The sequence below is a fragment of the Artibeus jamaicensis genome, unplaced genomic scaffold (genome assembly GCF_021234435.1).
Source record: "Artibeus jamaicensis isolate MK-2021 breed Jamaican fruit bat unplaced genomic scaffold, CSHL_Jam_final scaffold_3272, whole genome shotgun sequence".
Taxonomy (NCBI): Eukaryota; Metazoa; Chordata; class Mammalia; order Chiroptera; family Phyllostomidae; genus Artibeus; species Artibeus jamaicensis.
The window spans coordinates 60,386-204,564 of record NW_026522039.1 but is presented as its reverse complement, the minus strand read 5'-3'; the positions used below and the strand labels follow the sequence as shown (position 1 = coordinate 204,564).

At 46.7% G+C, this 144,179-nt stretch overlaps 2 protein-coding genes and 1 pseudogene across 10 annotated transcripts; 2 read left to right on the top strand and 1 right to left on the bottom strand.

Moving 5' to 3' along the window:
* Positions 1-67,492: 67,492 nt before the first annotated feature.
* On the bottom strand, positions 67,493-134,771 carry SNAP47 (synaptosome associated protein 47). 4 transcript variants are annotated; one of them, XR_008390062.1, is made up of 6 exons: positions 134,562-134,769; positions 123,473-124,016; positions 91,376-91,866; positions 85,412-85,536; positions 70,261-70,457; positions 67,493-69,632 (listed from the first exon to the last, which is right to left on the bottom strand). XR_008390062.1 is itself a non-coding variant. In XM_037148556.2 (5 exons), the coding sequence occupies exons 2-5, from the start codon at positions 123,970-123,972 to the stop codon at positions 70,311-70,313; spliced, it is 1,263 nt and encodes a 420-aa protein (XP_037004451.2). In that variant the 5' UTR covers positions 123,973-124,016; positions 134,562-134,769; the 3' UTR covers positions 67,493-70,310. The 4 variants fall into 4 exon arrangements, 2 of the variants coding, with proteins under 2 accessions (XP_037004451.2, XP_037004452.2); XR_008390063.1 differs by having other exon boundaries at positions 67,493-69,553; XM_037148556.2 differs by having other exon boundaries at positions 67,493-70,457.
* LOC128626136 (cysteine-rich secretory protein 2-like) lies at positions 98,083-99,073 on the top strand (annotated as a pseudogene).
* Positions 134,772-134,950: 179 nt separating the features above from the next.
* On the top strand, positions 134,951-140,323 carry JMJD4 (jumonji domain containing 4). Of its 6 annotated transcripts, none has more exons than XM_037148551.2 (6): positions 134,951-135,487; positions 135,735-135,900; positions 137,285-137,410; positions 137,756-138,023; positions 138,578-138,724; positions 139,043-140,323. In XM_037148551.2, the coding sequence occupies exons 1-6, from the start codon at positions 135,223-135,225 to the stop codon at positions 139,340-139,342; spliced, it is 1,272 nt and encodes a 423-aa protein (XP_037004446.2). In that variant the 5' UTR covers positions 134,951-135,222; the 3' UTR covers positions 139,343-140,323. The 6 variants fall into 6 exon arrangements, with proteins under 6 accessions (XP_037004446.2, XP_037004447.2, XP_037004449.2 ...); XM_037148552.2 differs by having other exon boundaries at positions 135,142-135,487; positions 137,792-138,023; XM_037148554.2 differs by having other exon boundaries at positions 135,142-135,487; positions 138,650-138,724.
* Positions 140,324-144,179: the final 3,856 nt, after the last annotated feature.

Sequence of the window (144,179 nt, the reverse complement as noted above, 5' to 3'; positions counted from 1 at the left end):
AAAAAATCCAAAACACCCAAAATCATGGAGACTGAATGGTATGCTTTTAAACAATGAATGGGTCAAGAATGAAATGAGGGAAGAAATCAAAAAGTTTCTGGAATCAAATGAAAATGATCTCACAACAACCCAAAACTTATGGGACATAGCCGAGGCAGTCCTGAGAGGGAAGTTTATAGCAATACAGGCCTATCTAAAGAAGATAGAAACATTTCAAACAAACAGCCTTACTCTATGCCTGCAAGAACTTGAGGAACAACACAAAAACAGCCCAAAGCAAGTAGAAGGAAGGAAATAACCAAGATCAGAGCAGAACTAAATGACATAGAGACTAAAAGCACAATTCTAAGGATCAATGAATCCAGGAGTTGATTCTTTGAAAAGATAAACAAAATAGACAAGCCTTTAAGTAGGCTCATCAAGAAAAGAAGAGAGAGGACACAAATAAACACAATCAGAAATGAAAGAGGAGAGATTACAACTGATACCAAGAAATAGAAGGGATTGTAAGAAATTACTATGAAGAACTGTATGCCAAGAAATCTGAAAACCTAGGGGAAATGGACACATTTCTAGAAAAACACAATCTTCCAAAACTCAATGAAATAGAAGCAGAAAATCTAAACGCACCAATAACAGCAAAAGAAATTGAAGCAGTAATCAAAAACCTCCCATCACACAAAAGCCCTGGACCAGATGGTTTCACAGGAGAATTCTACAAAGCATTTAAGGAAGAGCTAACCCCTATTCTCCACAGACTATTCCAAAAAAATCCAAAAGGATGGAAAACTCCCAAACTCCTTTTATGAAGCCAGCATCATCCTAATTCCAAAACCAGATAGAGACACAACAAAGAAAGTAAACTTCAGGCCAATATCACTGATGAACATAGATGCTAAAATCCTCAACAAAATATTGGCAAATTGCATCCAACAATTTATCAAAAAGATCATACACCATGACCAAGTGGGATTCATCCCAGGGATGCAAGGATGGTTCAATATTTGAAAATCAGTAAATGTAATGCATCACATAAACAAAAACAAACATAAAAACCACATGATCATATCAATGGATGCAGAAAAAGCTTTTGATAAGGTACAAGACCCATTTATGATAAAAACATTCAGCAAAGTGGGAATAGAGGGAGCATTCCTCAATATACTAAAGGCCATATATGAGAGACCTACAGCCAACATCATACTCAATGGGCAAAAACTAAAAGCTTTTCCACTAAGATCAGGAACAAGACAAGGATGTCCACTTTCACCACTTCTACTCAATATAGTATTGGAAGTTTTAGCCACAGCGATCAGGCAAGAAAAGGAAATAAAAGGCATCCAAATAGGAAAAGAGGAAGTAAAACTGTCACTGTTTGCAGATGACATAATAGTGTACATGGAAAATCCTATGGACTTTACCCAAAAACTGCTCAAACTAATTAATTAATTTGGCAAAACAGCAGGTTACAAAGTCAATATCTGGAAATCAAAGGCATTTTTGTATACTAACAATGAATCAGCAGAAGCAGAAATCAAGAAAAAATCCCATTCGATATAGCAAAAAGAAAAATAAAATATCTGGGAATAAACCTCACTAAGGAGGTAAAAGACCTGTATGCAGGAAACTACACAGCCCTGAAGAAAGAAATCAAGAAGACACAAACAAATGGAAACATATACCTTGTTCATGGATTGGAAGAATTAACATCATCAAAATGTCCATACTACCCAAAGCAATTTACAGATTCAATGCCATACCTATTAAAGTACCAATGGCATATTTCACAGACATAGAACAAACACTTCAAAAATTTATATACAACCATAAATGACCCCGAATAGCAGCTTCTATTTTGAGGAAGAAGAACAAAGTAGGAGGGATCACAATACCTGATATCAAACTATATTACAAGGCCACAGTAATCAAAACTGCCTGGTACTGGCATAAAAACAGGCACATAGACTAATGGAACAGAACGGAGAGCCCAGAAATAAACCCAACTCTCTACAGTCAATTAATATTCGACAAAGGGGGCAGTAATATAAAATGAAGTAAAGATAGCCTCTTCAACAAATGGTGTTGGGAGAATTGGACAGCTACGTGAAAAAAAATGAAACTTGAGCACAAACTTACACCATACACCAAAATAAGTTCAAGGTGGATAAAAGACTTAAATATAAGCCGTGACACCATTAAAGTCCTAGAGGAGAACATTGGCAAGAAAATCTCAGATATTTCAAGCAGCAACATTTTTACTGGTATGTCCCCTAGAGCAAGGAATATAAAGGAAAGAATAAACAAATGGGATCTCATCAAAATAAAAAGCTTCTGCATGGCTAAAAAAACAGTATTAAATTAAAAAGACAACAAACTGTATGGGAAAACATATTTGCCAATGATACCTCAGACAAAGGTTTAATCTCCAAAATATACAAAGAACTTACACAACTCCACTCTACGACATCTAACCCAATTAAAAAATGGGAAAAGGACTTGAATAGACACTTCTCCAAGGAGGACATACAGAATATCCAGAGACACATGAAGAGATGCTCAATATCGTTAGCTATCAGAGACATGCAAATTAAAACCACAGTGAGATACCACTTTACACCAGTCGGGATGGCTATCATAAACAAAGCAACAAACAACAAATGTTGGAGAGGTTGTTGGGAAAAGGGGTCCTTAGTTCACTGTTGGTGGGATTGCAGACTGGTACAACCATTATGAAAAACAGTATGGAATTTTCTCAGAAAATTAAAAATCGACCTGCCTTTTGACCCAGCAATTCCACTGCTAGGATTATATCCTAAGAATCCTAAAACATCAATTTCAAAGAACCTATGCACCACAATGTTCATAGCAGCACAATTTACAATAGCCAAGACTTGGAAGCAACCTAGGTGCCCATCAGTAAATGAATGGATCAAAAAATGGTGGTACATATACACAATGGAATTCTATGCAGCAGAGAGAAAGAAGGAGCTCCTACCTTTTGCAACAACATGGATGGAACTGGAAAGCATTATGCTGAGTGAAATAGTCCGGGTGTTGAAAGACAAATACCATATGATCTCACCTTTAACAGGAAGCTAAACAACAAAACAAACAAGCAAGCAGAAAAAAAAAACAAAGACACTGAAATAAAGAACAAGGGGACAGTGACCAGAGGGGAGAAGGAAGGGAAGTTAAGGGGAAAAAGGGGGAGGGATTTGGAGGAACAAATAGGAAGGACACAGGGACAAGAACTAAGGGGGGTGGAAATCTGTTTTTTCGTTTGGGCCATATTTTTTTGTTTTGATGTGCCTGCTATGTAGTGAGGTGCAGAGCCTTAGGTGTTCACCAGGGTTGGGTAACACACGTGGCTGAGTTGTGATGCTGTATGTGGGGGGTGGGTTCCGAGAGGGAATAATGGTGCTTGCTCTGCTCTCTGTCGGGTTTCAGTCACTTCTACTACTTCCCCCCAAGCAAACTGGGCCCTTCTTGTGCTGATTCCAGTGTAGGTGGGCTTGTGTATGTTCTAGGGACCCTGTGGGTCTCTCCAACAAACTCTCCTGTGAGGCTGGGAGTCTCTCCCTGTGCCTCAACCCCCACAGGTGTTTTCAATTGATGTTTTGAGGCTCTATTTCCCAGAGCTGAGATCCTAGATTGTGTGCTCTGTCTTGCTCCCCGGTTTCACCTGGTTTATCTGCCTGTGGATGTGGGACCGCCAGGTTTCACAAACCACCTTGTGCACCAAGCCCCTCCATAATCCACCACCTTGCTGGGTCTGCTTGCTGCTGCCTGCTAGCCCAGGTCTGCCAGCCACTGCTTTTTTTTTTTGCCATGACCCCTTTCTACCCGGCTGCTGACTCTGCCTCTCCTACTGATCTGGATGAATTGTGTCTACTTTATCTCCTTGGTTGTCAGACTCCCATACAGTTCAATTTTCTGTCAGCAATGGTTGTTATTTTCTTTCTAAATTTTTGTCGTCCTTATTTTGGTTTTGTGAGGAGGCACAGTGTGTCTACCTATACCTCCATCTTGGCTATAAGTCCTGTTTATAATTTTTTAAAATATATTTTATTGATTATGCCATTACAGTTGTTCTATTTCCCCCCTTCATTCCCCTCCACCCTGCACATCCCCTCCCCCACCATTCCCCCCTTTAGTTTATGACCACGTGTCTCCAGTTCTTTAGATTCTATATTTCCCATACTAATCTTGCCCTCCCCTCATCTATTTTCTACCTACTGTCCATGCTACTTATTCTCTGTACCTTCTCCCCGCTTTTCCTCCTCCCACTCCCCTGTTTGCTAACCCTCCATGTGATCTTCATTTTTATGGTTCTGCTCCTGATCTAGCTGTCCTCTTAGTGTGCTTTTGTTTTAGGTGTGGTTGTTAATAACTGTGAGTTTGCTGTCCTTTCACTGTTCATCTTTTTTTTATCTTCTTTTTCTTAGGTAAGTCCCTTTAATATTTAATATAATAAGGGCTTGGTGATGATGAACTCCTTGAACTTGATCTTATCTGAGAAGCACTTTATCTGCCCTTCCATTCTAAAAGAAAGTTTTGCTGGATAGAGCAATCTTGGATGTAGGTCTTTGGATTTCATGACTTGGAATACTTCTTCCCAGCCCCTTCTTGCCTGTAAGGTCTCTTTTGAGAAATCCGCTGACAGTCTGATGGGAACTCCTTTGTAAGTGACTGTCCCCTTATCTCTTGCTGCTTTTAGGATTTTCTCCTTCATTTTAATCTTGGCTAATGTAATTATAATGTGCCTTGGTGTGTTACTCCTTTGGTCCAACTTCTTTAGGACTCTCTGAGCTTCCTGGATTTCCTGGAAGTCTATTTCCTTTGCCAGATTGGGGAAGTTCTCCTTAACTATTTGTTCAAATAAATTTTCCACTAGTGGCTGTGCCTTTCCCCCTTCTGGTACCCCTATAATTCGGATGTTGGAACATTTAAAGATGTCCTGGAGGTTTCTAAGCCTCTCCTCATTTTTTTGAATTCTTGTTTCTTCATCCTTTTCTGTTTGGTCATTTTTTTCTTCCTTCTGGTCCACTCCATTGATTTGAGTCCCAATTTCCTTTCCATTACTATTGGTTTCCTATGCATTTCCCTTCAGTTCAATTAGTTTAGCCTTCATATGTTCCTCTAATTTGTGACTGAAATCAACCAGTTCTGTGAGCATCCTGATCACCAGTGTTTTGAACTGTGCATCTGAAAGTTTGGCTATTTCTTCATCACTTAGCTTTATTGGCTCTGGGGCTCTGAGTTGTTCTTGAGCCATGTTTCGATCTGTTCGTGCCTGTTACATATGAGGAGCGGAGCCTTAGATGTTCACCAGGGCGGGGCCACTGAGGTTGCTGGTTTGTGACGCTGTATGTGGGGGCGGGGTCAGAGAGGGACAATAGAGGTCCCCTCTGCTGCTTCCTGCCACTGGGGCCTGCATGGTCTGTCTCACTGCTCACTCCTTCACCGGTTTATCTGCACACAAATGTGTGACCGTGGTCAGCCCTCAGTGGGTCTGCCCCCTACTTCACACCTGGGATCTGCCTACGGCTGCCAGCATGCCTGGGTCACGCACCTGGGTCAGTGTGGTGGATCTTTCCTGCCGGACCCCACTCTGCTGCTGGCTCTCCCCCTCTTACCGGTTTGGCTGAAGGGTTCATTGTTGTCAGACTTCCGTATAGTTCAATTTCTGTGGTTTGGCTGCGTTTTTGTTGCTAAAACTTAGTTGTTTTTAAACTTGGTTGTGTGAGAAGGTATAGTGCTTCCACCTATGCCTCCATTTTGGCGGAAGTCTGTTTATAAATTTTTGATTTGAGTCTCATCAGATATATGATGTACAAATGTCTTCTCATAGTAGTGTGCTGTCTTTTCACCTTCCTGAATGTGTTCTGTAACATACAAAAGTTTTAATTTTAAAGATGTCCAATTTATCTATTTTCTTTTGCCATTGATACTTTGGGTTTTATATCTAAGAAACCATTGCTTAACCCAAGATCATGAAGATTTACTTCTATGTTTTCTTCTAAGTGTTTTTATAATTTTAGCTTTTACATTTAGCATTATGATCAATTTTGAGTTAAATTTTGTGTGTGATTTGAGTTAGGGATCTAATTTTTTTCTTTTGTGGATATCTGGTTATCCCTGTACCATTTTTTGAAAAGACTAATCTTTTCTCTTTGATTGTCTCAGAATCTTTGACAAAAAACAATTGGCCGTAAATGTAAGGGTTCGTTTCTGGATTCTTAATTCTGTTCTGTTGATGTATGTTTCTATTTTTATGCCAGTTCCACATTACCTTTTTTAAAAAATATATTTATTCATTTATTTTTAAAGAGAGAGGAAGGGAGGGAGACAGAGAGAGGGAGAAATATCAATATGTGGTTGCCTCTTCCACACCCCCTACTGGGGATCTGGCCTGCAACCCAGGCATGTGCCCTGACTGGGAATCGAACCAGTGACCATTTGGTTCACAGGCCAGTGCTCAATCCACTGAACCACACCAGCCAGGGCCACACTATCTTAATTACTGTACTTTTGTATTAACCATGTAATCATGAAATGTTAGTCTTCTTCCAACTTTTTTTTTCATTCTGAGATTGTTTTGGCTGTTCTGAGTTATTTTTCATATGATTCTTTGGATGAGCTTGTTAACTTCTAAGGGAAGTCCAACTGGAATTTTGATAAGGTTGCAATGAATCTGCAGATTAACCTGGAGAGTATTATCATGTGCATGGGTTGAATTGTGTCCCCCCAACAGATATGTTGAAGTCCTAGCCCTAGTACTTCAGAATGTGACTTTATTTGCAAAAAGGGTCATAGTAGATATAGTTAGATTTAAGATGAAGGCAAACTGGAATAAGGTGGGCCCTTAAGCCAATATGACTGGTGTCTTCAAAGAAGAGGAGAGAGAGGCATACAGGGAAAAGTAGGCCTTGTGAAGACACAGAGGCATAGAGAGGCACCATGTGAAGATGGAGATAGAAATTGGAGCAGTGCATTTACAAGGATTTACAGAGGAATTCCAAGGATTGCCAGCAATCAGCAGAAACTAGGAAAGAGACATGTAGCAGACATGGCTTCAGAGCCCTCAGGAGCATCCACCCTGCAGATGGCTGGATTTTGGACTTCTGGCCTTCTGGACTGTGAAATAATCACTTTCTGGTGTTTTAAGCCACTGCATGTGTGGTAATTTGTTAATTTGTTACAGATTTTGGTAGAGGAATAGCGTCTAACAAGTTCAAAATGTATAAAGCAGGCAGTAGCCTGGAAATTTTGGCAAGAGTTGAAATTACAGTTTTGTATCTGAAATCTGTAGGACAGGTTGGTCTGCCTGAAACTGGGCAGTGTTTCTGTGTTGGTCTTGAGGGGGGCCTCTTTCCCTTTAGAAAACCTCAGTGTTTGCTCCTGAGGCGTTTAGTGGGCTTTAGATGATACCTACTCGCATACTGAGGGGAATCTTCTTCACTTAGAGTCACTGAATATAATTGTTGATCACTTCCACAAAAGACTCCTCAAGCAACATTGAAACAACACCCAAACAAACAATGGGCACCATGGCCCTGTTAAGTTGAAATACAAAGTTAACCATGACATTCCTCCCTTTCCAAGATCTCCCAATTCAGACTTAATCTCCAGATAAAGGTAATAACCATGTCACCCTTCTGTGTAACTAACACAGCCACCCTGAAACAACTGGAAAGCACTAGCCCTTTACCCAAGAGAGGATGCAGAATCCTCAGGTGAGGCGTGCTTTTCTCCTTAACAGCCTGTAACACATACACACATACATGCTTGTGTGCATGCACACACACACACATGCACACATATTCATAACAAAGGGAGGAAAAATATGCATAACTATTATAGTCCTGGTTTCTTCAAATGGTCCTGGCAGGGACTTACAGCTTTTCTTTCTCACTAGTCATTACATAGTTCCTTTGCCCTTAGCAAGCACCTTAGCTGGGCATCATTTTTACTTCTTGGGGGACTCAAACCTTCTCCCCTGAAGGATCTGGGCATCAGCAGTCCTGCCTAAGTCAGGGTGTTGCAGTTTTTTTATTTTACTTGTGGGGCATGGTGATACCAGAGACACTGTAAGGGACCTTCTGTGGTCTTCACCTCCACTTTGGTCATCTGGTAATCAGGATCAATCACCCAGCCAGCACAGCTTCTCCTTTTTTGCCTGTTGATTCAGAGACATAAGGTAGCAAAACAAGCTGGGCAACAGCCTTAATTTGCCATTCAATGGCCTTGTTGTTGTGCTTCCTTTTGACAGCATCCCTTCCTGTGAGCTAAGACCCCTAGACCAGGGTCGGGACAGTAATGCACAATGTTAACAGTATTAAATCAGGTCCAGGGGCATGAACGTATTTTCATTTATTTTGATTTTTGTTTCTATATGTCTATATATTTTAGTTTCTAAAATCTATGTATAGAAACATAGATTTTGAATATTGCAATTTCTTACAAATCTTGCATTTCTTTGTTAATTTTTTTTCCTAAGGATTTTACCCTTTTTTGATAGTGTTGTAAATACAGTGATTTCCTAACTCCATTCTGGATTATTGTTGCTAGTGTGCAGAAATGCATCTGAGTTCTGTATATTGATATCAGGTCCTATGACTATTATTAGGTACAACATTCTTCAGTAGATTCCTTAGGATTTTTGTACATGCAAGATCATCTTGTCTGCAAATATGGGTCATTTTACTTCCTTTCCAATCTTGATAAGAAGTTTAATTTTCTTTCATTTCTTTTTCTCATGTAATTTTGAACAGAAGTAGCAAGCACAGTCATCCTTATCGTGTTCCTGATCTTTGGGGGAGAACTTCCAGGATTTTATCGTAACTACAATGAGAATTGTGGGTTTTTCTTGGATGCTTTTATCAGGTTGAGGGAATTTCCTTATATTCCTAATTCATTGAAGTTTTTTCTTTTAAACCATGAAAGGGTGTTGGATTTTGTCAAATACTTTTTCTGCATCTGTAAAATAATCATGTAGGTTTTTGGCCTTTAACTTATTCATACAGTTAATTACATTGGTTAATTTTGGGATATTTACCCAACTTTGCAGCCTTGGGACAAATTCTCTACACCATTCTCTTGGTCATGGTGTATAATATGTTACTATGTTACTGGATTCACTCTGATAGCATTTTGTTGAGGACTTTCGTGTCTGTTTCATAAGAAATAGTGGTCCATAGTTTTCTTGTGATTTTTTTTCTTGGCTTTGGTGTCAGGGAAATACTAGCCTCAAAAAATAAGTTGAGAAGCATTCCCTCCTCTTCTATTTTTAAAAAGAGTTTGTGAAGTGGTGGTGTTAATTTTTCTTTAAGTGTCTGGTAGAATTTACCACCAAGACCATCTAGGCCTGGGCATTTATTAGTGGGAATTTTTTCAATTACTAATTCAATGTCTTTACTTGTTCTGGGTCTATTCATATTTTGGATATCTTCTTGAGTGAATTTTAAGATTGTCCAGTTCATCTAAGTTATCTCATCTGTTGGTGTAGCTATTCTTAATTTCCCTTCTCACCCTTTAACAAATTAATTAATTAATTTCCAGACAGAAGGGAAGGGAGGGAGAAATAGAGGGGAAGAAAGATTGATGTGCAAGCAAAACATTGATCTGTTGCCTCTCGCACACTCCCAACCAGGGACCTGGCTGACAACCCAGGTGTGTGCCTTGACCCAGAATCAACTGCGAGACCTTTTGGTTTGCAGGACAACACCCAACCCACTGAGCCACACCATTTAGGGCTCCCTTCTCATCCTTTTTATTGTTAGGGTCAGTAGTGGTGATTCCACTTTCATTCCTGCATTTAGTAGTTTGAATGTTCTCTCTTTGTTTCTCTTGGTCAGTCCAGTTAAATCACATTGATTCTTTAGGATATTTAAGTATCAGTGAGAGACAGTTCAAAAATCATTCCCAGTTCTTCAGGTTATTTTCTCCTGTCTAATATTGGACTAATAATTTCAGGGCTGGGTGATTCGGAAGGGTAGTTGCTTCATGGGGAATGAATCTGGGACTTTCCCTTAGGAGATATGATGATTTGGAGGGTGGAATGCATATATTCGTCATGAATATTATGCATCCATAAATTACTGTTTTAAGTGTTTTGATGAGAAATGTATTGTGCACTTAATGCAATATCTTCCTTACCCTTCTTTCTGAAGTGATGCAGCTTTGGTTGCTATTCCTTCTTTCACCCTTCCAATGGGAGGGGAAACATACCCCTGGATCCTCTTGGCTGGAGAGGGAAGCCAATGCTACCATTCTGACACACCATGGCTCCTTTAGAGCCCCCTTCTCCTCGCAAGTTGCCCCGCTCCATTCTCACAGGACTCTCGGGACTTCACTTCTGCATCCTTGCAGAGGGCCATAAGGTCCTGTTGGCACAGGTCAAATGCAAAATTCCTAGGGTCTCTCATGTGGTAACCCATTCAGGACTCCATCAGTATCTCAGAGTCAGCTCTCTTGCTCAGTAAGCCCATTCTTGCTTGCAGGCCACCCCAAAACACCCTGCATCCCAATGCACAGCTTGGGACCATTGCCCTTAGAGCCTTGCTGTGCCCACATATGTTTTCAGGGACTCAACACCCTGACCTCACCTGCTGAGCCCTCCCATACCCCCATGCTGCATCACCCATGCCCATGGATGGCCTGCAGACAGTGCAATTGGAAGAAGGTAAAGAGCATTTTGGAGAAGAAGCTGCCCTATTTGAAGAGGTGAGGGGATGAAAGTCTTGAGGAGGGTGGGTAAGCCTCTCATAGTCTCCAGGGTGGAGCTTGCACTCTTTTTGGGTTAGATGCAGAAGGAGGACCTGGCAACTTCTGTAGAATGATGCTGACCTGTCCACACATCTGGTGACACAGATGGAAAATATGGATATAGCATGTTTCTATTTATCCTCAAGCAGTTCGGGTAAGATGATCATTCTAACTGATGACCATTTTCCCCATAAGTATAACACCCTGGGAAGAAGGAAGGAGTTTGCTTTGAGTTAGGGAAAAAGTGGGTTTGCCTGTCTCTGTATCTACAACCCAGTCCCCAGGATTTCATGGCAAAGTGACTGTGTGGCTGAACAGGGAAGCAGCCAAATGCTGGATCTGGCTCACCCATGCAGGTGTTGAGACAGGGTTCAGCCCTGCCCCCCCCCACACACACTGCTCCCAGGGCTTCTAGAGCCCAGGAGTGGCATCCCCACACACAGAACTGGAACCCCACAGGACATAGGAGGCCTGGTGAAGACAGGGCACTGGAAGCACTCCTGCTGCAGCCTGGTGGGCTGGGGGTGCCAATGCTGCTGTGCCCTCTTCCTTTGGGCCACTGTGTTTAGCAAAGCATGTAGCCCTGGGCTCTTCTCTCTGGTTCTGGGGCCTCAGGACTCTGGGCACCCCTGGCTGGGGTGGAGGACTTGATTTTCTACCTGCCAATCCATGACCCTGGGTAAGTTTCTGCGGGTGCTTTCCTATCACTCAGACCAGGTGTGAGTGGTGCTCCCTGAGCCCATTGTCCCATACTTAGACTCTAATGCAAGCTCCTGTTTGGTGACAGCATGCCCTCATAAGCTTAAACATTTGAAAACCATTAGCTTTCACATCTCATTTCTGCCACGAACACCCATACTTCACGGAGGCTCTCACTTCACAAGAAACCTTTGTTCTATTGTCTTGGCATATAACAGGTCATCTTGGACTTTCCTAGACGAAGACCAAACATAGATAAAGGAGCACCAAGGTGCACATGCATTTTGGTCTCTGGAGAAACTCTGAAGTTATGCCTGTTGCAAGGGCCAAGATGAGGACACTGGAGGAATATTCCTATTATTTCTGCAAGCCACAGTGAAAACCATGACCTGTAATCAATAAAACAAAAAACATGTCCTTGACAGGGAATGGATGGAGAGCCTGCTAGGGTGATTGCAGACCAAGGTGTCACCATGCACCTGTGACTTGTGATGAAGACCAGGTGAAATTCTCACTTTTCAAACGTGAGCACACTACTGAGCCTAGGGAACCGCAAAACTGAAGTAGATCATTGCCCGGACAGAGCAGGGGAGTTGCTGCAGACGTCAACAGATGATGCGAGCCAGCACCCCTCCCTAGTCCCACAGTCAAAGCAATGTCCTGAGCTCAACCCAGGTCAGAGAGAACCGGGTAGTACACTTGTGATAATTTGGGTGCAGGGGTGCTGGGTTTTGATTATGGTGTATTATCTCGCATTTCTGGTTGTCTTTGTTTATTGCTGGAACAGTATTATATGTTATTTTTAGAAATACTTTAAGGCTAAGGGTGACATTGCCATTATCCCAAGAGGATTTTTGCTTCTTTCTGTGAAGTGCAGGGCACACTACCAATGGGGAGTTACATTACACAAGTCTGAGCTGTTGTTTTTGTTTTGGATACTCTTGTTAAGAAGTTGTCTTTTGTTTTTCTACTTTACTAACAGTTTTAAATCATATATTAATGATGGTCATTATTAAAAACTATATTGAAATGAGGTTGCTTCTCTTTTATTAATCTGAATTATATTATGTATATTTTATAATATGATTCTGTAATTACCTTCCTGCAATGAAGAAATTAAAAAGAATAAAAGGAAAGGGGTGAAAGAGATGAAGTAAGTGTGCTCTGTTTAAAGATCTTTTTTAGTTTAAAATCCAGGAGAATCCAGTGACAAATTATTAGAGGAGTAGAAGAGTTTAGTAAGTTGGCTGGAGATGAGGTAGGCTATAAACATTCATATGCATAGACATGAGCAACAAACACAAACTTAGATGACAGCATTTACTACACAAATGCCTAATGCAGGATGAGGAAAATTACAAAACTGTACTGAGGTGTTGAAGACAAACAAATGGAGACATGTCCAGCGTTTTGGATATGCAGGCTTAATGTCCTAAATATAACTGTGTTCAAACCAATGTATAGATTCTTTGCAGTTCCAATAAAAATCCTTGCATCACTTTTTTGTTTAAATCAATCTTTCTGTGAGACTGTTACAAGCCTCAGAGTCACTCTGCATCTCAATTTTCATTGTTTAGTTTAGCCCTTAATATGTGTTGCTAAGGTAGCTTTGTTTTCTTTGCTATGGAGCACTATTTTTATTTTTTAAATATTTACATAGTTTTTAAATGTACACTAAAAACTTGTACTAAAAGTTACAATTGTTGGCCATCTTCACTGAGAGTCACTGTGGTTTCCTGTTTCAACAATGCTTGGATGAACCAGTGCTCAGCCCCCATCCCAGCCAGCCACCCAGGTGCAGCCTTCTGCCATCTTCTCACAGCCCACGGCCCTCGCCACTGCTCCAGTACCACGCAGCTAACACAGCTGCAGTGATGACCGTGTTCCCCTTGCTGGTGCACCAGAATTGCCACCAGGACTCTGAAGCTACCTTGAACTGCCTGATCCACCTGGAGCTCTTGCTTCCTATATCTACCTGTCCATGTCTTACTACTTTGACTGTGATTATGTTGCTTTGAAAAACTTGGCCAAATATTTTCTTCACTAGTCTCATGAGGAGAGGGAACATGATGAGAAACTGATGAAGTTGCAGAACTAATGAGGTGGCCAAATCTTCCTTCAGGATAGCAAGAAACCAGACCGTAATGATAAGGAGAATGGGCTGAATGCAATGGAGTGTGCATCACACTTAGGAAAAAGTGTGAATCAATCACCACTGGATGTGCACAAGTGGGCCACTGACAAAAATGACCCTCATTTGTATTACTTCACTGAGACGCAGCACCTGCATGAGCAGGTGAAATTCCTCAAGGACTGAATGACAACGTAACCAACTTGTACAGGTTCAGGGCCCCTGAAACCAGCTATGACAGAGCATCTCTCTTAATAAGCACACGTGGGAAACAGTGAAGAGAGCTCAGCCTCAGGCTGGCTTCCCACAGCCACAGGGTCAGGGGACTCCCCTCATCACCAAAGCAGTGCATGAGTGCTGGCGTTACCTTTACCTTTTCCACAAGTTGCACCAAATCATCCACTTATGTCTTTCAGTTGCACCATTCTTGAAATAAATTTGCTACCCTCCCAAAAGTTACAGTTCTTGTGGCTAGGGAGGTACATGGAGAATAGAGCAGACAGATTTTCCCTTCAAGATACACAGTTGTGTTATGATGCTGTAGTAGGTAAAGCACAGTGGTGCACAGGCAGGGATGAAGTGGGCTGGTAATAGGTAAGTGATGATGGAACAGAGCCCAGGGATAGAGCCTGACACACATGGGACTTCCACCTGGGCCTGAGGTGGGGGCCTCTTCAACATGTTGTCCCTGTAAAGGTGGCTTCCAGTGGGGAAAAATGGAAGAACCCTACCCTACACTTTATACAAAAGTAAATGTAAGTGACAAAGACAACACTAAAACTTTCAGTTTAAATTATGAGTAGGTTTTCAACAATTCCAAACGTTGCAGCAAGGGCCTCCTGATGAAGACAACTAAAAATTCATCAAAGCCATTTCCCCGGAAGTGGGAAGTGTCTGAAACATGGTGATGAAGCCCTGGACCCAAGGGAGCAAGGAGATCCAGAGCGAGTCAGGCACACAAGGCTTGAAATGCAGCTTCCTTGACTTTGTATCACTTTGGCCCTCTTTTGGGGTTAGGGAGACAAAGTCAGGAGGCCCTCTGTGGGTGTGGCCACAACAAAGCACACCTGCTTGGGGTTGAAACAAGATGGGACATACCCAAGGTGTGAGCCAGCAGGGAGGTAGCCCACTTAGGGGCTGCAGCCCAGCCCTGACACATGTGAGGCTTGGAAAGCCTCAGCTCAGACTTGTGTAATGTAACTCCCCATTGGTAGTGCGCCCTGCACTTCACAGAAAGAAGCAAAAATCCTCTTGGGATAATGGCAATGTCACCCTTAGCCTTAAAGTATTTCTAAAAATAACATATAATACTGTTCCAGCAATAAACAAAGACAACCAGAAATGCGAGATAATACACCATAATCAAAACCCAGCAGAGAACAGACCTGAACCAATCCAGACACTTGAATGAACAGCCAGAAACTGTGAAACAAATGTGCTTATGATGTTCAAGGGGATGAAATCAGGCTGGTAAATTTCTGCAACCACTGGGGAGTATATATTTGACAAAGAAGGATATTTGGAAAAGAACCAAATAGAACTTCCAGAAATGAAAAATAACAAATTAGAGCTCACCGAATGGCTTTAACAACATTTTAGATGCAGATGAGGAGAGCTGTCCATGGCTGAGAAGAGGAGTCAGAGGAAACTACCTGGAATAAGAAGGAAAAAAAAGGAAAATTCAGAAAAGACATGAATTGACTCTAGTGCTATATGTATTTCTAAAAGAAGACATGCTATTTTTGTTTCGATCTTGTTTTAAATAAAATGATAAGACAAACTTCTACTTCTGTCTAAGATGAAGTAACAGGGACTATATTTATCTTCCATCTGAAACAACCAAAAATACAAAAAGAGCACTCGCTCAGTGCCTCAATTGGTTGGAGTATTGTCCTGCACACCAAATAAAGGTTGTAGATTCAATACCTGGTTGGGGCATATATAGGAGGTAACTGATTGATGCTTCTCTTTCACATTGATGCTTCTCTCTCTCTCCCTCCCTTCCTACCCTCCTTCACTCTCTCTCAACTCAATAAACATATCCTCAGTTGAGGGCATAAAAATACAAAAAAGAATAAATATAGAAGACTGGTTTTCAAGACCTAAGCATCAGACAGTGAATGATGTAATCCCTGAGAAACAGAAAGTAAATGGAATTAGCTTTTTGACTGTTTCAGTTTCCAGATCACATCAAAGGAACCCAGCTGGAGCCTAGAGGAGTGAGCAACTGAGCAGAGGAGACAAGGTGGTTCCAGGTCTCAGGACAGAGATAGAGCCCTATCCCTGTGGGTGCTCAGCTGAATCTGGTCAGCATGAACATGTGAGAAAACTGCCCAAAGCTGGGTAAAGAATCTTCCAAAAGAATTAGAAGGAACACTGCTCTCTTCGTGCTGAGCTGGAAACAGTGCCTGTTTCCCCAGCCACAAAAAGCTCCCAGCACAGGGTAGAGTGCTCATGAAGTTGTCACCTAAGCAGCAAGGAATAATTAACATTAGGCTGAGCACCATACCAGATCCACTTGACAAATCATAAAAGCAAGACCTGAAAGATCTATTTGTATTCAGGTAACTTAAATGCATCCCAGATCAAAACATGTGGAGGAATCCAAAATACCCAGCACCCACAAGGTCAAAGTCACAATGTCTGGCATCTGCTCAAAGGATACTGGGTGTGCAAAGAAGCAAGAAAACACAGCCCATAATTAGGAGAATTTTTTTAACAGAAAAAAACAAATGTTGGTGAGCATGTAGAGAAACTGGACCCTTCATGCACTGTTGGTGGGAATGTGAAATAGTGAGGCCACTGTGGAAAATAGTAAAGCAGCTCCTCAAAAATTAAAAATGGAACCCCCATGTAATCAAGCAATTCCATTTCTGAGTATACACCCAAGAGGTTTGAAAACAAAATCGAAGAGAGATTCATGCAGCCATGTTGAGAGAAGCATTAGTCACAATAACTAAAATGTGGAAATAACCCAAGTGCCCACTGATGAATGAATGGATAAACAAAATGTAGTCCATCCATATAGTGGAATATTTTTCAGCTTTCAAGAGGAAGGAAATTCTGACACAGGTCACAACATGGATAAAACTTGAGGACATTGTGCTATGGGAAATAAGCCTACAACAAGAAGACAAGTGTATGTTTCCATTTATATGAAATCCCTAGGGTAGTCAAGATCATAGAGACAAAAAGTATAGTGGTGGTTGCTAGGGACTGGGGACAGGCGACAATGGGGAAGTATTATTTAATGACTATAAAATCTTTTAAAATAATCTTTATTGTATTGTTTTACATTACCTTTTAGTCTCCTTATACCTCCTTTGCCCCAGCTGTAGAGTTTTAATTTTGCAAAATTGAAATAGTTCATGGAGGTGATGGTTGCACAATAACAGGAATATAATCGATGACACTGAACTGCACATTTAAAAATGGTTAAGCTGGTAAATTTCATGCTATGTGTATTTTACCACAACAAAACATTGGGGGAAACAACAAAGTTCTAGTATATGCTACAACACAAATCAGCTTTAAAAAATTAGCTCAGTGAAATAAGCCTGATACAAAAGGGTAAATGATGTATTATTCCACTTATATAAGTGTCCCAGAATAGGCAAATTCATAGATGCAAGAAGTGATATAGAGGTTTCCAGGGGCTGAAGGAAGAGGAATAGAGAGTCATTTCTTACAAGTTACAGAGACTCTGGCTGGATTATGGAAAAGTTTTGGGAATAAATAGTGATAACAGTGCACCACATTGTGAATATAATGTAATAAATACCATTGAATGATACACTTAAAATGGGCAAATGGCCAATTTTGTATTATATATATTTTACCACAGTTTTTAAATTAATAATGTGATCTACCCAAGATCACGGAACTATACAGTTTAAATGGGTGGGCTGTATGTTATGTGGATTACATTGCAATAAGCTGTTACATTTTATTTTATATTTTCTTTTATTGTTGTTCAAGTACAGTTGTTTGCATTTTCCCCCCAAATTTTTTTAATTTAAAAAAACTTGAAAAAAAAACTACAGCTAATATCTGTGGCAAATATAAAAGCAAAAATTCTCAATTAAATACCAGCAAATAGAATTCAGCAGCACATTAAAATGATCACAGTGACTGCACCCTGATCAAGTGTGAGTTATTCTGAGGAGGCAAGGATGGTTTGACACATGCAAGTCAATAAATGTGATGCACCATGTTGATAGAATGAAAGAAAGAATCATAAGGTCATTTCAATGGATGCAGAAAAGGCATCTGACAAAATTCAACACCCACTCATAATTTTAAAAAACTCTTAGTAAATTAAGCAAAGAACATACTTTAAAATAATAAAGGCCATATATGATAAGCTCACAGCTAACATCAAACTCAGGGGTGAAAGGTTGTAAGATTTTTCTCTAAGATAGTAACAAGACAAGGGTGCCCATTTTCATCACTGTTATTCACACAATACTAGAAGTCCGAGGTAGGAAAATCAGGAAGAAAAAAGAAACAAAAGATTCAGAATTGGAAAGAAAAGTAAAATTGTCTCTATTTGCAAATGACCTGACTTCATATATAGAAAATTCTGATGATTCAATCAAGAAACTTGTAGATTTAGCCCTGGCTGGTGTAGCTCAGTGGATTTATTGAGGGCCTGCAAACCAAAGGATCACAGTTAGAGTCCCAGTCAAGGCACGTGCCTGGGTTGCAGGCCCCAGTTCCCAGCAGGGGACACACAAGAGGCAACCATACGTTGATGTTTCTTTCCCTCTCTCCTCCCCTTCCCTTCTAAAGATAAATGAATAAAATCTTTTTTTTAAAAAAGAAACTTGTAGATCTAATCAGTGAATTCAGAAAAATTACAGGATTCAAAATTAACATACAAAAATCATTAGTACTTTTATACACTAACAACTAATTTGAAAAAGAAATAGAAAACGTCATATTTATAATAATATCAAAAACAATATAAAAGAATAAATTAAACAAGGAGGTGAAAAGTACAAGGCATGGAATAAACTGAAGAAGGCACAAATAAATGGAAAGGTATTTCACTTTCAATGGATTGGAAGAATTAATATTGTTAAAACATCAATAGTAACAAAAGTTATTTATAGATTCAGTGCAGTTTCTATGAAGATAACAATGGCATTTTTTAATGAATTAGAATAAAACACTCCTAAAATTTACATGGAACCACAAAAAACCCTAAGTAGCCAAAGAAATCCTGAGAAAGTAACAAAGCAGGAGGCATCACACTTTCTGACTTTAAGCTGTACTATAAAGCTATATTCATAAAAATAATATGGTAATGGCATAAAAGCAGACAAATAGACTGATGGAAAAGAATTGAGAGCCTAGAAATGCACTCAAGCTTATATGGTCAACTAGTGTTTGACAAGGAGCCAAGAATACTCAATGGAGAAAAGGCAGTCTCTTCAATAAATGGTGCTGGTATAACTGAGTATTTACATGTAAAAGATAAAATTGGACTCCTATGCTACACCATTCACAAAAATTAACTTGAAATGGTTTAAAGATTTAAATGTAAGACCTGAAACCATGAAACTCCTAGAAGAGAACAGAAATAAACCTCCCTGACGTGGGTCTTTGTGATGTTTTGGAAGGCAGGGATGTGACACCTAAAAGGCAGGCAACAAAGTGAAAAATAAACAGGAAGAATATCAAACCAAAAAAATTTCTGCACTGCAAAGAAACCATCAACAAAGTGAAAAGACAACCTAAGAGTGAACAAAAATATTTGCAATTTGCAAACCATCTATCTGATAAGGAGTTAATATCCAGAATATACAAAGAATCATACAACTCAGCAGCAAATAACCCAATTTAAAAATGGGCAAAACACCCTGGCTGGTGTGGTTCAGTGGACTGAGCACTGGCTTACAAACTGAGGGTCTGTGGGTTTGATTCTCAGGACACAGGCCCAGGTTTTGGGCTGGGTCCCCAGTGGGGGGTACATGAGAGGCAACCACACTTTAATGTTTCTCTCCCTCTCTTTTACTCCCCACTTTGACCCTCTAAAAATAAATAAATAGAAATTTTAAAAAATAATAAAAATAAAAATGGGCAAAAGACCTGAAACAGACATTTTCTCGAAGAAAATATGTGAAAGTTCAATAAGTACATGAAAAGATGCTCAACATTATGTGTCGTCAGGGGAATGCAAATTGAAACCACAATGAGATATCACCTCAGGAATATTAGAATGGCCACTGCCAAAAAGACAAGACACGAGAACAAGCAAGTATTCATCAGTGAATGAATAAATAAAGAAATTTTGAGATATAGCCATACTATATGTATATATTTACAATGGAATACTATTCAGCCATAAATAATGAGAAACCCTATCATTTACAACAATAAGGATGGAAGTTAAATACATTATGCTATGTGAAAGTCAGCAGGCAAAAGAAAGTATGATCTGAGTCATACATGGAATCCAAAAAAATTCATAGAAAGGAGCTCAGACTTGTGCTGGGTGAAGGGTGAGGGGAGGGGAATTAGAGGAAGGTGGTGGAAAGGTACAAAGCTCCAGTTATAAGATAATTACATACCAGAGAGGTAATGTAAAATATATGACTGTAGCTAACACTGCTGTGTGACAAGTAGGAAAGTTGTTATGAGAGTAAATCCTAAGAGTTCTTATCACAAGTAGAACATGTGTTTCTTCTTTGTTTTCTTCTTACTCTTATTTCTACTGTATCAATATGAGATGGTGGGCATTAGCTGATTATCTATCATTGCGGTCATCATTTCACAACATATGTAAATCAGACCATTGTGCTGTATGCCTTAAACTTGTGCAGTGATGTATGTCAATAATCTCTCAATAAAAGTGAAAAAAAGTTTATCTCTTTAAATTTTTTTAAAAATAAAGGTAACTTTTGGTTTCCTGTCTGGCATATGAGGAGCTGGAAACTGGCCCTCCATCCTCACAATCATCCAAACCTGAACAAACTGAAATTCAACAACTCCTCTTTGGTCCTTCAGAGAAATTAGGCCATAGGGCAAACCCCCCAAACTGGGGAGACAGGTGAACCCAGAGAACCACAACTTACCAGAGCAGAAACACATGACCAAAAAGCCCTGGGTGGAGAACCGGTGCTGGGCAGGAAAGCCTGAGCTATAACTGACAAATGCTGGAGGCTCAGTGTGGACAAGACAGAGTTCAACACCCCAGGAACCCCACACTTCCATGAACTTTTGCCTCCGGGAGCCACACCAGGTCCCCCCACTGAAGGTGGGAGAAAATCCCCTCCTGCTTGAGGTGGGGTGCTGGGGGAAGTAGCCGTTGTGAATACCAGAACATCGGTTGTTCCAGAAGGCCTGCCCTCAGGAGAAATCCTCACCCCAGAGCCTGGCCCACCAGGGGAGGGAAATGCCCACCTTGGTCCCTTTGTCTTCCTGGTCCCAACCAAGGGGGGCTGAGGAGCATGTGTGGAGGTCACAGCCCAGGATACAGGCCCACCCATCCGGAGACAGTCTCATAGGTCTATGGAATGCTCTCCTGCCTCAGGCCTCACCACCACATTGAAATGGCTCTTGGGTAATAACAGTAAAACAATTTTTAAAAAGTGTGCTTCTCAGACAATATTTAATAAATCTTTAGGGAAGCTCAAAGATCAAAGTCTGTCCTCTAACAAGATAGCTACAACATCAAGAAAACCAAACCTCTCACTAAAGATTGCTTTTACCTCAGTTCATTGACTCATGTCACCTTTGACAAAAAATATATATATATATTATGAGGCATAGTAAAGGACCAAAACACAGTTTAAAGAGACAAAGCAAGCATTAGGACAAGACTCAGATGTGGCAAAGATGCTCAATTTATGAGATGGGGAATTTAAAACAACTGTGATTCATATGCTAAGGACTCTAACAGATAAGGTAGACAGCATGCAAAAGAAATAGGAAATGTAAGCAGAGATGGAAATTCTAAGAGAGAATTAAAAGGAAATGCTAGAGATCAAAACATCCTAACAGAAATGAAGACTGCTTTTGATGGGCTCATTAGTAAACTGGACATGGCCAAGGGAACAATCAATGAGCCTGAAAATATATCAGTAGAAACTTCCAAAACTAACATGTAAGGAGAAAAATGAAAAGGAACAGAATGCCCTAGACCTGTGGGACAATAAAAAATGTGTAACATACACATAATAGGAATATCAGAAGAAGAATAAAGAACAGAAGAAATAGAGCAACAATACATTAGTTGAGACTTTTCTAAAACTAATGACAGACTTCAAACCACAGATCCAGGAACCCCAGAGAACATCCAATAGGATGAATACCAAAAAAATACACACCTACACATATTATATTCAATGCAGCAAAAATTAAGGACGGAAGAAGTCTTGAAAGAAGTCAGAGGGAAAAATCTTATGTGTAAAGGAGCAAGGGTAACAATTACATTAACTTCTCAAAACCACGCAAGCAAAAGAGTGAAAGAAAATATTTAAAATGTAAAAAAAAATCTCACTGACTTAAAATTCTATATTCAGTAAAATTATCCTTCAAAAGTTAAAAAATGAAAATGAAAACTTCCTCAGAAAAACAAAAATTAAGGAATTTTGACACCAGTAGATCTAGCTTGAAGTAAATATTATAAGAAACTTTTCAGAAAGAAAGGAAAATTATATAGGTCAGAAATTGGATCTAAATAAAGAAGCATTGGAGAAGGAGTAAATAAAGTTAAAATAAAACATTTTTTAAATTTTTACTTAGTTATTTTTCAAGTACAGTTTTTTGTCTATTTCTCCCATCCCAGCCCCCCTCCCGCCCCGTGCTCCCCACCTCCCTCCCATTTCCAACCCCCTTAGTTCTCGTCCCTGTGTTCTTCCTATTTGTTCCTCCAAACCCCTCCCTTTTTTTCCCCTTAAATTCCCTTCCCGCTCCCCTCTGGTCACTGTCCCCTTGTTCTCTATTTCAGTGTCTTTGTTTTTATTCTGCTTGCTTGTTTGTTTTGTTGTTTAGCTTCCTGTTAAAGGTGAGATCATATGGTATTTGTCTTTCAACACCTGGCCTATTTCACTCAGCATAATGCTTTCCAGTTCCATCCATGTTGTTGCAAAGGGTAGTAGCTCCTTCTTTCTCTCTGCTGCATAGAATTCCATTGTGTATACGTACCACCATTTTTTGATCCATTCATTTACTGATGGGCACCTAGGTTGCTTCCAACTCTTGGCTATTGTAAATTGTGCTGCTGTGAACATTGTGGTGCATAGGTTCTTTGATATTGATGTTTTAGGATTCTTAGGATATAATCCTAGCAGTGGAATTGCTGGGTCAAAAGGCAGGTCGATTTTTATTTTTCTGAGAAAATTCCATACTGTTTTTCATAATGGTTGTACCAGTCTGCAATCCCACCAACTAAGGACCCCTTTTCTGCACAACCTCTCCAACATTTGTTGTTTGTTGCTTTATTTATGGTAGCCATCATGACCGGTGTAAAGTGGTATCTCATTGTGGTTTTAATTTGCATCTCTCTGATAGCTAATGATATTGAGCATCTCTTCATGTATCTCTGGATATTCTGTATGTCCTCCTTGGAGAAGTGTATGTTCAAGTCCTTTTCCCATTTTTTTAATTGGGTTGGTTGTCTTCTTTTTTTTAATTTTTTTTAAATTTTTTAAATTTATTTTTTATTGATTATGCTGTTACAGTTGTTCTATTCCCCTCTTCATTCCCCTCCACCCTACCCCCCGTCCCCACCATTACCCACCCTTTAGTTTATGACCATGTGTCTCAAGTTCTTTAGATTCTATATTTCCCATGCTATTCTTGCCCCCCCTTCTATTTTCTATCTACTGTCTATGCTACTTATTTTCTGTACCTTCTCCCCCCTTCTCCTCCTCCCACTCCCCTGTTGCTAACCCTCCTTGAGATCTTCATATCTATGTTTCCACTCCTGATCTAGCTGTCCTTTTAGCTTGCTTTTGTTTTAGGTGTGGTTGTTAATAACTGTGAGTTTGTTGTCCTTTCACTGTTCATGTTTTAACTTCTTTTTCTTAGATAAGTCCCTTAAACATTTCACATAATAAGGGCTTGGTGATGATGAACTCCTTGAATTTGATCTTATCTGAGAAGCACTTTATCTGTCCTTCCATTCTAAATGAAAGTTTTGCTGGATAGAGCAGTCTTGGTTGTAGGTCTTTGGATTTCATGACTTGGAATACCTCTTTCCAGCCCCTTCTTGCCTGTAAGGTCTCTTTTGAGAAATCCGCTGACAGTCTGATGGGGACTCCTTTGTAGGTGACTGTCCCCTTAGCTCTTGCTGCTTCTAGGATTCCCTCCTTCATTTGAATCTTGGCTAATGTAATGATGATGTGCCTTGGTGTGTTCCTTCTTGGGTCCAACTTCTTTGGTACTCTCTGAGCTTCCTGGATTTCCTGGAAGTCTATTTCCTTTGCCAGATTGGGGAAATTCTCCTTTACTATTTGTTCAAATAAGTTTTCCACTGGTGGCTGTGCCTTTCCCCCTTCTGGTACCCCTATAATTCGGATGTTGGAGCATTTAAAGATGTCCTGGAGGTTCCTAAGACTCTCCTCATTTCTTCAAATTCTTGTTTCTTGACTCTTTTCTGTTTGGCCATTATTTGCTTTCTTCTGGTCCACTCCATTGATTTGAGTCCCAGTTTCCTTTTCATTGCTATTGGTGTCCTGTGCAACTCCATTCATTTCAATTAGTTTTGCCTTCATATATCTGTCTAATTTGTGGCTATAATCAACCAGTTCTGTGAGGATCCTGATCACCAGTGTTTTAAACTGTGCGTCTGAGAGTTTTGCTATTTCTTCATCGTTTAGATTTATAGGCTCTGGGGCTTTGAGATCTTCTTGAGCCATTTTTGGTCTGTTTGTGCCCGTTAAGTATGAGGAGCAGACCCTTGGAGTCCCAGGTTGCTGGGTTGTGATGCTGTATGTTGAGGCGGGGTCAGAGCGGGGAAATGGCGGCTCCCTCTGCTGTTTCTCGCGGCTGGGTGAAGAGCAGAGCCTTAGGTTGTTCACCAGGGCAGGGCCACTTAGGTCACTGGATTATGACGCTGAATGTGGAGGCGAGGTTAGAGTGGTCCAACCCTGTGCCTGGATTCCGTGTACCTGAGTCCATCTGACCGAGTTTTACTGCGCTACCCTGCTCTGTCAGCTGCTGGTTTCGCCACTCTTACTGGTCAGGCTGAAGAATTTGTTGTTATCAGACTTCCGAAATGTTCAATTTTCTGTGTTCTGGCTGTGTTTTCTGTTGCTATTATTAAGTTGTCTCTAAACTTGGTTGTGTGAGGAAGCACAGCGTCTCCACCTATACCTCCATCTTGGCAGAAGTTGGGTTGGTCGTCGTCTTAGAGTGGAGTTGTGTAAGTTCTTTGTATATTTTGGAGATTAAACCTTTGTCTGAGGTATCATTGGCAAATATGTTTTCCCATACAGTTGGTTGTCTTTCTAATTTAATACTGTTTTCTTTAGCCATGCAGAAGCTTTTTATTTTGATGAGATCCCATTTGTTTATTATTTCCTTTATATTCCTTGCTCTAGGGGACATATCAGTAAAAATGTTGCTGCATAAAATATCTGAGATTTTCTTGCCGATGTTCTCTTCTAGGACTTTAATGGTGTCACAGCTTATATTTAAGTCTTTTATCCACCTTGAACTTATTTTGGTGTATGGTGTAAGTTTGTGCTCAAGTTTCTTTTTTTTTTTGCACATAGCTGTCCAATTCTCCCAACACCATTTGTTGAAGAGGCTATCTTTACTCCATTTTATACTACTGCCCCCTTTGTCGAATATTAATTGACTGTAGAGAGTTGGGTTTATTTCTGGGCTCTCCATTCTGTTCCATTAGTCTATGTGCCTGTTTTTATGCCAGTACCAGGCTGTTTTGATTACAGTGGCCTTGTAATACAGTTTGATATCAGGTATTGTGATCCCTCCTACTTTGTTCTTCTTCCTCAAAATAGAAGCTGCTATTTGGGGTCATTTATGGTTGCATATAAATTTTTGAAGTGTTTGCTCTATGTCTGTGAAATATGCCATTGGTACTTTAATAGGTATTGCATTGAATCTGTATATTGCTTTGGGTAGTATGGACATTTTGATGATGTTAATTCTTCCAATACATGAACAAGGTATATGTTTCCATTTGTTTGTGTCTTCCTTGATTTCTTTCTTCAGGGCTGTGTAGTTTTCTGCATACAGGTCTTTTACCTCCTTAGTTAGGTTTATTCCCAGATATTTTATTTTTCTTTTTGCTATATCGAATGGGATTTTTTCCTTGATTTCTGCTTCTGCTGATTCATTCTTAGTATACAAAAATGCCTTTGATTTCCAGATATTGACTTTGTAACCTGCTGTTTTGCCAAATTAATTAATTAGTTCGAGCAGTTTTTGGGTAAAGTCCATAGGATTTTCCATGTACACTATTATGTCATCTGCAAACAGTGACAGTTTTACTTCCTCCTTTCCTATTTGGATGCCTTTTATTTCCTTTTCTTGCCTGATCACTGTGGCTAAAACTTCCAATACTATATTGAATAGAAGTGGTGAAAGTGGACATCCTTGTCTTGTTCCTGATCTTAGTGGAAAAGCTTTTAGTTTTTGCCCATTGAGTATGATGTTGGCTGTAGGTCTCTCATATATGGCCTTTAGTATATTGAGGAATGCTCCCTCTATTCCCACTTTGCTGAGTGTTTTTATCATAAATGGGTGTTGTACCTTATCAAAAGCTTTTTCTGCATCTACTGATATGGTCATGTGGTTTTTGTTTTTGCTTTTGTTTATGTGATGTATTACATTTACTGATTTGCAAATATTGAACCATCCTTGCATCCCTGGGATGAATCCCACTTGGTCATGGTATATGATCTTTTTGATATATTGTTGGATGCGATTTGCCAATATTTTGTTGAAGATTTTAGCATCTATGTTCATCAGTGATATTGGCCTGAAGTTTACTTTCTTTGTTGTGTCTCTATCTGGTTCTGGAATTAGGATGATGCTGGCTTCATAAAAGGAGTTTGGGAGTTTTCCATCCTTTTGGATTTTTGGAATAGTCTGTGAAGTATAGGGGTTAGCTCTTCCTTAAATGCTTTGTAGAATTCTCCTGTGAAACCATCTGGTCCAGGGCTTTTGTGTGATGGGAGTTTTTTGATGACTGCTTCAATTTCTTTTGCTGTTATTGGTGTGTTTAGATTTTCTGCTTCTATTTCACTGAGTTTTGGAAGATTGTGTTTTTCTAGAAATGTGTCCATTTCCCCTAGGTTTTCAAATTTCTTGGCATACAGTTCTTCATAGTAATTTCTTACAATCCCTTCTATTTCTGTGGTATCAGTTGTAATCTCTCCTCTTTCATTTCTGATTGTGTTTATTTGTGTCCTCTCTCTTCTTTTCTTGATGAGCCTACTTAAAGGCTTGTCTATTTTGTTTATCTTTTCAAAGAACCAACTCCTGGATTCATTGATCCTTAGAATTGTGCTTTTAGTCTCTATGTCATTTAGTTCTGCTCTGATCTTGGTTATTTCCTTCCTTCTGCTTGCTCTGGGCTTTCTTTGTTTTTGTTCCTTGAGTTCTTGCAGACGTAGGGTTAGGTTGTTTGTTTGAAATGTTTCTATCTTCTTTAGGTAGGCCTGTATTGCTATAAACTTCCCTCTCAGGACTGCCTTGGCTGTGTCCCATAAGTTTTGGGTTGTTGTGGGATCATTTTCATTTGTTTCCAGAAACTTTTTGATTTCTTCCCTAATTTCATTCTTGACCCATTCATTGTTTAATAGCATACCATTCAGTCTCCATGATTTTGGGTACTTTGGGTTTTTCCCTTTGGGGTCGGTTTTCAATTTCAGTCCCTTGTGGTCAGAGAAGATGCTTGGTATGATTTCAATTTTCTTGAATTTTTTGAGGCTCGTTTTGTGTCCTATCATGTGGTCTATCTTTGAAAATGTTCCATGTGCATTTGAAAAGAATGTGTATTTAGCTTCTTTGGGATGAAGGGCTCTATATATATCAGTTAAGTCCATTTCATCTAGGGTGTTGTTTAATGCTGCAATATCTTAATATTTGTTTGAAAGGTCTGTCCATTTTTGACAGTGGGGTGTTAAAATCCCGTACTATAATTGTGTTGCTGTCAATATCTTTCTTGAAGTCCTCTAACATTTTCTTAATATATTTGGGTGCCCCTATGTTTGGTGCATATATATTTATGATGTTAATGTCTTCTTGGTGGATTCTTCCCTTGAGTATAATAAAGTGACCTTCTGGGTCTCTCTTTATGGACCTTTTTTTGAAGTCTATTTTGTCTGATATGAGAATCGCTACCCCAGCTTTTTTTTTCTTGTCCATTTGCTTGGAAAACTTGTTTCTAGCCTTTCTCTTTTAGTCTGTGATGGTCTTTTGTCCTGAGGTGGGTCTCTTGTAGGCAGCATATGTGTGGGTCATGCTTTCCTGTCCATGCAGCTATTCTGTATCTTTTGATTGGAGCATTTAATCCATTTACGTTTAAGGTTATTATTGATAGGTACTTATTCATTGCCATTTTTGTACCTGTGTTCCTCTCTGTCTCTCTCTTTTCCTTCCTTTCCTTAAAGCAGTCCTTTTAGTATTTCTTGTAGAGCTGGCTTGGTGGAGGCATATTCTTTTAGACTTCTTTTGTCTTGGAAGCTCTTTATTTGGCCTTCTATCTTGACTGAGAGCCTTGCTGGGTAAAGTAGCCTTGGTTGTAGACCTCTGGTTCTCATTACTTGGAATATTTCTTGCCATTCTCTTCTTGCTTGGAGTGTTTCCATTGAGAAGTCAGTAGCTAACCTTATTGGAGCTCCCTTGTATGTTACTTCTTTTTTCTTCCTTGCTGCCTTTAAGATTCTCTCTTTGTCTTGGAATTTTGCCATTTTGATGATGATGTGTCTTGAAGTGGGCCTCCTTGGGTTCCTCTTGATTGGGACTCTGTGTGATTCCTGAATTTGTGTGACTTTTTCTCTCATCAAATTAGGGAAATTTTCTCTCATTACTCTTTAGAATACATTTTCTATCCCATGTTCTTCATGTTCTTCTTCTTCTCCTTCTGGTATGCCTATTATTTGGATATTATCAGGTTTCATATTGTCTTGCATTTCTCTTAATCCCCCTTCATTCTTTCTGAGCCTCTTTTCATTTTCTTGCTCTTTCTGTGAGATGCTTTCTATTTTGTCCTCCAACTCGCTAATCCAACCCTCCACCTCATCTATCCTACTTTTGAAACTATCTACTGTGTTCTTCAGTTTGGAAAGTGTATTCTTCATTTCCTCTTGTCCCTTGCTGATATTTTCTATTTCCTTTTTCATATTGATGTAGTTTGCAGAGAGTTCATTGTAACTCCCCTGTAGTTTCTGGTAGCTCATTGTGAGCTCTTTGAACTTCCTGATAACCAGTGCTTTGAATTCAGTATCTGGTAGCTGACTTGCCTCCATTTCATGTAACATTCTTTCTGAGGGTTCCTCCTTTCCTTTCATTTGGGGATCGTTTCTTTGTCTTCCCATTGTTTGTGAGACTCTTCTTGTTAGCCTCAGCTTCTAAAATTGATCTGTTCTGACTACCTGGGTTTATGGTGCAAACTTCTGTTGTGTGATACCTGTGAAGTTCAGTGGTGCAGACTTCTTCAGGTATCTTGATGTTCTCCGTCTCCACCTACTTTCACGCTGGTCCTTGTGCTGGTCCCCGCACTGGTCACTTACCACTGCTGAGTATCCAGCTCCCGTAGCTGACTCCTCTGGTGCCCATGTCCGTCACAGGGGCTTGGAGTGTCCGGCTCCCGTAGCTGACTCCCCGGCGCCCAGGCCCATCTATATGGCAGCAGCACAGGGACTGTGTGTGTCCCAGCTCCCGTAGCTGACTGCCACTGTCTGGTGTTTCAGCGTCGGTCACAGTCTCTGATCTTTTAATTTCATAAATGCTGGGTAACCTATGGTTTATTGTGCTGTTTCTCTGTAGATCTGCCAGGATTTTCACCCACGAGTACGGGAGTTAGAATCCGCTCCATCCTAATGTGTCGCCATCTTCCCAGCATCCCCTAAAATAAAACATTTTAAACATTATTCACAATAGCCAATAATGGTAACCACAAGGCAGTGAGTAAAATATTCGAAGTGCTGAAAGAAAAAAAAAACTATCAACCAGGAATCTAATGTCCAGGAAAAGCTTTAAAAAATGAGGCCCTGGCTGCTGTGGCTCAGTGGATTGAGCACCAACCTGTGGATCAAGGAACTAAAAAATGAAGACATAAGCCCTGGCCGGTGTGGCTCAGTGAATTGAGTGCTGGCCTGTGAATGAAAGGGCCCTGTGAACAAAATGGCAGCCAAGTCAATTCCCAGTCTAGGGCACAATTCTGGGTTGTGGGCCAGGTCCCCAGTTGGGACATGTGAGAGGCAACCACACATTGATGTTTTTCTCTCTTTCTCCCTTCCTCTTCTCTAAAAATAAATAAATAAAATCTTTAAAAAATAAAGATATTTTTTTAAAAAACTTTCCCAGATAAACAATATCTAAGGGAATCTGATGCTAGCAGACCTACTTCACAAGATTTATTGAGGAAATTCTTTGGGTGGAAAGCAAGTGACAGCAGGTGGCAACCTGAACACTCTCTGAAAAAAAATGAAGAGCTCTGGTAAAGGTGATCACATAAGTAGTTAGAAAGGACAGTATAATGCATATGTCCTCTCATTTAATTATTTAAAAATCAATTGCATGAAGCAATACATATATAATTGGGCAGTCAATGACATAGGAATGTAATGTACTTTATAATAACAGCACAAAGTTTGTAAGTGGGTAAAGAAATCACAACAGCAAGACAAACTCATGGGAAGGCATAAACAAACTGTGGTACATTGATACAGTAGAGCACTATTGCAAAATGTGAAGGAAAACTACTGATAAAAGCAACAGCAGGGATGAAAATTTCAAGAACCATTGCATCTGGTGCCTTTTTGTTTACTAGATCTTCCATCTGGTTCTCTTTCCTTTTGCATTTTTCCTGTAACAGAAAGAAGAAACCAGGCTTCCCCTTGAATACTTTGGAAACATTTTTTTTTTTCCGAGCCTCCTTCCAAAACCTAAGAAGGATTCTCTGGCCTCCGGTCACCTGCAGCCTTCTTGACATTCCCACTGCTGCTTTTGTTCTCTTCCATGCCATCTAGGCTTATCCTGCCACACTTCTCAGAATCCTTCCAGCACCCTCTGCCTAATTCCAAGGACATTACACACTTACGTATTTAATAAGGCAGCAGCTCACACTTGGCACCAAAATCTGTATTTGTTTTCTCTTGGTGGGTAACAAACTCTCATAAGCCTAACAGCTTACATAAAAGCACGTGCTTATTACCTCACAGTTCTATAGGTCAGAAGTCTAGAATGGTGTGGCTGAGTTCTCTACTCAGGGCACCACAGGACTTTAAAACAAAAAATATTACTAGAAATAAGCAATACCATTAAAAATTGTAAAATGGCCGTTTTATCATGAATTATATCATGTATTATAAAGATGTAATAATTGTAAACATATACGCATCTAACAACAGAGTTCCAAAATTTATGCAGCAAGAACTGACGGGGAGAATGGACAACAATACCAATCTGGGTACTTTAATAACTTGCTTTCAATAATGAGTGAAACAACTGCACTGGAGACTAACAATGATGAACGAGACTGAAGTGATTGCATGAAATGACAAGGTACAACTGAGATCTATAGAACACTTGGCCCAACAAGAGCAAAATATACATTGTTTTCTAGAACAAACCATATGCAAAGTCAAAAATGAACCTCATGCCCTGGCTGGTGTAGCTCAGTGGATTGAGTGTGGGCCTGCAAACCAAAGGATCGCTGTTCGATTCCCTGTCAGGGCACATGCCTGGGTTGTAGGCCAGTTCCCAGCAGGGGACACACGAGAAGCAACCATACATTGTTGTTTCTCTCCCTCTCTCTTTCCCTTCCCCTCTAAAGATAAAGAAATAAAATCATTAAAAAAATAAACCTCAATGAACTTAAAGGATTGAAATCACACAATTGTGTCCTTGAGCCAAAATAGAATTAAGTCTGAAGTGAATAAAATCTGTGAAATTCACAAATATATGAAAATTAACCAGTATACTCCTAAATAACCAATGGGTCAAAAAATATTATAAAGCAAGTGAGAAAATACTTTGAGATGAATAAAAATGAAAGCACAACATCACAACATGTCAAAACGTAACAGATGTAGCTAAAGCAGGTTTTACAAGTAAGTTTATAGCTTTAAATGTACACATACAAAAAAAATTCTCAAATCAATAACATAAACTTCCACCTTAAGTAACGGGAAAAAGCAGAAAATAAACCCAAAGCAAAAAAAAAAAAAGACTTCCGCCAAGATGGAGGCATAGGTGGATGTGCCTTGCCTTCTCACACAACCAAGTTTAGAGACAACTAAATATTAGCAACAGAAAACACAGTCAGAACACAGAAAATTGAACTTTTCGGAAGTCCGTTAACAACAAATTCTTCAGCCTGACCGGTAAGGGGCGAAACCAGCGGCTGGTGAAGCGGGATTGCACAGGTCTCGGTCAGCCGGACTCAGGCGCGGAATCCAGACGCACAGAATCTAGGCGCAGGGTTGGACCTAGTGAGCGACCAAGTGAGCCACCAGGCGAGCGATCACGGGGGAGACAGCGGGGGAGCGGTGCTGCGTGTTGACTGTGATCGCGCATTTGTGCGCGGGCGGACAGGCGAGGGAGTGGGCGGTTGGACCGGGCCCGGGGGTCCCCACGGCAAGTGGCAGTGGAGGGCGCCACCATTTCCCTGCTCTGACCCCACCTCCACATACAGTGTCATAACCCAGCAACCTGGGAGTCCAAGGCACCGCTTCTCACACTTAAAGGGCACAAAGAGACCAAAAATGTCGCAAGAATATCTCAAAGCCCCAGAGCCCATAGATCTAAGCAATGAAGAAATAGCAAAACTCTCAGACGCACAGTTTAAAACACTGGTCATCAGGATCCTCACAGAACTGGTTGATTATACCGACAAATTAGACAAACATATGAAGGTGAAACTAATTGAAATGAATGGAGTTGCACAGGACACCAATAGCAATGAAAAGGAAACTGGGACTCAAATCAATGGAGTGGACCAGAAGAAAGCAAATAATGGCCAAACAGAAAAGAGTCAAGAAGCAAGAATTCAAAGAAATGAGGAGAGTCTTAGGAACCTCCAGGACATCTTTAAATGCTCCAACATCCGAATTATAGGGGTACCAGAAGGGGGGAAAGGCACAGCCACCAGTGGAAAACTTATTTGAACAAATAGTAAAGGAGAATTTCCCCAATCTGGCAAAGGAAATAGACTTCCAGGAAATCCAGGAAGCTCAGAGAGTACCAAAGAAGTTGGACCCAAGAAGGAACACACCAAGGCACATCATCATTACATTAGCCAAAATTAAAATGAAGGAGAGAATCCTAGAAGCAGCAAGAGCTAAGGGGACAGTCACCTACAAAGGAGTCCCCATCAGACTGTCAGCGGATTTCTCAAAAGAGACCTTACAGGCAAGAAGGGGCTGGAAAGAGGTATTCCAAGTCATGAAATCCAAAGATCTACAACCAAGATTGCTCTATCCAGCAAAACTTTCATTTAGAATGGAAGGGCAGATAAAGTGCTTCTCAGATAAGATCAAATTCAAGGAGTTCATCATCACCAAGCCCTTATTATATGAAATGTTAAAGGGACTTATCTAAGAAAAAGAAGATAAAGAAACATGAACAGTGAAAGGACAACAAACTCACAGTTATTAACAACCACACCTAAAACAAAAGCAAACTAAAAGGACAGCTAGATCAGGAGTGGAAACATAGAAATGAAGATCTCAAGGAGGGTTAGCAACAGGGGAGTGGGAGGAGGAGAAGGGAGGAGAAGGTACAGAAAATAAGTAGCATAGACAGTAGATAGAAAATAGAAGGGGGGGCAAGAATAGCATGGGAAATATAGAATCTAAAGGAATTGAGACACATGGTCATAAACTAAAGGGGGGATAACGGTGGGGATGGGGGGATAGGGTGGAGGGGAATGAAGGGGGGAATAGAACAACTGTAACAGCATAATCAATAAAAAATTTTAAATTAAAAAAAATAAAATGCAAAAAAAAAGAAGTAAATAATAATAAAAGATTAGAGGTCCTGGCTGATGTGGGTCAGTTGGTTAGAGTGTTGTCCCATAATCACACAAGGTTGTGGGTTTGGTGTCCAGTTATGGCACACCTATGTTACAGGCTGAGTCCCCAGTTAAAGCACATACAGAAGACAAGCAATTGCTGTTTCTTTGTCACATCAATGTTTCTTTCTCTCTCTGTGTCCCTCTCTCTAAAAGCAATAGACATTTTTTTTAATGTTTTTAAAGATTAGGGTAATCAATAAAATAGAAAATAGAGAAAATCAGTGAAACCAAAGGTTTTTTGAAACTACCAAGAAAGTTGGCAAACCTTTAACTAGACTGACAACAACAAAAAAGGAAAGACTCAAATTTATTTGAAAGGGACAACTTTTGAAGTTGCTTTACCAAGAAGGGGATTTGGGGGAAGGAGTTCTTCTGAAAGGGCAATACCAGAGCTCATCTGTGGTGATGAAATAGTTCTGTGCCCCAAAGATGGGATATTACCTGAATCTGTCTATAGGATCAAGCTGCACAGAAACACACTCAAACACAAATGCACACACAGAAATGTAGATTTTAGAAAGGTGAAAATTGACTAAAGTTTGTGGTCTAGTTCTGTGTATTGCTCCAATGTCAATTCTGGTTTTGACATCATACCACCATTATGTAAGATATCACTCTTGGGTGAAATGTACCTGGGACTATCTGTAATTTTGTACTTTGCATGTTCCTGCAAGCCTGTAATCATGTCAAAGCAAAAATTTTAAATGCCTTAAAAAAAAACACTTTAAAAATGCCTGTTATCAGGAAACAAAGTTAAAAAAACAAAGAGGGTATTTTTTGAATTTTCAAAATATTTGAAGTTCATAAAGTGGCATCGATTGAAGCCCACTATATTTGCATAATTGCCATAGGCTTTGGCTGGCCTGGCCTGAGCCCTGCATGGGGCCTGCATGTCATCACCTGCGTGTGAAACGGACAAAATGAGCAGTCTTGACTTTTGGTTCTGTTCTGTGGATCATAAACATATAGGCTACTTGTTATTTGGATTAACCTGAATTGTGTAAAAATGTGTTTAATTAATGTCACAAAATTAGATTTTAAAAAGCTTATTTTTAGGAATGAGGTGCCAATAATAACAGGGACCCTGAATGTTGGGATCTTCAGTGTGTGACTGCAATGCCAGCAGACCGCAAGCTGTCTTCTGAGTTCTTTCTCTTTCATCTCTGGATGCCATTGAGCAGTTCTCCAGTTTATTTATTGAAAGTCAGTTATTTTTTAAATATTTCATTACTGCAAGTAATGTTTTAGGCACTTTATTGTCATATGCCTTGTGGTAAAACATACATTGCAGTAAACTACACATAATACAACATTTACTGCTCTGACAATCTTTTAAGTGTTCCATTCAGTAGCATTAAGTGCATTCCCAACGATGGGCAGCCATCACCACCTTCCATCTCCAGAACTTTTTCATCTTCCCAAATAGGAGCTGTGTACCTGTTGTTAACTCCTGCTACTCCTGCCCCCAATACCTGGGAACCCCTATTCTACTTTCTCTTTCTATAGTTTCCCTATTCTAGACAACTTATCTAAGTGAGATGATACAATATTTGTCCTTTTGTGCCTGGCTTATTCCATTTACCAAGGTCCATCAGGCTGTAGCATGTTTTAGAATTTCCTTCCTTTTTAAGTCTGAGTAAGATTCTATTGTATGGACAGATTACATTTTGCTTCTCCATTCATTTGTCCATGGGTACGGGTTGCTTCCATGTTTTATATTGTGAATAATGATGCTATGAAGATGGGTGCACAAATACATGTTTGTTTCCCTGCTTTCAATTTCTTTGAATATATAGACCTAGAAGTAGAATTGCTGGATCATATGACAATGAGAAGTTTAAATTTTTGAGGAACCACCAAGTTTTTCACAGCAGGGCCCCCATTTCACACTCCCAGTGACAATGTACAAGAGTTCCAATATTCCACATTCTCACCAGTACTTGTTATTTTGTTTGCTAATTATGTTAAAAGCCATCCTAATGGGTGTGAGATGGTATCTCACAGTGGTTTTATTTACATTTCCCCTATGATCAGTGATGTTGAGAATTTTCTCATGTGCTTATTGGCCATTCACATATCTTTGGAGAAATGTCTATTCAAGTCCTTCACCCATTTTTGAAATGACTGGTTTGATTTGTTGTTGTTGTTGAGTTTTAGAAGTTCCCAACATATCCTGGATATTAATCCCTGATCAAATATGAGATTTACAAATATTTTCTCCCATTCAGTGGGTTGTCTTTTCATTTTTTTGATGGTGTGCTTGATGCACAAGTTAATTTTTTTTTATAAAGTATGACGATGTTCTGGGGTCTTCTGAAAGTTCCATGCCTCCCACCTTCCAGGTTCCCTCCTCAGCCTGACCTCGCCCTCTGGAGTCTGGCCTCTGCCTTCAACCCACATGGCAGCCTGACAATACCAGTCCCCTCGGTCTCACCTCCAACTGCCTGACAATACCAGTCCCCTCGGTCTCACCTCCAACTCTCCCATTCTTACCTGGCCTGATCCACATCTGCTCCAGGTAATACCTGTACTACCTCAGACCCATAGTCTTACCACTCACCGCTCTGTCCCACCTGGCTTGACTCATGTTCTCAGCCTTTCTCCTGTCCTAATCTGGTCAATGCCAACTTTAAGGGACTCTGAGAAAACATGCCAGCCACTGGCCACCCTGGACTTGCCTCAACAATGAGGACACCAGCTCTACCCACAAGGTCCCATGCAGGTCTGAGCCTTCAGTGCATTGGGGCCCTGGGTCTGAGCATGCACTTTCTCCCCTGTGGCCTCATCAGCCTGGTGGGGCCTCATCATTAGATTGAGGCCTGAGCTGAGGACAGGTGCTTTGCAGAACCCCTCCCTGAGCCCTGTCTTGCTCATAGCACAACCCTGCCCCTCCCTCCCCTGACAACACAGCTAGTCTCATCAATGGAATGGGGAGGCACCCTGCAGCTGAACACAAAGAGGGACAAGGCTATCATGATGCCCTTTCTGGCCCTTGCCATGCCACCTCCAAAATCTTCCAGGGAGTTAGGTGCTTGCAGCCTGCTTTGTCTATAGCCTCGGGAGGACCTGCTGCAACCCCTCAATCTGAATCAGTACCGTGACTCAGTGGCACCAGTGGTGCTTGCCACAGAGAGCCACCCCATTCAGGCCCCTCATAGTGTCAGCACAGAGCCTCCAAATCATCAAGAGCAGTGACCCTTCATCACGGATTCTGGGGATCAGAACCAGTTCTGCATTTCAGACTCTAAGCATCTGGAGAACCACACAGCTATGAATTCAAAGTGGATCCTGAGCCACTACCACCAGTAGAAAGGCCACCATCTGTTCCCCAAATTAGTCATTAGTGACACATCTTCAACTGCTCTCCATCATCAGAGCAGGTCCCTGCTGTCACCTTGTGCCCATCCCCACGGAGACCTGAGAATTCGACGGGAACTGTACCTTTTTGCTACTGACACTGGGCAGAAAACACTGCAGCCCAATGTCCTGGCCCCATGCAAGGGCAGTGGGTTCTAGGCAGGTCTAGGGGAGACAGGGGCTTCTTTACAGGTGTCTGGGGAGGTAGAGGATGGTTCTACAACAGTCCAGAGAAGCAGGGAGGTTGCCGAGACAGGCCAGGGCTCTAGGATAGGTGGAGGGAGAGGGTTCTAGGACTTTCAGGGGGCAATAGCATTCTAGAATAGATTTTGGGGGGCAGTGGGTTCTAACCAGGTATGGGGGCAGGGGCTCTGGGACAGGTAGAAGGCAAGGGTATCTAGGCTAGGCCTGTGCCTGGGAGGGAGCTCTAGAACTCTTCTGGTTGGCAGCTAGGATTTCTATTTGGATACCGAGCCCCTCCCCTACCAGGCCAGCACTCTAGGAGCAGTGGGATAGATCTGGTACACCAGCCATCTGCCTTTGAACTCAGGAAATACAGTAAGCAGACTCCTATGGTGCAAAAAGCGTCTGCTGGTGCAATTGTGGTCGCTGGCACTGGGCCACCTGAGCTCCTAGGTGGATGAGTTCACCACCAGCCCCCCATGGGGGCTTGACTTGCCCTGGGGGGAAGGGACTGAACAGTGGTGATAACAGGACCCCATGGCCACAGTTTAATTGCAAAGGCAGCTTCAACCGTGGTAGCAGAAGGCCCCTCGCCCCTGACACCTGCCTGGCTGCAGAGAGCTCTGGTAACCAGGGTCCGGTGGGAGCCACAGGGCCAGTGCACAGCAGGTGAAAGTGCCTCGCTCAGGGGTCTGGCTCCCCGCCCCCAGTGTCTGAAGGCCACAGTGCAGCGCCCCTGCTGTCCGACCGCGCTCAGGGCCAGGGCAGGGAGCAAGGGCTTTGGCCCGGTCAGCTGTGCGCTGCCCTCTGCGGAGCAGCCTGGTTTCCTGCACACTGCTCGTGGGTATTGACCTCCGGGAGAGCACTTAACTCCTTACCTCTACTGCCTTGGTAGCCGCGCAGCCAGGACTGTCCAATCTCCTCCAGGACTGCAGTCCACCAGTGCCTGTGTGACCTGGGCAAGGCCCCCTCAAGCCCACGCCTAGGGGGCAGTTACATGTAGACTTTGGGGGAAGTGGGTGAGAACCCACTGAACCCACGGAGGGAGGCTCCGCATGAGTGGCATACCCTTTTTCACAGAGGCCAACAGTCTGAACAACCCCTAAACAGGTCACTTTCCCACTGTTACAAATAATGCCCGGTGAAAAAGACGCATTCCTGTGGGATTCATTTTTTAAATGCATTGGCTGGCACAAGTGCCAGCATTGTCTGAGGTTGGTGGACAGATTCCCCTAAAAAGGTTCTACTATCTTAACTCCTGCTGCAGGGCCATGGGGTTTTCTGAAAGGGGCAGAGCTGCTTCACGGAGCTTAGCCGTGGTGCACATCCCGTGCCCGCTGTTGGTTATCAGTGCTTTGGCATGTCGTTTTTAAAAACGTCACCACTCTAGCTCAAAAGTCAGCAAACCCACATTCACACCTATTTTGGACATCCTCCCAGCTAAGAAAATGTTTGACATTTATAAATAGGGAAAAAAGAATATTTTCTGACATATGAAAATTACATGAACTTCACATATCAGTGAGAATAAATAAGGTTTGACTGGAATGTGATCATGCTCAATTGTTTACAAATTATCCTGTCTGCTTTTCTGAGACTGCACAAAGGCGAGGGCACAGCGACGGACCAGGGCCCCTTTCATAAAGAACCGCCCCTGGACCACGGCGGCTCCTAAGCCAGGACCATTCACTGATGCAGTGAAAGTGAGTCCAGAGCCATCCTGTTCCTTTCACCCTCTGCCCCTCTGAACCCCAATTCCTCCCCACAGGTGTTCTCCTTTACCCCTGTCCACTGTACCCCAACTCTCCCCCACAGGCATTCTCTTCCTCATGCTTCTCCTATACCTCACTCTCCCCCAAGGACCAGCTTCATCTCTGCATGTGTCCCCTGTACTCCAATAGTCCCACATGCCTGCACCTTCACCCCTTCTTTGCCTCCTTTATTCCCCCCTGGGCTGCTCACTCCACCCCCCACATCCCCACCTATACCCAACATGGCACCACTGACCTGTTACTTCCACCCACATGGCCCTTCCAGTACCCCAATAGTGCCCATTGGCTGGCTGCCCCCACTCCCATGTCCTCTCCTGTACATCACCTATCCTCACAGGCCAGCCCCTTCAAAACCATGTCCCCTTCTGTATAACATCTGTCCTCCACTGGCTGGCTTCTTCTATCCCAGGTCCTCCGCTGTATCCTAATTGTCCCCAAATGCCTGCTTCTTCCACTCCCAGGTCCCTTCTTTTCCCCTATTCTCCCAAGCCTTACTTACACCTGCCCATGTCCCTTCTGGTACCACAACTGTCCCTGACCTACCAGGTCCTTGCAGCCCCATGTCCCTCTAATACCCACCCCCCACACACCCTATGGGGACCTCCCCAACTTTAGCCTTTCCTCCATGAGCTTTGTGCTAAGCAGGGCATCCATTAAGGAAGAGGCCTATCCCGAGGCAGGCCACGCTGACTGTCAGAGGCCATGGGCTCTGGGTGTAGGCATCAGCCCAGTTGTGGTCACTGCTGCCCCCTGCCTGACCCACATGACCCACACTACTCCCTCAGAGCCTGGACAGAGGCCAAGCAGCACATGTCTGGTGCTAAGCTGGTTGGACTAGTCAGGAAGCCTGGACTCTGCTGCACTCCCTCTATGGCCCCCTATGGTCCTCCCCAGATGCAGCCCTCAGCCATGGACCTGCGACTTGCCAGCAAGAGACGAAGCCCATGTCCCTAGGAGACCTGGAGTGGGGAGGGTGCCTGGGCCCTGAGCTGAGTTGAAACTAAACCAAAGGAGGGTGTGCCTGCTCAGGAGGCCTCCCTGGGGCTCTGGGGCCTGATGCGCTGCTGTGCAGAGAAAGCCTGGGGGAGCAGTAGTTTGCCTGGGCCTGAGGACAGGCAATGACCACAGTGACCACAAAGCTGCTTCTGGCCAAGGACCTCCAACTGCAGTCTGCCTGATGGAGCCCTGGACACAGTCTGTTGTGGGCCTCAGTTTCTCCAGCTGTAGAGCTGCCCAGGCCTTACCTGAGAGATGATGTGAGCGGGAACGCATGCTCCCCTTCCAGACAGCTGGTTCCCATCAAAGCAGGGCTCCACCCCCCTAAGTGAACTTGTCAGGCAAATACAGAAACCTGATTGTCTCCTTTCCCCACTTCTAGCCCTGGGGGCAGGCAGAGCTGCACCTGCCTCCCTGGCCAGCCCATGAGGACTCACTCTGCATGGGCTGCAGCAGCAAGAGCTCCGGGGAGAGCAGCTGGGATGTGACCCCTCCATCAGAAGAACCATATGAAGAGCCCCTCCCACTGGCTAGCACCCAGGGCAGGCCCAGGTCGCTTGCCCCCCTTTCAGGGCCAGACACCAGCCCATCCTCTGATGCTGGCACACTGGGTGGGGCTGCAAAAGGTCCCCTCGCCCTCTGGGGACCTACCAGCAAGGAGGGAAAAAGCTGCCCAGACCCCCAGTAGCCCACCCTGCATGTCCCCCTGGGACCATAACCTGAGGGTCGTCACGACCTCACATCTTCACTTGCCCCAGTCCCATCTTCTCTCCCTACTCACTGGCCTGCCTGTATCTGCCCCTGGCCTGTCAGAGCCCAGCCACAGCCACCTGTCCAGGCCAGAGCCAGGGTGACCAGGACCCAGTGTCCTTCCTTGCTGCAGGGCTCCCTGCCTGAGGGTGGCTGTGTGCTTCCCATGCCACTACAGCGGCTCCTCGCATGACACAAAGGTTAAAGGGACAGTGAAGGCCTAACCCTCAGGCAAGCTAGCCCTTGGGATATGCTGAGACCATAGCCAGGGTGCACACCTGTGTGGGTGCCTTGTATTGTGTGGGTGTAAAAGTCATGCCCTGTGTACTTTTCTTGGGGCCACCGTGAAGGTGCCAGGGTGCCTGGCCCGGCCCAGGGAGGGTAGAGGCCAGTACTGGTGAGACCCACCAGACAGCAGAGGCCTCAGCCCAAACCCCCAGGTGTGTGCAGGATGCCGTCCCACCTCTTTACCCTCTAGATCAGGACATGATGCTCACACCTGGCTGGATGTGCTGCCCCTGCTCGGGACCTAGCCTTGATCTGCCCCTGTAGCCTCTCGGTGGAGCCCTACTGGGTCAGGGTGGCCAGGGCAGGAGCACAGAGCCCCTCACTCTCCCCCTGCCCTGGGGAACATCTCCCAGGACTCCCTAACCTGAGGCCTGCAGATTGGTGCTGGCCCTGGTGGATGAAAAGCTGGAGACCCACCCAGGTTAGGAGGAAACTCTACCTTAAGGTCCTGGGACTCTCACGGTTGGAAAAGAGGCCCCGAGGCAGCACAGGGGTGGCAGCTGGTGGCCTGGAGGGTTCCCAGTCATGGGGCTGAGGGGCCAGGGGCAAGTGTCAGCCAAGCTGTGCCGGAGAAGTGGCCCAACCCCAAGAGAGTCCAAGAGGACTCAACAGAGTAGAACTCTGGAGGTGGCAGTAGCCTTGGCCTCCCTGCTACACACTGGGAACCAGCCAGGACCCCTTCCAGGTGGGATTCTAGGGAGCAGGTCCAGTCTGCCCTGGGCTGTGTGATTCCCGCAGACCTGGAGCCTGGAGGGACAGGGTCTCTTGCTCCGTTTCTGAGACCTCTCAACCCTCAGATAAGGGTCATCACTGCCCAGGAGTTTTGCCCAAACACCCATCTCTCCTGAGGGGTCCACCTGCCATCTGTTCCATCTGTGCTCTGGGCTTATCCCCCCTTACTGCTCAGACCACGGCCCTCAGCCTCCATCTGGTCCAGCTCCCCACCGCCTGGGGCCAGGGCTCACCTGCCAGCAGGGTGCCTTTGCACTTCTGCTCCGTTCCCTTCGGGCATCACTGTGGCTGCAGAATAATGCCTCGAGAGAGTGGCCAGATCCCTGCCCTTCGTCAACCACTCAGGGTGTTGGTCCACACCAGACACGTAGGCAGGCACATGGGAACATACACACTCATATGTATACACATACAACCACACACAAACACTTTATAGGCATGAAATCACATATGAGCCCTGGCACACATGCACTTGCACACGTGTGTGATTGTGCACTCATACTCACACAGTTGCATGCATGTATGTGTATACACTGTACTTATACACATGTGTACTGCACACTTGCACCTGTGCTATACAGATGTAGATGTGAACAAGGCCAGCTTCATCACTGTCCTGGATTTCATTTCATGCTTCTGGCCCATGCTGTGACCTTTGACCCACCTCACTGTCCTCAAGAAACATATCAAAGCTTTCTAGTTGATCATTATCTGTGTTTCTTTAAATGTGGCCATAAATATTTTTGTTAAGAACAGCAGAAATGGAATGGCAACCAAGATGAATATCAAAGTGGAGACAGTATCAATTTTAAACAAGCATGTGTCACAAGACCACCAGGAGGGGTGGCTCTGGGGTTAGTGGAGTCTGTGTTTGTGTGTCCTGCTGCAGCACCCAAGTTGAACTGTAAAAATAGGTGCAGTACTGCGGCTCTGTGAGCTGGGATAATCTGTGTAGACCTGCTTGGTCGACAGTCCTGCCCAGCTCCACCTTCCCATGAGTGAGTCACCCTGTAATCAAGTACATTATACTCTTGGAGTTGCCTGCTCCGTTTCTCTGTCTGAAAACACCTCATTTCAGCAGCCATTGCAGCTTTGCTCCACTGCCAGACACATGCAGTCACACCCATGAACATGTGTGCACTTGCACACACATTTGCACTTGTGCGGGCACATGTGCACACATTTGGTGACACCCACAGCATTCATGCACACATGTGCTCCGGCCACACCAGCCATGCCCACCTTTGCTCTTTCCTGCTCTGGACTTTGAGTTCAGAAGTCCCCAGCCCCTCTGCCCCACTTCGTGGTCAGCTCATTGTGCGTTACCATGAGTTTCTTCTGTGTAACATGAAGCCCTCAGGTGATGGCGGTGGCCATCTTGAGGGCAGGCCTGCTCCAGATACATCGTTCCCCCAGTAAATGCCTGCCCAGCTGACAGGCAGTGACACACCCTGACTGAGCTGCCCCAAGGGCTCTGGTGTCCAGGCCCAGTGGTGTGGTGTGAGAGCTAGGCCTTCATGCCTGCACGCACGGGCTCGGCACCAGGTGCAAATACAGAAGCAGGGGCTGCCCAACAGTCCCAAGGCTTTGATAAGACGCACTCCTGGCCAGGACCATCGTGGATGAGCGGGGCTGGACCAACGCTCCGGGTTGTGAGTATGGGGGTGCCCATGCCCAGCCCTCTGCAGGAAAGGCTCACCTGGGTTTCACAGGGAGGCACGAAGATGACACGGAGCAGTGCTTTCCCCAAGAGTGGGGTCCCTTTCAGGATGGACGTAGGTAACACTGGTGAAGAAAGGCCAGTACCGGCACCTGCAGGCTGCCACCAGAGTGGCATTAGACAGACGTGTGTCACTCCCATCCTGCCAGTGGGGAGACTTAGGCCCCGGCAGGGAGAATGAATCAGAGATGAAGCTGGGCAAGGACCTGGGAATCAAATACCTGGGAAAACAGAGTCCTGGCGGGACTGAGGGAACAGTGGTGGCTCAGTTGCAGGGGCAGGTCCTGGCACAGGGACAGACATGGAAGCAGCAGGATGGAGCTGGGGGTCCCAACACACACTAGGCAACCAAGGCCAATGGAGTTCACAAGGACTGCCAAGTCTACTCAGGGGAAAAGAATAGCCTCCTCAACAAATGGCGTGGGACAGCTGGGTGGCCCCATGCAGAGGATGCAGTTGGACCCTGACTGTATATCGCCCCCTGAACCAGCCGAAATGGACCTTGGACTTGAAACTGTAAAATACTTACAAGAAATCACAGGCACCCTCCTGGGACACCCCCATAACCTGGGATCTGGCAATAAATTCTTCGATATGGCACCCAAAGCACAAGCAAGGAAACAAAAACAGGTTAGCTGACCCTCACTAAAGTTAAACATGTCTGTGAGTCCGAGGACATGATTAAGTGAGTGAAAAGACAGCATGCAAAATGAAAGAAAATACAAGTCGTACATTGGAAAAGAGTCTATAAAGTAGGCAGAATATATAAAATTCTTACAACTCAACAACAAAAAGACACACAATTCAGTTAAAATGGTCAGAGGACTCCAACAGACATTTCGAGCTGTCACACCAGCAGCCAGCAAACCCGTGGAAAGGCCTCCACCACCGTCAGTCACCAGGCCCACCAGACCCACCAAGTCCCTTTTCACCTGCAAGGGGGTGACACTGAAAACAAGACAGAACAAAAGGAATAGCAGCTGTGCGCAAGGGTGTGCAGAGACTGGAATTCGGTACAGCGTTGGTGCGACAAAACATGGTGCATTCACTGTGGAAAACACAATGATGATGGAAAAAATACAATGAAGATTAAATTTAAAAAATAATATGAAAATACAATAATGGTTCTTTTTAGAAAGTAAAATAGATTTACCATGTGATCCAGCACTCTCACTCCTGGGAACAGTTTCTGGGATTGACTTGGGGGCCCAAGCAAACAAACACACCCATGTTTATGGCAGCATTTTCACAGTCGCCAAAAGGTGAAAACAGCCCCATGTCCCACAATGGTGAACACATAAAACTCATGTCAAAGAAAAATCGCAAATGGGACCACTTTAGCATGGAGCCAGAGCTGCCACGCCCAAGGAACTGCCTCACACATCTCATGCCTCACAGCTTTGGGATGTCAAAGCAAGGCAGTGACCTTCGGAGGGGGTTTACACTGGCGACAGCACGGATGAACCTCAAAAACATGGTGCTGTGGCAGGAGCCATACACAAAAGGCCACACTTTGTACGACCCCACTGACATGAAACGTCCAGAGCTGACAAAGCCACAGAGACAGAAGGCAGGTTGGTGGCTGCCAGGGGGCCAGGGAGGGCAGTGGGCAGGAACTGCTGATTAGAGATGGAGCTTAACTGGGTTTCGTGAAAATGTTCTGGGACTAAAAAGAGGCGGTAGCTTCACAACACCGTGAATGCACCAAATACCACTCAACCAGTCACTTAAAAATGGTTCATTTCCTGTTAGGTGAATTTCACTCTGTCCTGGAGGGGCGAGGGACATTGTGGGATCTGTCTTTTTAGGAACAGTGCAGACTGGGGAGGCCAGGAAACTGGGGAGACTGGTGAGCCTCACCCACACCTATGCATCCCAGACCCCCACCCTGACCCTGGAGACGGGTGAGAGGCTGGTGGAGAGTCGAGCAGGGCCAGGCCACACCTACCCAGGGAAGCTGGCTAGGTTGCTTTATGCCCCTGGGCCTGACAGTGGGGCCGAGGCCCTGGCAGGCCCTGTGGACTGGATGGGGGAGCCAGTGCCACTGCCTGCCCTGAGCAGGCCGACCAGCCTGGCACTCCAAGTAACACCCATCTCAGGGGTCCGGGAGCCCCTCGGGGGAGCCCCAGAGGTGACCGCACCAGCCAGCACCCCAAGCAACCCTCACTTCTGAGACCCTGCCACAGGAGAGTCCCCTGTCTACCATGCCCTGACCCCAGCTGCTCCCTGTGCGTGCAGGTCCTGTGGCAAAAGGACTACTTCTGTCCCTTTTCAAGGAGGGGGCTTAGTAGCCAGGTACAGGTGCAGAAAGGTGTTCATAGGCTTCAGGGTGATCAGGCTCCCTAGCGTTTTGACATCAGCCTGTTTGGGGGTCCAGAAACCTGTGTGCCTCACAGCCCAGATGAAGTGGGGAGGGGTCAGAGGCCCACAGATCCTGTGGGAGTGGTCTGAGGAGCTGGAGAGTGTCACCTGGGGCCTAGGGGTGGACCACCCTCTCCACCTCCTTCAGTGACCAGAGACCCCTGCGATGTGCTGGGTGCACCAGCTGCGGCTCCTCTGTCAGTGGCTTTGCAGGGGAGGCACTCGCAAAGCATCACTGGCTTGTAGACACACCTCAGGGCACAAAGGGAGGCCCTCCTGTCATGTAAATCCCTCCCATTGAATCCCAGGATGAGAGTGCGGGTTTTTTTTTTTAACTGGAAAAAATACTCTAAAGGAGTTGTCTAAGCTTGCTTTGGAAATTACTAATCAATTTAGAAACTTTCTGTGTGTATTCAGTTGCCAACATATGCATTGGGGGAGGGGCGCATCTCAGGCATCCTGGCAGGTCCTAGGAAAGGCTGCAGATCCCAGCACCAGGGAGCAGGGTCCAATATGGCAAGTCCCACACTGGGGGATGATGCACCCTGACCTTCAACAAGCTTTGGAAGTGGAATGAATACATTCAGATGCAGACTGGATTACACGTGTGGTTCCATGCACACACACACACAGGTACATGCACACACAGAGACACACAGACACATGTGCACACCCTCAGCCATCCACAGGCTCCTAGAGGGCTGCTGCGCTCCCTGAGCTGGTGACTGTGCTGGGAGAAGAGCAGGAGGAGCCCGGCCTTTGAAGCCCACTCCTCGGGCACTGGGACAGGCTCATCTCACCGAGATCCTGGCCCCTTCTATGCTTGATGCTTGTCTGGGGGGTTGAAATCATCTACTTTGAGAACCCCACCATTCAGGACTTTGGGGAACTTTAAAGCAACAGCACAGAGCCAGAGGCTGCAACATGCGGTGAGAACCTAGGCACGAGCCTTCCTCCCTCTGGCCCTTCTGAAGGGTGGGGCCCAGGGGCCAGGTGGCTGGGAGGCACTGTGGAGGAGCCCTGAAAGAAAGAGCTACACAGGCTGGCTGCAGTCTGGGCCCAGTGTGGACAGCAGGAGAGAATAGTAGCTGGAGCCACTTCCTGGAGTCTCTGGGGAGGCAGGGGAGATGGATGAGTTTATGGTCCTTGGGGTGAGGAGTCTCAATGAGTGTGGGCAGGGTCTGAGCAGAATGTGGTATGTAAGCAGGGGCTGTAGACCCACCTGGGCAGAGAAGTCAGATGCTGGGGGCATTGGGAGACCCCAGCTCTTGGCTGCCCCAGGCTGGTTCGGGCCTCTCTTCTCCTTGTGCAGAGAAAGCACCTCATCACTAATGCAGCACGTACTCCTTCAGTCCAGGAGACTCAGCCAGTCTCAGCGGCGGTGGGAACCGCTCCCAGAGCAAGGGGGCTGGTTAAGAGGGTAATGGGGGAGTTCCAGCCAAGATAGAGGCAGAAGTAGAAACCCTTCGCTTCCTCAAACAACCAAAAGGAGGTTAACAACCAAGCTAAAATCAATAAACAACCAGAGTGACAGAAAACCAAACTGCATGGAACTCTGACAACCGTGGAATTAAAGAAACAGTGGAACAGAACAACCAGACCGGTAAGACAGTGGATGGAGAGAAACCGAGGTGAGGCGGTGGACCATAGGGGTGGGGCTGGCTGTTTTGTGGCAGCAGGCTGTGCCAGAGGGGCTGACTAAAGGGGAAACTGAGACTCAGAGGTAGCTGTGGACTACAGTGATTGCCGCAGTGGGAGAAACTCCCAGTCTCACCTGAGTTCATTGAAAAGTGTTCTAAGAGAGAGCAAGTGAGATGCACTGTTCCCTCTCTGGCCCCTTCCCCACAGGCAGCTCCGTAACACAGCAAGGAGGGTTGCCCTGCTCCAGTGAATACCTAAGGCCCCGCTGCCTTACAACTTAATAGAGGCCCCAAGACAAAGAAATAGGGCCCAAATGAAAGAACAGAGCAAAACTCCAGAAAGAGAGCTAAGTTATGAAGAGATAGCCAACCTATCTGATGGAGAATTTAAAGTCCTGGTAATCAAAATGCTCACAGATCTGATTGAGCTTGGTCAAAAATGAAAGATACCCAAAATGAAATAAAGCAAAATATTCAGGGAACCAACAGTGACAGGAAGAAAATCAGGACTCAAATCCATGATTTGGAACAAAAGTAAGAAATAAACATCCAACTGGAACAGAATGGAGAAACAAGAATTCAAAAAAAACGAAGAGAGTCTTACAAACCTTTAGGACAACCTGAAATGTTCTGCTATCTGAATTATAGGGGTGCCAGTAGGAGAACAACAGCAAGAAATGGAAAACTTATTTAAACAAATAATGAAAAAAAACCTTCCACAGTCTGGTGAAGGAAATAGACTTCCAGGAAGCCCAGACAGTCCCAAAGAAGTTGGACCTAAAGAGGAACACACCAAGGCACATCATCATTAAATTACCCAAGATTAAAGATAAGGAGAGAATCCTAAAAGAAGCCAGAGAAAAGGAGACAGTTACCTACAAAGGTGTTCCCATAAGACTATCAGCTAATTTCTCAAGAAAAACCTTGCAGCGGCAAGAAGGGGCTGGAAAGTATCTGAAGTCATGAACGTCAAGGAACTACATCCAAGATTACTCTATCCAGCAAAGCTATCATTTAGAATGGAAGGGCAGGTAAAGTGCTTCCCAGATAAGGTCAAGTTAAATGAGTTATCATCACCAAGCCCTTATTATATGAAATGTTAAAGGGACTTATCTAAGAAAAGTAAGATAAAAAATATGAGCATTGAAACGACAACAAACTTACAGCTATCAACAAATGAACCTAAAAAATGAAAGAAAAAAGCAATGAAAACAAAAACTAAGCAAACAACTAGAACAGGAACAGAATCAGAGAACTTGACATCACATGGAGGGTTTTCAGTAGGGAGTGGGGGAGGAATGGGGGGGAAAGTACAGGGAGGAAGAAGCATAATTGGTAGGCATTAAATAGATGGGGAGAGGTCAAAGATAATATAGGAAACAGAGCTCAAAAAGTTTACATGTATAACCCAGGGACATATACTAAGAGGGGAATGCTGGAGGGTTGGGGGTGCAGGATGAGGGGGATAAAGGGGGAAAACTGTAATAGCATAATCAATAAAATATACTTTAAATATAAATTAGTAAGACAAACTTAAAAAAAGTTAAGTGACAAAAGAAAAAGAGGGCGATGGAGCACGTCAGGCCAAGGCAGCTCAGGAGTTGCCTCAACAGCAGGGAAAACCCACAGCGAGTGGAGGCCCACGCTCCTGGACAGAGCCCATCCCTGGGGCCCAGGACACTGGGCACCACAAGACAGGGATGGCTGCTGCCCTTGGCCTGCCTGTGAGGGACCTCCAAGTGTCCCCAGACCCCACCCCACAGAAGGGGGAGTTGTGGGGGATGGGAGGGCAGCTCCACTCTTCCTGGAAGCAAGTCAGTGTAGTTCTGGTGAGGCCATAAAAATTTTCTAAATGACATTTCTGGACCCATCAACGGGTCAGAGCAGGTTGGGAGGGAAAGGCTGGAGCTGCCCCTGTCCTCCTCTTGCCTGTAGCCCAGGCCTGACAGTCCACCCCTGCCACCCCACCCTGTGGGTCCCACAGCACCCCTCAGTGTCTGGGGTCCCAAGTGTAGATTTCACCAAGAGAAACAGGGATCACAGTGGCCTCCTACCCTTTGTTGGGACAGAGGAAGGGTAGGTGGCCAAGAGATGTGTAGCCATATGGCCACAGACATTTCCCTCCTTCTCCGGGCCTGGCCCCCACTGCCACCTCTACCCAGCGAGCTCCATCACGTCCCAGCTTCAATGCTCCACAAACATTTGGGCTGCTCCCTTTCACCCAGGCTGCTCCCTTTTATTTAGGCTGTTCCACCTCCACCAGGCTGCTCCCTGTGACTCAGGCTGCTTCATCTCAATCAGGTGACTAAGCTGGAAAGGGCCTGGAGAGGGAGGAAAATGCCTGTGGTCATACGGCTGCACAGCTGGAACCATGTCTCGGCCACACATCCTTCCTCTGTCCTAACCAAGGGCAGAGATGGTGACACAGGGAGGGTCCTAACATGAGTCCATCTTCAACGTACCCTCTCTGGTCCCCAAACCACACTTGCCCTGTAAAGACAACCTCCAATTACCCAGCAATGGCCCTTGTCAATGCCAAAGCTGTGACATTTGTCTGGAGTGTGAAAGACACAGACACAGCTATGGGAGCAGAGCACAGTGTGGTGGCCTCAGGAGGAAGCCTGTTCTGTCACCAGCGGCACCAAAGCATGCCAGGCATACCCAGTGCTGGTCACCAACATGGCTCCTTACATGGTGACACCATCAAAAGATGCCGAACAGGAGCCTGTGCCTCACCTGTGACTCAGGGATTGACACAGGAGCACTGGATGTCACCATTGTCATCACTGGGTTTTCCATTTGCTTTTACTCCCAGCTCCATCTGATGTTACTGCCTTTCTCCTATTTTCTTTCTTGTGACTAACCTATTTTCAGAGAAATTTTATGTGCCCTTTCTAAGGGATCCTAAGATCTTTGGGAACAAGGGGCATTGAGTGTATGCTGTGTGTGTGTGCCGGCCTGCACGTGTCTACACATTCCCATGTGTCTGCATGTATATGCATGGTTTTACACATCTGCATGTTTCCACGTGGGTCTGCATCTCTCTGTGTATCTTTTTGTTTCCTTCCGCGTGGGTCTGTGAGTTCTCATGTGACTTCAAATGTTTGTGTGTCTGCCCATCTGCCTGTTTGTACATGGGTCTGCGGTGGTCCTCACATCTGTATCTCCATGTGTGCTGTGTCTGTCTACATGTGTGTGCCCCAGTATATGCATGCCTCTGTGGACATATCACACACAGATAAATAACTTCATCATTACATCTGAGTTGGCGGGGGACAGAGAAGTCCCAGGTGACTGTCCTGTGCCCAGGTGCCCTGGGATGGACGATATGTTTTCATAGAGTAGCTGCCACAGATGACCAAGATGTGGCCGCCTCTTAAGTCCAGTGCCACAGGAAAGAAATTGTGTGGCAAACGCTACATAGACAGAAACATTGCACATTACAAATGAACCTGCCATCACAAAAGGGCATGAAACTGACCAGCGGTCTGGGTGTGCATTGCTCCCGGGCACGTGTGGCCGGAAACCTCTGACGGCTCTCAGAGTGCGGGCATCCAGGCGCACACTCCCCATGCCGGTCTGCAAGTCAGAGTTTTCCTGAAAATGAAGTGCCTTTTCTTCTGTAGATTAAAACTAACTAGAGAAGAAAACTGCTCTTCAGCATTCACTTCCCCCTTCTTTCCTCCCTCAAAGACTATCTCCTAACCCAGTTGTGGGCACATCTCTTGACGCCACCTCTGGAGGGACGCACAGAGCCCCCACCCTCTGGCCCTGCGAGGATGTGTCTGCACAGTCACTGCTGAAGACGGGTCTGGTTCTTCGGGGCCAGCTATTCTTCACAGAAATCAGTGTTCAGTTGTCAACCCTTCAGGAGGATGAAAACTGCAGGTGAAGAGCAACCCCAAGGAGGAGATCTGAATTCCGAATCTGGAATCCAAATCTAGCTTTCAGATTTGTCCGTGGGCACACTCAGCCTGGGGTGAAGTTTACACTGCACCATTCATGAAGGGGGCAGGAGGAGGTCCCATCACCAGTGCTCAGCAGCAGTGCATTTCCTTGGTCGCACAGTACATCCCGCTGTGTGATTTTTAGACTTGCCTTGCAATATTGACACATTTTAATTAAGATGATCCAGAAGCTCAGAAGGAAGAGAGGAGGCAAATGTGTGTCCCACGGCTTAACACAGGGGCTTGTGTGTTTGCCTATAAAAAAACAAAGGTCAGCAAGGAGCACCCAACGCGTGCAAGGCCCTGGAGCCCTCCCTGATCTCTGCAGGTATTTAGTTCCAGGGCTTGCGGGTCACAGAAGCATCGGGCTGGTTCCAGGACAGCAGCCCTGGTGCACCTGCCCTGCCTCCACCTCAAAGATCAGCCCCTGGCAACTCAGAGGCATGAGGTTTCTGGAAAGAGCCCACCTTTCTGGGAGCCTGCAGCTTGCACATGTCCCTCTGGGTACTTCACAGCCCCTGTGGCCTAGGCCCCTGGGACTCTGGGAAGAGCCCCGTGCGGTGTCTCTGCCCACTTTCCTGGTGGGTCTCCTCAACACGGTGAGATGGGCGGGCAAGCTTTATTCTACTCGTAAGAGTCCCATAGAGATGTTTAATTTAAGCCAGCACGATCCTTTTGAGAGGAAGCACAGACCATTAATTAGTTGATGGTATATGCATTAATTACAGTGGATCCTCATTATTCAGTATTTGTGACTTTTCTTACTTTTTAATTTGGATTTTTGAAAATGCTCTCAACTTGTTACTGCCTCTTTCGGTGGAGACCTGGAAACACAGGACTGGAGAATGCCCGCCCTTCCGAGAAGGTGGACTCTGCTTGCCCACAGGGCTGGCTCGGAGCGGCAGCTTGGAGCACCCATTTCCTGCTCTCGCCTCCAGGGGGCGCGGTGGGGCCCGGGTCTCAGCCTCCCTCCCCGCTGCTGTAAGCGAGAAGGGATGGTGTTGAAAACAAGGGGTCGCTCCTCCTCTTAAAGCCCCCTGGCAGCCGCTGCCTCAGCTCTGGGCAGGCTGCCACTCACGGAGAAGATGGGCGGGCAAGGGAACGCTGTCCCTGGTAGAAAGCGGGCCCCAGACCCTGCTGGGCCGACAGCCCTGAGTGCCCTGCAGTGGGGAGGGTCCACACCGCTCCGGGAGCGGCCCCGCCGGCTGCCTGGCGGATCCCCGGCTGTGCCCACCTGGAGCCTGTAGGTTAGCAGAGAGAAAGCCCGGGGGCGGGAAGGGGCGCTGGGATAGCTGGACGGGGACCGTGGGGCCGCAGCTCCTGCCCTTGGAGGTAAAGTTCTTCGGAGGGTACAGGAAGGGGCTGGGTCCTGTCGGACCGGCACCCTGGCCCTCCCCACCCATCCAGGGCTCACCCCGTGTTTCCCTGGGTGTTCCTCTGAGGAGAGGGCTCCTCAAGGCAAGCATTCCCGGAGCAGGAAGCAGCTGGGGTGGAGCCACGCGAGCGCGGGCAGTCCCGGCACCCCCTCCTGAGGACACGCCCGCCCGCCCGCCTTTGCCTTTATGTGGGAACAAGGGGAAGGTTGGAGCTGCTGGAGAAGCACCGCCCCTCTAGTGGGACCCTGTGGATCTGCACTGATCACGAAGCACCGTCCGAGTCTCGTATCCTAGGAAGCTCCTTTGGGTATGAAGGTCCAGGTGCTCGGTGACGCTTGCGGAAGACTAGGGGAGCAATGGGAGGGGACACACAGCCCAAGATTGTGCAAAGTGCTGCATCCGCAGAGGGTGAGGAGGGGGCTGGAGGCTCAGGGGGAGACCCTGCTCAAGAGCCGTTCCCTCCCCGCCCCCCAGACCATGGAGCTCCTGCCCTCACACGTTCCCATAGGAGATGCCAACGTGCTGTGAGAGCTGCGTGCTAAATGGCTTGGGCACAAGGTCCCCAGACCTCTGACTGCTCCTTTAAGAAGACTCACATTTCCTGGTTCACGTGTTACAACTAATGTCCTGTGGGCAGTGAGCCGCCCCTGTCCGGGGCCTCAGCTTCCTGGGTACACACTGCCAGACATGCCCACCTCTGACACGGTGAGGTGAGACTTGGCAGAGCACACCCTCACCAGGCACACCCACACCCACCTAGAGAGCCACCACATGCCTTCCTCTCACAAACACAAGTACACATCTACACACCCTAACTTTTCACACACCCTCGCACAGACATACACACCCAAACCCACACACTCCCTACTTCCCACACCCAAACCCTCACACATGCCCACACTCATGTACACATACCCACACACCCTCTAACACAGACCTGACACTGCAGATACACACACCATGTACACATGCACACACACCAGATATACATACCATGCATGCCCACTCCATGCACTCACATATACATAGTCATAACCCTCTCACACCCACCCACTCATACCATATACATACAATGCAAGCACATACCATGCACATACAATGTGCACACTACACAACATGCACACACACTCCCCTATCACACCTATCCACACACACCCCATACACAATACCATGCACACACACACTCATGTACACACACAAACCCTCCAACACACACCTGACACCACACACACACACACATAAACATACCATGCAACCCACTCCATGCACACTCATATAAACACTCACATACTTGTAACCCTCTATCACACCCACCCACTCACACCATATACACACTTACAATGCAAACACATACCATACACACAGTCCATGCACACACACAGCACTTGTCCTGAGATGTGTCTGCACCCAGCACAGGGATCACTGACAAGAGCCCCCAGGGAGCCTGGTGAGTTACAGGGTAGAACACTCTCCCCCACTGGTCCCTTCATCCTGGACACAGGCCAACCCTTCCTCTTTCACATCATACAGCTGTCCCCACTGCACCTGTGAATGGTGCTAGGCATGTGTCCCCTAACTAAACATAGCTCTGGAGTTGGGAGGGAAAAAAGCCAGCCCTGGGCAGGGCTCCTGATTAGTCTCCTGAGTAAGTCCTGATGGCCAAGTCCTGAGGAGACAGAGGTTAGAGGTCGAGGGGTCAAGGAGTCCATAGACGTGGTCAGAAGTAGAGTGCTTAGCAAGGGGCCAGAAGCCTCCTGGGTGGGCTGATGCCTTCCCAGGCTGTGGGCATACGTGTTTGTCTGGAGGGCCCGAGTATGGGCAGGTACCACTGTGTCAGTGAAGTTAGTTTCCAGATCATCTGTTGAGGCTCCACCCTGTCCCCCTACCGAGGCCTGGCACCTGGAAAGTGTGGGTCCTTTGCTTCCCTCACCCAGACGCTTACTAAAGACCTACCTCATAAAGAAAGATGGCTCAGCATCCAGCCCCTCCCACCTTCCACACACTCTGGGTTCCAGCTGCAGTGAGACACTATTGAGCTTTGCACCAGCCTCACACTGCTCCCCTCCACCCTGTCTCCTAACCCCTCTGCATGGATGTCCTTCCTCCACCCAGGTCCAAAGCCCCTGTCTATGCCACTCTGTCCCCCTGCACCACCGTGGCCACCAGCAGGCTCTCGCCCCCAGGAAGCTGGCCAGGAGGGCCAGTACAGCGTGCCCTCTCCGCAGGCCAGCATGCTCGGCAAATGAGTGAGCGAAATACTTCCCCCTACACAGAGTTTACCTTGACTGTTGTCAGCACCATGTGGGTAGCAGGGCCTCAATCTGTACCTCATTTCTATCATATTCTGAACATAAGGAAAGAATTAAGCTTGAAAGAGGTATCATTTCCAATCTAAGCAGATTTTTGTTTTGGAACCTTCTCCTTTGAAAATCACAGAAAGCCAATCCTGAAAGAAATGCTTTCTTCTGCAATTGCAGAGTAATTTATTTGTTTTTCCAGGCCATGCACTCTCTGGGATGGCATCTGGAGATAAACATCTGCTTTTGATGAGAGTCTGCCATTTAGTCACGTCAGGCATACTGTGCCTTTGGCCACACAAATGCAAAGTGCCAGGCTCACTTTCTAAAATAAGAGACTGGTCAAAGTTGGGCCAGGTGTGGAGTCTGCCACAGGGCGGCTGACTATGGGAAGGAACCTTAGGAACATTCACCCTTCTCTCCCGAGGATCCTGCTCCAGACCTTCTGCTTTCTGCCTCTTTGCCCCACCTCCCACCCCACGAGACACACCCAAGCTGGGACTTCAAGGTTTAGGGCAATAGAGTTATGTCTAGGAGAGGCACGCCCTCAGGAGCCCTCCCCTCCTCTGCCCAGCTGGGCCTCCGGTGGTCATAGCCCTAACAGGGTTAGGTGCTGGCTAAATTGAACCTTACAAGTACAAAGGACTCCCACTCCAGTCTCACGGGCCCAGGGCGAAGGGCGGAGGAGCCCAATCATAGGTAGCACTCACGAACACACCCAGGCCCTAACTGGCCCTCCAGTGTCACTTCTGGACCTGCTTGTGGCAACCGCCTGCTGAGGGATGTTTGTTGAACAAATCGAGACCTCAGGGCCAGCCTGGAGGGCCAGACTTGTCTCTGGCCCAAAGGTGAGCACTTTAAGTCAGGGGCCCTCTTATAACAAGCAGTGAGGAAGGTAGGCCACAGCTTTTTGAGGACCTACGAGATCCCCTTGTCCATCTCTGCAAACATGAGGCCATCTTGATACAGGGTACAGCCAAGGCAGGGGGCCCCCCCCCAAAAATGATTTGGAATGGTGCCAAGAACTCAGTGTATAGGAATACTGGAGATACATATAAGATGTTCTCACCCCTTCCCCCACAGGTGTGAGTTGGGGGGAAGGGACACATGGAGCAAGAACATGCAGGGCTGTTTTGTACAGCCACAGCCTTGCAGCTAATCCATGGCATGGTCATTTAACATATCTATAGCCTTTGGCAGGTCACTTGGATAAGTTAAATGGCTGTGGCCAGGCTTGGAGCCGGGGGGATGAAGTCACTCCCCCGCAAGATGTAACTGGGGGGCAGGTTCCGGAACCCGAGTTACAGCACCTGCGTGGGAGCTTGGAGAAGACTGGCTCCACGACATGGGGCCACACCTGCCCAGACTCACGATGGCAGCCCAGTAAACTTGCAATAATATAGAAATATTGGTAGGTGTAACTGATCATGGGAGGAGTTGGAAATAGGGGTGCAGAGGAAGACTGGTGCGGGGATTCAAACCCAGACATGGCAGCCATTGGAGGGGAGCCATGTGGTTTAGGGCAGAGTAAGGACCCCCTCTTGCCCAGGTGGCAGGGGGAGCCACACGGCTTTGCCAGAGTGGGGACCCCTGCAGCCAGGTGAAGAAGAAAGCCACACTCTTTTGTTGGCATGTGGACCCCTGCAGCTTTGGTAGAAGAGGCCCAAGCAGCTTTGGGGTGCTCCCTTTGGCCGTGTGACCTGGGAAGCAGGAGAGACTTTGCCTGGAAAAATGGATACAAAGAACTCTTGCCAGTGGACTGTGAGAAGGTGCCGCATGACTTTGGATTAATTGGACATCCTGCCTGGACGGTGACACAGCTGATGGTACCAGGGGCCTGGAAAAACAGACATGTGCTGTTTTTCTGATTTATGGTACCCGGAGTTGGGACAGGGGGAGAAGGGAGTGCTGTGTGTGTGTGTGTAGGTGGATACCCTAAAGGACTTTCACATTTTAATGAAGATGTTAGGTCTGTATAGCATTAAATAAACATTTCCTTTCCTTTTCACAAATCTTTGGCATTGAGAGCTGTCTTTCCAATTGGCGATGGCTGATCGGGCCCAGTAGGGGGTCTGGACGGTATTAGTGTACCATCCTCTAGAGTCCAGGCCCTGGTGTAGCAGGTTTTTTTTTGGCATCCCTGGATGGGCCAAATATTGCCCCCGCCTTGGACCCCTGTTTGGTAACAATCTTTCTGAAGCCACTGTTTGGGGAGCACCCTGATTTCTGGAAGAGCTCCAGTGACAAGGAGCTCACTACCTGTGCTGGATGACTGCCAGAAATGCTCAATGTATATGGCACCGAAATGCTGTGGGAAGGGATTAAACATGGGGCACCTACTTCCAAACAGGCAAGATCCAGACCCCAGAGGTCAGGGGCTCCCAGTTTGCTTCCCAACCAGGGAGGCCAGCTCCCCATCAGGTCCCGGGCCAGGTGGCCTGTGCTTCATGCACACATCTGTGATGAACAGAGCGCTGAGGGACCCTGCATGGAGCAAAGCAGCTCGGCAGAGTCCTGGCCCCCAGGCCGCCATCTTTCCCACCATCTCATGCCTCTGCACTGCTGCACCCGGAACAGTGGCACACTGGGGTGTGCCCTCTTGGACTCTGACTCCCTCCCCTGGTCACCAGAAGCAGGCGGCTGGGTGGCGTCTGGGGCCCACAGGACCTCCTGTGTGTCCTAAATTCACTGCTGTAAACACTGCGCACTGTGCTAGAAACCACTGAGTGAGAAACATGCAGAGCGTGTGGAACCAGAAAGAATGTTTCTGTGGCTGGTGCTGGCACCCACCCAGCCACTTGCACTGAACGTCCTCAGCCACTCCTCCCCAGTCCAAAGCGGATTCTGGCCTGGCTGTCACCCTGCAATTAGCTGGCCAGGAGCTATAGCAAGAGGTTCCTGCTGAAGCGACAAGCACCCAGTTACCTCCCTGCTGGGTGGAAAGTGAAGGCTGTGCCCTTATGGTGGGCTTCTGCTGCTCCCTCTGCTGCTCAAACACAGGAGCTCTCCCAGGCCTTGGAACTAAGGGGCTCCCAGAACAGGAGTGGCTTCACTGTCTCCCAGTTCCTGAAGCCACCTTAGGAAGCAGATGATGAACGGAGAGGCGGGAACAGCCTGGGTTGGGGCTCTGCCTGGTTATGACAGAAAACCTTCAGGGTCCCCATGTTACATATGCAGAAAGGGATGTCCAGAGGCAGGAAGTAACTTTCTGAGGCCCCAAAGATGGTGAGGAGACCCAGCACCAAGGTTCAGCCTTCCCACCCTGTGAGTGAGGAGTAACGGCCAGCCTTGGGCTGGCCTTGGGCCAGCCTGGACAATGAGATAGAAAGTAGTGGATCCCAAGACACCCCTACATTCCTGCCTGGTGGACACACAGCTTCTCCCAGTTATTCAGTCAAATACTAGGTGCTGCTGCAGGATTCTGCAGATGGAATCACAGTCTGGATCAGAGGAGCTGAAGATCAATTCTCAGGGGTGCCTGACCTGACACACAAGGCCCTTTAAAATCAGTTTTCTCCAGCTGACCGCAGAAGAGAAGTCCAAGAGTCCTGGCATGAGAAGGGTTTTACTACTGCTGCTGGTGTGGTGATGCAGGGGCCCCAGGTGAGGACCATGCATAGCCACAGGAGCTCAGTGTGGCCCAGCTGACAGCCAGAGTGGAAATGGGGCTCTTGAGCTCTCTTCCTAGGAACTGAATTTTGCCAGCAACCTGGATGAGCTCGGGAGAGCCCCAGATGAGCCCAGCCAGTACATTCTCTGATTTCAGAATGCCAGCCTCCATGATGGTAACAGAATAACTTTCTGTGTTTTCGAGGTGCCTAATTGTGCACCTTTGTTATAGCAGCCCAGGACACAAATACCTGGATGCAAGAAATACCTACAAATGTAGGGGTGCTTTGGAATTAGATAACAGCTTGAAATTTCTGGGACACAGGATAGAAAAAGCCTACCTCAACTAGCCTGTCAGTAGAAACACGGACACTAAAGCTTCTGCCAGCAGGGGTCAGGAGGAAGTAAGGAGCACATCACTGAAGCTGGACCAGCAGAGGGCGGGGGAAGGGGTGTTTAGGTGCTGGTTGTAAAACTGCAGAGAACTTGACTGAAAAGTGAAAAGCAGAACTTGTAAACAACAAACCTGACAAGATGTCTAAGCAAAATGTTGACGGTGCAGCCTGGTTTCTCCTTCTTGTGTATAGCAAAATGTGAGAGAAAGGAAATAAATTGAGGAAGGAACTGTCAAGCAAAAATGAAACAGCCCCTGACGATTTGGGAAATTTGTCAGTCTGTATAGATTGCAAAAGATGCTCGGGTAAGGAGACTCAAATCTGGCAAAGGCTACCCTGGAGAGAAGGCTGACAATGTGGCTGGGGAGGGTAAGTCTGTGCCCTGAGGCTGCACTCAACCATCATAGTAGGAACCCCAGATGGATGGGGTGCCTGGGAGAGCTCTGCAGAGGATGCCCTTCTCTGATGGTGTGCATCCCCATGACAAACAGGCCACCCACAAGGTGTTTGAGCATGCTATATTGGCAGAAAAAACATCCGCTTTAGACCATAAGGGACAAAGTGAAACAGGGCTGCTAGACTTCCAAAACTCTACAGCAGGAAATAAGCTGACTGCACTACTGAGCTGCAAGTGTGGCCCCCTCCAAGGAAAAGAGTGACTCTGACCATGAAGTCGTAGGTGCAGAGGGCAAGGCCTAGAATCCCCAGGCTTCTTCTCAGCCTTGACACCTGATACTACCCACCCTGTTCAGGCCCGGAGATCCTTTCCTTCCTCTACCTCCATCCTTTCCTTCCTGTCTTTTTTTTAAGTTCACTTTTTTAAAAGGTCAGTTTTAGGTTAATGAGTGGAAGGGACAGAGAATTCCCATAAACTTCCTGTCCCCACATACATACAGCACCTCCCACCATCACCATCCCACAGCAAAGGCTGCATTTGTAGTATCAGATGAGCCCCCATGCACACACCATCACAGCCCAGAGGCCCCCGTTCACGGGGTATGGCCTTGACCCTGTACACCCCATGGCTGTGGACTGATGTGCCCACCATTGTAGCATCATGCAGAGCAGCTTCGTTGCCCCAAGAACCCTCTATGTTCCGCCAGTCCATGCTCGCTCTCCCAACCCCTGGCAACCACTCATTCTTTCACTGTCCTATAGTTTTGCCTTTTCCAGAATGTCATTTAGTTGGAATACGGTATGTGGCCTTTCCAGATGGGCTTCTTTCACTTAGTGATATGTATTAAAGGTTCCTCCATGTCTTTTCATGGCTCAGTAGCTCATTTCTTTTTAGAACTAAGTAATATTCCATTGTATGAATGTAGCATGGTTTATTTATTCATTCAGTCCTTTGAATAACAGTCCTTTATCTGATGGGTCTTTGGCAAATATTTTCTCCCAGTTTGTGGCTTGTCTTCTCATTCTCTTGACAGTGTCATTATCAAAGCAGAAAACTTGAATTTCAGTCAAGTCCAGCTGGGCCTTCAGTGTTCTATCTAAAAAGTCATCACCCTAGCAAGGCCGTCTAGGGTTCTCCCTCCTCTGTCTTCTAGGCTTTGGACAGTTTTGTGTTTTACATTTAGGCTGATGGTCTCTTCTGAGTTAATTTTTGTGAGGGGTGTGAGGCCTGTGTCTAGCCGAATTCTTTTTTTTTTTTTTCCCATGGGGATATCCAGTTGTTCCAGCACCATTTGCTGAAAAGACTATCTTGGCTCCATTGTATTTCCTTTGCTCCTTTATCAAAGATCAGTTACCTATATTTATTATATATTATGTGGGCCTACTTTTGAGCTCTCTGCTCTGTTCCACTGATCTGCCTGTTCTCTCACCTGTTCCACACTGCCTCAAATACTGTGCCTGCACTGGAGTTGTGAATTCGGGAGGGTCATGGCTCTGTTCTCATTCAACATGGAGTTGTCTGTGCTGGGTCTTTTGCCTCTTCACATAAACTTTAGAATCAGTTTGTTGGTACCCACAGGAAAACCCATGGGGCTTTTGATGAGGATTGCATTGAATCTATAGATTGAGTTGGGAAGAACTGGCATCTTGACAATATTGAGTCTTCCTATGCATGAACATGGAATTTCTGTTTATTTAGTCCTTTTATTTAGTCCTTTGATTTCTTTCATCATACTTTTGTAGTTTTCCTTGTATAGATAGCTCTTGTACATATTTTGTTAGATTTCTATCTAAGTATTTCACCTTGGGGAGTGCTAATGTAAATAATACTGTGTTTTAAATTTCTGATTCCACATTTTTATTGATGGTACAGGGAAGCTACTGACTTCTGCACTATGGAGGCAACTTTCTCGCAAATCCCCCCGGGTGCCACAGATGAGAATGAATATGACCGAGACATGAATTGATTTGCTTAGGGAGGAGAAGTGGGCAGTGGCCAGTTTCTCAGGGGAGACAAAGGCCAGCAGCAGCCAGTTTCTCCGAGGAGAAAAAGGTCTCGAGCCCCCACCTCCACAGCCTTTTATTGGGTTCTAATACACAGGAATACAGGGTGGCAAAGATCAAACAGTAGATAATATTACAAAGATATTTGAGGGCTTCAGAGTCTGTCAGGAACAGAGTTTTACGGTTTCCTGCTCGAACCCTTAACATATGAATGAAAGCACTCTTAGCAGGGCAGATTTCACAGGTTTATCAGGAAGTCTTTGTGGTGCCAGATTTTCCCCCAGGACACGCTCTAGCAAGGCAAGGAGCTGCACCTCTCCCCAACAGGTATTCGGGCTTAAGAGGATTAGAGCCAGGAAGTGCTTCTCCCAGAGAACATGGGGACTCTAGTTATGTCAAAGATGGGGGTGAGAGTCCATTGCTCTTTGTTGAAGCCGCTCCCCCGCCCCGTCCTTCCATGAAGGCCTCCCAAGTGATCGAGTCTGGCTTAGGTTGTCCCCCATCCCCTGCTGTAAGGGGTCTTACCCGTCATTGACTTCTGACCAAGCTTTGGGGGCAGGGAGAGGAAAATGAGGCAGCATTTGCTACCAGAGACAAGCTTTGTCTCCTGCAGCTAGCACTCCAAAGGTTGTCCCTTGCCCTTAGCCACAAGGTGTAGAGATACAATTCCTAAAACCAGGCAGAGCAGTCTACAACACTGTACATTAACATTGCACCCTGCGACCTTGCTATCATCACCTGTTAGTTTCTGTAGGTTTTTGTGAATTTTTCCTTTCTAATCAGTGTACTTTTTTCTTTCCTTTTCTCATCTTATTGCATGAGCTGGGACTTTCAGTGTTGTGTTAAAAGGGATAGTGAGAAGGAACATCCTGCTTCATTCCTGATCTTAGTGGGGGAGTTTCCATTTTCTCACAGTTAAGTATATTAGATGTACATTTTTTGTAGATGTCCTTGATGAAGTTGAGGAAGTTCCCTCTGCTCCTAGTTTGCTGGGAGTTTTTATCATGAATAGGTGTTTAGTTTTGTCAAATGTTTTTTCTACATAGATTGATGTGATCATGTGATTTATCTTCTTAGTTTGTGCATGTGATGGGTTATATTGATTGATTTTTGAATGCTGTACTAGCCTTGCACACCTGAAATAAATCCCACTTGGTCATTGTGTGTAATTATTTTGTGCATTGTTGATTCGCTAATATTTTGTAGAGGATTTCTGCATTTATGGTCATGATATAGATCTGTAGCTTTCTTTTCTTGCAATGTCTTTGTCTGGTTTTGCTGGCCTCACAGAATGAGTCAGGACGTAGTCTCTCTCCTTCTATCTTCTGGAAGAGATTGTAAAGAATTAATGTACAAGAGATTGTAATTAATTAGTCTCTACATGTTGGCAAAATTCACCAGTGAACCCACCTAGGCCTGGTGCTGTGTGGGGAAATTATTCAGTCAACTTATTTATAGGCCTATTCAGATTGTCTATGTGTGTTTTAGCAGATTGTATACTTCAAGGAATCAAATTATTTCATCTAGGTTATTAAACTTGTGGACATAGAGTTTTTCATAATCTATCATTTTAATGTTTATGGGTTCTACTTGTCTATTGGCAAGGTGATTTTTTCCCCATGGCTTCTTTCAAGATTTTTTATCTTCAATTTTCTTAAGTTTGAATGCAATGCACCTAGGTGTGGTTTTTGTTTGCTTTTGTTTTGGCATTTATTCTGCTTGGTGTACTCTGAGCTTCCTGGATCTGTGGCCTGGTGACTTACATTAATTTAGGGGAAATTCCGAGTCATTATTGCTCCAAACAGTTCTGGTGGATTCTGTCTTTGCTTCTCTGCCTGTCTTCCCATCACACATATGTGTCATCTTTCATAACTGCCTGCAGTCCTTGGACATTCTGTGCAGGGTTTGCTTGTGATTTTTTTTGTCTCAGTTCTCTTTGTTTGTCCATTCTGGAAGTTTCTCTTGACATGTTTTCTGGCTCACTGACTGTTCTCTCAGCTGTGTCCAACCGAATGAATGAGCCCATCAAAAGCACTCTGTTTGTTACGATGTTTTTATCTCTAGCACTTATTTCTGATTCCTAAGAATTTCCATCTGTGTTTACATGGCCCATGTATGTTTGCATGCTGTCTACTTTACCCATTAGAGTCCTTAGCATGTTCATCACAGTTGTTTTAAGTTCTGGTCTGACAGTTCCAACATCTCTGCATGTCTGGTTCTGATGCTTGCTGTCTCTTCAAACTGCATTTGTTGCCATTTGGTATGCTTGTAATTTTTTGATAGCCAGACATGTACTGCATAAAAGGAACTTGAGTGAAGTGTCAGTGAGCTGTGGGGTCAGGGAAGCATTTTACAATCCAATGACTAAGTCTCAGAATTAGTGGGCCTGTATCCTGGGCTGTGACCTCCACACATGCTCCTCAGCCCCCCTTGGTTGGGACCAGGAAGACAAAGGGACCAAGGTGGGCATTTCCCTCCCCTGGTGGGCCAGGCTCTGGGGTGAGGATTTCTCCTGAGGGCAGGCCTTCTGGAACAACCGATGTTCTGGTATTCACAACGGCTACTTCCCCCAGCACCCCACCTCAAGCAGGAGGGGATTTTCTCCCACCTTCAGTGGGGGGACCTGGTGTGGCTCCTGGAGGAAAAAGTTCATGGAAGTGTGGGGTTCCTGGGGTGTTGAACTCTGTCTTGTCCACACTGAGCCTCCAGCATTTGTGAGTTATAGCTCAGGCTTTCCTGCCCAGCACCGGTTCTCCACCCAGGGCTTTTTGGTCATGTGTTTCTGCTCTGGTAAGTTGTGGTTCTCTGGGTTCACCTGTCTCCCCAGTTTGGGGGGTTTGCCCTATGGCCTAATTTCTCTGAAGGACCAAAGAGGAGTTGTTGAATTTCAGTTTGTTCAGGTTTGGATGATTGTGAGGATGCAGGGCCAGTTTCCAGCTCCTCCCATGCCAGAGCGAAACAGGAACTAGGATTTTAGTCCATGTCATTTCTCTCTGAGGTGACACATCCACCCTTTCCCTGTGGCAGTAGCTCATTTGTCTTCTGGTCCCACAGCCTGAGGTGGAGAGTTGGCTGCCCTGGGAGGGGCTATGCCATCACCTGCACTGGAGTTAGAGACTAGCAGTATGATCAAATGAGGTTTCTGGACAAAGATCTGATGTGCGATGGATGTGAATTTGATAGGAATAGAGGGCAGACTATGATAGGTGGAAGTGTTGCCCGGAAATATATGTCTGAGTCTTAATTCTAGGAACCTGTAATTGTGAACTTACTTGGAAAAGGTGTCTCTGCAGATGCACTAAGTTTAAGGTTCCTGAGATGAACAGATCATTAAGAATTATATGGAACTAAAGGAATCTGAAGTCAATAGAGAAGGATGGGGGATGAGGAGACCCCACTTATGGCAATGTCCCCATGTTGGGCAGTGTGACACGGCACAGTGGAGCAGGCTGAGGGTGCTCAGTTGCCTCGGGCTAGTCTGAGAGGCCAGGAAGGCAGACATGTCTCACAGGATAGGACATGGTGACTTCCCTCATGCCCGGCACACTCCAGCAGTATGAGTGATGGGGCTGCTGGTTCAGGTAATTCTCAGACTTTGGTCTGTGCTGGAGAAATCAGGACACCTGTGCCTTAGGCCATATCGATCTCCCTACCTCCACTCAGAACTCCCACCTTTTCAGAGCCATGTGCCCCATAGGACAAGAGCCCTGGGAAGTAAGGCAGTGTGCTCAGCAGGAAGCTCCTGACCCAGGTAGGAACCAGTGTACTCTGAGAGGGCTCATGAATGGGTGGGTCGGCACCCGTGCACTTGGGCTCTGCCATGTGCACCCTGAGCAGCACCGGCCTGTTCGGGCACATCTCACAGCATGGGACCCTTTTTCTTCTGGCCACACTGCCCTCCCTGCAGGCTTGCTTTCCTGAACAGTCGGGACCTAATGTGTAGATGGAGGACCGCCACTGCCAGATTCAAGTGTGGACCCTGGGTGCGTCCATCCCCTCAGCTGGAAGAGGCATGAACAGAGTTCTCTGCAGGGACCCTCTGTGCATGGAAGCAGACATGAGCATCTGATTTTCAGAGGCAGTACTAGCTGGGCATTTGAAACGAGGCCTGTACTTGTCCTCTGACCTGTAGCAGGCCAGAGGACATTCATCCTCTCTCTTACTCTTCCCTCCCCAGCAGGAATCTCTGCCCTTGTACCACATGCAGAACCGAACTTCCCTCCAGAGTATGACTTTCACTTCCATTGGAAGGTGCAGCCCAAGGCCCAGGCTGCTGCACCCCAGGGACCTCATGCGGCTGTGCTTTCTTTGCTTGTCTTCACCCCATGGTGTGGAAGCCCACCCAGTGGCTACTTCCCCTTCCCCAAGGATGACTGCCTTGGTCAGTGGGGCAGCCAGAGAGTACAGAAGAAGGGACTCCAGCACAGCAACTCAAGAGCTGTCTGCACACATGCTGGCCACCGGGATTTCTGCAGACATGTGACAGACACTGGCCCTGCACTCATCTAGGAAGTGTGCCCCTGATCTATTGCTCCAGCCTGCTTGAGCAGAAGGGATTGTTGGGGGGAACTGAGCAGCTTGTCCCTCAGCTCAGACTCCATCTCCAGGATGAGAGGAAGAAGCAGAGGTGGAGATAAGAGATGGTGAGTAAAATCCAAGAGCCCTGAGGAGTGGGTGCTGCTTCAGACCCATGACAGAACGTGCTGGAGGGTTCTGTGGCTCAGGTACCCTAGGACAGCAGCTGAGTGCCATGGGATAGTGGCTACAGCTTCAGGATGCGCGTCCACCTCCAAGGGAGCCTGGATATGCAGTCAGTGTCCCCATCCAGGCCCAGCAACCTTCACTATGGATACTGCATGTGGCCTGTGTGGCTCTCTAGCTTGAGCAGCTCCTAATGTCTGCGTATGGTCGCCTGCCCTGTCTCTCTGAGGATGCAGAGGAAGGGCAGGGCCTAATGGCCCTCTGGAAAGCAGGAATGCCCCCACCCTCAGACAGGCTGCAGGACTAGCCCTGTGGCCTCTCACTTTCAAAGGGAACCAGGAAAACTGCCACCCCAGCAAGCCCACTGCTGTTCCAGGTTCCAGCCAGTGCCAAAGCTGGATGTGCATGTGGAGATCAGTTGCAAATGTGAAAACTGATGACAATTTGTGTGTCTTTCAAGTTTTATTCAAACCCACAGCTAACAAACTGGCGGCAGTAAGTGGAGGGGCTCCTCCCAGGGGAGGCCAATGGGCCTCAGAGGGGCACCCCACTCTGTCATGTGGTCTCACAAGGTTCCGCCTCAGCAGGACAGCTATCTCTAGACAGGCACTTCATTTGACCCCAAACCAAACCAAAGCCCCACCCTGACAGACTGCATAAAGTTGGCTGTTTCGTGGTGTTTGAAAATGTCTCAAGGGCTGATGGATTTTTATTTTTTCCTCTCTCCTAAAATTTCTTTGTGCTGACTTGGGGCATCCAGAGAAAATCACTGTGAAAATTGGCATGGGTTGTCGGGCTGTCTGGCTGTCCTCTGCTCCCACCACACCCCTCTTCCCAGCCCCACTGTTAAAGGGCCCCAGACAGAGGAGTACAGCCAGGGAAAGAGGCCCTTGGCTGCGACCCTGGGCTGGCTTTGGCACTGGCAGCGGAGTCATGTGGAGGGCTCAGGCCATTCCAGTTTGGGGCCAAGGGCAGTGAGTCACACTCCGGGACAGACAGTGCTGAACAAGTGCAGCTGCAGCCTGGGGAGGTCACAAGCCTAGGCAGGTAAGCAAATGGCAACCACAGCACAGTAGAGCCGCCTGGACACTGAGAGCCCATTTGAATTTTCACTGGTTGAAAGAAGAAAATCAAAACAAGAATAACATTTGTGACACATGAAATTCTAGTTTCACAGGCAGTTTTATTGGAGCGCAGCACACCCCCTGCTCCCGAGTTCAGGCTGCCCTCCTGCAGGCGGCAGATCCGAGGTGTTGTGACAGACCCCACACAGTTCAGAAGATGAAGGGGTTACCACCTGTACTCTCAGAGGAGGCCTGCTGACCCCTGCCCTAAGCGAACAAGAGTCAGCCCTTTCTGATGAAACACTGGAGCTGTTTCGGTTTGGTTCGGCTCAGTATGGGTCTCACGACTGCGTTAGAGGCAGGACTTGCACTGTGTTCGCCTCCACATGATGAATAACCCAGAGCACTGTCTTAAGAACTGCAGACACATGCAGGGCAACAACAAACTGACACCAGCCACCCCCATTACTGACGGGATAAGGCAGATAGGTTCTGGGGCGGGAATATGGGCGTGGAGAGCGCCGCCAACATCAGTGTCGAGCACGAGCTCCGATGCAGCAGAGGGAAGCAGGACCGAAGACACCGTGTGCTCCTGCCAACAGCTCACTGTAGCCTCCACCAGGCTCCAGAGGGTCTGCTGCTGGTCTGCAGGTGTGACCCACCCGCAGAGAGCCGCCAGGGCATGTCCATTGGGATGCAAGAGATCCCAACTTTCCTGCTAAACCCCTTCCTCTAGTCCAGCAGGAGCATCGTAAGGTCCACTCCTCTCACATCCTTCCCCATGGCCCAAAATGAAGGCAGTGAGCTGGGTGAGGGGCAGGGAGACAGGAAGGCAGAGACTTGGCAGTGGGAGCACCGCAAGGTGAGGTCATATCACCTTGGGTGTGCCAGTCAAGGAACTGCAATTTGTGCCCCTAGGTGAAAGGGGGGGCCTAGAAGTCGGTGCACGTGGGGTGGGGGAGCTGGGCAGGGTGGAGTGATGCACTGGGGTGTGCAGTGGGAGGGTGTGGTAAGTGCCCAGATGTAGAGAAGGGCTGTAGGAGTGAGTTCTTGGTGTGTAGGAAAACAGGTACATTTCTGTGCTTTGGGCTCCAATCATCAATTCAGTTTGGCAGAAGCCTCGGGAGGAAGGCCAGCCCTGTAACATTGACCTTGGATTCCCAACCTCCTAACCTGTGGGGCGTATGTGGCTGTTGTCATACACTGTGCGAGGCTTCATTAGGGTGACAGAAACCCAGCACTGCACAGTGTGTGGGCACCCTGAGCCCATCCAGACTCAGAATGCAGCAGACAGAAGGCTAAGGTGAAACAGCCTCTGAATCTGGAGGGTTACTTATTCTCAGTTTCCAAAGACAGACCACAGTCTCTACTGATTTAATTACAGGTACGAGAGAAAAGGGAGAGGAATAATTCTCTAAGGGGAAAGTATCTGGGTCCCACACATGCCTTCATGCCCTGAGGGGCTGGGGTTTACAGCTCCCCAGGTGACTGACAGGGAAGGAGTGAAGCCTAGAGCTCACAGACCAGAAAGGGTGAAGCCCTGCTTCCAGGGGTGTGTCCCATGCAAGCTGTGGGTGCTGGGTGGTGCTCCTTTTCAGGACATGTGGGTGCCGCACAGCCTGGGCAGGCTGGGGCACTCCTGAGCAGCACTCTCTGGGTGGGCAGATTTGTTTTCCTCTCCCTCCTCAGGGCTCTCCAGGGCTACATGTGGAGAACCTAGCCTGTGGCTCCTGCTGGCCTACCCCGTAGAAACATGTGAAGAGTACTACACTCCCAGGGATTCGAGCTGAGGGACTGGGTCTGTGTGTAGGTACGTGTGCTCTGGGTGTCTGGGTGAGCCCAACTTGAGTGCATTTTCTACATATACACATGCGTACACATGTGTCTTTTCTGGATTCCTGTGTGAACCTAGTGGGCACTGCAGGGCCTGTGGGTGCCTCCCAGCAGCTGCAGACACTCCCTAAGGTCCGAGGAGGCTCTCTGTGTCCACCCCCAGGCTGTTTCAAAGCGGCCTGGGAGATGCCCAAGTCTCCATGTTCCCCTCTTCTCTCCGAGGGGCCTCTCACAGACTCCAAACTGAGCAAAAAGCAGCATCAATGAGTATCTTCAAAAAACATTCTCATAGCAGCACTTTTCTTTTGTTTCTGGATAGAAATGTGGCAGTGAAAGCAAAAATCAACATTTTTTTTAAACAGGTGCAGTATGTACTGTTTTCACATTTGGCTGAAAATTAGACAACAAAATAATATTTTAGGTGTGATGATCGAAAGGTATGCTACTCTCTTAGCTTCAGTTACAAACTGGCCTGTCTACCAGAGAGATGGACAAGTGAGGGGGTTGCTGAGCCATCACAGAGGGGGCAGGCACAGGCTGCACGGTGGTGGAGGAGGGACTTGGGATGTAGGGGATACCTGCAGCACTTAGACGTGCAGTGTTAGGAGGGAGCAGACTTCATTCACTAAGACTTAAACCTTCCTTTTACGCCCAACAATAGCAGAGATAGGATGACAGTGCAGCTGCTGGAGATGCTGGGGACCTCGGGCGTGGCCATGCAAAGTGGTCCCTGAGTGCTGGGTGCAGCCCACCCTGACTGCAGAGCCGCCTGGCTGTGCAGGACCCACTGGGGCTCAGGTCAGTTTGAATGTGTGGGTGCTTCCAACTCCCCAGCAGGTTGAAAGGGCCTGGGCGGAACGCGCTGTGTGCTGTGTCCGCAGACAGAACTCCCTTCCTGAAGCTGTACCTTAGTGCCCTGCAGGGGAACCTGCATGGCCTCCCCTGGTCTGCACAGCCGCCCTGGGTCCTCCTGGGGTCTGCATCTGAAGGCAGCATGCAGAGGCTGAGGATGACATACCGAGAGAAGTGATTCTCATCAAAAGCTCTCACTTCCGCACTTTTGCCCTTCTAGGTCAGTTTTCTCACTCGTCGGGTGTGCTTGTCAACCGTCAGGGTCGTCTGGTCCACAGCAGTGGCGATGCCATCCAAGGCCTCATCCTGTCTCTCCAGCTCTGCCTTGGCCTCCAAGGCAAGACCCTTCAGCCTCCCCAGGATCTGGAAGGAGCACAAAGACAGGAGGGGCTGACTTTATGTCCTCTCAAAGACAGGCAATGTTTATTTCCATCATTTTCACAATACTTAAAGAATTTTCTGAGTCAGGGGGGATGATATACCCCCATGGTGGAGCCCAGAGCCAGAGCTTGGTTTGGGTCTGGGCTCTGCAGATAACTGAGAGCTGTTATGAGATGACGGCTTTGCCTCTGGCCTTGATCCAGGCCATGGGCAGCAGTCTGACCGTGAGTCCCTGGGGCGCTGCTATCAGAACCCACGGTGGGCTGTGTCACGGACACCCTCACCACATCCCTGAGGAATTCCCACTACAGCAGCGGGCCCACAACTGGGACCCAAGTTCCAGCTACTTCCCAATCATTGTGTTCATTACCTGCCTGCACCCAAGGGCCCAACTGTGCCCTGAATCTCAAAATGCAATATTTAAGCCCTCACTGGTGTGGCTCAGTTGGTCGGGCACTGTTCCATAAAGCAAAAGGTCGCCGGCTGGATTCCTGGTCAGGACACACGCCTGGGCAGTGGGTTCAGTCCCCAGTTGGGGTGTGTACGAGAGGCAACCAACTGATGTTTCTCTTTCACATTGATGTTTCTCTCCCTTTCTCCCTCTCTAAAAATAAATAAAATCTTTTTTTAAAAAATGGTATTTAAAAAGAAAAGCAAAACCCCTCTGTGGTATGTTTGAAACTACTTCACATACAAATATGAAAGGCAGAACAGGACATGGCACAAATAACCCAAATCACACAGCACAGGCCCCCCCAGCCCTCACTCCTGCCCCCAGCCTGAGAAACTGAGACATGAGGAAATGACCAGGAAGCACAGGGCCTGGGGCTCCGAGGGGCAGAGACGGGACATGGGTGAGGACACATGGAGGGCAGAGAAATGCTACAAACCACATTGATACCACAGGGGAGGCCGTGGGCAGCCGAGGAGTGGAGGCTGCTCCAGCAGCAGAGTGGGGAAGTGCATCAGGCTGGGCTGTGGCCCCTCCCTAACTCGTGAATCATGTCACCCTCACAGAGTGTCCCATAAACCAGCAAGTGCAGCTGTTTTATGACAAGTCTACTGAGACAAACTGCATTATGAAATGTACTTCAACTACATTTTTATTGAGCCTGCGCTGAAAAACTTAATATCCTCTAGATAACAAAAGGAATGAAACTGTAATGACCAACTACTTACTGTAAATGTTAATGCCTCTTTCAGGGAAATGTTCAGACCCCTGGTTAGGTTGAAAAGCAGGAACAGAGAGTATGAATCAGGATGAGGGACCATGGAGCCTTGCCTGTCCCAGGGGTCAACCTGCCTTGTCACACAGGGATGGATGTCTGCAGCTAGCAGCCTGGACAACGACCCCAGAGGACCCCAAGTTCAATATATTGATAACATGTTAGGCCCCACAGTGGTATTGGCCACAAGTCCCACCCGGTGGTCCGGGACAATGCTGCCCCTGGAAGAGCAGAGTGGACAGCCCACATGGTGTTGGGGACGGCACCCATGAGGTCACGTGGCAGCTCTGTGCTGAGAATCAGGAGAAATGCCTGACTACCTGGCCGCCACCAAGTGCCCAGGAGGCTGCTTCCTCCAGTTACCAAGAAACAGGGTCAACATAGGGTGACATTTGGGATCCCACGGTCAGCTCCCTCCCCAGGACTGAGGAGGCTGCAGTGAGGTCACAGGCGTGAATGAGCTGGGGAAACTGTGAGTGCTCCATGAGGCACTGGATGCTACCCCACCTGTGGAGGGACGGGGATGGGCAGAGAAGGCTGTCCCCAGGCAGCCAAATGCAGGCTGGTGGCAGAGGCAGGACCCAGCCCACACCTCTCTCCAAATACAGTACTGTCACCAGACCTTTGTCACGAGACATGAGTGAGTCGTGACCCCAGAGCCCAGGCTCAGGCACCACCTCTCTGCACGTCTGGGAGCTGGTGGAAACTCCATCAGCCGAATCACTTGAAAAACTGGATGGTGCTCTGGAAAGTACCCTGTGGGGTCAGCGGCTCTGGAGGGCCAAGACGGATGACCTAATGCAGGAGGTCTTTTCCATCTCTTGTTTGTATGATCTCACAGGGTTGGAGCCCAAACAACACATGAAAGAAACAGCGCTCGCCACCATGCCGTGTCCCGCCACACTGCCTTCTCAGATCAAGTGCTCTACCCCATCTTTAGTGTGGCAACAAGGTGCTCTACCAGGAATATGCACAAAATGTCCCCTGGAAGACAGGCCTGTACCACATGCCCGCCCCTGAGCAGACACTCCTGAGGCCCCTCTCCTGCACTGGGTGCTGGGGCTGCATAGACCCTGCCGCTCTCTACACCATCTAGGTCACTGTTAGTCATGTCCAAGTGTGGCCCAGTTCATTTCTGACTGCACTATCCTTCAGAAGCACCAGGCCCCAGGCTGTAAACAGCCGAGTGGAGGGTGGAGATGGGCTCTTGGCAGGCAGCCAGTGTTTCTTTCCTCGTAGGTCAGGACATGGAGCACAGAGAAGAGCCCCCCAAATCCAAATCCAGACCAGGGCCATGGCTGGACACACAATGTCACAATCCCAGGGTGCCTTCCCCTGGCTCCTTCCACACTGACCTTCACTTACACAGGAAAGTACACTGTGGTACACACACACACACACACACACACACACACACACACACACGTCCTACATCCTCACTCCCCAGCCACCCTAGTCAGATAAGGCTGAGGTAGGGGGCCTCTGCTAACCTTCAAACCCACTCTGCTGTCCACTCCTGGCTGAGGCTGCTGGCTGACTCACCTGTTTCCTACACTCCTGGGGTGTAGCTCCCAGGGTGGCCCTGACATGGTCATCACAGAGATACCAGGTGTCAAGGTACGATGACTGAGAGGTCATACCACTACGACCCTGAGAGAGATGGAAAACATGCCTTAAAAAAGGCCAAAGGCTCTGGCTGGTGTAGCTCAGTGGACTGAGCACGGGCTGTGAACCAAAGGGTCGTCGGTTCGATTCCCAGTCAGGGCACATGCCTGGGTTACAGGCCAGGTCCCCAGTGGGGGCCATGTGAGAGGCAACCACACACCGATGTTTCTCTCCCTCTTTCTCCCTCCTTTCCCCTCTCTCTAAAAATAAATAAATAAAATCTTAAAAGAGAAACGGCCAAAGGCCCACCACCAGAGGGGAGGACATTCCCACACCACGGGAGGCCAGAAGCCAGGGCTGTGCTGGCTCACCAAGCCCTGGGCGACGGTGGCGAGGGGTCCAGAGTGAGGAAAGCCACACTTATGATGGTAAATTCCCTAATACACTTTAAAAACTAAAAAGTGGTAAGTGTAATTAATTTTAGTAATATTTAATCCAATCGACTCCAAATACTATCATTTCAATATGAAATTAACATAAACAATTATTAATGGAATATTTTATACCCTTTTTTCCTATGAAATCCTAACAAGTGGGTATGAATACAACATCTGTCACATCTCAACTCGGACCAGCCAGTTGTCAAGTGCTCAGCAGCCACACGTGCCACATAGCACAGGACCACGCTGCCACAGGACAGCCTGCCCACCAAGTACTCCCAATTTCATGATAGTCCCTATGTGCCCCTAATGTCTCTGGGCCAGCCACCTGCTTCACTGAACGGAGTGGACCACCTCTACCCCCGTCCACAACGAAACAGTGGCAAGAGCAAGAACAGTCGCACCCCTGGTCACTCAGCACAGTCACAGTAGGCATGTGCTGCTTGTTTTGTGAGCAAGAAGAGCTGACTTGCAGAAGCTGAGCATTTTACTGACGCAGTACGAACAAGGGCTGGTTCTCCTGGACTTTCTGATTTGGAAATGTCTCCCAGAGGATGGCCTTAACTGTAGCCCTCATTCTGTGCAGCCTGTTGAGACCCTTGGCTGCTCTGCAAAAAGTGTACTTGAAATTAATTCTGCAAAAACATAAAAGGGACCTTTACTAATTGCACAAAGACAATTCCTGAATAAAACACCAAATTACTGGTACCTCACAATTCAGGTCCCACGTCTTTTTCCTTTAAGACAGGGACTGAAGTAATTAAATGGCACTGCATGCATTCCATATAATATCAATGGAAAGAATGGTGAATAGGAAGACTGGCCGAACCTTAAACACAGTTGTTGCTTCTGTGGCCCAGGATGACAAGCTGTCTAGTCATCCACATAGGACACTGCCAGCCTCTAAAATGTCAGCCGGACTGTCAGAGGGGCCCTCCTGGGGTTCTGAGTCAAAGACCAGGCTCAGAGTGGACTCTCCTCTGAGTCTGTGTGACACTAATATACCCAGAAGCCTTCTTTCCAGCCATATTCATACCTGGGTAGAATTACCTGGTTAAAAGTGCAAGTGTTATAAGAAAATAACTTTATAAATTCCAAAGAAATACACACTCAGAAATGCACTCAGCACAGGCAAGATGGGAAAGCACCTGCTAGCTGCCCAGGCCTGGTGGGGAAGGGTTCTCCCACTCCCCCACCGCAGGGTCTGTTCCCCTGAAGGAGCCATGCTCACCAGCCTCCAGGGCTGGGGAGGGGCAGCCACACACTCAGGCAGGAAGTGAGAGGTACCTGAAGTGCCCAGGACACAGCACATGGGACTGTCCTCTCCTAAAGGGGAAGAACCTCAACCTGCATTGCACAACAGGGCACCTCCATCCCCCAACACCACACAGTTCAGGACAGCAACACGAGCGTGGACATGGAGACATTTTTGTCTTCCAACTACCTCCCTCTTGTTTATAAAAACAGAAAGTAAGTTATGGAAAATGACTCATCCAGTAGAGCAGGTCCACTTACCAAAACAGATGTTTAAATGTTTGTGTCTCCCCTGAGCCGCTGCTCCAAGCTCTGCAGCGAGCTGAGCCCTCCTGGGAGTCCTGAGCGGCTGTCACTGCACCAAGGGAAGGACAGGGGACACAGGCGTATGGGCCTGGTGTGTCCAAAATGTCTGTAACATTCCAGTTGTCTCAACTTACAGTCAGAAAAAAGAAAATGTTTTGTTCTACCTCATGAGAAAATCTCCAGGATTCAGAGTATTACTGTATTAGTATTAAGCACTTAAAGTAAGTTTAGTATAAGCTAGCTTGTCTGCCCTCATCTTGTTATTAAGCTGACTCACTGCAAAACTGAATTTTCTTACAGTGAGCAATTAGCAACCATTTAAGAACAGAGCTGGGATAAATCAAACTGTCTGCAACTTCCAACTTCCAATAGTCCTACTGGCTGGGACCATTAATACACTACAGAGAAGGCAAAGGGGGAAGAACTGGCTTCCAGCACTGCAGAAGCTCTGGAGGCTGTAAAGAACATTCTAGTCTACAATCTGTTATCCAGCACTCACAGACCACCCCCATGTCCCATCAGGCGCCCCTGCTGCATTCCTGAGGCACCAGCATGGGGTTCTCTTCTAGGGGCCCATGTGCTACCTTCCTCACACCCCCTTCTTAGCACACAGGGCAGCAGAGCTGAGCACAAACCTGATGCAGGAGCTAGGGGTGACCGGCACAGCAGGGACCAGGCCGCCTCAGTCACAAGTGGCCTCTCTCTCCAACTCAAGGTCTACCTGGGGAAAGCAAAGGTGAGCACCTCCTGTGACTGGACGGGTCCTGGGAGCCAACCTGCTATCAGACCTTAAACAGTGTTTCCCACAACAAGAACCAGGTGAAAAGAAGAAAGGAAGACACTCAATTCCCTGAAGGTCCCTCTTACACGTGGAAGTAAAGGACTCAGCAGGCAATTCTGAGTATAAAGCACATGGAAAATGCATTAAGTCTGAGGCTTTTCAGGCTGACATGGTTGCAACCTACTGAAGACCCAATGACACACTTGTCTGGAGCTCACAAACAGTGTGCCAAAAGGCGCAGGCCCTCTCTCCTCATCCCTACACAAGCATTGTAAAGGGGCCCTGTCCTGCAAAGTGTGGCAGGACACTGGGGAAAGGTGCAGCCTGTGCAAGGCCACAGTGCTGACATGGCACAAAGGCAGTCTCTGGCCACCGGAGGCCAAGCCCCTATGTTACAGGAGGGACGGGCAGATGTGCTGCTGAGGACGTGAGGTGGAACTGGCGCCCACGTTCAGTCCAGTCCTACTCCTCAAACCACACAAACCGACTTCCCAGGCTGAAATGAAAACCAACAAACACCTGCCATTTAAGAAGTTAGTAAAATGACATCAGCAATGGAAACAGAGGAGTTGAATGACACCACACATCACCAGGACCTAACAGACCCCCGATCAGCTGAGCACAGACATCCTTCCCAGGTGCGCACAGAGGGTTGCCAGGGCTGCCGGTGTTCTGGGCCCCAAAACAAGCCTCAAATGCAAAAAGACTGAAGTAACAGAAAGTAAGTTCTCTGGCCACTGTGGGGTAAAACTAGAAATCTAGAAAACTAGAAAATTCATAAATATGTAGAAATTAACATATTCTTAACCAATATGTCAGAGAGAAATTAGTGAATTTTTTTGAGACAAATGAAAATAAAATATGACATACTAAAATACTAGAGATCAAATCCAGATACTTACTCTAGAATGCAAAGGTGTGTAAGAAAATTAATGGCTGTGACAAACCACATGATGAGAACACCAGCGCACTGAGGGAGCGCACTGGTAAAACCCCACACGCGTGAACTGACTTCTGCACGCGCCTCAGGGAAGACCCGGGTGGTGAGCCAGGAGGGTGGTGCCCAGTGCTGCCAGAGGAGGGGTAGTGGGGAGCATAGCTCCAAGGAGGCTTCCCAGACCTCACCCCACGCATCTCTGCATCTGGCTGTTCCCTATCTGCATGCACCCTTTGTGACCCTACGTGGAGTGAGTTCCTGCACTGTGTGAATAGTTCTTATGAACTACTGAACCTGAGAGGGGTCATGGGAACCCCCCAGATCTGTAGCCCACTGGTCAGAAGTGCAGGTTGCTAGGGACCCCACTGCAGCTGGTGTCTCAAGGAGGGACAATCTTGTTGGGGAGCAGGCCCATGGTGGGGCCTGTGCTAACAATGGATAATTAATTAGTGCCAGAACTGAACTGCAGTTCACCAGCTGGGTTTGGTATCAGAATTGCATCAAAGGGCATTACCAAGAAAGTTAAAAGACAATATACAGAATGGGACAAGTATTTGCAAATCACACATCTGAAGAGGGTTTGATATCTGGAATATATAAGGAACTCCTACAACTTAAACAAAAAGACAAATAACCAATTAGTAAATGAGAAAAGAACTTGAACAGACACTTCTCCAGAGAAGACATACAAAGGGCCCATAAATCCATGAAGTGATGGTTCACAACATCAGTCATCAGGGGTGCACAGATCAAAACCACAATGACAGCCCTTCACATCCACCAGGATGGCTATTACAATTTTAAGTTTTTCAAAAAGAAAATCTCAAACTCTGTTGGAAACAATATGGAAAAACTGAAATCCTCATGCACTGATGGTGGGAATATAAGATGCTGGAGCCACGATTAAACAGTCTGGCAATTCATCAAAAAGCTAAACATAGAATTATCCTGAGAACAGGCAATTCCATTCCTAGGAATATGCCCCAAAGAGCGGAAGACAGGACTCATGGATGACACACAACAGATGCTGTGCATGGATGCTCATAGCAGCAGAGTCGCAAGGGTCAGAGGCGGAAGCAGCCAGGTAGCTATCAACAGATAAATGGGTGAACAAAATGTAGTATCCATACAACGGAATATTACATACTCATAAAAAGGAAAGAAGTTCTGATTCATTCTGCAAAATCGATCAGCCCTGAAAACAATGCTAAGTGAAAAAAGCCAGACACACAGAACAACTATGGGATGCCCCTTAGAGGAGGTGCCCGGGATGGGCAAACTCAGAGACAGAGGTGACTAGCGGCGACCAGGGGCTGTGGAAAGGGGAAACAGAGTTTTGGCAACATCAATGGTGATAATGGTTGTATATTTTGAATGTAATTAACGGCACTGAATTGCACTCTTAAACAGGTTAAAATGACAAAATTTGTATTATATATGTATTTTACCACAATAAAAAAACAAGGCTGTAGTCAATACAAATAATATGTCTATAACCTTCCACAGACATGCACTCAGTAACAGAATAATCAAACAGCTACTTTTAGGACTCGAGGTTCACTGAAATGCTGACTGAGAACATAGAAAAGTGTTCCAGAGAGAACAAGTCATCCTCTGATCCAAATGCCAGAGTGTGTTTCATGCCCCACCACAGCTGCAGCTGCACTGGGAGAAGGCTCCCTGGGACACTGGCGTGGTCTGGAATCCTGAAGCTCCTTATCTGGCAGCCCCTCCCCATCCACAATTCCGGGGCAGTGGAAGGACAGACACATCCCCAAGACTCAAGTGCCCTGGGACCATGCAGCCCAGGTTGAGCTATGGCTTCTATTTGAGGGAGGTCCAGCACATCTGCCCAGCCTCTTGTCTGCTGCAGGTGATATACAGCCACAAGCTGGGCAGGCCCTCCCACTCTGAACAACCATGGCCTCAGACAACATGGCCCACGCTAGCAAGGTGACCACCACATTCAATGTGACAAGAGCTGACGGCTGTTCTGGGGACTTCAGAGACCACAGCAGGCAGGGTGGGGTAGGGGGTGCTGTTGTCTGTATGCTGTCTGTCAAAGCAGTGCTCACAGTTAACCAGTGACCTAGTTAACCAACTCTGCAGACAGAAAAATCATGAATGGATAATTAAAAGGTGTGACATTTTAGTTTTTGCCATGGACAGTGGGGACTAAAGTCAGGGCCTTCCTTGCCTTTCAGCCACGGTGACTGAGGTCATGGGAGGAGCATCCCACCCCCAACTACGGGCCAACGGGGCGGGGCCAGGATCCCAATTCCTAACTCAGGGTTCATTCAAGGGCATGTGTCATCCTAGTGAAGTGCCAATGGTGTCTGGATGTCAGAAGTTTACTAGGCACCTTTTCCCAATTACCAAGTATGGTTTAACATTTAGAAATGACATAGGATGTGATGTCAGGAACATTTATTTGTTATTCACAATTAAAGTAACAGATATTGAAATAAGTGGACCAGCTCACTGGTTGTAACTAGACTGGTATCAAAGCCATAAATAAAAACAGCATCATAAAAACCTCCCCCACAATTAAAGAATGAAATGAACAGACAGGCAGAGGTTCCAAATGCACAAAACAAGAAGAGAACCTGGGAGAATGGGCAACAGTCTGAAGCTACTCCTCACCCAGTTCTCAGTGACTCCAAACTGCTTACAGGACACAGTCTGACCACCTACCTGCCTGGCAGGAAGGTCTCATTGTCTGTGCCACATCCCTTGCAGGACGGTAAGCCTGTCTGCCCCTCAGGGTCCCCCAACGAGCCACCTGTCTTCTTAATGCATCGGTCCTGCTGCACAGCTGACATGAGGACACCCTGCTGATCACTGAGTGGCTGTGCACTGACAGTGAACATGCTAACCACTCAGACATTTGGGGCTGAAGAACACTGGTTAAATATAATCCTCTTACCTAGATTAGGTCCACAAGAAATGACTGACGTTGTTGATGGTTTCCTTTGCTGTGCAAAAATGTTTTAGTTTGATGTAGTCCCACTTCGTAATTTTTCCTTTTGTTTCCCTTGCCCAGGGTGATATATCAGAAACACTGTTGCTACAAGACATGCCTGACATTTTCCTGCCTATGTTTTCTTCTAGGATTTTTATGGTTTCAAGTCTAACATTTGTCTTCAATCCATTTTGAGTTTATTCTTGTGTATGGTGTAAAAAGGTGGTTTAGTTTGCCCTGGCTGGTGTGGCTCAGTGGAATGAGTACCAGCCTGCGAATCAAAGGGTCACCAGTTTGATTCCCAGTCAGGGCACATGCCTGGGTTGAGAGCCAAGTCCCCAGTAGGGAATGTGTAAGAGGCAACCACACATTGATGTTTCTCTCCTTCTCTTTCTCTCTCCTTACCCCTCTCTAAAAATAAATTTTTTTTTTTTAAAAAAAGGTGGTCTAGTTTCATTTCTTGCACATCTGATTTTCCCAACACCATTTATTCAATAGACCATCTTTATCACATTGTATGTTTTTGCCTCCTTTGTCAAATATTAATTGACTACAAAGGTATGGGCTTATTTCTGGGCTTTGTTCTTTTCTATTGATCTATTTGCCTGTTTTTATGCTAGTACCACATTGTTTTGATTACGATGGCTTTGTAGTATAAAATTATATCAGGTAGTGTGATTCCTCTAACTTTGTTCTTCTTTCTTGAGATTGCTGAAGCTATTTGGGGTCTTTTGTGGTTCCATATTCATTTTCGGAATATCCCAGTTTTGTGAAATATGCCATTGGTATGTTCATAGGGATTGTATTGAATATATAGATTGCTTTGGGTAGTATGGACATTTTAATGTTAATTCTTTCTATCCATGAGCACATTATATGCTTTCACTTACATCAATCTTCTTCAGTTTCTTTCCTCAGTGTCTTAGTTTTCAGAGTACAAGTCTTTTACATCTTCGGTTAATTTATACTTTTTGAAGCAATTGTGAATAGGACTGTTTTCTTAGTTCCACTTTCTGATAGTTTATTACTAGTGTTTAATGAAAAACCCACTGAATGGGAGACATATTCTCCCATGATACATCTGATAGGGGGTAATATAAAAAATTTTTAAAGAACTTGCAAAACTCAACACCAAATAACAAATAATGCAATTAAAAAATGGGCAGAGAACTTGAAAATACACTTCTCTAAAAGCAACATACAGACAGCCAATAAAACATAGGAAAAGATGTTCAATGTCACTAATCATCAGGGAGATACAAATTAAAATCTCAATGAGATATCACCACATACCTGTCAGAATGTCTATCACCAACAAATCAACAAACAAGTACTGGCAAGACTATGGAGAAAAGGGAACCCTGGTGCACTACTGGTGAAAATACAGACTGATGCTGCCACTGTGGAAAGCATTAAAAGAGGTATCTCAAAAAATGAAAAATGGAACTGCCTTATGATCCAGTGATACCACTTCTGGGGACATATCTGAAGAAATCCCAAACACTGATTCAAAAAGAAAATATGCACCTCTATGTTTATTGTAACCTTATTTACAATCACCAAGATTTGGAAGCAGTCTAAGTACCCATCTGTATTGGAGTGGATAAAGAAGCTGTTGTATGTCTACACAGTGGAATACTATGCAGCAAAAAAAAAAAAAAAAAAAAAAAAAAAAGAGGAACCCTTTGCAATAGCATGGATGGACCTGGAGGGCATTATGTTGAAATAAACCAGTCATATAAAAACAAGTACCATATGATTTTGTTCACCTAATAGACAAAAATGAATAAAAGCAAAATGGAGACAGACCCATAGACAGAGAGCAGGCTGCACGTTGGGGGCGAGGAGGGATGGTTGAGGGGCTGGGAGTATGGAGGGACTGAGAAAAGAGAAAACTCATGGACACAGATGGCAGTGTGATGACTGCCTGGGAGAGGGTGTGGGAGGAGGCAGTAGAGGGTAAAGGGGGGATAAATGGTGATGGTCAGAGACTTGACTTGAGGTGGTGAACACACAACAGAGTACAGATGATGTGTTGTGTAAATGTGTACCTAAAACCTGTATAATTTTGTTAACCAAAGTCATCCCATGAACTCAGTAAGAAAGAAAAAAAGAAATGACTTTTTTTCCAGTACTATGAATTAGGACAAGTTTCAATACCAATGAAGAGAGAATAGGGGGAAATGGCCAGGATGCCAGTCACTTGAGATAAAATGTATTCTGTCATTTCTTTAAAAGGCAAAATGACATGAGTTTCTTAAGACAGTTTCACAGCCAGTAGGGAACCACACATCCTTCTCTGCCCTAGAGTTACTTCAGGAAAATCCCTGAGAGTTGTTGGCACAGGAGCCTGTGGAACATGCTCCACTGAGCAGGCAGGTGGGGGCAGCACTCAAAGCCCAGGGGAATCAGTGGGGTCACCTCCCACCAGCATCACCCCCTGCCCCTCCTTTGTGAGGCTGCCTCTGCAGTTAAATGCTTCTCTTCACACCAGCCCACCCACTGTCTTCACTTTCCAGTGAATAGACTTCTTAATTGAACTGAATGTACCACCTCAATTTTTCTTCTAATTTTTGTGTTTATTGTTTCTAAAGACACAAGACACAGCAGGCAGACTAAAAGGCCTAATATAATCAGACAGAAAGTTCACATCTATGACCTAAAACCTTCCCTCAAGCCCATAATGTGCACCCTTTTTACCAGGAGGGAAGGGTCCCTGCAGCTCTCAGTGCAGGGCTCAGGGGCTCCCACAGCGTCCTCCCTGCAGCCCCAGAGTTGGGGCCGCTGCACCTGCCTACAGCAGACCCATGACAGCTCCTCATCTAGCTCTTTTGGTGGAAGAGGGAAGTGGGGTGAAGAAAAACCAAGCGCAGGATGAGACAGAGGAGTGGAGGTTCAGAAGTTATTAAGAAAATGCCCATGAAACAGATGCCCTCAGGGGAAGCCAGACGTGGTTTTGTTTGTCATCTCCAAATGCTGCATCCAATATGCTGCAGCGATGCCCAAACATTGTCAAGCACGGCCTGGCCCCCAGCCCTCAGCCCCCAAAGGGGCCCTCCTGGCACACACACACCTCCCCCCCGCCACCTCCCCCCCCCGAAATTGGGCTCGCTGGCTCTGCACCAACTGCCGTGGAAGACCCACTTCACAGAATGACTCGATGAACACTTGTAGAAAAAAAAAAAAAGCTGAATTGGGGGTACTCTTGCATCTTTTTCTCCCCCCAAATTTAACTCATTTCTCCGTATGCTTGGGCTTCACCACACACAGAGGGACCTCGCCTCTAACAGGAAACGTGATTGACATCCAGCAGATCATCTCTGGGGAAAGCCAAGTTCCATGGCTGGAGGGGGCCAGCCCCAGGAGGAAGCCCCGCCCCTTGGCCCTCTCTGCTAGGCCCCCTGCTGAGGTCCTCACTTCCTCCCCAGAGTGCGAGGCCCTGACTCACTAGCCCTCACACACAGTTGACTGTAGGTAAGCCGCGCACAGAGCACTCATGCGTCCGCTGCAGGGTTCTCTGTGGACGGGCGCTCTCGGCTGCTCCACCACCTTCAGAACTGACAGATGAATCCCCACACCTCCCTTAAAGCCGCTCTGTGCTCAGCTTCAACGGCACCCTGGGGCCCAGAGGAGCCCACTCAGCCACAGCAGAGTGGTGTTGGGGAGTGTTGCTGGGCGAGGGAGTCCCAGACCCCTACAGCCCGAGCCAATGCTCTGTCCCCTCTCAGGGCTCTAGTCCCCTCTCAGGGCTCGCTCCGCAGCCTTCCCAGGTCAGGGTTCTCAGTTCAGAGCCACGAGGGCTGCACATTCTGGAAGTGATTGGGAACCTGCCCCACTTGGTAGCTGCAGCTAAATAGCAGCACGCTGTGTCATTACAAAAACTAAGTTAGACCAGGAGGAAAAGTGACAAATCATGTATATTTAAATTGCCCCATAGCAAAGATGAATACTTTTTTCCCCAAAAGGAAAGGCCTAAGCCTCAGAAGTCCATGTCTGGGCAGACACACAGAAAACAGACCCCAGGCACGCAGTCTTCTGTGCCCCGGCGCAAGTGTGTGACCGACAAACTGGTCAGTCCAAAGTAGAGTGGGCCTCACAGGGCCTGACAGCTGTAAGCTGACTTCAGGGCACTGGGGCAACTTGGGGCACCAAGTTGGGAAGATGCAACTGTAAAACCTCATTCAACAAATAAACTGGTAAAGAGAAAGGAAAGCTGACAGAGAGAAGCTGTGCACTAAGGCGCTTCCCCAGACACAATGCCCGGCCTCATGCTCCAAGTTCAAGTGCACAGCACACTTCCCAGGAGGACAACAGTCCACTGGTGCACTGGCTTCCTGTTGGGTGACACCAGGGTATTACTTTTTATTTTTTTAAAGTGAGTATGGTGTGACATTGGTTTTTAAAAACAGTTCTTATCTTTTAAATAGGAACACTGAAATATTTAGAAAATGTCTATTTATTTGCTTTAAAATTACTAAAAAGGGGGAAAAGCCATTGTATTATCCAGCAAGAACATAAGAAGACAAATTAAAAGTATTTCTATGGGTTGCAGGCCGGTCCCCTGCAGGCCAGTTCCCAGCAGGGGATGCACGAAAGGCAACCACACATTGATGTTTCTCTCCCTCTCTCCTTCCCTTCCCCTCCTAAGATAAATAAATAAAATCTTAAAACAAACAAACAAACAAACAATAACAACAAAAATAAATAAAAGTATTTCTATCAAATATTATTTAGATTTCAACATCTTAGGCACGAAGTAGCAAGTCTCCTCAGAATAGGAGAAAGTACTCAGTAGAGTACTTTCAGAGAACAGTGACAGAGTAAATGCCCTCAACTGGATGCACACACAGCACATGTGTACACAAAGCATGCAACTTCATAGCACATACACCACACATGCACACACCAAACACATGCACAAGACTCACAGCAGACATATATACATATGCACACCACACACATGCACACCCACACACAACATACACACTGGCTCAGCAACATGTACACACACACATAGACATGATGCACAGGCTCAGCACACATGTACACAAATGTATAGGCTCACAACACACAAGTATAAATATACACCAATTCACAGCATATGTATCCTGCACATGCATGTACAGAAGTAGCACACAGAACTCACACATACAGAATCACTGCAGACACACACAGTCCACATGCATGTACATTAGTGCACATACACATACATGGCTGTGCATGTCTGCATGCACAGAGCACAAGGACTCGGGATGGGTACAGCCTTTCCCTCCCTTCTCCTGCTGCAGGGTGAAGAGCACACTGGGAGGTGCCCCAGCTGCTCTTGTGGGTAAGAGGCAAGCACAACCCTGGAAGAGTTGTTTCTAGGCAGGAAAGAAAACGCGGTCACCTGCAAGGGAGGGTACAACCCCCAAACACACATTACCTGTCTCAGTTCCTGGGTGTCTTCCTCAGAAATGAGCGGCTCTCTTGTCTGCAGCTGCAGTGGCCCGCCTTCTTGGCTCCCAGAGGAGGACTCTTGTGGCCCGACGCAGTCCATCAGCCCAGATGCTACAATGAAGGCAAACAGCAGCTATACCTTCCATAACTTGCACACAATGCAAAAACACTCCTGACTTGACCAAGCTCATGTCCACTCTCTGGGCCAACAAAACTTCCTCACCAGCTTCTTTCCACTTGCACTCTCAGCTTCCTGGCCTTCGTCCTGAAGCTCCGCTAAACAGAGTGGCTATGGGGCCCACCCAACCCCAGTCCCACTGGCTTCCTTACCCCACCTTGATCCCAGGAAACACTGCCAATACTGAGGCTCTCAGAAGAAAGGTCCTAACCAAGAGTGGTCATTTTCTTTATGAGAAAAGACTATAGATTTGGAGTTTAAAACAGGGCAGGTTGAACCCCCATGAACCCTACAGGATTCTGCAGGTCTGGAAAGCAGAGGGATGGCCAACTGGCTGGCCAACTTGCTGGCCAAGCACAGGGGATTGTGGAGCCAAGAGGACAGGCACTGCTCAGAACACGTTTCCGCTCACACAGCACCTGCCTGGGTAATGTCCCCAAGGAGCAGAAGGGCAGCCTGGTCAGAGTGCTCACAGCCTCTCCCACAGTATGTCACCCGTCCTTTATTTAAAGAACTGACTCTCTACCCGCACCTTGGCATGTCAGGCCCAGATAAGAAATCAACTGGAGCTTGCTGCTGGCCCCTCTGCACAGACCACTGCAGGGTGGAGCATGACTACTAGTCAGGATGCTGGGGAGGACAGAGGGCGGCAGAGGTGCCCTGATCCGAGACCCAGCACCAGCTCCTCTGAGTGGCCTTCTCTGCTCCAGGAAATGGGGAATGTGGGACACAGCAGGGCAACAGGTGACCCCAGTGGCAGCCAGCAGAGCCACCCTTCGTCAGAGTGGCCTGGAGCAGCTGCTAAGGAAAGGAGAGGAGAAGCGAATCTGTTGGGGTAAGGCTCTCACTGAGCCAGAAGGGCTGGAGCCCAGCTGGTGTTTAGGACACACTGACTGTGCCAGCCCCTCCGCACCGGAGGTCAGCCACCCCCAACATGTACACAAACACCCCCACTATTCCCATTTCTTACAATAATTCTTATAAATAACACTCCCTGAGAGTGCCTGGCCTCGTCCAGGACAAATGTAGGTTGGAATGAGGACAGGAAGAAGGTTTCTCAGGGTCCCAGGAGCAAAAGGGTTCTGCAAAGTGGAGTTGGCTCAGGAAGCAAAAGAGGAGCAAGTTTGCTGCAGGCAGGGCCCTGGCCCTCCCTGTGCAGGGGACAAGAGCATCCCACACAGAGTTGCCACATTCACACCACATCTCCAGGTCTGAAAAAATCTCATAAGACAAAACATGCATTAAAATGTCTGCGGTTCTAGTCCATTCTTTAGAAAGCACTCATTGAAATCCCTCTAATCTAATGTCATAGCTTGTGTTCTAGACTTGCTGAGGCCCCACCTGCTCCAGCACCCAGGGCTGCTCAGGAACACAGTGCTGTTGGTCCAGCATGGTCTGAAGTGCTGCTCACTGGGAGGTCACTTTTCTAAAGCGTGCCCACAGCAGAGCACCTTCAGGGCCAGGTGAAAGCTAGCACAGCACAACAGAGGCAGTGTCCTCCTAGTTGTGACTAACTTAAAGGAGAGGCCACCTGACGTGTGATGTTAAAGCGTTATCAGTGATGATACGAAGGCAAAGTGCATGTCACCAGCCTAAGACAACAGCAGTTTCAGCCCAAGGGATGAGGAGCACCTCACTCAGCAGGCTGGCCCTACCCACTGCCCCACCCAGCTGCGCCTATCTGGCAGAGCGCTGTCCCCCAGTGCTCTGAATGGCAGCACGTCCTGCAATCCGGGCCTTTCCACCAGCAGTGATATGGGTATCATTATGTTTGCACACCTTTTAATGAACTTGCTTGGAACTACCCCTGCTGTTTACTTTTTCAGCCTCTTCCCCTGCTAGGATCTCCTGACTAGCTCCTGTGAGCACAGGTCCCATGCACACACACTGTGCAGGGCTGTGCTCTGGCACCTGCAGCCACACTACTGAGAGAAGCTTACTCTTTCTGAACATTTAACCAAAGGGTATTGACCAGAAAGCCAAAATGGAGGATGTTTCTTCCTGGAATATACTAAGGCAGGGATGTTTTTCAGGACAAGCTATAGGTTCGGTGGAACCCCACCCAGCCCAAGGCTTTGGCCACCCCTGGTGCTCCGTGTTGACAATGGAGTGGCTGACTCAGCTACCTCAATGCTTTGAAATATCTTCCGAGAAAAATTAATTTGGTTCAGTATAAGATGGTTTTTGTCTCTAAAGTCATTAATTATCTCTGTTAACCAAAATAAGCACACACTGTTCAAGCTACAAGGGAACTTACAGATGGTTCACTTTCCAGGAAGGAGGAGACATCAAGGGACCTGGTTGGGCTGTGGAGGCAGCACCAGAAGGCAAGTGTGAGGCAAGATTTCCTCGAGCTGGGTGAGTGGGTGGCTAATACATCTTAAATCACTCCGTCAGGGGAGGACTCTCTTAGAAGGCGAGTAAACACTAAAGACAAAAAATCAGTGCCAAAACCCTTAATAGTGCCAGGCGTGAATCCCGCTTTAATGGAGATGGGTCAGTGGGCCTCCTCCCAGACCCGCCACCCCACCACCATGAGACAACCTGGGAGCATGCCACTGCTGCTGAAAACCAGCAAGGCCACCAAAGCAAGGACAGCTGAGCGACTGACAATGTCAGAAAGGGTCCAAGGAGATGCAATGCCAAAGTGTCACGTGAGATCCTAGAAGAGTAAACTGTGAGACAATCTGGATAAAATATAGACCTTATGAGAATAGTAACATATCCATAGAAATTCACTAGTTATGAGAATGAATGACACTTATGTCAGGTGACAATAAGAGGGGACACATGAGAACTCTAAACTATCCTTGCAACTTTTTCTGCTAGTCTGACACTATTCTAAAACTTCAAAGATTATTTAAAAGATGCTATGCAGAAAAACAGCAATTTGCAACAGTTCTTCCCCAAGGTGAAATCTCCCATCTGTACTGTGCCCAGCCTTCACAACATAGTACCTCAGAGGTCTCTCTGGAAGGTTCTTCTAGGTACCCGCCCAAGGCAAACATGTATCTCCTGTTACTAGACTGCCACCTTCTGGCCATATATTTCACCCAAACAGCTCATCCAGGAGAGAAAGACATCTCCGAGCTGTGAGTCAATATGCCCGTCCTCCACTGCACACAGTCTCCAATGTGGACCAGTAAGGCAGAGGTGATGGCAGATATGATGCAGAGGCCATGGTGAGATGCTGGCTCCCCTTGCTAGGGTTTGGAGAAGACACTGAGAAATTCCCAGACAGTCAGGTACCATCTTGCTCACCGAACTCAGCATGTTGGCTTCTTCCAAACACACCACTCCTAGTCACCAGAGCCTCTCTAAACCTGCAGCTGCTGGTGCATCGACACGATGAGGCGGGGTGGCCTCACGAAGGGTGGATGGCCTGTCCCACTCGGTGCAGATGCAGATCCCCACAGGGACCCCACCCAGAGGCTAGTGAGCCCCAAATTGAAAGCCCAAGTGTCAGCTCATTCCACAAACATTTGACCCAGCACTGAGACAGGCCAGGCCACAGTGCTTCAGTCCAACCTTAATTCCCGTGTTGCTGGCAAGGTATTGGATGGAGAAGGCCTAGCACTGCTGACTTGAAGTAAGGGATACATCCTAGACAATGTGGTGGACCTGGTGCAGTCAGCTGAAAGGCCTTCAAAGCAATCTGTGGCTTCCCAGAGGAAGAGGACATCTGGCTGGGGTCAGCAGCCTTAGCCAGCCCTTCCTGAAGCAGACCCTGGGAACTCACACTCACCCCTCTGCCTGTGCATGCAAAAGCCCCACACTCACTTCCAGCTCCTCCCCAGCCTGTCTGCCACCTGGGCACCAGCCAGGGTCAGAGCCTGCTTTCCACCCTTCCATGGTACCTGACAGCAAACCCAGCCATTCCATGTAGCGTGGCCTTGTGCCACATATGGCATGCTCACATCTGCCACCTCATTCCCTATGTTCTATGCCGTGTTCTCTCGGAAACCATCATGCCTAACTAACTCACTAACATGCAGAAACTCTGTGAAAAGGAGGGCTGTGGGTTTATTTTTTTCCCCAAGACTGTGGGTGCCTGGCACCATGCCTGGCACTACGGGGTTCTCCGTCAGTGCCGGTGGAAGTGGTGGCTGACAGCACTGTGTGTGGTCCATCGGACCAGGACCTTGCCCTCCTCCCCTGAGGCCCCTCCCAGGGGAAAACACAGTGGGGTGACTCAGTCAAAACTGGGACATTACAGCAGCTGGCCAGCTGGGTTTATACATGGTCTTGCCTGAAGGGCCCTCTGCTCAGGGTCTTCAGGCAAGGTCACATACATGGTCAAGGCCTCCCTGGTCCTTTCATGGGCCAGCTTCTGAGTCTTGCCTTGCGTGAGGGGCCAAAGAAAAACCAGAAATGCCAAGAAAGTAAGTTTTTAAATCCAGTTTGTACACTAACATTCTAACATTCTGGATCTTATGAGACTAGATCTGTTATCAAAGATATTTCTTTTTGAAACTTGAAGCCACCTAGAATAATATAAACATATTCATATGTTAGAGAATAGGTCACATATTAGAATTAAAATCAATCACTTCAGAGAAAAAAAGAAAAGGAACCAGAATTGTAACAAACAACATCTCTCTTACTTTAACAGACATCCAGGAATCAAAGCTAACCAGAAAAGACTATTATTGCTTGTAAAAAAAAAAAAAATCACATTAAGTACTGAAGTAATAGTACCTATAATTCTAATATTAGAAAATATCAGAATATTTTATGACTTTGGGATTTCTTAAACAGGGCTCAAAAAACAAAGTTAAAGGGGAAAATGGTGGGCCTGACCACAGCAAAAGTACGGACTTCTGCAATGGAGGCTGATGGTCTGGGAGAGCACTGGCCTCCCAGGTCAATACAGGTGAGGAACTCCTGCAAATCAGACATACAACAAATGGGAAAAGAACCCAAAGAACCTGAACAGTCAATCCACAGAGAAAAAACACATAGGGCTAAAAAGCAAATAAGTATTCGATGCTCTGTCTCACAATCAATTAAAGAAATTGAAATAAAAACACCATCAAGATGCCACAGAACACCTCTCAGAATGGCAAAGCTGGGAAGTCAGACGACGTGAAATTGTCCCACGCTAGAGAGGAGGCGGGAACCCGCGAACCTGGAGATGTGTAGACGTGTGACGCGTCTGCATGTCTGGCCTCCCACTGGAGCCCACCGGCCACCCCGGCTACACTCTGCACATCCCACAGACCTGCAGGAGGACACCGCAGGCACACTGCCAGGGGAAGCCAGGCTTTCTGAGTTCCTCACGGATGCCACTTAAACCACACATGACACTGCAGTTTGCGAAGATTCTCCACCTGAACACACATCTGGAAGGTGGTCTGGGAAGACCTCAATCAAATGTGAAGGCAAACAGGAGTGAGGCTGAGTCAGGGTGGGAGGAATGGAGACAAAACAGAGCAGGTAGGGCTGGTGCCAGTTAAGATCCTGAAGTACTGGTTATCAACCCAGATGGAGGAGAGTGAAAACTCCTAACTCAGACTTTCCCTTTGTTCTGAAAGGGTCACCCAAACCCTTTCAGACCTATTTGGGAAATGAAATCACTTGAGATTCACAGTTGGCAAGTACTAAGGAAAATGGTATGAAGTTATTTGGATTTGCAAAGAAGTGGAAAGTTGCCGGGGGGCTGGAACCAGCAGCTACTCCCAGGGAAGCACCAGGTTAAGAGTGCACCGGGGCCGCCTGGGTATGTCTGGGATGCCGGAGGTCTGGGCGCAGGCTGTGCTCGCACTCACTCACCTGCCTGCCAGACCGAGTGGCCCTTCTCTGCTGGGGAAGAGGTTCCAGGGCTTCTGAGCATCATGGCATCTTCTAAAAATTTGATCTTCTTGCTGAACTGCATTTCCAAAATGCGGATCGCCTCTGGCATCCTGGCAGATATCAAACGAAAAGCTACGTCTGGCTTCCCGATGAACCTCTGGCGGATGCTAACTTCGTAATGTGTGTGAACCTTAATGTCATCTACATCTTCTCTCTCAAATCTGTGTATAAGTGAAGAATCTGAGTCATGGATTTCTAATCCAGAAACAAGGATGGTGAGTCTTCCTGGTTTAACATGAGATTCTGTTCTCTGGGAAATAACAACAGGAATTCTGATCACTACCCCTTCCTTTCCAAGAGCTTTGGAACCAGCCGTTGAGGAGCCTTCCCTGGGCTCTGTGTCAGATGGCATCTTCCAAAACTTGAAGCTAAAGGGCCACCAAGAAGGAGATTCCAGTTCTGTCAGCAGCCTGAAAGATCAAACAAAACACAAAATACTGGGTCAGTCAAGTTGTAATACCCTTTTTAAAATGTGGCCTTTATATTAGAAAGCACTTTACTATTTTACAGTTTTCTTTTGTACAAGTACTCCATGAAGCAGAAAGAGAAGGAAGGATTAGCCCATGGTTTAGGAAAAGACACCTAAGGCTAAAAGCAGCAGGGCCTGTGCCTACAGATACAAACCTCGTAATGCAGTGGACACACAACCGAAATACACATCTTCTGACTAGAATGTCACTCTTACCACACATGACTCTGGGTAATTCTGATTCGAAATAAATCCTGATCTTAATCTCTAGAGAGCAAATATGACTTTGGCAGTGATCTGTATCATCCAATATGGCACATATGGCTGCTGGACACCTGAAATGTGACTGATGTAATAAGAAACTGAACAGCACGGCTCTAACGTAACCACTACTAACACCATCAGATAGATCTAAAAGTCAGTAACAGGAAAAAAGTAGAAGCAGGGCTGGAAAAATAAAGAAACAAGGATCAAACAAAATAAACAGAAAATAAATAAATAAGATGATGGAATTAAACACAACCATATTAGTAATCATCCTAAATAAAAATAGACTAAATTTTCTAGTTAAAAAGCAGATAGTCAGCCAGAGTAAAGAAATAAGACTCAGCTATAACTTGTTTACAAGAGACACTGAGGATTATAAGGACACAGATACATCAAAAGCAAAGGGATTGGAAAGAAGACATATCATGCCAGAAGTAAACTTTTAATACAGGTGTTACCAGGAATAAAGAGGAACATGAGTAACAACAAGAGGGTCAATACATCGGAGGCTTCACAACACCAACTAGATATGCTCTAACAACGGAACTTCAAAATTCACTGAGCAGGAATGTATGTAACTAAAAAAGAAGAAACAGATGGCCACAGCTGTACATTTCAACAAACTTTCTCTACGGTTGAAACAGCAAGAAGACAAAAATAATGAGAAAGAATACAGAAACTTTGAGCAACACTATTTAACCAGCTCGACCTGATTGGTATTTATAGAAACAGCATCCAACTGCTGAATGCATTCTTTTCAAGTTATTCAGAACATTAAAAAAAAAAAAGAATATAACAAACCTCAATGAATTTCAAGTATTGAAATCAGAGTATTCTTTGTCCTCAAAGAAATGAAACCAGAAGTCAGTAACAAAGCTAACTAGAAAATTCTCAAATATTTGGAAGTTAAACAATTCTAAATAAAGGATATCAAAATACATGAAGTAAATGAAACTGAATACATAATACACAAAAAATGATGGACTACAAACAGAGCAGTCACGAGAGGGAAATTTACTGTTCTCAATGAATGTATCTGAAGACTTTTTGGAAAGGTTTAAAAATCAGCGATCTAAGTTTGTATCTTAAAATGTTATAAATTAAACCCAAAGTAGAAGGTAAAGTTGAAAGCAAAAAATAAAAAATATTAACAAAGCCACAAGTTAGTTCTTCAGGCTACATTTCTTGCCCTGGCTGGTGTGGCTCAGTGGATTGAGTGCTGGCCTGGGAACCAAAGGGTTGCCAGTTCAAATCCCAGTCAGGGCACATGCCTGGGTTGCAGGCCAAGTCCCCAGTAGGGGGGCGTGTGAGAGGTAATCACACTTTGCTGTTTCTCTCCTCTTTTTCCCTCCCTTTCCCTAAAAATGAATACATAAAATCTTTTAAAAAATAAAATAAAAGGAGCTGGCAATAGAGGGGGGAAAACTATGGCTAAGGTTGCTTCACTGATAAATTCTGTAAACATATAAAGAAATAACAATTGTACACCAACTCTTTCAAAAATTAGAGCCAAGAGTACCGTAAATGCTTTGACCATTCAGTTCACAAAGCACTCTAACTGCTATTCCAAAACCCAGTAAGGACAATATAAGAAAATAAGAACACGGCAATATCTTTCAGTAACACAGATGCAGAATTCCTTATGAAAATGTTAGTAAATCAAATCTAACAATATAGTGGTACCTCAGTACTCATCGTTAATTCATTCCAGAACTTGTGGTGAGTGCCAAATCCAACAAGTATCGAAGGACAAAGCATTTTCTCTTGAGGGGCAGCGTCATGACTCACACAAGTTCTAGTAGCAAGTGTGATGAGTCCCAAGCAAGCGTCAAGTGCTGAAAACACTTTTTTCTCATCAAAATGTAACAAGAACAGGGTTTGACGAGTTCTGAAGCCAGCAAGTACCGAGGCATGACTGTATATAGAAAATATTATATCATGCTTTTAAATGGTATTGATCCCAGGAGACTGCGGTTGGTTTAACGTTTGAAAATTAATCAATGTATCTCACTGGTAGAAAAATAGAAGGAAAACTGTACAAGTGTCACAAAAGATGTAGAAAAAGAATCAGACAAAATTCAACATTCACTCATGTTAAAACTTCCAGCAAGCTGGAAATAGAAAGAATTTCCTCAATCTGAGAAAAGACCTACCTTATAAAAAACTTACAAGTAACTGCACCCCTAAGGTTGAAAACATCAATATCTCCCCTCTAAGATCAGAAACAAAGTTTCAAAAAAAAGGTGGGGGCAGATTTTGAAACTACGTGAATTTTGAAAGCATTCTAGAAGTCCCACACAGACCTGAGGCAGAGTCTTCTCAGCACAGGGTGTTTCAGTACAGCTTCTGGCTAACGGGCAGCTGACCGCTTAGCTACGCTGACGCAGGAAGAGCCCATAGGTGCCAAGCCAAGCTTAAAAATTAAAACAATTACAAACAAAAACAAAAAGGCTGAGCAGATGACAAATGTTGTACACACAGTGGAGATACACTCTGCCAAATTAGTCTGGGCAACTTCCAAAAAACGACCAAACAAAAACTATCACCAACAGCACCACACTGTGGTGAGAACAGACATCAGAATCCAGACTTGCAACTATATTTTTTTAAATGCCAAGTTTTCTAACAAAAAAGTAAGATATACAAGGAAACCGCAATGTGACCTATACACAGGAAACAAACAAACAAACAAATCAAATGGGAATCCTCAAATTAAAAAGTTATAATAATCCAACAATGAAAGTTCAGAAACAGATGGCTTTATTGGTAAATTCTACCAAACATTTAAAGAAGAATCAAAACCAATTATTATCAAAATTTACCAAAATTTAAGAAAAGAAGGCACTTTCCAATACATTTTTTAGGCCAGCATTACCCTGACACTAAAATAAGACAAGGACACCATAGGAAAACAAATGTATAAACAAATATTCCAGATGAGCAAAGATGCAAAAACCTCAGCAAAATATTAGCAAACCAAATTTAACAGTATGTTAAAAGGATCACACGCCATGACCAAGTCAGACTTATTCCAGCATGCAAGGTTAGTTTGACATCTAAAAACCAAGCAAGCATGTGATATACCATATTAACAAAATTAAGGATAAAAATCATATGACCATCTCGATAGATGTAGAAAAGCATTTGACAAACTCCCAACAAAGTGGACATAGAGGGAACATACTTCACCATAATAAAGGCCATACACGACAAACCCACAGCTAACATCATAGGCAACTGTGAAAAGCTGAAAGCTTTCCCTCTAAGACCAGGAACAAGACAGGTATGATGTACAGGAAACCACTTTTATTCAATATAGTGTTGGAAGTCCTGGCCAGCCACAGCAATCAAACAAGAAAAAGAAACAAAGGGCCCTGGATAGTGTAGCTCAGTGGACTGAGCGTGGGCTACAAATCAAACAGTCGCTGATTTCATTCCCAGTCAGGGCACATGCCTGGGTTGTGGGCCAGGTCACCCATAGGGGGCATGTGGGAGGCAACCACACATTAATGTCTCTCTCCCTCTCTTTCTCCTTCCCCTCCCTGTCTCTAAAAATAAATAAATAAAATCTTAGGAAAAAAAGAAATGAAAAACATCTAGCCCTGGCTCAGTGGCTCACTTGGTTGGAGCATCATCCTGTAAACTGAAAGGTTGCAGGTTTAATCCCTGGTTGGGGCACGTGCAGGAGGCAACCAATTGATGTTTCTCTCTCTCTCTCTCTCCCTTCCTCTCTAAAAGCAGTGAAAAAATGTCCTCAGGTAGGGGTGGGGGTGGGGGTAATAAAGAACATCCAAATTGGAAAAGGACAAAGTAAAATTGTCTCTATCTGCAGGTGAAATGATACTACATATAGAACCATAAAAACTTTACCCAAAAACTGCTAAATAAGCAATTTCAGTAAAGTTGCAAGATACAAAATTAATATATAAAACCCGGTTGCTTCTGCACACTAAAAATAAGCTATCAGAATAAAATTAAGAAAATCCCAATGACAATGGAATGAAAAAGAATAAAATACATATGAATAAATTTAAGCAAGGAAGTGAAAGGCTTACACAGTGAAAACCATGAGACATCGAAGAGAGAAACTGAAGACACAAACAAATGGAAAAAATACAGTAGTCCCCATTATCCAGTTTCCTTTTTGCAGTTTGTTACCCATGGTCGACTTCGATCAGAAAATATTAAATGAAAAATTCCAGAAATAAAAAATCCGTAAGTTTTAAACTGTGCTCCATTCTGAGTAGTGTCATGAAATCTCAAGCCACCTTCACACAGGGACATCATCCCTTTATCCAGCACACCCACGCTGCACATGCTACCTACCTGCACTTAGCCGCCGTCGTGAGGTCTTCAGATCGACTGGCATGGTACTGCAGTGCTTGTGTTCCAGTCACCCTTATTTTACCCAAAACTGGCCCAAAGGAGCAGTAATGTTGACAATGTGGATATACCAAAGAGAAGGCATAAGTACTTCCTTTAAGTAAAAAGGTGAAAAATTTTGACTCAATAATTATCAAGTACTTAGTCAAGATGGAAAAGATTAACTTTGTGGGTGGAAGACAAGAATAGAAAACAAGACTGAAGACAACGTGTTGCACCAGAAAGCACTGAGCCACGGAGCCTACATATGAAGACTTCAGCAAGGGATCCTCTCACATGAGTGACTTCAAGCCATTTACTACTTGTGTGTAAGGGATGGTTACACAGATTCAGGAATAGGTTTGGACTAAAATGATAAAAATTACTATAGACCCTGGCTGGTGTGGTTCAGTGGACTGAGTGAAGGCCTGTGAATCGAAAGGTCACTGGTTCAATTCCTAGTGAGGGCACAAGCCTGGGTTGCAGGCCAAGTCCCTGGTTGGGGGTGTATAAGAGGCAACCAACTGATGTTTCTCTCCCTCTCTTTCTCTCTCCTTTCCCCCTCTCTGAAAATAAGTGAAATCTTTTTTAAAAATTATTGTGGAGACCACATCTGCCAGTGAAGAAGCTGTTGCCACATTCCCAGAAGAGTTGAAGAAATTAAGAAAAAAGCATACCATCCAAAGCAAGTCTCCAACTGCAATAAAACCAGGCTCTCCTGGAAGAAAATGCTCAATAGAACCTATTAGGTTGGCCAAAAAATCCATTTAGTTTTTCCCATAAAATAAAAGACACATTTTTCATTTCACCAGTAACTTCATTGATTTGGGTATTTTGAGTATGCTGGCTATCTCCTGTTATTGGCTTCTAGTGAGTAGGGGCCAGGGGTGCTGCTAAACATCTTCCAATGCATAAGACAGCCCAGCCCCACAGCAAAGAGTGATTTGACCAATATGTCAAGAGCATCAAGAAACTTCGCAAACTGCTTTTGACACATTCAGTTAGTCACAGCACCTTCTCCATACACTGCACAATTTTTTTTGTGTTTCACTTGTGTTTTTTTACCTTTCTTGAAATAATAAAGCATAATACACAAAAAATGTTGCTTATTTTCTTGCATCTTCAATATTAAAATGGGTACACATCCCTGGCTGGTGTAGATCAGTGGATTGAGCACAGACTGCAAACCAAAGGGTCACTAGTTTGATTCTCAGTCAGGGCACATGCTGGGTTACAGGCCGGGTCCCCAGTAGGGGCCACGTGAGAGGAAACCACACATTTGTTTCTCTCCCTCCCTTCCCCTCTTTCTAAAAATAAATAAAACCAACAAAATCTTTTTTAAAAATTAAAAAAATAATAATAAAACGGGTACACAAAAATTCACCAATTTTGATAATTTTTAAAATGCATGGTGCTATGACACTCCAGCAGAATCACGATATCCTGATTTTGAAACACCCGCTGGAAAGGGCACACTACTTTTCTATTAATAAAGCAGATACTTCATCTTACTCTGAGAACCATCACAATGGCTTTCCTCCCAGCGCTGGTATTTCTGGCTGCTGTGCTACTTCCATCTTTATCTGCAGAAGGAAAGCACCCATTCTTTACTGCTTTGTTAACTACTCAAACCTAAGTCTAAAAAGAGACTGTAAGCCCTGGCTGTTGTAGCTCAGTGGATTGAGCACAGGTCTTCGAACCAGACAATCGCGGTTCGATTCCCAGTCAGGGCACATACCTGGGTTGCAGGCCGGTTCCCTGCAGGCCAATTCCCAGCAGGGGACGCACGAAAGGCAACCATACATTGATGTTTCTCTCCCTCTCTCCTTCCCTTCCCCTCTAAAGATAAATAAATGAAATCTTAAAAAAAAAATAAATAAAATAAATAAGAGACTGTAAATAAATACAATGAACTATAAGGAAATCAGTCTCTCTGCCTGTCAGCAACATGCTAAAGGTGGACTGGAGCAGAAAAACAACAGCAAATGCCCCAAGTAGAGAACATGTGCACTTTAGAACGCAGTAATACAGAGGCAAAAAAAAAAAAAAAAAAGCCAACCCAGTACAAAATATGGTGAGAATTTCTGTGTGTCAAGTGAGTCTACTGTCTGATCAAACGTAATCCAAAACACGTAGGATGAGAGCCACAGTTTTGTCCACTGTGCGAGACCACAGAATTCCAGTAGTTGTCTGACATTATACCCAAGTTTTTGGCTATGCGTCTTACCATGTTGAATGTAGAATTTCCTACTCTCCCAATCAAGAGAGTCTACATTACTACTATGTTTGCCACCATTGTCCTACTGGTAATAATGTGAGTAAAAAAAATAGCCCTCACAACCAAGAAACATACTGTGCCAGCTGCCCTGGTAACTATGAAAGTGGAATGTGCAGCAATAGTTGCCAGAATGAGGATCTCCTTAGTAACTGATTTCTTGATGACAACAGCTAGATGTGAACAAGAACTGCCCAAGGAAAAGTGCAAGGCCACCTGCCAGTGTGAAAACAAAATCTGCTGAAGTGCTCAACGTGCACTGCACAAGACGAAGTGGAGAAGGGTGGTAGGACTTTAATTGACACGTCCCAGAGGAGAAATTGTGGGCATGGTCCCTGATTATAATTTAATTCCAAACGGTTTTTTCCCTCAGATCTTTACAGGAATCTCTTTCATATATCAATTTATAAACGAAGCATAGTCTATGACGACAACTTTGGACTTTAATATAAATTTGGTACTTACACAAATGGAATCAAGTTGAGGATTTTAAAAATTGTATAACCACAGGACTTAGATCACTAGAACTTTGGATTAAAATGAAGAATTACATGATTCCTGAACAAAATGCAAAAAAAAAACCAAAAAACTTACATCACTGTCATTCCTACCACGTGATTTTTATGTATATAAAGAATGAATTCAAAGACTGACATCTACCTTTGTTTATGACTTCCTCTTTACACAAAGTAATCAACTTTTAGAATAAAGAATTTATCTAAGCAACAACACAGGTCTCGTTCTTATGCAGTATTTTATTGTATTTATAATTAACTCCAGCTAAACTCAGCCCAGATAATTGTACAGAAAATTTTCAAAAATTAAAAAAGAAAGAAGTACAAAGAAGGCATAGGAGGATGGATTAATGCTGTTACTGTGTAGCAGTGCTGCAGGACATATGATAAAGCCAGACACAGTGGACACTGCAAAGAACTCACATGCTCTGAAAAAAACTCAAAATTATCTGCCCAAGTTCTGGCAACATAGTCAAAACCTGTGGTGACAGTCCCCTTATTTATGGAATGGCTCCACCAATGTAACACAAGAGTACAGGAAAGTACGGTGTTTTGAGAGAGAAAGAGACCACATTAACATAAGTTTTATGACAGTATACTGTTATAATTATTCTAGTTCATTACTAGTTATTGTTGTTAATCTCTTATGGTGCCTAATTTATAAATTCAACCTTATCATGTACGTGCATGCTCAGGGGAAAAAAACATAATATATTTAGGATTCAGCACACTGTGCTGTTAAAATGTCCACACTACCCAAAGCAATTTATAGCTTCGAAGCAATCCTTATCAAAATACCAATGGCATCTTTCCAGTAATAGAACAAACAATCCTAAAATTTGTATGGAATCACAAAAGACTCCAAATAGCCAAAGTAATCTTGAGAAAGAAGAACAAAGATGAAAGCATCACCCTTTCTGAGTTCAAACCATATTACAAAGTTATAGTAATTAAAACAGATGGTACTGGCATGCAAACAGGAGCACGGATCAGTAGAACAGATCAGAGACCCCAGAAATAAACCCCCACATATATGTCAATTAATGTATTTTGGGGGCTAAAAGATGCACTTTCCCTCCAAATTTGGGAGGGAAAGTGTGTATATTATAGTCCAAATGTAGCTTACCTGGCTAGTAAATGTAGTTTACATTTACACTGGTGAAACATTATGTTATTATGTCACTAAATATCTTACCACATTTTTTGCTTCAAAATTTCCCTACTTTCCTCCTCTAAAACCTAGATGCATCTTATGGTCCAGTGCATCTTATAGTCCTAAAAATAGAGTAACTTATGACAAAGGAACTATAATATATAATGGAGAAAGGACAGTTTCTTCAAAAACTGGTGCTGGGAAAACAGGACAGACACATGCAAAAGAAAGGAAGGAAAAAAGGAAGGAAGAAAGGGAAAGAGGGAGGGAGAAAGAAACTAGATCACTTTCTTACATCATACACACAAAAAAAGTCAAAGTGGATTAAAGACATGAATGTAAAACCTGAAACAATAAAATTCCTAGAAATAAAAAAGGATGTAAGCTCCTAGACACTTATCTTGGCAATGATTTTGTTTTGGAAGACAACAAAAGCAAAGAAAATGAAAGCAAAAATCAGTGGGACTACATCAAACGAAAACACTTCTGTACAGCGAAGAAAACCACCAACAAAATGAAAGGCAACCTACAGAATGGGAGAAAATATTTGCAAAACTTATGTATGTGTGTGTATCTGACAAGGAGTTAATACCCAAAACATATAAAGAAAACTCAATAGGAAAAAAAGCCAATCCAATTCAAAAATGAGAAGAGGATATGAGTTGACATTTTCCAAAGGAGACACACAGACGGCCAACAGGCACATGAAGAGGTGCTCAACATTACTAATGACCAGGGAGATGCAAAACAAAACCATCTGACACCTATTAGACTGGTTATTATCACAAAGACAAGTTAACAAATATTGGTGAGAATGTGGAGGAAAGGGAACCCGTAGGCACTGTTGGTGGGAATGTAAATTGGTGCAGCCACTGTGCAAACAGTGTAGAGGTTCCCCCCCAAAATAAAAACAGAACTATTATATAATCCAGCAATGCTACGTTTGGTTACATATTCAAAGAAAACAAGTATCTCAAAAAGATATCTGTACCATCATGTTCACAGCAGCATTATTTATTAATAGCCAGGGCATGGAAACAACCTAAGTGTTGACTGACAAATGAATGGATAAAGAAAATGTGATATGTATATATAGATATACAGATATTATTCAGCCATTAAAAAAAGGAAATCCTGCCATTTATAACAACATGAATGAACCTTGAGGGCATTATTCTACATGAAATAAGTAAAAAACTGTATGATCTCACTTATATGAAATCTAAAAAAAAATAACCAAACTCATAGATATACAACAAATTAGTGGGTGCCCAAAGCTGGGGCTTGGGAGGGTGAGTGAAATGGTTAAAGGCAGTCAAAAGGCACACACTTCTGTTATCAGACAAGCAAGTCCTGGGGCTGTATGTACAACATGCTGAGTATAGGTTAATAGTACTGTATTGTATATTTGAAAGTTGCTAAAAGAATGTATTTTAACAAATATCATCATAAGAAAAAACAATGTGTGGTAATGAATGTTAACTTAACTTACTGTAGCGATGATTTCAAAATATATACCTATATCAAATCATTATACTGTACACCTAAAATGGAAACAATACTATATGTCAATTGTATCCTAATTTTAAAAGTATAGTAATGGAAATAAAAACTTTACTAGTGAGGTTCAACAGAAGATTTGAAATGACAGAAGAAAGAATCAGTGTTGAAGACAGAACAATATAAATCATATAATCTGAAGAGATCAGGAAAAAAGAATGAAGAAAAATGAAGAGCTCTTCAAAGAGCTTGCGGATACCATTGAACACATCACCAACACATACATAGCATGGCTGAGAGGGCAGGAATGAGAGAGAAAGGGACAGAAAGACTATAATAGCCTATGTATCTAAGAAGCTAAGCAAACACCAAGCAGGTGAAACACAGATACACATCTTGGCTGAACTTTTGAAAGCAGGAACAGAAAAACGGTTTATTATGAACAAGGGAACCACAACATATTAAGTGGACCTCTATTAGAAATATTGGAGACTTCCAGCCAAGATGGAGGTGTAGGTAGATAACACTGTGCTTCCTCGCACAACCAAAAGAAGGACAACAACAAATTTATAAACAAAAAACAACTATAACTGGCAGAAACTCGAACTGTATAGAAGTCCAACAATCTAGGAGTTAAAGAAGAAATATTCACCCAGACCAGGGGGAGGGGCAGAGATGAGCAGCCAGGTAGAGAGGTCATGCAGCAAGGCAGCACACTGTGCATGCAAGGCGGTGGCTGGAGGACCGGGCAGTCCCAGAGTTGCATGCAGAAAAACTGGGGAGAGACACAGATCGTGCTACCCAGGGTTCCAGTGTGGGGAAATAAAGACTCAAAACTTCTGACTGAAAAAACTTGTTGTAGTAGGAAAAAACTCTCAGTCTCAGGAGAGCTCACTGAGGAGATCCATGGGGTCCAAGATGCACACAAACCCGCCCACCTTAGAATCAGCACCAGAAGGCCCAATTTGCTTGTGGGTGGCAGAGAAGGTGACTGAAAGCCAGCAGAAAGTTAAGCAAGTGACATTGTTCCCTCTTGGACCCCTCCTTCACATACAGCGCCACAACACAGCAACATGGGTTGCCCAGCCCTGGCCAGTACCTAAGGCTCCACCCCTTACTATGTAACAGCTACAACAAGACAAAAAAAAATGGCCCCAATTAAAGAACAGATCAAAGCCCCAGAAAAAATACAACTAAGTGACAATGAGATAGCCAACCCATCATATGCATAGTTCAAAACACTGTTAATCAGGATGCTCACAGAAATGGTTCAGGATGGTTGTAAAATAGAGGAAAACGTGAAGGCTACGAAAAGGGAAAATAAAGAAAAATACACAGGGAACCAACAGTGCTGGGAAGGAAACCAGGACTCAAATCAATGGAGTGAAGCAGAAGGAAGAAATCAACATTTAATCAGAATAGAATAAAGAAATAATGAGGAGAGGTTCAGGAAACCCCAGGACAACTCTAAACCTTCCCACATCCAAATCATACCGGGTGCCAGAAGGAGAAAAGGAAGAGCAAGAAATTGAAAACTTATTTGAACAAGTAATAAAGGAGAACTTTCCCAATCTGGCAAAGGAAATAGACTTCCAGGAAATCCAGGAAGCTCAGAGAGTCCCAAAGAAGTTGGACCCAAGAAGGAACACACCAAGGCACATCATAATTGCATTACCCAAGATTAAAATGAAGGAGAGAATCCTAGAAGCAGCAAGAGATAAGGGGACAGTCACCTACAAAGGAGTTCCCATCAGACTGTCAGTAGATTTCTCAAAAGAGACCTTACAGGCAAGAAGGGGCTGGAAAGAAGTATTCCAAGTCATGAAAGGCAAGGACCTATATCTAAGATTACTCTATCCAGCAAAGCTTACATTCAGAATGGAAGGGCAGATAAAGTGCTTCTCAGATAAGGTCAAGTTAAAGGAGTTGATCATCACCAAGCCCCTACTATATGAAATATTAAAGGGATTTCTTTACAAAAAAAGAAGATAAAAATATGAACAGTAAAATCACAGCAAACTCACAATTATTAACAACCACACCTAAAACAAAAACAAAAGCAAACAACTAGAACAGGAACAGGACCACAGAAATAGAGATCACATGGAGGGTTAGCAGCAGGGGAGTGGGAGAGAGAAAGAGGAGGAAAAGGTATAGAGAATAAGTAGCACAGATGGTAGGTAGAAAATAGAAAGGGGAAGGGTAAGAATAGTATAGGAAATGTAGAAGCCAAAGAACTTATATGTACGACCCACGGACATGAACTAAAGGGGGCTGAATGTGGGAGAGAGGGGGTGTACAGGGCCGAGGGGAGTGAAAATGGGGAAATGGGACAACTGTAATAGCATAATCAATAAAATATATTTAAAAAATGATACCACTCCTTTACAAATGCCTCCAGAAAATAAGTCAGGGGTGAGTATTACAAAAAAACAAAGCTAGACAAAGATTATAGGAAAGAAAACTATAGATTAATCTACCGCATCATCACAGACACAAAATCCCCAACAAGGTTACCAAACTAAACACAAAAAAGACTGTATACTATATTGCCAGGTAGGATTTATCTCAAGCATGAAAACTTGGTTTAATATCTGAAGATCACTCAATGTACTACACCACATTAAAAGACTCAAGGACAAAAACCATACAACTATCTTAAAAGGTGGTGAAAATGCATTTGACAAAACCCAATACTAAACTGACAAAACCCAATACTAAACTGTAATAAGAATACTAAACAAACTACAACAAATAGACAACGTCCTTAACTTGATAAAAGTCATCTAACCAAACTTACAGCGAAAATCAAAGTTAGTGAAATGCTTTCTCCCCTAAGACAAAGTAAGTGAAGGATGTTTGCTCTTACCACATCTAGTCGAGTATATCACAAATTCTAGCCAGTTCAATGGGCAAAAAAAAAGAAGTAAGGGGCATCAAGATTAAAAGCAAACAGTAAAAAGGTCTTTATTCACCAAAGACATAATTCTATAGAGAAAAAAATCCTACACATCCACAAGACTAACAACAAGTTCAACAAGGTAACCAGATGCAAGACCAAGATGTGAAGGTTGATTGTAGGGCTTCTGGTTATGGGACAAGAGAGTAGATGCATTTCTCCCTATTCTCCCCAGTAACTACAGCTTCAAAAAACTGGACATTATATGTAACGCAAAAATAAGATTAGGAAGAGTAGAGAGAAAAAAATGAGACTGGCTAGGTAGCTCAGGACTGAGGGGCCTGAGGAATTCAGTTCTCTTCTTATGTAACATACTCTGGGTATGTTGGAGAAGCCAGAACCTGCACAGCCACAGGCGTAGATAAAAAAGAAAAAGAACTCTGTTTTCTCTACCCTGAGGTGCAGAAAAGGAGTAGCTTGCCAAGAGAGAGAACATTAGATAGTATTTGCTGGACTTCAGCCAAATTCACCAAAAAGAAGTCCATCCCAGTTCTACCCTCTCTAGGAAAACCCCAAGTGTGCAGCCCAGATGTGTACCCTCACCAAAGTGCTGGGAGTGGTCCTTTCCCCCATGGGATGGTCTCAGAGGAAGCCCTGAGAGGAACTTAGAGGCCCAGAATCACATGGTTTTCCTGAGGGGACACGGCCCCTTCCCTGCAGTGTCAGGGGCCAATCAAGGAGTCAGGACACCCACCCTTACCAGGCTGTCCAAGAGTCCTCGCCGCTGCCTGGAGCTGTCAGAGAGGGCTACAGGAGAAGGCTGGATGTCCCGTGTTTCCTCATTCTCCTGAGAGTCTCTCCCCTCAACTGGGGCAGTGTCAGAGAAAGCCATGGGACAAGCCTGGGGGGGCCACTCTCACCTAGCTCTACCGAAAGGTCCTTGCACCAGTGCAACTCCTCACCCAGTAGCCCCGAGGAGTCCTCTCCTACTTGGGGCAGTGTCACAGAAGTATGTATTGAGTCTACATGTCCAACCTCACCTAGCTGCCCTGAGCGGTTCCTCCAGGCTTACAGGGTGGTGGAATTCAGGCCAAGAGAGGAAACTAAACATCCACCCTCAAATAGCTGTATGAAGGAGGGGTTCTCCTCTCTAAGTGAAACAATGTCACAGAAGGCCTCACACGGAGCCCAGATGTCCACCCTCACCTAACTCTAGAAACGGGCTTTCCCACCTTCCCAGGGCCATGCTGAAACAGGCACGTGAGAGGCCTAGATGTCCAACATCATGGAGCTGCTCTGAGGAGTCCTCTTCCTCTTTTGTGGCAGTGTCTCAGAAGGCCACATGAGAAGCTTAGACGCCCACCCTCATCTAGCTACAGTAAACCTTCACCTCGAATTGGGACAGTGCCAGAGAAGGCCAGGTGAGGAACCCAGCTGTAACCAGGAAAACCTCACAAGGTCCACAGTGGCCAGGAGGAGACAGTGACAAGACAGCCCTCAAATCCTAGCTCAGGCAGTGTTAGCAGAGGACACAGGGCAGCCTGAATTTCCATTCCAGCAGTAACATGAGTCTGTTCCCATCCCAAGGTATAAATGAGCTATTCACAAAAATGAACTCGAAATGTGTCACAGACCTAAATATAACGGCTAAACTATAAAACTCTTAGGAAGAAGCACATGAATAAATCATTGTAACCTTGGATTAGGCAATGGATGATCAGACTTAACACCAAAAGGTGGAGAAAAAAGAAAGTCAGGTACATTGGAATTCATCAAAATTAGAATCTTTTGTGTATCAAAGAACACCATCAATAAGTGAAGTGACAACCCAAAGGTTGGGTGAAAATATCTGCAAATCATATCTATCTGATAAAGGGACCTGAATCCAGAATACATAAAGAACTCTTACAACTCCATAAGAAAAAGTCAAATAACCACATTAAAATGGTAAAAGAATTTCAAAATAAAATATAGATATGGACAAAAAGCACACAAAAAGATGCTTATCATCATTACAGAGGTAAACAGTACCATAATGAGATACCACTTTCAGACCTATGAGGATAATAAAAAGAATAGGCATGACAAGCATTGGCAAAAATGTGGAAAAACTGGAACCCTTATGCACTACTGGCAGGGGCATAAAATGGTGTTTCCACTTTGGAAAAGAGTTAGTCAGTTTCTCAAAATGTTATAGACTAAGTACACTAAGGACACTAAGTCCATGCAAACACCATTTTGTGCCCGCACCAGCACTGATCCTAACAGTTGCAAAGCACAAAGGGCCCAAAGTCTATCAGACTTGGTCAGTGGATAAACAACTGTGGTTCAACTGTTACTCAAAAGTAAAAAGTGACAAAGTACTGTCTATATACCCTACAGTAGGGATGAACCCCAAAACAAGATGCTAGGTGAAGGAAGCCTGATGCATATTAACTCTCCAGAAAGAAAAAATCTACACAAAAGGAGTAGCTTCGTGTTGACCAGGGCTGCGGGAGTGGACAGACTAGGGCTGCTGGAGCCAGAACAGTTAGTTACTGCAAATTGGCTTGAGGCAATTTTGAGGGTCGTGACATTATCCTAAATAGGAATGAATGTAGTGATGTTTGTAAAATTCTGTAAATTTACTAAAAAATCATTGAATTGTTCAAGTAAATGAATTTTGTAGTATATAAATTTGAAAGCTGTTCTAAAAAGTCTGCACAGACACATCCTATTACCTAGGAGAGGGAGAAAAGAATACCAGTCACAAAGAAACGACTTCTCATTAGCAATAATACAAGTAAAGAAGAGGAGGAAAATACAGCTCCAAAATGCTGAGCTAATATTTGACTCAATTGTGAGGAATGCCAATAAAATACAGGCATTTTTTAACATACAAAGATGGAGATAATGCTGCTAATTAGACAGCTGGAGCACTCAGGAGTCTCTCCCATTGGCCGAGACACACAGGGGTAGGTTCTCACACTGAAAGTGCCGAAGGCTAGGAAGATGAATGGATAGGGCATGCCAAAAGCTAGCAAGATAGAAAAAAAGCTTTCCCTTCCTATCTCCCTAAGGCCTGTGGGCCTGAACAGGAAGGGGGGTGGTCTGAGATGGGACTCCACCTTTCTCCCAGGTCACAGCACCTGAATAAACCTCTTTCCTTTTGCACCAGCACCTGCCTCACAGTTTTGGCTTTGTTTGCAGCAGGCAAACCCACCATGTTTTGGTTACAATGCTACTCACTCATAGACTCCAATGAAAACACAACCAGACCATCACTTCTGCAAGGAGATTCCAAGCAACTCCTGAGGTCACATGGGTTACCAACTTGCCTTCATTTTTTAGAGAGAGGTACCACTGTTTCTGAACTCAGGGGTTCCCAGTGTGGGTGCTCTATTCAAGAACTAGATTTACTGTGGCAAGGCAGTTTTATTGACTTGCAGCAAATAAAGAAGACATGGGATTCATCTCCAAAGCTCTGTCTCCCCCAAGGGAGGCTTAGCCATTGCTTATATACACTGTTTGGTCAGTTATATGTTGGTGTTGATTTTTGGATTCTTGTCAGGCTCATCCTGTTTAGAGCTGTGTCTGCAAAATACTGTGCTAAATATTAACTTTTAATAAGAATACCATTTGCTAAGAACCACCCAGACCTTAAAACCCTGTCCTATCTAGCACCAAAAAATATATAAAGCACATAGTCCCAAGATATGTAAATAAACTTTGTTTAATAAAAAATCACTCTGTGGTCCTTATTTTACCACAGAGTGTGAGAAAGTAGTAAAGAGTTCACTACAGATCTCCCTCCCAGGTGGCAGCTGTCAACCCTAAGGGGGCTGACATCAATGACCAAGGTCACTGGTGAGACTTGTGCCAGTGACTCTGGCCTCTCTCTCTGCTCTGTAACAGGGGCTTTGCCTGCAATTCATTTGCAGAATATCCCCCCAACACAGTTATGTGTATGAGCTGCCTAGGAACCTGAATTATAGAAGGTGAGGTTCAAATCCTAGACGTTGCTCTCACTAAATTACTGGATTAAAAATATCACAACATGCTCAAAGACAGGAAAGTTTAAAATTCAAAAGGACAGTAATTACAGTGTATTGAAACCCATCATATATGTTAAAATCCATAAATTCATAAAGATATTTAAAATTATAATTAAACATCTTTTCCCCTTATTATTGAATTTATGGGGTGACACTGGTTAACAAAATTAGTACAGGTTTACAATTAAATACAGGTTTAAAATTAATACAGGTACACAATTCCTCAAAGATCATCTGTACACTGTGTTGTGTATTCATTACTCAAAGCCAAGTCTCTGTCCGTCACCATTTATCCCCCATCTCCTCTGCCACCTCCTTCCTCTCTTAACAATCACCACACTGTTGTCTGTGTCCATGAGGGTTTTTTTTTTTTGCTTAATCCTTCCACCTTCCCCATCCAACACACCCCACCCCACCCCAGCTGTCAGCCAGCTCTCCATGAGTCTGTCACTATTCTGCTGGTTTGTTCAGTTCGTTCATTAGATTTCATATAGGGGAGTTCTGGCCAAGATGGAGGCATAGGTAGAAACCCTCTGCTTCCTCATACAACCAAAAGGAGAATAACAACCAATCTAAAATCAATAAAACAAAAGTTCAAGAAAATCAAACTGCATGGAACTCCTACAACCAAGGAATTAAAGAAAAAATCAACCAGAACAACCAGACCGGTAAGGTGGAGGAAGGCGTAGGCCAGCTCAGAAAAACCTCTGTGGATCAGGTGGGCGGGGCTGGCTGAGGGCAAAACTGAGACTCAGAGTTGACTGTGGACTACAGGGGCTGCCACAGTGGGAGAAACTCCCAGTCTCACACGAGAGTCTGTTGGAAAGTGGGGCTAGAGATGAGCAGGTGAGCTGCACTGTTCCCTCTCTGGACGCTCCCCCACAGGCCGATGGGCCGCAAAACAAAGAGGGTCGCCCTACCCTGGTTAATACCTAAGGCCTCGCCCCCTTACAACTTACCAGCTGCGCCAAGACAAAGAAATATGGCCCAAGTAAAAGAACAGAGCAAAACCTCAGAGACAGAACTAAGCGATGAGGAGATAGCCAATCTATCTGATGGAGAATTTAAAGCCCTGGTAATCAAAATGCTCACAGAACTGATTGAGCTTGGTCTAAAAATGAAAACAAAAAACAAACAAACAAAAACAACAACAACAACAACAAATGAAGGATACCCAAAGTGAAATAAAGCAAAATATTCAGGGAACCAACAGTGACAGAAAGGAAACCAGGACTCAAAGCAATGATTTGGAACAAAAGGAAAAAATAAACATCAGAATAAAGAAATGAGAATCCAAAAAAATGAAGAGAGGCTGAGGATTCTCTGGGACAACCTGAAATGTTCCAGTATCTGAATTATAGGGGTGCCAGAAGAAGAACAATAGCAAGAAATGGAAAACTTATTTGAACAATTGATGAAGGAAAACTTCCCCAATTTGGTGAAAGAAATAGACTTCCAGGAAGCCCAGGAAGCCCAGAGAGTCCCAAAGAAGTTGGACCCCAAAGAGGAACACACCAAGGCACATCATCATTAAGTTACCCAAGATTAAAGACAAAGAGAGAATCTTAGAGCCCTGGCTGGCATAGCTCTGGATTGAGTGCAGGCCTGCAGGCCAAACAACCGCGGTTCGATTCCCAGTCAGGGCATATGCCTGGGTTGCAGGCCAGTTCCCAGCAGGGGACGCACAAGAGGCAACCATACATTGATATTTCTCTCCCTCTCTCCTTCCCTTCCCCTCTAAAGATAAATAAATAAAATCTTAAAAAAAAGAGAGAATCTTAAAAGCAGAAAGAGGAAAGAAAAGAGTTACCCACAAAGGAGTGCCCATAAGGCTAGCAGCTAATCTCTCAAAAGAAACCTTACAGGCAAGAAGGGGCTGGAAAGAAGTATTTCAAGTCATGAAAGGCAAGGACCTTCATCCAAGATTGCTCTATCCAGCAAAGCTTTCATTTAGAATGGAAGGGCAGATAAAGTGCTTCTCAGATAAGGTCAAGTTAAAAGAGTTAATCTTCACCAAGCCCTTATTATAATGAAATGTTAAAGGGACTTATCTAAGAAAAAGATAAAAAAATATGAACAGTAAAATGACAACATTCTCACAATTATCAACAAATGCACCCAAACGAAAAGAAAAACAATGAAAACAAAAACTAAGCAAACAACCAGAACAGGAACAGAATCAGAACTTGACATCACATGGAGGGATTTCAGTGGGGAGGGGGAAGAGAGGACTAGGGGGGGAAAAGGTACAGGGAAGAAGCAGTATAATTAGTAGGCATAAAATAGATGGGGAGAGATAAAAATGGTATAGGAAACAGAGGGCTCAAAGAACTTATATGTACAACCCATGGACAGGAACTAAGGTGGGGGGAATGCTAGAGAGTTGGGGGGGATAGGGTGGGGGTGGGATAAAGGGGGAAAGATTGGGAACACTGTAATAGCATACTCAATAAAAAATACTTTAAAAAATAAAAATGAAATTGTGATAAATATATGCAAAAGACCAAAAAAAAAAAAAGAATTCACAAATAAGTGAAATATGGTCTTTTTCTGACTGGCTTAGTTCACTTAGCATAATGCTCTCTAGGATCATCCATGCTGTCACAAAGGGTAAGATTTCCTTCCTTTTTATGGCTAAATAGTACTCCATTGTGTAAATATACCACAGCTTTTTTATCCACTCATCTACTGATGGACACCTGGGCTGCTTCAATATCTTGGCTTTTGTAAATTAGGCCGCAATGAATGTAGCAGTACTTTTCTTTTTTTTTTTGGTGCTTCAGCTGCTGGTAGGCTCTACATACAGGCAGGCTCTACAGCAACAGGCCTGGAGACAGTTGGAGTGGGGAAAATGAAGGTGGAGGTTGGGGTGTTTGCCTGCAGTGACAGCTGAGTTGCATGCAGGAACAGAAGTGCACAGGTGGGAATGGAGAAGGCCGACAGGGTTGGAGAAGCAAGTGAAGGCCAGGGCCAGAGTCTGCTGACACTGGAACCAGTGCTCTCTCTAGCTGGCTATCTCCTGACCCCAGGCTAGGCTTGGGGGTTCTCTGAGTGTACATTTCTTCAGGAACTGGAAGGACTGCACAAAGGAGAAGCAAGAACTGCTGCCCTCTATGTTAAGCTCTGGAGCCTCCAGTCCTGCACCCCTGCCTCTCTTGCTTGGGTAGGGCCATAAGATGGGCAGCCTAGCTCTGGGCTACCTCACCTGAGGAGGGTCTTAAAAGTAGCTCTGTTTTACAGAGGCATTAATCTTCCTCCCTGCTGTCTCAGCGCACCAGTGCCACACTACAGCCCTAAGTGAGCACTTGCTACAAGCATTGCTGGCCTAATGGATTGGTTGGGAGAAAAGGATGGGACAGGGGTTGGAAGGACTCTGAGGCGCATCACAGCACAGGGACTACACACATGGAGACCTTCCCTATGGTGATGGCAGGTGGATCAGAGAACACTCACCGCAATGGGCAGCTTAGGTTGTATAGTAAAGTGGTGGCCTGTGGTCATGCGTTCAATCAACCAACAGCTGTTTCTCAAAAGGAAAGGAGTTATCCAGAGGATGGAGGGCTCTGCTCTGAAATTGTAAGGGTAGCAGCTGTAATTCCCTACAGAGGTCTGCCTAAGGCTCCAAACAGCATCCCTGTCTGTCACTGACCTTCCAGCACTAGTGAGTCTGCCGATCACAAGGCCCAAGGGCAGAGCAGCCTGCATGCAGCCTGAGGCTGCTACATAGCATTCTCTTGGTCTGCACCCACTCATCCAGTAAGCATGCCACAGTAACACACTGAAAGGAGGGGCCAGATGCAACCACCTTCTCATCACTTCGATGAGCCCCATACCACTGGCTTCAGAGGAGGAAGGTCCTTGAATTCTTGTCAGATTTATTTTCCATTCTCTGGCACACAATTTTTTCATTAACAAGTCTAGAATAGTTGCTGCATCTTGCTCACGAGGTCCAAATAGCATAATGCTGTCACTGCAGAGGACAGTGTGCTACCTTGTGGAAGGGAATGGGAGTCAAGAGCCCTGTGACTTCAATGACGACACGGGCTGGAGAGTTGATGGTCCCCTGGGACAGGACAGTGGAGGTGTGCTACTGGCCTCGCCAGCCTACAGCAAACTGCTTCCGGTGGTCTTTACGAACAGGGACGCAGAAACTGGCATCTGCCAGAGCAATTGCTATATAGCAGGTATGAGGGGATGTTGATTTGCTCAAGTAATGAAACTGCCTCTGGAACAGCTACAATTAGAGGCACCACCACGTAAAGTTGAAGATGGTCCCCTGTCCTTTTCCAGATCCATCTTTTTTTCTGCACAAACAAGGGAGCTGAACAGAGATGGGGTATGTCTCGTGACCCCTGCATCTATCAGGTCCTGGATGGTGGCTGTAGTCCCTGCAATCCCTCCAGGCATGCACTATTATCTCTGCTTCACCGTTTCCTAGATACAGACAGTCTGAGTAGGGATTTCCCTCACTCTTTCCCACAGGGAACAACTGTGGGACTCTGCCAGCGGCCTAGTGAATCTGTTCCAATGACACATTCCAGGCCTGAGGAAAGAGCCACAGGGACTGGGGACCCACTGTATGACAGACCTGGGCTAAAACTCCACTGATCACCCGACCTCCTTCTGTGCCTGGGGAGCCTGTGTCCCTGAAACATCTGCCTCCTTCTCCCTGATGCAAGCCTCCCTGGCAGCATGGCAGAGGTGCCTCTGAGAGCAGGATGACATACAAGTTTTGATGGCATACTAGGGTCCTTCCTCCAGGGATCCCAGCTTCTTGGTCACTCAAGAGGCTCTGAGTCTGTAAACTGGTTCCAGGCTGGGAACCAACGGAGGGCCATGGCTGCTCCTGTAGCTCAGGTGAGATGTGTGCTCCCTTGGCTTGGCCCCTTCTGCACACACAGAGCAGATGAGCACTGAGGAGGCTGCCCTCTGCTTCTCACAGGGCACAGGGCCTCCAGCCAGTGGCACAGAAGTCAGAAGAGGCTGCTGGCTGCTCCATTCTGCTGCCCATGGTAGCAGCCACCACCCCAGCTGTCTTTACTGATGAAATGCTGCCACTCAGCCCCACCCCCAGGGTCCAGTGATCTCCACTGCCCTGAGGGATCCCAGCTCAGTGGCAGCAGCTCTCCTGATTTCTAGCTTACACAGAGGAGCAACCATACAGCTCTTCTAGGGTGGTGGGGATCCCCTCACAGCCATGGTGAAGAGTATCTTGGGACCCTGCCAGGGCATGAGCAGGTCTCAAGTATAAGTCCACTCTGCCACTCTAATCACCCTCAGTCCTGATCCTTCCTGCAGAGTAAAGCAGGTGGCCCTCCATCTCAGACTCGATCTAGTGTATGCCACCTTTGAGTCCACGTCTCAGCCAACTAGGGAAACCCTTCCAGCTACAGCACTGGGTACGAAATCTAGGCTTAGTGGTCCCATTTCAGCAAATCCAGCCTGACCCTACTTGATGTTTCTTTTACTGCACCCCACACCTGTGTTCTCCAGTCCTGCATATTCTCCAGATGTCTGTGTAAACTGGAAAAGCCATGCAGTTCTTTTGAGTGTAGTACACCCCTGTGCCTCATCTCTTTGGATCTGCTTGGACCAGGTCTAGCAGCACACACAGAAGCAAATATGATGGGGGGGGGGAGGCATCCACTAGGACAGTCAGCACTGGCTTACAAGGAAATTACTTCAAGGAAGGACCTCAGAGAATCCTCGGGCAAAGCACTGACAATCTTAGATGGGAGCACAGGGAGGGCCACTTCTACCAGTGGAGGAGACTCACTGGAATTTAGGGGTTCAGTGTCCCCATCTCATCAGGACTTTCCCATATGTCTACACCCCCATGTTCAGGGCCCCATTTCTTCCCAGCGAATACCCTCGGTCCCACAGCAGACACCATGCATGGGAGGGGTTTCCACCTGCACTGCCACCCAGCTGATCATAGCATATCGCTCTGGGTCTGGGTCTCAGGAAGCTCAGCGATGCAGTGACAGGAGCTGCAGGTTTCTTTCAGGGTTCACGCAAAATGTGCAGGTCATATAGGCAGCACCCTGAGCTCAGCCTTCCCTTCCCAGTGAAGTGAGGAGCAGCCAGTAATCTCAATAACGCTCATTAGCTTGACAGAAAAGCTGTCTGGTACGGAATACATGGCCAGCCAGAACCTTGCCTTTCTAAAGTCTTTTGATTAGAAGCACTGTATGGTGGTGACATTTGGGCATCTCTAATACCATGTCATGCTGTGTCTCTCAGTGCCCCCATACCACTGGAAATAGCATTATCAGTGGCTTGGCTTTAAATCTCATCAGAGTAGAGCCTTGGCTGGTGTCACTCAGTGGACTGAGTGCCAGCCTGTGAACCAAAAGGTAACTAGTTCAATTCTGTTAGGGCACATGCCTGGGTTGCTGGCCAGGTCTCCAGTAGGGGGTGTGCAGGCAGCAACCACACACTGATGTTTCTCTCCTCCTTTCTCTCCCTCCCTTCCTCTCTCTAAAAATAAAAAAAAGAAATCTCATCAGAGTGAAGATCTCAGAAACCGTAGAGCCAAACTCACCCTTCGCTCTCATTACCAGAATGTGTCAGTCAGAGTTCTCTACGGAAGAACTGGTAGGACACTTACAGACACACAGACCACACAGGAGCATAAGAGAGGGAAAGACAGACTGGTTTACTTGAAGGAACTGGCTCACGTGACTGACATGGACTTTGATTAACAGACAAATGAGCATTCTGTGCTTTCTCTGCCCAACTTTTATTGCTAGGTGATTGTAAACAGCAAGGGTAGACCAACGTGACATACTGGGACAATGCCACACATGCTGACCGAGCTTGTGGATGATAATGCTCTTCACGACAGAGGCTAAAGGGCTGCAAGTCTGCGCCGTGGTGCTGCCTGGGCCCGCCGTGATGGTCTGGGCCACACAGGGCCCAGATCCTAGAAGACCGCCACCATCAGCGCCCACCCACCAGGGCTGCAAGGCATAGCCAGACAACGAGATGCAACAGTCTGTGTGTCCTTGTGGCCTCTGGGAAAGCAAGCAGGGATTTGCCTTAAAGATGATTAATTGGCAAAAGGAAAATGATATTGGGGGAAAAACACATATGCATATATATACACTCCTACCCGAGAATCACTAAACTGAAGAGAATTAAAGGTGCTCCAGGCCCATGTTCATCTGACATGGGTGTGAATCATCACAACATTCTGTTAGTAAAAAGCTCACTACTCATTTGCACAGCTTTTCAGCTACACAGAGTCAGAGGAGTTCTTTTGGAAAGCCAAATTTTCTTTTCCAACACCTCACGACTAAAGGCTCTTGTTTAGCTTCCAGACAAAAGAGGCTCACGTGACAGCCTGGTGCTTCCAGGGCGCTCTGGCCACTCCGTCTCAACTCCACTCAGGCTAACGCTCTCCATTCCCTCCCACAGGGCAGTGCCCTGTCCCCTCCGTTTCCAATCAACTCTTTACTTTCTCGGTGTTCCTCCTGAAACATGCATGCAATTCTCTCGTTTTCCCAAAAAGAGCAGGATGGAGTTGCCAACTCACTTTCTAACATGGCTGTTTTGTCAACCATATGCTGCTGCAGGCATTTAAACACAAGGCTTGAAGTTTTTGAAGAGTACTGGTTTCTTTCCTTCGCAATGTGTTTTTCTGACTTGCTTTTCGAAATCCTAAATCAGATTCTGTCTTTTTTTTTACATATGTCCTAAGTTTCTCGTATTTCTGCAGGCTGAAAACCACACATCACAGGCACTAGGACTGCTTACACCTAGATGGTCTGGCACGGGTGGGAGACGGATGTCCTCTGACCACCCAGCACGGTTCCCGAACACTGTGACCACAGCCCTTTCAGCAGAACGAGGCTTCCAGTAAGAAAGGCAATGAATTACAAAGAAATCTAATAAAATGCAAGCAGTGAGGCACACAGGGAACTAGCATGAAAGCGTTAATTCTCATTCTTCTGAGTCTGAGGTGCTGGTTCTGAAATGTCAAGAAGTCTGAGCCCAGCAGCCCCACGAGGACTGCTCCTAGAGACACGAAGGCCAGGCTGGAGTGAGAAGTGCGAAGGACGGAACAGGGCACTGCAGGATGGACACAGAGAAGCAGGCCATCAGAGACGCAGTGGTGCTAGGTCCCACGTAGAACAGGGAGGACAACTGTCCACAGGGCCACTGAAGAGACTTCAGCATGGGAAGGTGAACCAACAACTTGTGGGGTTGACCCAACAGTGTTCTGACTCTTTCTCTCTTTGATTCAACATTTCTTTGGGTCATCACTCAGTTTTTAAGATAAGGAACAAACAGGTAAAATGAACCAACCACTCAGATTATCTCAAGGCAATCATTTTTAACATCATTTTCTAGTATAAATCAAAAGCACACAACAGAACCATGGGTTAAAACAGCAGAGGACAAAACCAACCTTATCTTTCATTTGCCAATTTCTCTTTACAACTCTATCCAGACACAGACCAAGGCAGAATCTGGCAACAATATGGCAAATCAAAAGAGAAGACCAAATGCTAAAGTGTGACTTATTGGATGGATGCAGTACCTTCTCTAACTATATCAGCGTTTCATCTTGTGAGTGGAAACAGGACAAGGCTTCAACACGGCAGGAAAAGCTAGACTTTCCTTAGAGAGCCTCAGCTGGGTGCAGGTGAAGTTGTGAGTAGAGAAACCAGCTGTCTCACCAAGGACCAAGGCCAGGGTCCTCTCTGTTCCTGCCCCCTCCCATTCAAATCATCCTCTACAGAAGCCCCAGGAACCAGGCCCAGTGACACACCTCAAAGGGGGCTGTGGGGCCTGGAGTCCAGAAAGAAGCACTGTGAAAAGGACATGTCGAAGGCTCTGGAATGCCAACAGCTGGAGGGTAGTAAACAGACCCCAGTTCATGAGCACATACAGTTATGAAGGGCAGGTGTGATGATGCATCTTCAGCATGTGCCACAGGGTCCAGATATTTGTCCAAAGAGGATTCTGGATTTTTCGTGAAGGTTTCCAGGTGGGATTAACAATCAGTGGACTTTAGGAAAGCAGATGTCCCTCATCCAAGCCGCTGAAGCCCTCCCCCCACCCTAAGCGAGAAGGAACGCTGCAGCACACGTCTCAGACTGGAGCTGCAATGCTGGCCGTCCCTAAGCCTCTAGCCTGCTGGCCTGCCCTGCAGGTGTCGGACTTGCCAGCCCCTTGCTGTAAGCCAGTTCCTTACAGCAAGTCTCCCTGTTGGTTCTGCTTCTCCGGAGAACTCTGACAGGTCGAGCAGGGAACCTGTGGTCTGCCAAGAGCTCTGCCGTCTCCCAGAACAGTGCCTGGCACGGGCCAGGTCCCCGGTGACACTGTCTGTCAGAACTGCCTCTGACTCAGTAACAAGATCTGACCTTAGCCCAGCAAACCCACGTGAATGCAGATGTGTGCACCAACCTACTTCAGATTTCAAGCCCTGTGGCAGGAGCTGCCAACACGCAAGACAGTGTTGGAAGAGACAACGTTCCACCCATCTGCACCTGCTTTGGGTGCCCTCCCAAAAACGACAGCAGTTAGAAAGAACAGATCTCAGAACTATTTTCCAAAAAGAAAAAAAATGATAGAAATTTAAAATGGAATATTATCTTATTTCTTTTTAGATTTTATTTACTTATTTTTAGAGAGAGGGAGGGAGGGAAAGAAATATCAGTGTGTCATGGTCTCTCGCATGCCCCCTACTGGGAACCTGGCCAGCAACCTAGGCATGTGCCCTGACTCGGAAACTGAATCAGCAGGCCAGCATTCAACCCACTGAGCCACACCGGTGAGAGCTAAAACAGAATTTTAGATAAAAATGTTACAAGCAGGTATTAGTTACTAACAAAGAAAGGGAACAAATGGAATCAGACAGTAAGTAGGAAGTAGTAGCTCCGAAATAGATGGTGCTTCTTCTCAGAGGAGGAGTGATATTTCTCCTCCTCCTCAGATCTTTCTACTGAGGACTGCACAATAGAAGCCAAGATGGTGGCCATAAAGGGTAGACAAACCTGGAGAAATCTGGGGAAAAGATCAAACAGGATTAGGACGCGAGCCTGGGAAAAATTAGGGAAGAGATGGGGCACTTTAAAAGAAAGCCTGTTCTCTCCCAAGCCCAAGGAAATACAGGGAAGTCTGACAAAGGCCCCATTTGCCTTGTGGTAGCTGCACAGTCCATATAGCAGCTGGGAGTAGAGACTGTACTGAGCTGGACTACTGGAGCCTTGGGTGCCAGGGGGATGGCACCACAGCTCCGGGCCCTAGCCCTCCTGGTCCCAGGAGGCACGGGTACAGGCCTACGGCCCCAGAAGCTGGATTTCTCCTGTGGCAAGACAGAGCTAAACCACCAGGCTGTGGATGAGACACTGGGTGGTGTACCTCGGAAGAGTACAACGTCAACCAACTTCTGCAGCTGGACCCGCCAGGGAAGCGCCTCATCCCACGCGGCAGCCTTCTCAGAGGAATCTGTGCCCTGCCCACCCTTCCTCGGTTCAGACTTTTGCTTTCTTTTCTCCTAAACTCTAAGGGCCTCCACAAGACTTATGACCAAGGAAGGAGTGGGCTTTCAGGACTCCCCTTTTTGCCTCTGTAACTTACTTTCCTGAATCTAGGCAGCTCAGTCCAGGCTCATTCCTGTTGCTGTGATCCTGCCTCTTCTATCCTAAGTCTTCCTTTGTTTTTGCCCTAATAAATCTTGCCACTAGCACTTAAAATTCTCCTGCATGTATGTCCCTAAAATTCATTGCCTGTGACACGGTGGAAGGACCCATCTTCTCTGGTAACAAACACTTTATCTTGGCATGCTAAAAAGAAGAAACTCAAGGATATGCCTTCATGAAAAATGGGTCAGAGAGGACTGGTTAAAGATGTGCTCATTCTCTAACCACCAATTCTGAGGTATGGTTTTTCCCTACCACCAAACACCCAGCTCAGTTGTGACACTGCCTCCCTGGAGACAGGGTCAGACCCCACAGGTCAAGGTCTCAGTCCCACAAGAGTGACTCCATTTCCTTAAGATGATAATGGCAAAACCAGGCTTGTCATCAATGCTGCTGACTGGTTACAAATCAGGTTTCTACAACCCCATCCTCGGGTTCCATTAATTTGCTGAAGCAGCTCATAGAATGCAAACATTTACTTTTTGGTTCATTATAAAAGAATAAGATTCAGGAATGGCCTGATGGAAGAGGTGTGCAGGGCCCGGGTATGGGGAAGGGGCTGGGGGCTTCCTTGCTCTCTGAGCCCACCACTCCCTTTATCTCCTCGTGTACACACACCATCCTGGAAGTTCTCTAAAACCTGTGCTTCTGGGTGTTTACTGAGGCTTCGTTACACATGAACCATTGATTAAATCACTGGCCACTGGGAACAGATTCAATTTCCAGCCCCTCTCCTTTTCCCCAAGGGTCTGAAACTTCCAACTCTCTAATCTCAGGGTTGGTTTCCCTGGAGACCAGCCCCATCCTTAAAGGTGGAACAAAATCACCTCATTCACATGACACTTTTGTCATCAGAGATTCCAAAGGTTTTGTGAGCTCTGTGCCAGAAACCTAGAATGAAGACCAAATATAAATTTCTTAACTATAAATCACAATAATATCACAGATGGCAAACTGAAAACATTCATGTTCCCGGAGGGCAAAGAAGAGACATCAGTAACATAATTTTAAAGACTCAAAAACAGATGTAGCAAATCCAAGAAAGTCAACTGTAAGGCAGCAATGGGAGTGTTACCATAGTATTTAACTAGACATTGATCAAGGAAAGAGAGCAAAGGGAAGTAGACATTTGGCTTAATAAACTGGAGGCATAAACCTGCTTACTAGCCAGGAAGCTGTAGCTTCACACCCCAGGAGATTATAGCACAGTGTTCCACCCAGGGGATCAACATTCTCCCTTCCCCACTCTAGTATTCCATTGTTTGGGGGGGGCGGTGCTAGACCAAAGAGGCCTGTCAGTCCAGCCTGGGGAACAATGGACTGGCTAAGGGATGGACCCATCCAATGCCCACAGAAGCCCAGGAAGTTGATTGGTTCTTCTGAAAAAGGGATCTTGCCCCCACCCAAACCCAAGCACATATAATCCCAGGGGAATAAAGAAACTCATCCTTGCTGTTCTCTCTTCCCCCCTCCCCACCACCCCCACCCGTGATGCACTTGCCCATTTGTGGGTCTAGCAGCTATCAGGCCCACAGCTGATGGTGTGGCCTCCAAAAGGACTGAGCTCTCTTTCTCACTCACCTGGAACATGCTGGGTGAGAACATCCTATGCACTTGCACATTCTCTCTCTACAGCCATGTGGCCTTAGCAGCCACATGGACTCTGCCACCAGAGCAGCTGGGAACAAGCTCAGCCACCTGGGTGGGGACTAAGACCACTTAGCAGCCACTGTGGGTTCCAAGGAACTGAGCTTAAACATGAAGCAGAAACTGTGGATACTGGCTTTTGTCGTGGCCTTGCTGAGGACACAACTGGACATTTTCCATGACGGGATGGACAGAAATGGGACACTGGTAACCCAGGTGGCAGCTTCTATGTCTATTTCCAGATGAATAAACCATGCCACTCCACAATCTCCCATGCATGGGTCCTTGGAATGCTTTTCTCCTGATCCTGTGGAAGAGCCTAATTCCCACCGGACAAAGGAGAAGCTGAAAAATGACCTAGGTTGCATGGCAGTACCCTAACTGGAAAAACAGGTGGTGCCAGGAATCTCTGAAGACAGAGGCAGAGTTAGGACTGAAAACAGAAGAGCAGGTGAGAGGCACCCCCACACACTGACCCAGCCTGCACCCCTGGGCCCTGTTCAGAAGCAGAGGGACCGGAAGGAGCCCACTGGACTGGCCAGCATGTCTGGAGGCAGCCTTCAGAGGAGGAGAAAAATTTCCTTCTGAACCAGGTGGCAGGCCCAGGCCCCTCCTGCACAAAACCACCTGTTAAGTCCCTGAGACAGCACAGAAAGCCCATGAAACAACAACGAGAACATCTAGAGACCACAAAATAACTCTTGGAAATTAAAATTTTGACAGCAAATAGAAGGGTAAGAAGATAAAATACAAGAAATATAAAGTAAAACAAAAGAACAAGGAAACAGAAAAATGAGAACACTGTTAGATCAGTCCATGAAGTCAGATAAGCAAAAGGAGTACATTTTAAAAACTGAATGGAAAAAATTATCAAACAAATAATAGCAGAAACACCCCCAGATGTGAGGGAGAAGCGAGAAGGCTTGCTGTAGGCCCTGGACCTGAGGAGCACATCCCTCCAGGAGCGCCAGCTGCTCGCTCTGCAGAAGAAACTGGCCTGCACATGTCGGTGCTGCTCAGGTTTCCCACTGTCACCCTTTCCAGTTTTCCTGTCACGCTACTCTGCACATTTAATACACCTAACACATGGTATCCTGCGGGATACCGAGGCAAAACCGACAAAGATCTAGTGCCCTTCATCTCCTCCCCACAAGCACCTCTTAAGGGTTGGATCTAGGGCTCTGTCCCTGTAGCTGGCCCTTCACAGGCAGGTACTCGGGGAATCAGCTGCAGGTGCTGAGTGCAGGCGGGGTCCTTCAGGGGCAAGGACTCACCTACACCACCCACGCAGCCCTTATCCAAGGCGTCAGGCTGTGCTCCGGGCCCATAACCCAGAGGCTGCCTCCCACCCTGAACTCCCAGCTGTGCTCCCCCCCGACATGCGAAGAGAGGCTATTTCTACTAGACTCTAAGACCCCTGGAGAACTTTGCGTGTCTCAGAGTCAGACCAGCGCTTGTCAAAGTGTGGTCAGCATCACTTCCTCATGGCACCGTGACACTCTCCATCTTTGCTGCTCTTGTTCCATCAGGACTGGACAGCATAGCACTCACTGCAAAAGCAGGCTTGGGAACCCCATGACTCCCGTAGGCCTCACTTTACAGAGGTGCAAAATCTCAAACAGCCACTCTTCATTGAGTGGGTTTTGCTTTATAAGGTTATTGTTAAAAAATTTATTTACATTACTAGGTCATGAGTTTATTATTGTATTCTTTAAGTGAATTAATAACTTTGTAATTTTTAGCTTTAAAAGTACATGGTAAATATAACATAACCCAGAGAGACAAAAGCTCTTCAGGTGCCTCAGTTTTTGAGAGTAGAAGGGTCCCAAGACCATGGTTTGAGAGTGGCTGGTCCAACAGCTCAGGTGGCAGCTTCTGGAGCCAAAATGCATCAGTTCAAATCTGGCCACTCCACAGCTATGCAAACAAATAAACTGTGCTAAACAAACTTAGCGTGTGTGACCTTAAACAAATTCCCTGGCCTCTCGGCTTCAGTCTCGCCATCAGCACGGCGAAGCCAACAACTTGTTCCTGGCTAGTCTAGGGATTAAAGAGGGGACCCTCACTGAACTCACACGGACCTGGCAATGCTGTGCTTGTAGTCAACGCTGGTCCTTTCCCCCTGCACACCCAGCGCAGCCAGCCCAGCACACCTGCCCACAGCAGGTGTGAGCCACGTTCACACAGGGTAGGGAAGACCCCCCACTACCAAGAGCAGCACAGGACTGCAGCACTTGCCTCACCTGTCAGCCACGTCCAGATCAGAAGCCATTCTGTCCAGGCCGCTCGCTATGCTGTCCAGCTGCTCACCTTGGAAGTGTAGGACCCTGGCTGCATCTTCCAGACGCTTCTGGGAACAGGCCATGAGACCAGTCAACTGCTTCCCCTTGGTCACAGGGGAGGAGGATGCCCCCCCAGCAGCTCCTGGCTGAGACAGCAGCACCTCTCTCCAGAAATGCTCAATGACATGGAAAACAACATTCCGACTAGGCTGCAAGGAGCCGAACCAGTGCTTGACATGGTCCTTTTCCAGGATGGTGACAGCACCAAAGATAAAATGAGAAGCCTCTTTCTTGATCTCAACTATGTTGGCAAGGGGAAAGTCGACAAGGAAGCCTCCAGTTTTATCAGTCATAAATCTTACTGAGCATGAAGTTAACAAGAGTTTTCCAGGAACCCATCGCTTCTCAAGTTCTAAATAGTAGGAGCATGGCCAGGTGTGGACGTAGATGTCTCTGTTCATCTGGTTCTGGGCTCAGCCTGCACCACGGCCAAGGCCACTCCACTCTGAAAGAGAAGGGACAAATCAGCAGCTGTGTGAGGCTGAAATGTGTCGTCACACTTGGCCCAGAGACACTAGGACACGGCCAGTGAGGGTGTCAAGGTCTTGGTTCAGAGCAGACCCAAGACACCGACACAAGGCAGGTCCCCACCTGGCAAGAGTGCTCACCCCATATGGGACAGGGAGGACAAAGTCTTTGTCCTACTTAGCAGACAGAGGATGGCCACATCTTAGACTCAAGCTCTTCCCAAAGCCACAAGGCCCTGGGCTCCATGCCTGCCAGAGCACCTTTTCTGGGACCAGGGTCTACAGCTGGACATGACTGAAGGAAGAAAACTGCGGAAAGCCACCACCATAGGACCCTTCACATGAACACCATTTCAGCTGTGATGGCCCGATCCCTATATATTCTTCACAAGTCTCCAAATGGACAAAGAGTCTCCTTCTGAAATGTTTATACACGTAATTTCACAGAAAAAATAGTCCTACAAACTTATCGAGTTCCACTCAATGATGGAGTTATATAAACTCCATCAGAGTTTATATAACCCTTACAGAGCAGGCAGCCCCACCTCCCGGACAGATGACGACTGCATGGCTGCAGCAGGAGGAGGACCTCATGCACAGTCAAACCGCTCAGCCACAACGCCAACGGGGCTCACAGGCAGGCCTGGCCAGGCTCTTCCAAGCAGCCGTCCCCTGCAAAACCACACATCCTCTACTTCTCTCATGCTCTCTCACACATACTCTTTGACCATGATGAAGCTTCATTTACAAAAATTAGAATGACTAACACTATCTCTTAAAATAATGAAAAGTGTAGGCTTTCACAGTCTGGCTAGTAGCCACACAGATTCTTTGCATTTGGTCAGCAGGTTTCTGCCACCACGCCACCACACAGGCTGCAGGGACAAGACAAATGACTCTGACAGAGTCCTAGGACTCTGTAGCTTAGAACCCAGGGGGAAGCAATGAATTTCCTCCCCAAGCCACCCTCCAAAGACCTGGACTCCTCATGCAATTGCTGTGCAGGCTCCATATCAAGTAGCACAAGGCCTGAAAAAAAGGTGGACCCTGCAACTAGAGAACTTGCATCAAACTGATTCCTAACTACACAGAAACAGTGATTTGGGAAAAGACAACGTATCATCAAATGCAAAAGGGATTAACACAAACAAAAGCCCAAAGCCTGTAGGGCTGTCTCCTGCCTTTGGCATTTGTCACCCAGAGCACCGAACGCTGCCACTGCAGCCTCTCCAGAAAGGGAGAGCCTGGCCACCCGGTTCTCACCTCTCCACGCCACCTGCCCGCCCGCCCACTGTGAGGTTATGCAGACCAGGCACATTCACTGCACCTACATGTGGTGGGATAACCACTTGCTAATTTGCCTGTATGCTCTCAGAGGACAAGTATTTTGTTCATAATTCTAACGTGGGGGACACTTTGTGACTGAATGAATGGAACAAACACTGATGGTTGATAGCACAGGTGGCAAACACAAGGCCCGTGGGCCAAATCCGGCCCTCCACCTTGTTTTATCCGGCCTGGCACCTTGTTTCTACCCTGTGGCAGCACTGAGCTCTCACTTAACTGTTAAGGAGTAGTTACACCAGGCCCTTTCAAGGTAACCATGAGGCTGATGTGACCCCAGTAAAAATTAGTTTGACACCTCTGGTATATAGCATTTGTCTTGCAGGGACCCTCGGCCCGGCTGAGGTCAGTGCCACAGGCTGGGCTCCTGCTGTTTGGAGTCCTGCTGATGGCAGCCGTTCCACTATCAGACAAATTGTGCAGATCTAGCCCCAGTCAAATCCATCAGAGGGGCTGATGGAGTGAAATGGGGACGTTCACCAAGGCCAAGGTGATAACGAAACAAGCGGTGGGTGTTATCGGGAGGCACTTCCCCACATCCGCTATCAGTGTCTGTCCCAGACCGTAACTGTCTTTCTCGTAGCTGTAGGTGATGTCTCCCTTCTGGTCGACCTGGATAACAGGGTACTGTCCTCTTGGAGACAAGAGTTAGGCAGGTTTGTTAGCAGCCCCCTTATAAAATTAGAGGGCACTTGCTGTGACAAAAACCCACACTGTGTGCAGCATGCACCGGGCCTTACGAACCTTGGGTGAGGAACAGCAGCCCCCATGAAGCCTGCTGTGCCTTGCGCAACAGGCCCTTTCCCTCTGACCAGGGCCTCCGTCTGCTGCCGCAGCCACAAACTCCACACTGCGGCAGGTTTCACTCACTGCTGGCCTGCCAGCCTCTCCCCCTGCATGGTTCCTGACTGTGATGTGCACCAGAGGTCATTCTGCTTGGGAAGTTGGTTCTTCACATCAGAACCTCTACTAAAACTAATATTTGGGAAGTAAACTCAGAAACCCACTCTATCAATTCATAATACCCTAAAGAAAATCAAAAGCCTCCCCCAATTTTAATTCGTTTAAAAAATAAGTATATGAAAAGCTCAGAAACAGGAAGTCAGAGTGCTTACAACTGGGTGGCAGGGAGGGGCCAACAGGAGCCCCTGTGGCTGCTGATGCACCTTTCCTCGGCTGGGGTGTGCTCATTCGGTGGTACCCTGATTTAAGCATTTTCTATTCTTACGATTTGTTCATTTCTTTGTGTTACTACTTCAATAAAAGGTGTAACAATACAAGCTGTATTAAAATTACTAATAAACGTACATATGAAAGGTATACCAGATGCTACCATGTCACAAATACCTGAAATCACTACGCTAAGCAGAAACACAGCTGGACCACAGAGGAGAAAGACCAGAGGTTGACAGGGTCAGAAATGTGCCCAAGGAGACAGGAGACCATACACCCCAACATGGCTGTCACACTGACAACATGCCATTCACTTGCATGTGACCGCACCCAGTTACCTAGCCACTCTGCCTCCCTTTCCTGATCTGTAAATGGAGATAAAGCTGTCCCTAGTCCACACCGCATGGTAAGGCTTAACTGAACTGCTGTATCAAAGGCACTAAGAAGAGCACCTGGCTTCTACATGTTCCCTGGGACATCATGATCCTATTAATACTGCAAAGTGTCTGGAACTAACACTGCTCATCCCTTGGAAGTGGGAAGAATTCACAGCTTCCTCTTGACCCTTTTCGTTATTTCTCAGATGACTGCTAGCATACCACCTCACCAAGAATCTACTGTCTGGCCTCATTAGTTTTTATCGTGTGATCTGAGCTGGCTACAGACAGCACCTGGCCACACACACACACACACACACACACACACACACACACGACAATGTAGAAGAGGAGAAGATGGAAGAATGTACTAGTGAACACAAAATTAAGATGTCAGGGTAGAGCAAAACCACTTGATTCTACCACAAGACAAATAAATTTAACTTCTATATTAATCTGACTCAAGTACATCACCAATGCGCTCTGGAACTTCTCAACACAACAGCAGGGCAGGACCACCCCCCTGGACACATCACATGCTCCCAGCTCCTATTCGCAGTCCCCCACAGCAATATGGCTGGGCTCATTACAAATGCCTGAGATTGGGATGAGCTTAAAAAGGATCTGCTGCATCCATCAGCATTCATTTGCATTCATCATCATCGCAAAAGCAGGTACGAAATGGGACTCAGACGTAATAAATACAAAAATATCAGGGTTGGCAGGGCCACAGAGACCATCTGTCCAACTCACATTTCATGGATGAACATACAAGCATGTTCTGGCAGCAGCTCTCGAAGTCCACTGACACCATGGCCAATACTCTTTCAAGAATACTAACATCATTGAGTGTTGTGCATGAGCATCAATTCTAAGAAGGTAGCAGCCTCAGATCTAGATATTTAAGGAGCTACCCATACAGTTCAGACACCAGAAGAGTATACAGGTGAGGAGACAGAACACTTACTAATAAGCACCAGTAAGACTGCACATACTTCCACTGAAGAGCAAAGATAATACATAGTTGTCTTTGTGGATGAAGACTACAAGGAAGGCAAGCCTTCTACCTGGAGAATGTGGTAGGACTGGGGCAGGAAGCCCAGGCCCAGGGCCACCTTCCCGTGCACCGATGGGCATCAGCACCCCAGGCCACAGAGGAGGAGGACCTGAGGCTGAGAGGGTCGGAGATTCGCCCAAGAATCTCTTGGGCGTTCCTGTCAGAGACAGGAACCCAAGAACCTGTTTTCTTGGCCAGGACACAATTAGTGCTAGACCGAGAGAAGTCTCAACACTAAAGATGTGGCCAACAACAGCCTCACTCTCGCCTCAGGAGACTCTGTGAAGGAGCCAGGGAGTCCATGTGCTGTGTCACTGAGAAGCCAGTGAGGAGGTCCTCATCTCTCTGACCCCTGACCTCTGAACAGAGGACAGTATCACGTTCTTGAGGCACATGCTGGGCTTCGTGGAAGCTCACCAAAGGGGGCAGAGGAGCTGGGCCTGCCTTTCCTTGTGCTGACAGCGCACACAGGGCAGAGGGAACCGTAAGGCACCTGCGTCCTTGCTTGTGAGAGTGTTACAGAACAGGACCAAGGGGGGTTATAATATACTATTACCAAAAGCACCCCCCACTAGGTTCGCATTGTCCACCAGACAAAAGACATCTCTCAACGCCACAGATTTGTGAAAAGAAAAGGAGATATTTATTTAAAGCTATACAGACTTAGTCCTTTAGGATACCCACTGACACACAAACACACACACACACACACAGTTCTTCCTTCTCCCTCTGCCCCTATCTGGGGTACCGTATCTCAGGAAAAGAAGTAGTCCATGATTCAGGCTCAAGGCAGCCGCGTGGTCCTCTCTTTACCCAGGCTGCAGGGAGGTCTCCACTCTGCCAAAGTCGCATGGTTTTCCTTGGCAAAGCTGCAGGGCGGAAGGGTCGCCACTCTGTCAAAGCTGAGTGGCGCTTCTCTGGTAAAGCTGCATGGTGATTCTTCCTCACAGGGATGCAGCTCTGGCCAAAGCCGTGTGGTTCTCCCCTCGATAGCTGCCATGTGTGGGTTTAAATCCACCCCACCGATCCTCCTCTACAGCCCCATTTTGGACTCCTCCCACAATTGGCCACACTTGCCAGCACTCATATCCTTCCAGCTTTACTGGGCTGCCATAGTGGGTCTGGGCAGACGTGGCCCCACGGTGTGGAGCCAGTCATCTCCAAGCTCTCACCAGGAGGAGTTGCCTCCCAGTTACATCTTGGGTGGAAGTCACTTCCATCCCCCTGGCTCAGAGCATGGCCACAGCTATTTAACATACCTATGCAACCAGTTAAAGGTTATAGATATGTTAAATGACCATGCCAGAGGTTAGCTGCAAAGCTGTTGCTGTACAAAACAGCCCTGCATGTTCCTGTTCCATGTGTCCCTTCCCCCAACTCACACCTTTGGGGGGAAGAAGTGAGGATATCTTATATATCTTTCTAATATTTCCTGGACACCTTGAGGTGTCCACCTTGAGGTGGAGTTCTGGACCCCACCTCAAATCCCTGTTTGGAGCCCCCCCTCTTGACTGCATCCTTTACAAGAGGGGCACTCAACTGGGCACTCTGAGACACATGCAAACAAAACGCACAGCAGGCTGCATGGGACTGGCCTCTTACAGCCCAGGGAGCAGGGGCCGCAGGCCCCAGCTTGTCATCACTAACACACCAACCACACAAACAACCTGCCAGACTGTGAAAAATGCAAAAGGGCTCTACTTTCAGAATTAGGAGATGACTAACGACATCGCTGTCACCATGGTTTCCAGTATTTCCATGCCTAAGATAAGCATTAGGGGCAAGCAGTGGGCTCACAGCCCTGGTAGCCCTGACCAGGGCTAGACCCTGGTCCCCCTGTTGACAGGAACCTCTCCCCACCTGCTACCCACAGTGGCCGTAAACCATGTCCAGCCCCTGGAGAAGGCTGGGAGAGGCATATCTTGTATGCCACCACCCTGTACTTTGAGAACGGGGTTAGCAAGGAAACTGAACTGATGTGAACAATCGCCTGACCTGAGCTCTCAGGCCCGAGCGCTGAGGGAGACTCTGCACACATGTCCCAGAATTACTGACACTGGCCTGCAGCATCTGAGGAGGCATATTGTACTTCCAACCTCAGCCCCATCACAAACTATAACCAGAGAAAAGTTACTTCCCTTCCGAGATGAAAGATCTGAGGACAACACCAGCTCTGACATATTATAAAATTCAAAAAGGGAGGGAAGAGGGGAGGGAAGGGAGTGAAGGGCAGGAACAGGAGAAGCCAAATACTTCTCAGTATCATACTAGCCATAAGAAAGATGAGTACTCAGGTTTGACAAACACCAGGGAAAAGCAACAGGAGAATCCTGTGGCCACAACTTTTCCTACCTCAGTTTCCATGGCAGCTTTCCCAACAGACTGCAGCAGAGCACCAAGTGGACTCCACCTACAGGCTCCCATCTCTCTGGGTGCCTGTCTTCCCCAGGCCTCCAGTCCAGCCCATAGGGAGGAGTGTTCTGCTTCCTCAAAGGCCAGGCACCTGTGCTCCTGGCTCCAGCCCTGTCCCTCTCCAGCAACATCAACTTCTCCCTCCCCAGGGTCCCAGGGGCTCGCAGTCCTGCTAAGGGCCAGACAGCACCCAGCTTAAGCTTTTGGGCCTGTGGTCTCCAGTACCATGCTCGTCTGGGACGCTGGACAGCGGAAGCAGCAGAGACCACACAGAATGAAGAGTGCAGCAGCTCCAATGAACCTCACTTATGAAAAAGCAGCAGTAGACGTGGTCACAGGCCGTCACCATCCTGCCCTCCATCTTCTCCACAGGTTACACACCTTCTCTAGGAGCTGTACCTGTCACCCATGCACACACACCTCCCCCACCTCTCTACAGCCCTGACCAGCTGCTGCCCTTCCAACAGACACTTGCAGCCCCCTTTGCTCATCCTGCCCCCACACAGGCTCCTGTCCCCATCATCCCCTGGCACAGCTCCACACAGGCCTCCAGGGGTCAAACCCAACACCCACACTGGTCTACAACACCCACAGCTGCTCCTCCAGAGACACCACATCCTGGCTCCCTGGGCTGCTGCCCCACTTCTCCAGGTGTGTGTTCCCGTCTCCTCTGCTAGCTCTTCTTCCCCCGACTGCTGAACGCTGGGATGATCAGGACACAGCCTGGCCCTCTTCATCAATGCCACACTCCTGCTCAGTGAGTCAACACAGCTCCATGGCAGTGAAAGTCCCCTCTGAGCTGCTGCCTCCCCAGCTTGACCTCTAGCCCAGGCTTGCTCACCTGAGTAGCCTGGGCATCAGAGTAGCCTGGGCATCTCCTCTCTACCACCAAACAGGCATCTCCACCTCTCCTCCTGCCACCCCATGATGGCACCACAGGGGAGGGGATCTCCTGGATCCCCCTTCCTCCTCCCTCTCAACAATCCATCGGCAAGTCTGCAGATGGCAGCTGTGCCTGCATCTGCCCTCTGCCTCAACCCCATGGCCACACCACCAGGCAAGGCTGTCACCAGTCTTCCAGATAACCCCTCAATGTCCTCCCCCTGCCTCACTCTACACCTACCATCCATTCTCCATCCAGCAACTAATGTGACAGTCATAACATAGGATCAGGAAATGTGACACACAGTCCTAACTATCTTACTTCTAGACATATATTCAGAATGCTAATACAGTCATAAAAAAGGAGGAAATTCTGCTATTTGTGACAAAAACAGAGCATTATGTTAAGTGAAATAAATCAGATACAGAAAATCAAAGAAAAAGGCTGCTCTTCTGCCAAAAGCTTTCCCCGTGTGCTTTGAGGCGAGTCCACTCCCCTCTGCAGCCCCACAGGCTCTGCTGAGCTGCAGCTTCACCACCCAGCCCCTCCCACCTATGCTCCACTCTGTTCCCCAGGGCCCCACCTGCTGCCCCAAGACTCTGAGTAACCTCTGCCCCAGGGACAAATCCACACCCCGCCCTGGGAACGGAGCCCTCACCATCCACAGTAGTCACAACTCCAAGGGGCCTGTGAGTATGCCCACATGAGGACCAACTGGTTCTACACAATGGAGAGGCAACCACGCAGAGGGTGCCTCGTGCACCCTGCTGGTACATTCAGGTGTCCAGGAAATGCCTGCTGAGTGATCTGAGTCATGCCACGAGGAAGCATTGCCTGTCCACTGTTGACCACTATCTCCCTTTCATGTGCTGACCCAAGTCCAACTGATGCTGAGTTCTGGAGTCCTTACTTGGTCCTCGCCTGCTGTTATCTAGAACCCACATCTGCCAGTGAAAGACTTACAGACCTGCGTGAACCCTAAGAACCCTAAGGCCCCCAAGGGCATCTGGGGCTCATCACCAGTGATGCACCCAGGCCCTGGGCCACACTCATGACACACGGCAATTAGTAAAACAGATCTCTCTCAGCCCTTGCATCAGACCTGTGCCTGCAGTGAGACTCATCATCAAGTAAACACCTATTTTTAGTTAATTTCCAGCGAAACAGAACCAGCAACATTTTACACACCTTCCAATAACTCCTGATCACAAGAAGGCTCAGAGTTGGAACAGTGGGAGCAGTGTCTGCAGTGGCCATGGCCAGCCTTTTCCATTACCTTCACCTTCTGCTCCTCTGAGGCGCCCACTTTCAACCTGGGAGGTTCCAAGTGCTACTGGGGATGTTTTAGTGAAACAACATTATGTATTCACAGGGTGTGCCCCCATCTTTCTAGCTCCTCAGAGCAGACAACCAGGATTTTATGTAATTTCCACTGCATTTCCTACAAAGTGTTTACTTTTTACTCTCTTCTGCTGTTTTTTCTCTGGCAGTTAGAGGGGTGTGTCACTGGGAAGTGCCCGCCCCCAGGATGTGACCACAGTGGGTCTGGGTGGGGCCAGGCATGTACTTTTCTCACCAGTTCCAGGTGATGCTAAGGCTGCCTTCTAGTGGCCTTGAAAAGACACAGATCTGCTCCTGCTGATGCTGTCAGAGCTGCAGGTGTACAGTGGAGGTGACAGTGCTGATGTCAGAAGGCCACCGTGTGGACTAGGGAAAGCACAACACAAATGCCTGGACCAGCCAGTGCTACAGAAAGGAGACCCTACATCCTACCCTGAGTAACAGCCTTGGGAGCCTGCCCTTTCTTAGGAAATTCACTCTCAACCACATGCCTTCATTCAGGAGCTGGGTCCCTGCCCAGCAACCCACCTGAATTTCACATTTCTCCAACAGGGCAAACTTAGACCCACACTTCCCAAATCCTTATGTACTTATGACACTTTGCTTCCCAAACTTTCCCCGCTGCCCCCCATGACCTGCACTCTCCACAGCTATGTGAGTGTACAGGGAGCGAGGGTGGGAGGGAAGGAACACGAATGAATGCATAAATGAATGAACACATTCTACCTCAGAAAGGAAAACATACTCGTCTCTGTATAGGATTACTGGTGACTCTTTTTCTGCATTTTGCCTTCACTGTGTGTTTGCACTGCCTGTCCTACACTGGCCCACTGAGGAATACCACACCTTAACCACACAGGCAAAGAAGGGGCATGGGGCACAAATCACACACCACGTCCCATTGTTCCACCTGCCACAGACAACTCCCACCCTCAATCCCATCTGGCCAGTGTTCTTCGTTCCCACCTCAGATCCCCTCAACCTGGGCCTCAGATTTCCCCAAACTCACTTTCCTTCTAGTAGTCCCTTCCCTGCCTTTCTCTGCGTCTGGTGCTCCCTGTTCTCCTTCCAGGGAACCTGTCCTGACTGAACCGCAAACACAAAGCTCCAGGGAGTCAAGAGTCTCTCCCCAGGTGCAGACTGCACAGTGCGTCTATTTTCCGTTCCAGAAGAGGAGATGAGAGAGGCCCTATTGCTTCTTCCTCTGCTTCACTGTGTGGGAAATGTCAAGTTCTGTGTGACTATGTCCCCTCTTGCTGACACTCCACATACATCTGCCAAGTTCACACACGAATAAGTCTGATTTCTTTCTTCCCATGCTGGTGTGGGTAGGTCTGTGAGAGTAGGACCTTGACTTCTCCAATATGCCAAGGCTGTGACATGTCATCCCAACCACATCCCCACTCATGTGTTCCCATTTCAGGCCTGTGGTTTACATTTTAGGGCTCTGGATCCTCACACCCTCATTTCAGGTCCTCCTATTCCTCCACCCCCAGGTACCTAATATTTCCCAGGGCACCCATCATCTCCTCCAGGTCCTCATTATCTCCAGATCATCCCCCCGCCCCGCCGAACTATCCTTCAGGTCTCCGCCACCCCCTAGGCCCCCATATGCCCTCCAGGTCACGACCATGCTTTCTGGGTCCCCACTATCCCCCAAACTCCCATCATCCCCTCCAGGTCCCCATTATTCCCGAAGCCCCCCCCCCCATTATTTCCTCCAGGTTTCCACCATCACCATAGGCCCCATTATCTCCTCCAGATTCCCACAAAATCCCTAGGCTCTCCTATTCCCCTCCATGTCCCCATCATTCCCTGAGGCCCCCACCATCCACTCTAAGTCCCCCATCATTCCCTTAGTCCTTCACCACCCCCTAGTACACCACCTTTGGCCCTTCTGCACCTTTCTCAGCCCGGCCCACAATATACCACTTACCCCAGCCCCTTGGGCACTGATAAAAGAAAGGGTCCTCGGCGCAGCACAGGCCCAGACGCAGACTACAAACAACGCATTGCTGAGTCTTGAGGGTCTAAGACGAGGAGACCTGGGGCGGGCGCTCACAATCACCGATGCCAGCCGGCAGTTCTTAAGTCCGCTCCTAGCGTCTGCACCCGCCGCCGCGCATTGTGCGCATGCGCTCAAGGCCCGGTGCACCTTGGTACGCATTCCTGCAGGAACCCTGCCCGCGGCTTCTTGGTTCCGCTCAGCAGCGTCTGACCTATAACGCGGTGGTGTGTGTATCTCGTTGTTTTGTTCCAGCCGGCTTGGAAGCCGTGAGCCACCAGTGCACTCGGCGTCTGCGCCGGAAGTACTTTTAGGAAATGCTTCCTTTTCATTTCCTAGGTTAAAATGCAACACAGTGGGAGTCCGGGGGCCGAGTGCCGGCTTCCGCCTTTCGCCCAGCGGCGGCGCCTGCACACAGTCCTCGAAAGCTTCTTCTACCCTGGCAGTGTCTCCGCTCTCTGCAGGCGCCCCGTCCTCCCCTCCCGACCTGCTCGAAGCTTCTTCATCCCACGACACAACTGTTTGTCCCTTCCCGAGCCTCCCCTCTGCCCCTGGCAGTGCAGCACCCTGTGGACTCCGAGCCTGGCCCGACATGGACCGGGAAACGCGTTTGTTCGCAGAGTGTCACTTCCGACGCCTCCGAGGGCGTCTCCCCAGCAGGGTCTGCCCTACCCCGGACCGTGTGGACTTTATTGAGAATCCAGACTCCTTTTCCTACGCGGACTTCTTCAAGGGTTACCTGCTCCCCAACTTGCCGTGTATTTTCTCCAGTGCCTTCACCGAGGGCTGGGGCAGCAGGAGGCACTGGGTGACACCCAGTGGGAAACCTGACTTCGATTATCTGCTTCAAAATTATGGTAAGGACTGAGGGCGAGCGCCAGCACTGGACTAGAGCAGGGTCCTCTGAGTCTTATCTGGCCAAGCTCCCTTAGGTCATTCTGCAAAGGACACCACTGAGTGTTTGGGGGGAAGGCAGGGCATGAGTGGGTTCTCAGAAGAATTGATGCGAGATGGTTTAGCAATGAGTTGGAGGGTGGACAGGGTCAGAGAAAATGGACAAGCTGGAGGACTCAGAAAAACCTGTATCTGACCCTCCCCTTTCAGGAGATGTAGTTGTACCTGTTGCAAATTGCGGGGTCCAGGAATACAACTCGAACCCTAAAGAACACATGCCCCTCAGAGATTACATCAGCTACTGGAAAGAGTTCATCAAGGGGCACTACTCCTCTCCACGGGGCTGTCTCTACCTCAAAGACTGGCACCTGTGCAGGTAAAGGCATGGTGCACTGGCCACTGCACTGATTGTTGCAGACCTGAGTGAGCCCTGGCCGCACATGGGGGATTCTGTCTTTTTCCCAGTTAGAAATTTAAATCTGTATAAGATATACAGCTCTCTGCAGAACAGTGTGGCCGACTTGCGGTATGCATGCAATAGGCTGCCTGGGGAACGTGGGACGACTGGTGGATGTGCAGGTGGGCTCTGGTTAACACATCTTTGTCCCATTTGCCCATCTAATTGGCAGCACCCAGCCCTTGTTCCTCCTCAGGTGTCCCCTGAAACCAGCCTCCCTTTTTTATCTTCACTTGAGGACATGCTTATTGATTTTAGAGAGGGAGAGAAACATCAGTTGGTCGCTTTTTGTACACATCCCCACAGGACCGAACCTGCCACCCAGGCTTGTCCCCTGACCAGGAATTGAACTCTCACTTAACCTTTCTTCAGTCTGCAGGGCAACGCCCCACCCACTGAGCCACACCAATCAGGGCCCAACTTCCCTTTCCAACCCTGCTTCTCCAGGTCCATCCTGTTGTGCTGCCAGTGTCCTGGACGGCTGCCTGCCTTAATTCCCGCACCCCACTGCTAGGCTTTCCAGCAAGACTGTGTCCCTCCTGCTTAAGGCCTCCCTTACTGCGGAGCAACATCAGTTTTTAAAGAGGAATTTCTTTGTCTGCTCCCTCCTGTACACTTCCATCTGGAGAGCTCAAACAATGCTGCTCTGAAAACATCTCACTCTTAGTGCCATGCCTACTCCCTGAAGTGGCCCCCTGGTGTTTGCCACCCAAGGGCATGCACTTCACCAGCAGAAACAATCATAGTCAGACTTCCCCCCAGCTGGCAGCTAGTTGCCCAATTAACATAGGATGAATGAGTGCACAAATCGAAGTTTTGTTTTTGCTGATGTGGAAAACAAGGCTTAAAAAGGTATAGTGAAACTAGAACTAAGGCTCCTGTGACTAGTGCTGGTGGGTCTCACCCACCAGGTCACTAGTGTGAGTGAAAATGCTGAAGAGGCCCACAATTTCAGAAAGCTGGTCTGATTCATGTGACGCATTTAGACCCCAACTCAGCCAGAGTCTGAAACTGTGGGACTGGTGCTCGGGGGCCCAAAGCACCTGGGTTGCTACCTGCCTGGGTCATCTGGGCACTGTCACAGTACCCACAACCATCTCATCTGCGTACCACTCTGGTTCAGTTATTTGAGTAAGCTCACCTGGGGTCACTGGGAGCTGTGGTCATCAGTGATCAGACTTAGGGCTGGGTCATTGGAGGTGGCCCCACTCGGCCTGGCAGCCCAGGGTCCCTCACATCAGGGACCATGCTGGGCTTGGGTATGTAGAGGTGACAGCATCCTCATGCTGCTTGCTCTCTGAAGGGACTCCTCTGCCGAAGGCATATTCACCCTGCCTGTGTACTTCTCCTCTGACTGGCTCAACGAGTACTGGGACACCCTGGATGTGGACGACTACCGTTTCATCTACATGGGGCCCACTGGCACCTGGTAACTGTCTCTCCACTCCCACCCACTGCCTTGCACCTTGTCCCTGGTTGCTGTGCTGAACCATGTCGGCTCTCTTAGAGACTCTGAGAGTTCCCTTGGTTAGGCTGTGGAGGCAGCTGCCAGGCCTGGCGTTTCCAAACCCACTTGCGCTCTTTACCTTGTGGCTCTGCCCAGAGTCTGTGTCCCTCCTGCTGGGTGTGCTCGGGTGGGGAGGTCTGGCTCACCCCTGTGGCTCACAGACAGGTGTAAGAGCTGGGGATCTCAGGCCCCGGGCCATGGCCAGTCTATTTGGAAAAACCACAGCCCACACCCTAGCCACAGGGCACCAACAGGGACTCTTTGCAGGTCGCCATTCCATGCTGACATTTTCCGCTCCTTCAGCTGGTCTGTCAATATCTGCGGGAGGAAAAAGTGGTACCTCTTCCCACCAGGGCAAGAAGAAGCCCTACGGGACTGCCATGGTGGCTTGCCCTACGATGTGACTGCCCCTGCGTTCCTGGAGAGCTGTCGACACCGGGGGCTCAACCACTGCAGCCCCCCGCTGGAGGTCACGCAGGAGGCAGGCGAGATGGTGTTCGTGCCCAGCGGGTGGCACCACCAAGTTCACAACATGGTAGGGTGGGCTCACCTTGCCCCACATGCCTAAGAGCTGGCACAGGCAAGCAGGGAGACACACCATGAGGCTCAGCAGACTGACCTTGACTCCCTCTTGACACTGCCCATCAATGGTACCTGATATTCTGTACCCGCCCTTGGTACCTTTCTGGATGCTTCCTGAAGAGAGAGGGCTGTGCCTACCCCTCCCGACTCCACAGTGGGCAAGTTGTCCCTTTGGGAGACCCTGGGTGTGTGACAAGGCAGGCCATGGTGAGGTTGGTCCCATGTGTTAGCATGTCAACTCCATATAGCATGCTAAGGGTTTCCAGCCCCCATTTTCTCCTTCCCACATTACCTTCCTAGTCCCCCTCCACAGGGGCCTTAGGGTTGTCCAGGGCCCCTGTGGAGCCCCACTCTGGGTTAGATGTGGACTCAGATGATCCCTGGCTCAGTTCCCTCTTCCCTGCTAGCACCCACTGGGAGGCTGGTGGGAGCAGGCATTCCCAGCTGAGTAGGAATGAGAGGACCTCAGGATGGGGAAGGAGACAGCCTGCAACCTACCTTTTCCAGGAGGACACTATCTCCATCAACCATAACTGGGTCAATGGCTGTAACCTGGCCAACATGTGGCATTTCCTGCAGCAGGAGCTCCGTGCTGTGCAACAGGAGGTCAGCGAGTGGAAGGACACCATGCCTGACTGGCACCATCACTGCCAGGTGCAGCGTCTGGCCTAGATAGCAGTGGGGACAGAGACCAGGGCCATCACAGAGGGGGTGGGGAGCTCACCTGGGGTAGGGCTGCAATGGCGGGGAGGGGTGGATGCCTGGCCTACCTGTAATAGGGTCAGTCTAGAGCTGAGGCAGGTCACAGTGGTTGCCAGGAATCACTGACTGGCCCCCAGGTAACTGTCTCCACCCTCAAAGACAGGTCCATGGCTTTTGGTCCTTTGCAGCTGGGGCTCTGTCCACAGTCAGCAGAAACTTGCCAAAGATGCAGGTGAGCATTAGCTCACTGGTCACTCCTCTCTGGCCTAGGTCATCATGAGGTCCTGCTCTGGGATCAATTTTGAAGAATTTTACCACTTCCTCAAGGTCATTGCCAAAAGGAGGCTCCTCCTAGCAAAGGAGATAGGCCCTGGTGAAGTGGAATATCGTGAGGGCTCCAGACTGGACCCCCAGCAGATCATTTTTGACATCAGCCGGATTGCTGAGGTGCTGGCGTCTGTGGTGGTCAACCCCGACTTCCAGAGAGTGGACACCAGCATGCTCACTCCGCAGCCAGAGGATCTCCTGCAGCAGCTAGAGGAGACCATGGCTGCCATGGAATCTCTTTAGTGTGTGCTGTGAGGGTGACAGGACACATCCTGACAGGACCCTGCAGGCACTACCATGGAAAGCTGTTGCACTGCTCTAGGGTCCCTTCCAGAAATAAAGCTGTATCCTCCCATGTGGCCTGGGGAATGCTGTCTCCTTGCTGCCTGGTTGTCTTGGTTTCCCAGATGTTCCTGCTCTTAAGGTCTGGCACTGTCCTGTCATTGCAGCACCTCTGTGCTTGTTCAGAGGGCCCAGCAGGACTGGGGACTTGGATCTGGTGAAGGGGTGGGTGGAGAGTTAGTTGCTGGTGAATTGGACCTGTGGCAAAGCTGGGAGGAAGTATGGTGGGGACTCAGGAGTCTGAGTCATGTGGGGCTTGGTTTTCTCCTGTCTCCACCTTCCCTCAGCAAATGCCAGCCCCAGGCCACGGGCCTCCCACCCACAACAGCTCAGGCCCCCTCCACATTAGCGCCTCACTCATAGGCCCACACTTCTCCCTCTGGAGCAAGCCCCTTGGGGTGTGGGAGAGACACTGGGCCCCAGGCACCCCCATGCTGCAGGGTCTGTCTCTCCCACATTTGAACCACTATTTAGCGACTTCCTTTCCTCTACTGGCCTCTGGCTCCCCTGGCAAGGTCCTGAACCAGAGATTTCATTGGTCAGTGCTCTGGGCTAGGCCCCCAGGCAGCAGGCACTGTACCAAGAAACACTCTGGGCCCTGCAGACAGGTCATAGCACTCATGTATTGTCTCCCTCCAGGGCCACCACTCTGCTCCCAACCAGCAGGCAGAGGGCTCTGGTTAGTGTCCACCTGCAGGCCAGCTGGAGACAGGCCTCTTACACACTTGTCCTGCATCATCCACCTACTTGTCACACAACTATCTGCCATCCAGAGTCACTTTGCAAACCAATTCAACAACCACTCTGCATACTCATTCTTCCCACCCAGCTCCCAGTTCTTGCACACCTGTACCAAGCAAATAAAGCATTATGCACTGTTTACATTTTAAGCTCTGCACGCCTATCTGTACCGTGCCAGTTCGACTCCTTGCACTTCTGTGTGTCACTCAGTCACAGCATAGTGTTCTGCAACCAGCCTGATGTATGGAGAGAGATGGGGCAGGCGAGTGAGTACAGGGAAGTCTGGAGTGCAAGAGGAGAGTTGAAATTGTGAGTCCAAAAGCTGGACTTAGGCAGGGGTTCTGTGTTGCAGTCTGAAGCAGTATTGCTTTGTAAATCTTGGTCCTTGTTTTTAAGCCCTCAACTGATCCGACAAGGCCCATCTGTAGGGTTATGGCAAGTTATCTGCTTTATTTGCTCAGTTTGCTGAGTTAAATGTGTCTCAATCTAAAAACTCTTGACAGCAATAACCACACTGGCATTTGACCAAGTGGCACTGTGGCCTTGCCATAAACTTGGGCACATAAACTTGACCAATGTGATCATTCTGTGATGGTTCACTGGGATTCAGCAGTCACTGCTCCCTCCAGCACTCCCCTGTTAGCAGGGACACGCAGCACTTTCTCCTTGCACAGTCGCTGTGGGCAATTCAATAAAACCCCTTAGTGTAGTCACCTTCACCACACCTCCTGCAGTGCCATGTGACAGTCCCTCTGCACACTTCCCTGAGTGTTTTTCAACCACTGATTTGGCACACTGGCTGAACTGTTCTCTCCGCACACTCATTCCATACCAATTTACATTGTTTTCACACCCACTCTGCCATTTAGTCACTGCACATTCTGTGTAACTCAAAAGCCACTGCCCTGTTCTCTGTTCAGCCTCACACTTCACACACGCATTGTTTGCCAGTCACCTTCTACCCACTCACCACATGTGGTTCAACAACCAGTCCATGCATGTGCATCTCACTCCATCCAACTTGTACTCCAGCACACCCTCTGTGGCACTGAACAACTGTTCCCATGCTCACAGTCAGACTTATGCTTTTCACAGCCACTGCGAGCAGTTCAACCGTGTCTTGTTGCACACTCCCTGTGCAAGAGCCACTCTGAACACCTACTGAGCGAGGTTACCCACCACTCCACCATTCTGCGTTTCCCAGGTCCCCATCCAGCACAACCACTGTGAGCCATTTGACAATGCTTGCACACTCAGCAAATTAACAAGCTCTGAATGCTTGTGGCAATTCAGTCTTCCCTTGCACGTCACCTCTGCCCCCTCCGAGTTTGACCAAACCATCAGTAATCAACCTCATAATCACTGGTTCAACAACCACTTTTGCCATTTTTTCTGTTCTCTGCACAATCACTCTGGGCCCTGCATAGTTAACCCTTGTAGCCATAAGGGGGGAAGAAATAATTCAGAACTGGCCTGCCCTTCACCAGGCCCCTGCTTATTTGTTCTGGAACTGTTGGGGGTAAGTGGTGGCAGCTGTGTCTGCCCCAGTGGCTCTCCCTGATGAATCTGTGTTATCCCCAGCCTTGATCCTGGGTCCGCACCACAGGGTGCTTAGGTGAGCTCAGGACAGGCAGAGGAAGGGCCTACTGACCCTAGGGATAATGAACAGAACCTCAATCCCTTGTCCCCACTTACCCTCTGCTGGCCCTGGGTGTCTTGTTCACTCACCAAGCATAGACAATGACCCTGGCCGCACTTCCAAATGAGGACCCCGAGGCTCCAGTGAGGATGGTCATGTCCTGGACTCCAGCTAGACTTGTGGTTCCTGCTCAGCCCCATTCTAAATTACACCAGGCCCTCAGTCCCCGAGTTGCTCTCTCTTGGAGGTCTGCCAAGGAGCTCAGGTACTGTAGACTGTTGATGAAGAACCAAGTCCATCAGACACTTCTCCAACCATGAAGAACCCTGGTGACACGAGCACTGGCTCACAGTGCCCATGGTGTCATGGATGAAACATGAGACAAATTCACATGGACTACTGAGTGCTGTGAAGGAAAAGGGATGGCATGACTACTCCCTCAAGGGGGAAGAGCCTCAGAACAGCCTGGCCACTCTCTCAAGGGGAGAGTGCCCCGACCCTTGCTTGACAGGCTTTTATTGTTTTATTTTTGCACAGGAGTTCAGGTACAACTTATTAATCATTGTCAGGCAGTAAACAGTACAAAGCATACAAAGAACTATTAGGGCTTCTTCTGAGACAGGGTCTGTTAGCTAAAAGGCTATAAGACTTTGGGAAAACAAACTCATTTTCTGCCCGGGCCTTTATCATTTAACTAAGAGCATTCTTAGCAAAACAGGCTTCACAGGATTTCACATATCCTTTCTCAGGCCTGATCACCCAGGGAGCCTGCCATTCCCAGCACAAGGCTTCACCACCCTCTGTCATTGTTTTCAGGCTTAAGTCAGGCAGAGGAGGCAGATAGCCAAGGAATTCTTGGAGACTTCTCGCAGACAGACTAAGGACTCAGGCTTCATCAAAGCCACAGGGCGAGGGTCCATCACCCCCTCTTTGCTGCAGCCCCCCAAGTGCTTCCTTGAGGGCCTCCTAAGTGATTGTGTCTGGCTTAGGTTGGCCCACCTCTGAGGGTTTGTATTGACCTGTCATTGACTAACCGGCCAAGCATTGGGGGCAGAGATGGATGAAGCAGAAGCAGCGCTCCTGCCAGGGAGATAAGCTTTGTCTCCTTGGTGGTTCACAGTCTGCAGGTTGCTCACTCAGCCTTATCCATAGGGGGCGGTTATAACTCCTGAAACCAGAGAGGGCAGTTCCCAACACCTTGGGGTCACCACTCCATGCTCCTGACATGTGGAGGAGGACACAGGCCTCCTGCCCTGTAGCCCCACCACATTTGGGCTGCTCATGCTCATGCCAGGCTCCACAGAGGGGAACACAGGACCTCGGACCCTGTCTACTGCAGGCCACTCTACAGCTGGCCCCTGAGAGATTTAAGGACACTCTGCCTGTCAGCCTGGTATCATCCTCTTTCCCTAGCTGTGGGCCTGTGCACAGGCTGCTGGGAGACTGGACAGCCCTGCTCCAGGACAGAACTGCTTCCCACCACTGTCTTGATCCTCTTCTCAACTCCAGGTGTCTGTTACTTCTCGGGCCCCTAATCCATGGATTGTCCCCAATGGAAAGTCTTCCCATGTATGGTTGGGGGTGTATGTGCAGAGAATAAAAATAGGGGTTAGGTTTAGGGGTTTGGGCTCAGCCTTGGGGTTAAAGATCAGGGTTAAGATTAAGGTCAGGTTTAAGGAGTTAAGGTTAGGGGTAAGTGTCGGGGTTAGGGTTAGAGGATTGGGGTTGTTTTAGGATTAAGGATTAGTGTTAGGGTAGATTTAGGCTTAGGTTAACTTTAGGCTTAGAGTTAGATTTAAGGTTATGATAAGGATTAGGTTTAGGATTAGACTGAAGGTTAGGGTTAGTTTTGTGAGAATTTGGGGGTTAGAGTGATGCTGAAGATAAGAGGTTAAGATTAGGGGTAGGGTGACAGTGTAAGGGGTTAATAGGGCTAGAGACAGGGTTAGAGTTAGGATGTTACAGTTAGGGAATGGGTTTAGGGATAAGGGTGAAGGTAATGGATCAACATTAGGGGTTGGGCAGGGACTTTGTAGGGTTAGAAGTATTGGCAGCTTAGGACTAGGGACAGAGTTAAGTGTTATTAGGACTAGGAAGAGGGTTTAGGGGTAAGGGCAAGGGTAATGGGTCAAGATTAGGTTTTGTAGGGACATGTGTAGGGTTAGAAGTAGGGTTGGGGCAGAGTTAGTATTAGCTTTAAAGGTTGGGTTGGTGTTAGGATTAGGGCTGCTTTGACCACATGGACACAGGTGTCACTCATGGTCTTTCCACATCTTTCTGTAAAGTCCCCAGACCTGATAAAGTCCCTTCCTTCTCCATTGCTTCTCACGTGGATAAGCTATTGAAAGAGCCACCTGT

Excerpts from the sequence above, each read along its gene's own strand:
- JMJD4 (XM_037148551.2), top strand. The coding sequence starts at position 135,223 with ATGGACCGGGAAACGCGTTTGTTCGCAGAGTGTCACTTCCGACGCCTC. Across the intron at positions 138,024-138,577 it reads ACCACCAAGTTCACAACATG|GAGGACACTATCTCCATCAA; the intron begins GTAGGGTGGGCT and ends TACCTTTTCCAG. Across the intron at positions 138,725-139,042 it reads ACTGGCACCATCACTGCCAG|GTCATCATGAGGTCCTGCTC; the intron begins GTGCAGCGTCTG and ends TCTCTGGCCTAG.
- SNAP47 (XM_037148556.2), bottom strand. The coding sequence starts at position 123,972 with ATGAACAGAGACATCTACGTCCACACCTGGCCATGCTCCTACTATTTA. Across the intron at positions 91,867-123,472 it reads GATCTGGACGTGGCTGACAG|GCTGCTGACAGAACTGGAAT; the intron begins GTGAGGCAAGTG and ends TTGATCTTTCAG. Across the intron at positions 70,458-85,411 it reads ACACCCAGGAACTGAGACAG|ATCCTGGGGAGGCTGAAGGG; the intron begins GTAATGTGTGTT and ends TGCTCCTTCCAG.